Source organism: Onychomys torridus, chromosome 11 (genome assembly GCF_903995425.1).
Source record: "Onychomys torridus chromosome 11, mOncTor1.1, whole genome shotgun sequence".
Taxonomy (NCBI): Eukaryota; Metazoa; Chordata; class Mammalia; order Rodentia; family Cricetidae; genus Onychomys; species Onychomys torridus.
The window spans coordinates 37,987,869-38,109,764 of NC_050453.1; the positions used below are offsets into that span (position 1 = coordinate 37,987,869).

A 121,896-nucleotide genomic window follows, 5' to 3' on the forward strand; every position below is an offset into this window, starting at 1 on the left:
AATCTTAACTTCCTGAGACAAAATCTATGAGAAAGCAGCTCTGAGAAATTATGCCAACATACACATCACAGAGCAGCACTGTGCCCTAAAGAACCAGAAAACACTAAGCCCAAAATTAGTATAACAACGAGCATCACAGTAGAAATACATAAAAATGAAACTGCTAGGTGGTAGCATACCTGTAATCCTAGCACTCAAAAAGCTGAGGCAGGAGGCGGCCCAGCTTAAGAAAACCTGGGCTGTCTAGTGAGTTTGAGACTGGCTGGGGCTACGTAACAAGACCTTGTCTTGACTTTCCTTGTCTTTCTGAGACAGTGTCACATAGCCACAACTGGCCTTGAACTCAGTACCTGATCCCCAAATGACCTTGATTGTTCTGCCTTATCTCCCAAGTGCTGTAATTACAGGCCTGGGTCAGCACACCTGGATTGACTGGTTTCAGAGCTTCTTGTATGCTAGGCAAGCCCCAGGCCCAAGGCACTGTTTTAAAATAAAGACATTGATCAATGAAAGGGCTGAGAGTTCTTCCTTTATTTATTGTAAAATAAGCATGGCCTTTATCAGCTAAGAAAATGAGAAGGGGTGTAGGTGGGAATGGAAACTCAAATAATCCATAGAAAAGATATTACTACTGGTAACATAGAAACACAAAGGATTAAAAAAAAAAAACCTATTATGATTATACACCAACGAACTAGATTATGTAGAACAAATTCCTGTATGTAGACAACCTACCAAGATTAAATCACTAGGAAATAGACAACCTGAACAAACTTTTAACAAGTAGATTATTATATGACCAGTTATTTTTTTGAAAGTCCCACATCAAAGAGAGGCCCAGGACCTACCTGATGGCTTCATGCTGAAATTTACAAAGAAGGGCATGGGGACTCATGCCTTTTAATCTAGAGGCAGTTGGATCTCTGTGAGTTCAAGGCCAGCCTGGTCTATGTAGTGAGTTCCAGGACAGCCAGGGCTATGTTGAGAAACCCATTCTCAAAACAAACAAACAATAGTTAAAATCTGGGTGTGGTGAAACACATCAGTAATCCCAGCACCAAGGAGACTAAGCAAGGGAGTTTGGGAGTTTAAGGCTGGTTCTATTAGACAAACATCAAACACTAATACCAATTCTATTGAAACTACCTCCAAAATCGAAGAAGGAATACTTCCAACTCATTCCATGAGGTATTACCTTGGTAGCAAAACCAGACAAGAATATAAAATAAAACAACAATAAAACCCCACCCCAAACCCAAAAATCTGTAGGCCAACATTCCCACTGAACACAGATGCAAAAACCTTTAAAACAGACAACCCAATGTAACATCACAACAAAAAGATCACTCACTATAATCAAAAAGGAATACAAGGATGGTTCAATCTCTGTAAATCATCAAATATGATCTATCACATCAGCAGAATGAAAGGTAAAGACATATGATCATTTCAACAGATGCAGAAAAGCCACTTGACAAACCTCTCAATGATTAAAAAAATAACAAAACTCTCAACAAATCAAGTATAAAAGCAATGTGGCACACTCCTTTAATCCCAGCAGAGGTAGGCAGACCTCTGAAACTGTGAGCTACCTCAAATGTTTCCTTTATAAGAGTTGCCATGGTCATGGTGTCTTCACAGCAATAGAAATCCTAAAATGACATTTTTCATATGAATAGAAAATTAATCCCAAAATTTTTATGAAACTAAAAAACCCTTAAGGAGACAAAGAAATCTTAAACAAAAAGAACAGAGCTGAATTGTATTACCTGACCTGAAAGTTGATACAAAGCCGTAGAACCAAAGCAGCATGGTACTGACAGAGACACCTACCACTGGAACAGAATGCAGAGACAGAAAAGAATGCACTTCAAGCCAACAGACATTTTACAACAGTACCCACAGAGGCAACAGAGGATGGGTAGCCTCTTTCATAAACGGTTTTGGGTAATGTAGTTGCATGCATGTAGATCTGATCTCTCACCACATACAAAACCAACTCAAAATGGAGTAAAGATTTACATGTAAAACCTGAAACTAGGAAACAAATGAAATGTTTCAAGACCTTGGTATGGACAACAGTCTTTCCGAAAAGACCCTAGTAGCAAAGCAGTAATATAGCAATAAATGACAAAAGGATTTCGTCAAACTCAAAAACCAAGTGGTCAAATAAACAATCAGGAAGAGTGAGTCAACCCACAGATCGGAAAGAGAACTACCGGTGACACCGAGTTATTATCCAAAATACAGAAGGAGCTCAAACAGCTCAATAAATAATCCCATTAAAATTTTAAGAAACTGGGTGGTGGTGGCAGCGGCGGCACAGCATGCCTTCAATCCAGCACTTGGGAGGCAGGGGCAGCCTGGGCTACAGAGTGAGATCCAGGACAGCCAAAGCTACACAGAGAAACCCTGTTTTGAAAAAAAAAAAAAACAAAAAACCAAAACAACAACAAAAAAACTTTAAATAAAAATCAGAACAGATGCTCTCCAAAGGACAAGAGGGCTGGTGAGATGGCTCAGTGACCAAGAGCTCTTGTTCAGTTCCCAGCACCTACATGATGGCTATCACCTGTAGCTCCACTTGCAGGGGATCCAGCACCCTTTTCTGGACCCGTGGGCACCAGGCATGCATGTGAAGCAGACATACATGCAGACAATACTCATACACATAAATAACTTTTAAAAAGAAAAGTCGGGCTGGGCGGAGGTGGCACACACCTGTAATCCCAGCACTTGGGAGGCAGAGGCAGGTGGATCTCTGTGAGTTTGAGGCCAGCCTGGTCTACAGAGCTAGTCCAGGACAGGCTCCAAAGCTACAGAGAAACCCTGTCTCAAAAAACCAAAACAAACAAACAAAAAAAGTGATTCGTATCCCTGGTGAGACTATGTTGGGAAAAAAGAGAAGTTGGGGCTGGAAAGATGGCTCAATGGTTAAGGGCACTGACTGCTCTCCCAAAGGACCCGGGTTCAAATCCCAGCACCCACATGACAGCTAACAACTGTCTGTAACTCAAAGATCTGACCTGCAGGCAAAACACCAATGCACATAAAATAAAAGTAAATAAATTTAAAATAAATAAACTTCTTTAAAAAATTAAAAAAATAAAAAGAGAAGCCTTAGAAGAGAGACAAAAGCAGCAGTAAAGTGTTCTTCCTAAGAACAGAAATGTTAAGCTGTGAGCACATTGTGCAGCTTTTCCGGATAAAAAATGACATGAACAAACTTCTGGTCACCTCGGACAGGGCACCAAGGCTGGAGCAGAGGGATGTTTTCATCCAAGTCTACCTTGGTGAATCAGTGAGTTAGGGGTGATGTACAGAAACTTGGGTGACTTTCAGGTGGCTACATTACTGAAAAGCCTATCCTAGCAAGGCTGATGCCTGAGAAAGCTACATCCCTGGAGTTCTCTGCCCAGCATGTAAGCAACTTCACCAAGCCTCGCCTGTTTGCAGTAACAGGTGAGTGCTTAGGTAGCCTAGAGGAAGGCGCTTGTGAATCCTCTAAGTTGTATGAGCTTCTTCTCCCTTCCCTCCAGAGGAAGCGCCTTATCCTAATCGGAATAGTAAGCCACTGTTAAGAATACGAGGACTCCTAGGGAGGCTGCAGGAAAGGCAGGGCTCCTAAGACACTGCTGGGGAGAACGTAGGTCGGCATAGCCACTATGGAAACGGCATAGTGGTCATGCAAAGCAGTAAATACAGCGTGGCACGAAGATGCAAATCTGCAAGCCCAGCACTTGGAAGGCAGAGGATCAAGAAACCAAGGGCTAGAGATGTATCTCAGTGGTATTTTCCTAGCATGTGTGGTCCCTAGCACTACAAAAAGGAAAAACAAAAAGCATCTAAAAATCTCAGCTAAACCAACTAAATTTGAGTTAAACATCTAAATATAAGATCTGAAACTATGAAATTACTGGAAGAAAACAGAGGGAATCCTTTAGGATAGCAGAAGGTGAAGGAGGAGGGCTGGAGCAGGGAGAGGCCCATCAGGGGGTTCTGTAAGAGTTAGACTTTCTGTCTTGCATCAGACATGGCTATGTTGAGTGTGTGCTGCTCTTTGAGGACTTGACTTTGGTTCCCAGCACTCATGTCCAGCAGCTCACAACAGCCTGTAACTCCAGCTCCAAGGGGTCCAACACTTTCTGGACACACACACACACACACACACACACACACACACACACACACACACACACGGAAAAATAAGATTTATTTACTTATTTACTCAACTATATATTTCAACTGGCTTGAAGGGTTTGGGGCTGAGCATGGTGGCACATACCTGTAATTCCAGCATTCAGGGAGGATGATCAGGGTTCAAGGCCAGTCTGGTCTACAGAGCAAGGATGAGGCCAGTCAGGGCAATGTACTGAGACTGTTGTAAAAATAAGAAAGAACTAGGAATGAATGTTTGAGGCAGTGGTTATGTTTAACATAATTTCAACATTATATAGTGTGTATGATTTAAAACATCACAATACCCCATAAATAATTTTATATACATTGAAAATTTAAAGCAATTAACACTATACTTTCACCAGGGCTGCTTTAATATGCAATAATGTCTAACATTCCAGTGTACACAGAATTTTGGGGACGATGAATAACACACACAAATCCCACTATAGGGAGTGAAGAGAAGTGGAATCATGTCAGACAGACATCTGAGCTTGAGTTCAGTGAAGCACTGTGCACAACAGGCAGGAGACTAACCAGCCTGGGATTCCATCAGCAGACGATGGGGTCCTGGAAATGGACAGACACACAGTGGGGAAAGTCCTGGAGCATAAAAACAATGAAGGTTCATCCTTCGTGGCAACATGGATGAATGTGGAAGATGTGATGCTACTTGAAATAACTCAGGCTCAACACTGCAGGACCCCACTCGTGTGCAGTGTCAAGGAGCTCATCTCGTGGGGAAGTAGGGGAGGGGCTACCAATACCTGGGGTTGGGCCTGGAGGACAGGAGGGACAGTATTGAAAACACTCATGTTTCTATACATGTGCACACTGCCATCACCCAGTCAGGGTCTTTAGAGTATCTGTGACCAGATCTCACTGTGGTGAGAACATTCAGAATTTTCCGTTAGCTCCTTGGAGGTACTCTGCAGTACTGTTGACCAGTCAGTCACCTTCTCTGCACAAAAACACCATGACTGAGTTCTCTTACCTGGCTACTTTGTCATGATAGCCACTGACAAATTCTCAATGATGTCTATAAATGTGTCAAAAAGGTGCTGGGATCTGGGGGTGTGCGCCAGTTGCTAAGAGCACTTGCTTATCATGTATGAAGCCCTGGGTTCAATCGCCAGCACCCATATAAACAGTGTAGTATACAACAGCAACCCCAGCAGAGATCCAAGTTCAATGTCAGCTTTGGTTGCACGGCAAGATTGAGGCCACCTTGAGAAGGATACATGCCTGTCTTGAAAGCATGAAAAACAAAAGGTAACGAATTCTGAATAAGAAGAATGTTCTGAGGATTCCTACTTACTCTGTTAATACCCATCTCAAAACAGTCTAAGAACTTATTTGCAGTTGTGTTCAGGATGGATTTTCAGAGAATCAAATGTCTCTGTGTAGTCCATTCACATTATATAGATACCCACACATTACCTACCTGATGTCTGCCAGCCCTGGCTCCAGAAGGTATCATATGTACAACAATCATCACAAGATGAGGATTCATTATCATAGTGCACTCCAGGAAGAATGTCATCAGAGGGATGCTTACTAATCATCTGGTGGACCTTACATTATCTCCTGTATGCCTATAAAGATCTGCTTAGCTTCCCTGTCAATTAAAACCCCAGGAGAAATACTCCAATTCAAGCCCACTTTGCCGATAAAATATTCCAACCTTTATTTAAAACAAAACACAACTTGCAAACCATGTGAGATACGACAGGAAGCAGTCCCCGCCAAGGGCATCATTTATTTACATCAAGTTTAACACTGTTAGCAGTTCACAGTCAGACAACAGAGTGAGAGAATTAAATTAGAAAAACTATGGAAAATCTATTACAGTGACCATTAGGAACAAACACTTGACAACAGTGGTAGTGTGACCCATGACCAACACGTTTTAGTTAGATCCCATATGGTCTCACTGGGCACTGTGTCCCCTCAGCGATGCACACAAGGCCCACCATGGTGGGCTTCACCCCCTGTGCACCAGCTACACCTGCCGTGTAACCTTTGGTATAAACATTAGGGCTTTAAAGAATCTGAATTAGCAAGTTTTAGGACAAAGTTCTATCAACCACCATAAAATGTTCAAATTTACTTTTACCAAGCAAGCACAAAATGGGGTTTCCCCACTGATAGTCATTACAGAATCCGGCTGCAAAGGAAACAAAGTGCAGGTCCAGAAGGACACCTTTGTGCATGCAGTGTGTTTGGAGCTGTTCAGGGCAGCCCACGCACTGCATAGCTGCTGCTGCCTCAGAGAGGGCATCAGGGGCCGTGTGGTCAGTACCTCCCCTTCCCATTAGCTTCTGAATACTCATTTTCCTGAAGGTCACTTCTCAAGGTCTCAGCAAATGCTTCTCACGATGGAGTTGGGGTGGGATCAGTGGAAGCTAGCCGTGGAGATGCAGGAATGCTGGTGCGTCTGGCCCTGACCAACAGCACTCTTACCATTCACAACACACAGACACATGGGTCTTCAGAACACCAGGCATAATGTGGGGAACTAGTGACCCTAAAGCATCGCGGCCTTCTGCAGTAGTCTCTGACTCAACCATAAACTGCTGAAAGGAAGAACTATGTGTGTGAGATTGTTATTAAGTCCTACTCGCCACTAAATTGTATGGTCCCTAAAAACAAGATGTCCAACTCCTATTCAGGGCCTCAGAAACAAGCCCAAGCAAGTTGCACCCATAAAACTCTCTATTTCCTTCACTAACTTGTTAGCATTTGACAATGCCTCCCCCATGTCTTAAGGATTAGGGTCTGTACTCTGGGAAGAGCTGAGTAACTCAGGACCCACAGACAGCTCCATTCTTCCCTAAAGATGCTATCGTCTGAGAAGTGGACACACTTCCTTTCCCCTTAGATGATGGCAGATGTGCAGACCCAGTGTGCCACCTGTCCTCTCTGGCTGGTAGGGTTCTGCTACTGTGTTCAGGTTTATCAGCACCAGGGGTGAACAGTCTGGTTTATAGGCGTACATGGAGCAGTGGAAGTGTGTGTGGAGGGAGGATGGGTCTGGAAGGGGCTTCCTTCCCCTAGCTCATCACAAGGGCTGAAAGGCGAAGCAGCAATTTGCCAGCTGGCATTTCGCCCGGAAGGCCAGGTCTCCTGAACTGACAAGGGCTTGGAGGCCTGGTGCACCCTGTTTCAAGCAGATCTAGTTCAACACTCACACACCAGCCCAGCAGGCAAGTACTTCTTCCAACAGTACTCGGGAGCCCATCTGTGAGGGCACAAACCTCTGAGCATGACCTCTGCCACTGTCAGCTTCTAATCAAGACAAGCTACCCCAGACCTTATCCAGGGAACAGCACAGGGGCCTCCCGGGTCACGCAGAGAGCTAGTCCAAAAGGAAGGGGTATCATCGCACACACAGTCAAGATGGGACAATCACGGCATGGAAAGCAGCGGCCTTATAAAGACAAACTGGAGCCAGGAACCAGCTGCCAATGCTCTTGAGCAGGGTGAACCAAGCCAGCTTCCTGGGTAGTGGGACCTCAGACAACAGCAGTGAAGCTGGGCTGCTGTGCTGTGCTGACTAGTGCAGCTGACAGGAGCTCCAAGCACTTCTGACCCCTAAGCTGGAAAACTGGAACTCTATGCATCAGACAGTAGGAGTGGGCCAAGTTTTAGAAGCATCCCAAGGCCCCGCCTCTTTGCTCGGGAGGCAAGGCTCGCAGTATGGAAGCCACAGGAACCTTGGGGCTGCCTCTGCCAGTCTGTGCACAGGTTCCCTTGGAACTGCCTTGCTCTAGGCTCCTGCATGCCTAACAAAACCCAAAACCCAAGCAGGCATTTTCAAAGAACTGGGCTACCAACTTGACGAAGCCAAGGCAGCTGATAGGAAATATAAAAAGTACTGGTCACAGCAGATGCTGCGGCCATAAAGATGGGTCCCAGATCCAGGTGAAGCAAGTTAATGCATGCAAGATAATGAAACAGATCATTAAGAACAGAAATAAAGATGACTCTGTCAACCCAATTTTGACTCCCCTGCCGACACGGCCTAATGATGACAATGATATCACTAGCAAAGACAGCAAACATGGGGAGGTCAGCATAGAGTGCAGCTGGATGTAAGTCACCTCCACATGATCTACTAAAAAATACAGGAGGTCAGAATATAGAGTGCAGCTGGATGTAAGTTGCCTGCCTGCACATAATTTACTTGAGTACATGATTATCTAATAGGCGAGTTAAGTCCAGCTACTTTTTTTTTTTTTTTTTTAAAGAAAGGAGAGATGATAAATGTCAATATCATTTATAACTGGTAGAGAAATTCTAGAAATTCTCCAAGTACATCAGTTCTCTACCCACAAACTCCCAGGACATTAGTTTTACAAAGATACTATCAACACGAACAGGAAATGAGTCTGCTCTGATCACAGCAAGGATACTAGTTGAGCATGTACTAGATGACTGATCAGAAGAAAGAGGGCCTTCACTTTCCAATCCAGGGCCTGGACAAGCTGCTGGGCTCCAAAGGAACTAACCCACCCTCCTTCGAGTCTCGCTCTGCAGCCCAGGTTCGTCACAAACTTGAGATGTTCTTGGCTCGGCTTCTTCTCTGCTAGGATGACATGCCACCACTTTACTAACTCCTAAAGAGAAGGAAATCAAAAAACTGGTCCCTAATTTTCCCAAGTTCCTCAGCTCTGCACTATTAGCAAACATTTGCAGTATCTCTACAGATTCATTTAGCAGTTTCATATATAATTTTGTAGCAAACTACAGAGGGGATTCTCCAGCTGCAGGTCCAGGCCAGCTCATCCTCTACAGGTATTCATAATACAACTTTATAATTGAATTGCATTTACTTCTCCAGGTTCTTTCCCACTATCCAACAATCATTAAAATGACACAACAATAGATTTCTTTTTGAATAAAAAAGGAATGTAGGGACTGGCTTTCTTTTCCTTCCTTCCTTCCTTTCTTTTGTTTTGAAACAACTCAAATTGGTATTTTAAACTACAAAGTGCGGATTTCTGTGTGGCTGAAGTCTAGAAGGATAGCACTATGCTTGCTTCTACTACTGAAGGCTTGTTTGGCTACACTGGTACTCAAGACCCAAGCCCTTGCTAGCTAGGGCCCACTAGAGCCTGTGCTTTAGAAGTGTGCAGCACCATGTACACTGATTGTCTATGGCCTTGGCATCTCACAAGGCTGCCGCAGGTGTGGTGGAGAAATACCACAATGTCAGGACTCCAGATCACAGCTTGGTGCACCATGTTCAATTCAGTTCAATCCACTACAAAACATCTTTTAAAAAGGGCCCATTTTCAGGTCTCTCACTCTCTCTCTGAACGTCATGATGGGGATCATCTGAAACTGTAGCCAAAGCTTAAAAACAAAAAGCTTCCTGTGAAGCATACTTAGGATACATTCAATACAGAACGCAGCACCTGACGGTGGGAAATGCAACTGAAAACCCAAGACTTGTATAGGAACATACCAAAGCTGTGGCAAGCCATGCATGCATCACATGACTGCAGGAGATGCCATCGGCTTTCTTTCCAGGCTACATAAAGTTAAGTTACAATTTCAGTTTCTAAAAGCAGTTTTCTCTGCTTTAGATTCAAACCTTTTAATTTACTGATTTTGTTTTTATTTTTTGATTTTAAGCTGGTCCCTTGCAGGTGGATAAAAGAAAAGAAAAAACAACCCTAAATAATTCTTTCATGTCAAGTTGACAGTGTCTCTGTGACCTGTGGGCTCAATCCCTGAAAGCGACGCAGTTCATGCATCATGTGGAGTGTGCTACAACAGCTAATGCTACTCATGACAGTGTTGAGGAAAAGGTCAGTTCAACTCATGAATTTAGTGATGACCCACTTGGAGCAGGACAGATCTGTGCTGCCCTCAGGGAGACTTGGCCTTGACTCAATCCCTCAGACTGAGAAAAGCAGGGAGCTGAGATATTCAGTAGTGTTTCTCCAAGTCTGTTTTCAGAACTCTGAAGGGAAAACCAACCAACCAACCAGCCAGCCAGCCAACCAAACAAACAAAACAAGACCCAAACCTGAAAACAACAATCATCTCTTATGATATCCCATTATGGCAGGGATTAACTTTAAAAGTAGCATTGATAATGGCCTCCAATTTTAGCTCCCCCCTCACCCCATACAAGGCTAACTGCTAAAACAGATTCAAGTTTATAGGAGCATAGGATGGTGGGGAGTGGTGCAGAAAGAAGGAGGGAAAATTCGCTTCCAGCTACTGTGGCCATCGCAGACCTGACCCCTGCTGTGCAGAACGGATCCTGAGTGCGAACACTAACACCTGCAGGAGCCTTCTCCTCCACTCAAACCTCCTCTTACCCTGAGCCTTCTTCGAGCAACAGTGATAAGCACCCAAATTGTCTTTCATTCTAATGAAAACTAAATTTCTTCCTTGGTCAAGGATGCCAAATGATTCTGGCCCCGTTACTGTAAGCACAGCAGTTCTAGAGTTTTCTAGTTGTGATTCAGCAGAGAGAATGAGAAGCAACCCAATGTCGTAACAGTAAGCAAAGAGCTCTCCAGAGAGGCTCTCAATGGGAGCTGCAGATCAGTCTGCAAAACACTCCTGAGAATGAGGGCTATTGCCTTCAATTAATAGATCAAAAGACGGGGCAGCTACTTGATGGTGGATCGATGTCAAGAGGAAAACATGGCTCAGTGCTGAATGCCCATCTTCCTAAATAATACTCTTTTGGAAGAAGAAGAAAAAAAAAAATCAAGATATTCTGTATTAGGTTCTCTTTGGGGAATGAAAGGGGTGTTCACAAAGTTCAAAAACAAACAAACAAAAACCCCTGGAATTAGACCTAGTACCAAAAACATCAACAATTTGTATTAAGTTTCTGCTCCTTGTTACCCTATTAGCTTCCATAACTGTAATTAGGGAAGGGAAATGCCTATTTTTCAAAGGCAAAACCTATTTGCAGGTTAAAGCCTTAGGTTTTTTAGTCTGATTGGTGCTCCCTGAAAATAATCCACTCCTTCTATAATACACTCTTAAAATAAAGGTGAAAGACCAAAATAAATAACCCAACACATATATATATTCCCAGCACAGACTCCACCAAGTTCGACAAGGGGGTGGCGTGCTCTGTGAGCAGGAAAAAGGATGTGAGAATACTGTGGAGGCAAGCCCTTAGTGAAAGGCCTTCTCAGACCCCTGTCCACCCAGATTAGTGTGGGGATTAGGGAAGGGAAAGGTGCAAGTAGCCATGTGGATCAAGCAAGCTTCTCTTCTCAGTCTCGGGCTCTGTGCCCAGTCAGTTCCAAAAAGGTACTGCATCTCCTTGGTACTTAATGCAAAAAAGAGTATACGTACACAGCTGCTTAAGTGGCCATCCCGTCAGTATTCAGGGGCAGAGGGTCTCCCCATGAGAACCTGGAGTGACCACTGTTTTCAACACTGACGCTGGGTAATGCCCTGAATGCTGCCAGAAATAAAGGAAGACAGCCTGGCCAGCAAGGGACAGAGAAGAACCACTAAGAAGCCCCCCTATGCCTGTGGTTTTCAGAGAGCCACCAAGAAGCAGCAAGTGGACACTGGTCCATTAGGAAGTAACATACTAGAAGAGTGGGAGGGGTGACAGCTAATCACCCTAAGAGTTCTGGAGGTGTCAATCTGACTAAATGTCCCTCGAATTCTATACTTCCTGCACCGACTAATGCACCCATGGTAAACAGGACAAACGCAGATGGAAAGGGCCACGTTTCCTAGCTCAGTGTTCTAGCAATCGAATTTGCAGTTCTTGCTACAGCAGCAATGACCCATGGAGAAGCAAGTCCAACAGCCTTTAGTAAGACATCTGCTACATCCCTCACTCTGCTTTTTCCTGCTCCTCGAATCTGAGTGGTGAACTGAAGCACAATCACCCCCAGGACCTGCCAGGTCAAGGCCCGTTTCATCTACAGAACAACTGAGACAGCCCAATGGACCACCACAGGATAGTCCATCCAGGGAAGGGCTGCACTTTAGGACATATACATGATGCTCCTTACTTCCCAGTGCAGTTTCCAACTCTGTCCACACTGCCCTGCTCCACCAAATGGACTTATCTACTTACGTGATTTCCTTTTTTGCTATTTTGAGATGAACCTGTAAACGTGAGAATTCAGGGATCTGAGGTACTTCACATAAACACACTCAAGTATTAGTCTTTCACTTTTTAAAAACAAGAACACAGGAAACCGAGTCCCTTTCCCTCTCCCCTCAGGTATGTGTACATTTCCCACCAGGCTGACAATGGCTACCTCTGCACCACATCACTAATTTCCTGTACACATGACAATAAGTTATTAAGGCCAGGGTTTGTCCCAGGCACCCCAGCAGCTGTGGAGGACACCTGCAGCTCCTGCAGGCTAAGTTCCAGTTTGCTCACAGCCTCTCGGAAGGCAAATTTGTTCCGAGTCTGAGGGATGCAGTCCACGTACCCTGAGCAGTAGTCAAGCAGCTGGTGCCCAGTGTCCACCAGTTGGCTATTGGGCACAGGTTCCGTGATCGCACTGGACAGTAGGTCGGCACACTCCAGCAGGGCCTCTTTGCTGATTTTGTCAGCTGAGATTTTCTCAGCTGCCTGTTTGGTTTTTCTCAGGGCCACCTTAGTACCTGCTGTGCCATTGGCCATTCTGGCTGGCGAGATGGAAGGTGTGGGCAAAGGCACTTGAGGTGGAGGCATCACTGGCCTCCCAGGTTTCCCACCACTGGGCACTGGCCCTGGAGCTGCCTTTTTTCCCCCCTCTTGGGTTTCTGGAGTGGGCTGTCCTGCAGGCGGGGCAGTCGGCTCTTCCTCAGGGTCTGAGCAGGTGGACGGATGCTGCAGTAGTCTCATCACTGGTGGTGGGGGTGGGGCACACTTTGGTTTTACCCGTCGGGGTCGGTCCTTGTCTCCAGAGGATGTGACCTGATGCTCAGATAAGAGCTTGAATTTATTCCCCTGAGAGTCTGTGCCAATGAGCTGCACATCAGCTGGAGTGTGTTTCAGAGTGGGTGAGATAAGGACTGGCACTTTGTGGTTGTGGGTAGTTGGGAGGACAGCTATGGCCTTGGCTGGAGAGGACCAGCCTGGCTGCTCTCCATCCTCTGGGACTCCAGCGACTCCAAGTCGCGTCCCACCATTCCTTTCCTTGCCTTTGGGGGCAGCTGCCACTCCAGCCGCCCCTACCCCAGGAGAGTCACTCTCTGTGACGGCTGGATCAGGGGCTCTCAGGGGAAGAGCTGTGGCTCCTCTGGGCAAGAGTCTGGCTTTTGGTCTCTCCCTGGCTGGAGCGGCACCTTCCTCAGACTTTTTTGGAAGCATGTCATTGGCCCTGTCCACATTCTCTTCTGGCTGAGAAGAGGTGGACACTGTCCTTTCCAGCTGGAGTTTGGACCTCTGGCAGTTCCTGGGAAGGGTCATTGCCATCCTATCCTGCTCTGGAAGCCCTGAGGACATGGAAGATGTAGAGTTTGACCTTGGAAAAGGCTTGGAAGTGTCATCACTGGCTGTGGGTTTACCTGCTCGTAAGCCCAGTGTCTTTTTGATTAAGCGAGGTGTAAAGAAGCCTGTGATGCCAGACCACCCACCCCCAGCAGTGCCACTGCCCCCACCCCCACCACTGTCATCATTACAGAGGTTCCTCTGTGCAAAGCTCCCCCCATAGCACTTGGCTGGCACCAGATTCGACTCTTGCTGGCCGGGAGTGAAAGAGAGCCCATCAGCATGCTGTAGAGAAGCAACAGATGAGAAGTTACCCGTGAGTTCATATCTCTTGTGGGGCTGGTTCTCCATTTCACGGAAGGAGCTGCTGCGCTTAGGGGGTGTGGGGGCATTTCTCTTTTTCATGAAGGAGCTGAAGAAGCCTCCCTTCCTATCTCTGGTGAAGCATGTCTCTTTGGCATCTTCTAAGAGGCTGCTAGGTGACTTATCTCTTTGCTTTCGAGGCAGAGCTGGGGACCCACTGGAGGCCTGTGCACTTCTAATGAACCCTGCTGAGAATGGCCAATCAATAACAGGAAAGACAAAAGGCGAGGCAGTTAGCATGACTAAATTAGAGAATTTCTGTCTGCACTTATTACACATCGGATGTCAGCCTTACGTAGGACATTAACAACCACACCACTGCTTCAGTGACTGTGTCCAACTGGGATGTGGCTAGTAATAGTGACACTTACTCTCCATTCTGTATGCACCCTTCTCTACAATCCAGATGTACCTGTCAGCACTTATCTGGGCAACTATCTGGGAGCCAGGGGCTGAGAAAACAGAGCTAGTAAGCAGGCTCTGTACTGGATGGACAGCACCGCCCACACTGGCAGGGCAGGGCCAAGGCCCAGAAGTATCACACACTGGTTCTTCAGGCATACACTTCTGCTCTGACCCCTCATACCTGGTGCTGAGCTGGACGCCAGGTTCTCGGAGGCATCAAGACCCCCATCTACATTCTCTTTGTTTTCCCCCTGCTTCTTCAGGGTCCGAGTCTTGGAAGGAAGCAGAGGTAATCGAGGCAGGTATGGAACCACAGATGACGAGGCGGCAGCTCTCCCAAGCTCCTCAGCCACCTCTGTAACAAAGACAAGGTCTGGTAAAAAACACAACCTTAAGATAGAGAACAAGGCATACAACGGAAAAAGAAAAAAGGAGAACAGAATATTGAAGTTCATAAATGCAGCTGGGTGAACAGTCTGTGCTGTAGGCCCAGATGCTCAGAAAGCTGAGGCTGGGGGATCCATTCAGCCCAGAAATATCAGACTAGCCTGAGCAAAATGTCATCTTGAAAATAATAAAAATAAATTATACAAAGCATATAAATGAAACCAGAGTACATAATCTTATGTGTGCATAGGAGCTTATATATGTGGAGGACAGAGGCCAATGCCAGGTGTCTTTCCCAACTGCTTTCCACCTTACTTTTTGAGACAGGGTCTCTCCTCAACCTAGTGCTCACTGTTTTAGTTAGACTGATTGGCAAGCAAGCCAGTGACCTCCCTATTTCCAACTCCCACAGGTGTGTGCTGTCATGCCCAGTTTTGCATGTGGGTGCTGGGGATCTGAAGTCAGGTCCTCTGACTTGAATGCCAAACACTTTACAAACTGAACTACCGCCCAGCTCCATGTACACTCTTTTGTACAATTTCTTTTACTCAGCATTATTCCTACAGATTTACATGTTATTGCATGTGGTGGGGTCTCTTCCTCATTGTATAGTAGTATTCTGATGTGTGATAACTACCAAAATTCATTTGTTTCCAATTTTAGCTACTATGAATATGTTGCTAGGAACAACCTGATACAAGTTTGTTGGTTCACAATGCCACGTACATCTAATTGATAGGTCATGGGGTACACATTCACTGATCTTATATCAGGTTCTGACCAATATAACAGCCATAACAGTTTACACCCACACTGCCAGTGTGTAAATGTTCTGGTTAACTACTCGGCATGCCTGCAAAAATGGGATGTTGTTATTCTGTAGTGTATGTAGCTGGATTTTGCAGATTCTGGTAGGCATGTCATGGAAATCTCATGGTTTACTCTGTATTTCCTGCTGGCAAGTGATGTTGCTCATAGCTTCACATGCTTACTGGACTCAATGGGCATTTGGAGAGCCTGCCTTACTAAGTGCTGTTCCAATGCTGGAACACATGTCTGGAGAGATTTCTATTCTGAGGTTGCAGCTTTCACTGAAAAGGAGAGTAATATAATTTATTCCATTTCATGCAAGTGAAACAAAAATCAGTTCTCTCTTACACACACACACACACACACACACACACACAACTAACCAATTATGACAGGAAAAACAAAAGTTTGGTTCTTTTGAGCTGGGGATGTCACTCGGGTGGTAGAGTATCTGTCTAACATGCACGAAAACCTTGGGTTCAAGCCCAAGGGCCAACATTAAAAATAATAATAATAATAAACAACAAAAACAACCCTTCCCCAAAACTAAACTTGATTATCAAAATAACATTCACTCTATTGGTCACCCTTGGCTGATTTAACCAAGTCATGAGTTTTGTGACTTTTTAAAAAGATTTATTTATTATGTATACAATTCTGCCTACAGGCCAGAAGAGGGCACCATGGTTGTGAGTCCCTATGTGGATGCTGGGAATTGAACTCAGGCCCTCTGGAAAAACAGCCAGTGCTCTTAACCTCTGAGCCACCTCTTCAACCCCAAAATGTGTTTTGTTTTGTTTTTGAAACAGGGTCTCACTATGTAGCCCTGGCTGGCCTTGAACTCACAGAGACCCACTTGCCTTTGCCTCCCAAGTTGCTGGGTTTAAAGGCATGTGCCACCATTGCCAGGCTGAGCTTTGTGGCTTTTACTGAGGCAAAAGTATACTCTTTATTCCTAAACAAAAATGAAACACAATCAATTAAATTGTAAAAATGTTACTACTCAAAGCATTTTTATTACATTTATTTGGGGTGTGTGTGTGTGTGTGTGTGTGTGTGTGTGTGTGTGTGTTGGACAACTCAGAGAAGAAGGAGGAGGATTATTTTTATTGGAATGTTGATGCTGAACTTCTGGAGGAAACGTCTGTACAAACGTCAGAACCGTATCACAGTGTCTAAGAGACAAGTGAAACTAAGACCTCTGTATTCTTAGCTCTCCAAGAACAGGCTCTCACTCCAGAGCACAAGAAAGCAGGCTACTAACTTGAATAGTCTCATGATGTAGCTCAGGCTAGCCTTGAACTTGAGATCTTGCAGCCTCCGCCTCTTGAGTGCTGAAGTACTGGTGTACCACCACACCGCTAACTGCTTGACTTGTGGTATTGTGTTCCCCCAAAATATTATGTGTTCCCCGAAATAAACATATCTGGGGTCAGAGAACAGACAGCCACTAGAACAGAGCCAGAAATGGTGGCTAAAAAATGGGAAGAGTAAGCCATAGCAGAAGTTGGGCGGTGGTGGTACACAGCTTTAATCCCAGCACTTGGGAGGCGGAGCTACCCGGATTTCTGAGTTCAAGGCCACTTTAGAAACAGCTAAGCATGGTGACCCACACCTTTAATCCCAGGGAGCGATGGCAGAAAGGTATATAAGGCGTGAGGACCAGGAACTAAGTTAGTTAAGCATTTGGTGGGTTAAGCATTTGGCTGGTTTAGCGTTCAGGCTTTGGAGCAGCAGTTTAGCTGAGAGCCATAGGGATGAGGACACAGAAGCTTGCAGTCTGAGGAAACAAGACCAGCTGAGGAACTGGCGAGGTGAGGAAACTGTAGCTTGTTCTGTGTCTCTGATCTTCCAGCATTCACCCCAATAACTGGCCTCGGGTTTGATTTTATTAACAAGTACCTTTAAGATTCATTCTACATTGACTTCTTTGGTTAAGAGTGCTACACACAAAATCAAGCAACTTCCTGCACGTGTCCATAGACCCATTTCTTGAGTAAGGACAAGCTTATCTCTATTGATAATACTTAAATTATACTCTTAAATATATTAAGCTAAGTATTCAGTTATGTGGTTACTTAAATCAACAATCCAGTAGATGCTTAGGTTGTTCCTACATTTTTCAGTATCATAAACTATACTCAGATGCAATATCTGTCTAGAGAAATCTTGGTTATGCTCTACTTCTAGAAATGAAATCTCATGATATTGATGGGGGGGGGGTGTCTAGGCCAAGCCTTAGATGTGGCTTAGAATTAGAATTTTATTTACTTATTTATTCAAGACAGGGTTTCTCTGTGTAGTTTTGGTACCTGTGCTCTGTAGCCCAGGCTGGCCTCGAACTCACAGAAATCCGCCTGGCTCTGCCTCTCAAGTGCTGGGATTAAAGGCGTGCGCCACCCCCCTCTCCCCTGGCCTAGAATCTATTTGTTTTTAAAGATTTATTTTTAATTATGTACATGTGTGTGGGTATACATACATGAGTGCAAGGACACACAGAGACCAGAGAAGGGCACCGGCACCTCTAGAGCGGTGTTTCTCAACCTTTCTAATGCCATGACCTTTAATATTGGGTATGTGACCCCTGTGAAAGGGCAGTTCAACAAGCCCCCATGGGGTCACAACCCACAGGCTGAGAACTGCTGCTCTAGAGCCAAGAGTCAGAGGTATCTGTGAGTCACCCAAAGTGGGTGTTGAGAAGTAAATTCTGTTCTGGCCTTCTTCAAGAGCAGTACGTGTCCTGACTGCTGAGCTGTTTTTCCAGCCCCTAGAATATTTTCACTTATTTTTAAAAATTGTCTGTGTGTTAAGAACTACTGAAGTTACTAATTTTCTTTGTAGAGACTGAGTAAATTTCAAATCAAAATGTAATTTCAATATGAAATATGATATAGAAACCCCCAAACTCCAGGGTGGTGATGGCACACACCTTTAATCCCAGCACTCAGGAGGCAGAGAGGCAGGCAGAGCCTTGTGAATTGGAGGCCAGCCTGGTCTACAGAGTGAGAGCTGGGGATATACACTGAAATCCTGTCTCAAAACAAAACAAATAAAAGAAAGGAAAAAGAAAGAAAAACACAGAACTAAAAAGGTATAAAGAAGCAGAAACACAGAATAATGAAGGTCAAAGTCAACTTCCAACACTTAAAAACTGTAGGAGCTGCCCATTTTTTAAATGCCCATCACTGCCCTGCAACTGGTCACCAGAGTCAACTCCCGGGGCCGGGCCGGGCGGAAGACTCACCTTCAGAGATGCTGGAGTCATGAAACATTGTTTCAAAAGCTTGATGGGTTTCAGCAAAAGACGGCCTGTCAGCAGGGCTCCACCTCCAGCCTGGGGAAGAAGAGAACTTTCAGCCTTCCTGACAGTCATGCCTGGCAGCACACCAGCAACCGGGTCCGTGCACCACCCCGGGTACCTATCAGAGTACAGCATGTGCACGGGAACGTGGGATGTGTGGCTAACTCCTGGTCCAGCCCTGAGGGGTGGGTGAGTGCCCACTCCTTGTGCTGGTCCTATTTAGCTTTGGTTCCCATCCCCACTGCTACAGAAATAGAAAAGTTGGAGAGCATGGTTAGAAAATGGCAAATTTCCCTCTATTAGAGAAGTGAGCTATGGGCTGGTAAGATAGCTCAGTGGTAAAAGTGTTCCCCACCAAGCCTGACAACCTGCATTCAATCCCTGGGTTCCACATGGTGGAATGAGAACTTACTTACACAAATTCTCCTGACTCCCACACTAATGCTTCAGCACACACACTCAAGCCCCATAAAGAAATCAATGTCATTTAAAAAACAACTGGCTACATATGGTAGCACATACCTTTAATCCCAACATTGAGGAGGGAGAGGCAGGCAGATCTCTATGAGATGAAGGCCAGTCTGCGGGACACAGTAAGTCCCAGGCCAGCTGGGGCTTCATGGTGACACACTGTCTTTAGAACCAAACAAACAAAAAATAAAACATACCCAGGTTCCTAAATATTGAGTGTACAAATTCAGAAGTTTAACAAGCTATCCGAAAGATTATAGAGTATACATTTGATAAAGGGTAGCATGAGACACAAATGCTCAATGAGAAAATAATACAGTAATGTGGGAACACAAGCACATTTGCATTTGCTACTCATATTCCCAAGTCTGCATCTTCAGCAGAAGTCTGATGTTTTGTTCACAGTCATAAGAGATTACTCTTTGGCTTTTTTGTGTGTAGTAAATGCATGGGAGTGTGCATTTAGATGTACACATGTACACAAAGGCATGTGGAAGCCAGAGAAAAACACAGGACGTCTTTCTCTACTGTTCTCTATGCTTTGCTGCCTTGACATGAGACCTCTCACTGAACCAGAAGCTTGCCACTTCAGCTGAGCTGGCCGGCCAGTGAGCTCCCAGACCTCGTGAGCTCCAATGCTGGGGTTATAGGCATGTGCAGCTGAGCCAGGCTTTTTACACAGTTACTAGGGATTTGAACTCAGGTCCTCATGCTTATAGAGCAAGCGCTCTTACACACTGAGCCACCTCCCAGCCCATTTGAGGTTACTTTAACAATCAATCTTTAGTAACCATTCACATCTAGCTGAGAGCAGCCAATCTTTGTAACATATTATGCAAACTCAATTTCTCGTTGTCTATTAAATATACAAATGCTTTTTCAGAAATTGGCTCTATATCTGGGCCACAGACAACTATTCTTAGGACTCCACTAAGACTCAATGGTACATCCGCACTGCGCCAACCGGCCCTGTCGATGACAAGCTCTTTACCTGTTAATGAGACCAGACCAGTCTAGGAAGACTGAGAGCAGAAATGGTGCAGATCTCATTAACCATCCTGTTGCTGGCTCTTTTTCAAAGCTCAAACATGCACAACACTTACATGCTCTCATAAGTTCATACACTTTAGGGGGGCATCCCTCAGGCTGTTCCATTCGATATCCTTTTTCCAGCAGGTCATAGACTTGAGATAGGTCAATACCCGGATATGGCGACATCCCATATGTAGCAATTTCCCACAACAGTACTCCAAAAGCTGTGTGAGAAGATTAAAAAATAATTTCTACTGGCCCCAATTCTAAATTTCTACACTAATTTGGTCTACTGAGTCTCTCTAGGTAGTCTTTCTACTTCTCAGGGCAGTAGAAATTAGATCCAGGACAAGGGCAAATTCTCAAGGAAGCATTATCAGACCTTTCTTTACAGAGTGTTCCCTATGACAGAAGTGAGCCAAACCTCACATGAAGAGCAGGAAGCTTTAGAGAGGAAGGTCTATCACAACTCCAGTGGAGTGTGGGGACTGGATTGGACCTTCTTTCAAGTGCCCCACCCCGCACCCCAGACAGGCTCTTACACAGTCCAGGCTGGCCTAGAAGTTACTCTATAGCCCAGGCTGGCCTGTACTCCACTAGGGGCTCCTACTCCTTCAATCTCCTGAGTGCTGAGATCAGAGCCTACGCTGCCATGCAAAGCTACTTTGTTGTTCACACAGAGTCTCGCCATATTGCAGGTAGGACTCAAGAATCTGAGCATCCAGAATGCTAAAGTACAGGCATCTGCTACCATGTCCCAATGGTAACACTTACAGTGTTCTCACTGTCTCTGCTCCCAACCCCTATGCTAGGGAATGGCCCAGGTCTTGTAGCAGCCAAAGTACTCAACCACTAAACTATACCCCATCCCTATATAACTCAAGCTGGCCTTCAACATGCTAAGTAAGTAGCTCTGGCTGGCCTCTCTCCAAACTCCCAGGCCTCCTCTCTCAGATTCCTGAGTGATGGTATTACAGGTGTTTATTCTTCTCCAGATGTTTCCATCACCCTCTCAATGTACTTTTTTATCTGAACATCATAAAAGCTCTGAGGATGAATTAGCTGGGCATGGTGGTACATGTCCATGGTACTCACTCAGGAGGCAGAGGCTGAAGAACTGCCCCAAGTTTTGGCCTAGACTATATAGTGAATACCAGGCTGGCCATAGCTAATGTTAAATAAATAAATGAAACCCATGTAAAAAAGTCCTATCAATCTTACCCCAGACATCAGACTTAATTGAAAAGGTATTGTAGGCCAGACTCTCGGGCGCTGTCCATTTAATAGGAAATTTGGCTCCAGCGTGAGCAGTGTAGGTGTCTCCAGTCATCAGTCTACTTAAACCAAAGTCAGCCACTTTTACCACGTGGTTTTCTCCCACTAGGCAGTTCCGTGCAGCAAGATCTCTATGAGAAAGAGAACCTGGAATTATTCCAGCTGATACGGGTCTGAACGCTCTAGTCTTGGTTCTTTGTACTATAGGCAGTTGATAAGGAAATGCTAACTAACACTGTATTACTTTATGATAACCACCAACACAGAAACTTGCTAATTTCTACCACTCACTAAGTAACCACAAGGAGGCAGAAGAAAGACGTTGGACAAAATGAATTCCTTTTTACGTATAATGGGATAGACTTGAAGAGGGAGCAACAGACCCCTCCTTGAAGGCTTTAAAACACTTCCTAAGACAGAGTCATACTTCAAAACTGTGGCCACTAGATGGAGCAAAAGGATCCTAGAGGTAGTGTTAGGTAAACGGGCTTTCTGGTTTGAGACTGCAACAGAGAAAATTTTTCTCTGTGTGAAATGTTCTGGCAATTATCACCTTCACATTCATGTGCTTAGTCACACGAAATGGTCAGGTTTACATACCTATGGATGAAATTCTTCTTCTCCAGATACTCCATGGCGGAAGAGATCTGAGTGGCCATGTAGAGCAGAACAACCGCTGTCACCTCCTCACGGTTGCACTCACGGAGGTAGTCAAGCAGGTTCCCATAGGGCATGTACTCCGTCACAATGTAGAAGGGCGGCTCCAGGGTACACACACCTGACCAAGAGCAAGCGGACAATCTTCAGCACTTTCTATGAGATAAATACAACAAGACTTAAAACAGGTTGCTAGGATCTGTCCCGCTGAGCTGTCCTCTGCAGCTTCAGACTGTCTCAGCCTCTGTCTGGAAAGCAAAAGCAGTTTCTTCTATGAACCTGGTAAGGAGTGAGGCCAAACTTCCTAGAGCTCTGTATGTGCCCACGTCCCCCACTTCAGTTGTGTGCAAACCTGCTAATCTAAAATAATAGCGCTAAGGTCTATGCTGAAGCTCACTTGCTTCCAATACTTTGTCTTTTTTTGAGGGGAGAGGGGGTTGGGACAGGGTTTCTCTGTGTACCTTTGGAGCCTGTCCTGGATCTATCCCACTCTGTAGCCCAGGCTGGCCTCAAACTCACAGAGATCCACTTGCCTCTGCCTCCTGAGTGCTGGGATTAAAGGCATGAGCCACCATCGCCTGGCTGCCTCTAATTATTTTGTAAAAAACTGCCTTCATAGTCAAGGATTTCACTGATACATGGCAGATTCCATATTAATTATTTTTCTTTTTGCCTAGCTTACTTAATTTGGACATTCAAGGAAAATGGCCCAGCTGGGCAGTGGTGGTGTACACCTTTAATCCCAGCACTTGGGAGGCAGAGGCAGGCGGATCTCTGTGAGTTAGAGATCAGCCTGGTCTACAGAGTAGATTCCAGGACAGCCAGGGTTACATAGTGAGACCCTGTCTTGAACCAACACTGCCCGCCCCCCAAGCCTGATTTTTAAAAAGGGAAAATGCTTAATAATCAAAGGTTCCTTTGTGGCCCAAACAGGTAAGAAACTAACCCATCGCAGCATATCTATTTCCTGCCTAAATAAACTGATCAGCTACAGGTTTTCATTCTGTTTTTCAGTGGTCCTTTGCTTAAGGTCTCTTAATACTTCATGACAATTTTTTGATGCCATGTCCAATGCTTGTGAACTCTGAACCCGGGGAAATCACAAACTGGACAGCTTAACATAGTGCAATCAATTTGTGGCTAGGGGGATGAATGGGCATTTAAGAGCACGGGCTACTTCTCCGAGGACCAGGGATTGATTCCCAGCATCCACACGGCAGCTCACAACCATCTGTAACTCTAGTTCCGGGAAATCTAATGCTGTCCTCTGGCCTCCAAGGGCACTAGGCACACATGTAGGCAAAACACCCAAACACATAAACTAAGTAAAAAAAAAAATTTAAAGGGGCTGGAGAGTTAGTTCAGTGGTTAAGATCACTGGCTGCTCTTCCAGAGGACCCAGATTTGACTCCTAAAACCCACAGGGTGGCTTATGGCCATCTATAACTCCAGTTCCAGGGGATCCAATGTCCTCTTCTGGCTTCCTTAGGCACTACAGACATATACATCCAGGCAAAACATGCATACATATAAATTTAAAAATAAAAGTTTATTTTTAAAAAGGCCATCAACTTGGGCCACTGTTTTTTTGTTTTAAACAGTCTACTAATTAAATGATATGGGATGAGTATGTATGTGTGAATGTTTGCAGTACTAACCCTAAGACTTGGTGCCTACTAGCTCTACCCCAGCTTATGATTCCATCTAGCACTTCCACCACGATGCTGAAACAGAACAGAATGTCCCGCACAAACATGAGCTGAAGACTACAGGGGCTGGAGGGAGCACGGCCCTAAGGACACCTGGAGTTTGGGGTTCTCACCTAACAGTTGTACCAGGTTAGGATGCTTGATCTCCTTCATCACTGCAGCTTCCTTCAGGAACTCCTCCACCTCCATGGTATCCTCCTGTTAAAGCCCAACGGGAGTGAGAAAGACAGACAAAAAGGAGGTCAAACCTCCCTCTCATTCATTTAAATCAATTCATAAGCCTACTTCAAATATGAAAGTAAAGGAGGCTGGAGATGCTCAGTAGTTCAGAGCACTTGTTACTCTTGCAGAGGACCTGGGTTTGGTCCCCAGCACCCACATGGCAGCTCGTAACCATCTGTAGTTCTAAAGACTCTGATGCCCTCTTCTGGCCTCCTTGGGCACTGCACCCACATGGTGAACTTAAAATACAGGCAAAACACTCATACACATACAATAAAAATAACTCTTTTTAAGTAAAAGCGATCAACATTTGAGTATTTTAGCATATTGTCATAAGAAATTTTAAATTTTACACAACCTAATATGCTCTACAGAAGAACAATTAAGAATGTTGTCCTTGAATTTACCTAGTGTCAGGCACTGGAGTAAAAATAAACAGGGTAAGCAAAATTCAACAGTCTCACCTTACAGCTTACCCCAACAGAAGGAGGGGGCAGAGAGTCAGTTTTTTGCTAGGTTAGTGTCTGACCTTCTGATTAGGTCCTGCGTTTCTTAAAGAACAATGCGCATGTGCAAGGCCTCACTGCTCCCTTCACATTCCCAACATGCTTAGTAAACAGGGCTGACTGCTACCCACGAGAATGGCTCACGTAAGTGACACACCAGGGTACCAAATGACGGGCAGCACTGTGATTTTATACCAGGATGCTTACAAAAGAGACGCTAGGATCAGAAAAAAAGACTTTCAGGAGTTCACAAACAAGAAGTGATCTAGCAGGGCATGGTAGTGCAGGGAAGAGCTTGGGAGGCTGAGGCAGGAGGATCGTGACTGGAAGGCCAAACTGGACTACTGAGTGACATCCTGTCATTTTTACTCTAACTAAAAAGGGTGTCTCTAACTGCAAAGAGGCAGAAGGGACAAACAAAAGGCAGGAGGATGAGACAAAAATAGGGAGCTCATGACCCTGCACGGAGAATTCTGTTTAGCAGGGGCTGTTCTCAGCAGAACTTATAATTTGCTTCTAAATTCCCACCTCGCTCTCTATCAACAGCCTCCAGAGACAAGCCTTTCCCGCATGTGGGTTGTACTGCAGTGAATAACCAGCCCCTGCACTGTCAGCAATGGCGCTAGGGTTAATCACCACCATTTGCTGAAGTGTTTGGCACCAGTGGGTGGAGAGTGTCCAAAGTTGAAGAAGGGCACACTGATCTTCCCAAGTGATTCAGCGCGTGCACACACACACACACACACACACACACACACACACACACACAGGCCTGGAACTTAACTCTCAGCAACCCACCTTCAATGTTTTCACTGCAACTGTGAGGCTGTACTTCTTCCAGACGCCAACATAAACCTCTCCATACTGACCGCCCCCGAGTTTGTGCTTCATGGTAATGTCTGTTCGCTCCATTTCCCATTTGTCATGGATCGGGGACACACCATAGACGGTGGGCTTGTTACACTTGGGGGCTGGGTAGTGCAGTGTGGTCACCAGCCCATCGGCAACTGTAGAGTGGTGGTGAACAAGCTCTGCCAAGGTGCTGAAGCGGCTCTCGGCAGTCACATACACCTGGAGAGAAGAGGAGGCTCAACAACTCCAGGGAGAAGAACTCTTTTAAAGCATACATTTCATTGGCCTAGAGACACGAGGATGGGACATCTGTTTGGTTTTGAGACAGGGTCTCCACTATGTCCTTGAACTCACAGAGTTCTGCCTCCAGAATGCTCAAATTAAAGGTGTGCGCCACTGTGCCTGGCCTAGTTTTCTGTTTGTTTGTTGTTGTTGTTGTTGTTGTTGTTGAGACAGGGTCTCCACTATGTAGCCTGGCTAGCCTTGAGCTCCTGACGCTCCTGCTCTCATCAACAAGGCACAAGGATTACAGTGCTACTAGCGCCCCAGAAGGTCACCGCGATTAAGGCAAAGTCATGTCAACGCGCAGGGCAAGGGAGAAGGCGTAATCACATCCGTCCTATGCTTTCTAAACTAGCCTTGAAGGAGAATGTCCAACACGCTGAAGGGACATCAGGCAGGCTAGTCCTCAGACTATTTCTGCAGCAAGACAATGTGAAATTCAGCACTCAGAAGACTCCGGAGGAGGAACACCAGGAGTCTCAAGTCAGCCTATGCTAGAGCAAGAAACTGCCACAGAAACAGAGACTGTACAACCCAACCCTGAGAGATGTGATTAAAACAGACAATCAGGAGCTGCCTCCTAAGCTAATAAAGTAGGACTTACCATCCACGGGGAACAGAAAGTGACAGCCACTAATTTAGATATTGGGAGGTTATATGGGTATAATTTTTACTTAATCATCACATAATTAATTATAATTTGTATTTATTTTTACAACACCCTTTTCAAATATCTAGGCCATTAAAAAAAGATATAATTGGATTTCAGAGTTATTAACAAGATGCTTGCTAATTTGTGATAATTAGTAAGAAGTGTAAAATAAGATAGTCTTTAGCTTATCTTTGTTTGTTTTTAATCAACTGACTGATTAATTTACAGAGTCCCTCTATATAACCCAGTCTGGTCTCAAACTTATGATTCTTTTGCTTCAGTTTCATGAGTGCTGGGATTGGGTATGTGCCATCATGCCCAGGCTACTGTTTAAATAAATAACAAGCCATTGTTTAAAACAAACAAAAAGTTGTTTTATTGATATAAAAATGTACATAATTCGCAAGTATAGAACTAGTAGGCTTTCACAAAATAAACTCCCCCAGTAAGCCTCACCCCCACACCAAGAACTGTAACATCACTAGCACCCAGAATCCTTGCTAGCCAGCTGTTGACCCCTGCAAAGGTTTCCACGAGGTACACTTCCCAGCATGTGGAACTAGCTCTGTCTGAACTGCACATAAAGGAAACCATACAATGTGTTACCTAGTGTCTGCTTTCTGTCAGTGCCCTTTATTAAACTGTTACTCCGATGCTATAAAAGTCAGTATTCTACAGTATACAATCCCATGGCCTTGAGTACATTTACAAGGCTTGCTATCAACACCACGGTCCAACCTCATCAAAGGACTCTTACCATTGCCCACAGAAAACCCTCAGCTATTAGGGATCACTCACACACTCCACACAATTCTCTGGCAAATACTACTCTCTCAACCAACTTTATGTGTATGAAACTCGTCCATAAGAGAGGCCAGAAAAATTCTCTGTAAAGCAATAGAAACCAGGTATCTTAGGCTCAGGGCAACTACTCAGGTCTACTTAGAAATAGAAAGTAGCTTCAGATACTTCAGAAACAAATAGACATGGTGATGTACCGGGTAGCCAGTAGGCCACAGCTTCCTATATGGACTTGTATGTAGAACATCATGTTCATTTCTGTTTCTGTAGGAGATTCTATGTTAACAATATACAACCATTTATTAATCAATTACACTGCTTGGGACTTCCATAAATACTGTGGCTGTGAAATAATGTTCTTGCCAAGGTCTGGCATATCTGCACGGTCATTTCTGCTGTGTTTGTGTCAGGGAGTAGATGCACAGTATCTCCCAAAAGACTTATGCTGAAGGGTTGGCTGCTCTTCAGCTGCTTCTCTCTGCTCCCTTTCTGGTAGCTATGGGGTGCGCAAGCAGTTCTGCTCCACCACATGACCCCATCATGATGTTCTACCTGACCACAGCCTGAAAGTATTAGAAACAGCCACTAGAAACAGACTGAACTCTTTGAAATTCTTCGTCAAAATAAATGTTTGTCAACTGTTTCTCTCTGGTGTTTGTCAAGAGACAAACAAAAGCGAACAATTAATAACTGCTGGGTCTTGTTACATCACCAACTCTGACTCCTTGCACGTGGGCCACAGACAATACACTATGCTTGTGTAATGGGACAAAAAGAGAAAGAAAACTAGTAATATATTCCCTATGCTGTATTAGCTATTAAACTTTCAAAAATTGCTTCATTTAACCTTTACCATCCTACAAAATGGGGTTTAATAACAGACAAGGAGGAGACGGAAGTGATGGCTTAGTGGTTAAAAGTGCATACTGCTCTTGGAGAGGACTGGAGTTCAGTCTCCAGCACCCACGCCAGGAAGCACACAACTCCAGTTCCAGGGGAATCTGAAGTCCTCTTCTGGTCTATGTGGGCAGTGCACCCACATGCACAAACTTACCCACACTCGGACACAAAGCACATTATATGTCATTAAAAAATTCAAAAGCAGCCGGGCAGCAGTGGCACACACCTTTAGTCCCAGTACTCAGGAGGCAGAGCCAGGCGGATCTCTGTGAGTTTGGGGCTATCCTGAGCTACCAAGTGAGTTCCAGGAAAGGTGCAAAGCTACACAGAGAAACCCTGTCTTGACAAAACAAAAAACAAAACAACAACAACAAAAAAAAAACAGCTAACGTATACATCACTTCATTGCTCACCTTCAAATAGAGCTTACCCTTAAACTACTAATTATCTACAATTTTAATCTTACTACCAAGTAGTTTTGAAAGAAGGAAGCTCTAACATGACGAATGGCCCAAACTCACACAATGAGGCAGTACTTTATTTACATCAGACACACAAATGGCTTTCTACTTTGACCCTGTTCAATACATTCCCACATGTACAGACGGGTCTCACCTTGCTGTCTGTGGTGGTATTGATCCTGTAGTGATACACACGTCCCTCGTACCTCAGCGAGATGGACAGCTGCCCAGGGCTGCTCTCACTCTCTCGAACCAGGAAACTGCCATTGATAAGGCTGCTGAGGAGATACTCCGCTGCGCTGCGGGACACGGGTCCATGGTACCAGGAATGTTTCTCCAGGCTGTTCACTGGAGTGATGTAGTTGCTTGGCACCCAACCCTGTCCATTCTTGGAACGAACTTCACTCCACTCGCCATTCTGGTTGTAACCAAGGACTCGTAGTTTTTCACCTAGCCATGAAGTCATCACAGAATGAAAGAGACGATGTTAAGATTCTTTAAGACTGAGCAGTGGAGTGCCAAACTTCAACTTCACTAAAAAAATGAACCAAGAACTTTGGTGCTTGTGTACCGATATCCTGATTAGTCTCTGCTTTGTAGCTTAAACCATGGGAGCCTAACAAGGAATGGTTTCTGACAGTATAGGTTTTCAAAGGTTATATGCCACTACAAATGTCTTGTAAAAACTCATATTATGCTAAGTTAGTATAGGAATAAAGTTTACTCAAATAGCTAGAAAAAGACAGTGCTTGTGTGTGTGTGTGTGTGTGTATGAGAGAGAGAGAGAGAGAGAGAGAGAGAGAGAGAGAGAGAGAGAGAGAGAGAGAGAATGCATGTGTGATTGTCTACCCCTTCTTCTAAGACAGTTTCATGTAGCCTAGACTGGCGAGATTTGGACTCAGGACCATTCTTCAGTCTCCTGAACTGTACTAACACCTAGATAGTACTTACTCTTCAAAAGAAAAATAAAATGTACTTTCACTTAAAAGAGATGCTATACATACATACACACATATGATCCAATGTTAACATAACAAAAGCTCAGGAATGAGATGTGTGAGATACAAAGGTACTGAAATTGTCAGAAGACAGTGAAGCAACCGAGCCGTCAAGGTAAGCCAACACCTTCTGCCCCACACCCCCACAACTCCAGACCCAACCGAGCCGTCAGCACGACAACTGTGTAGAGGAAGGGAGGTGGGGAGACTCTCACAGCACAAGGACTCAAGGGTTCAAAGTTCCAGTTTTCCAGTTCTCCCTGTTTCCCATAAAGCATGAATCACTCTTCCCTTTCCTCTAAAATTAGTGTGTGCAAACCGAAAATAATTGTGAAGTTGGAACCCCAAATCTAAATCACTTGGTGAATCTTTGTATCTGCTTCTCTCTCTTGATGTCATTATTAAACTGGAAAGATCTGCTTTAGACTTCAATAAACACTTTGCCCATACTTGCAGCACAGACTAGAAGTTTCTCTGTCAAAACAAAGTAACAGATAGCAAAGATAACATAAATGTTCATCTAAGGACTCTGATTTCCAAGAGACACAAGGTTTTCTATAGAGTTCACACCTGCTATATTAGTGCCAGAGAGCAGAAAGAAGCCAATCAATCGACAGACAGGGCCCAGAAGACACCAGCCAGGCCAAGCCTGCTGAGGGAAAATTCAGACTTATCGTGGTAGCCATCTACCTTTCTCCCATGGCCTACACTATGTTTACCATAACATGGCTTTTTATTCACCCCTACCATTTCACCTGAGAAGACACCTGGATGTGGAAGAAAATACACTGCTGCTTCCTTAAACACTTATACAAAACTGCTTAACATAGGCCATCATAATCAGGATAAAGCCAAAAAATCCTAGGGCTTTGCCTTTCCCCTTCCCTTTTTAGTTAGCATTTTCTACCCTGGAAGTCTTGACTACTATGGAAAAGGACAGGGAAGTAAACACTGAACCTGACAGGACAGACAGACAGGAGGAGAGCCATGGAGATGCACAGGGAAGCAGACACTGTCAGGACAGACAGACAGACAGGAGGAGAGAGCCATGGGAATGCACAGGGAAGCAGACACTGTCAGGACAGACAGACAGGAGGAGAGCCAAGGGAATGCACAGGGAGGCAGACACTGTCAGGACAGACGGACAGGAGGAGAGCCATGGGAATGCACAGGGAAGCAGACACTGTCAGGACAGAAAGACAGGAGGAGAGCCATGGGAATGCACAGGGAAGCAGACACTGTCAGGACAGGATAGGACAGGAATCTTAGAAAGAACTTCCTTTTTTATTTTTGCTATGGGGGAGGTCTCACTCTGTCATCCAGGGATAGATAACATCAGTCCCCTGGGCTCAAGCCTCCTGCTTACAGGTACACAAAACTGCTTTCTACAAAACTTTCATTTAAAGGCAGAGTCTCACTCTGTAGTCCACCTGGCCAGCATGATTTTGCTTTAGTATCTCAAAATGCTGGAATTTCAAGCAAAAACTACATAGTCAACATCAAACTTTTTTTCAAAACACTTTTATTTTTGTTTAATGCGTATAAATGTTTTGCCAGTGTGTATGTATGTGTACCATGTATGTGTATGGTGCCTGAAGAAGCTAGAAGAGTGTATCAGATTTTATGAGATATCACTGGGTGCCAGGATTTGAACCAAGGTCCTCTGCAGAAGCAGCAAGTGCTCGTAAACCACTGAGCCCCAAAATGTTTCTTTATTTAATTCAAGCCAACCATCACTTTCTTTTTATTTTTTAATTTAATTTATTTATTTATTCGTTCATTCATTCATTTATTTTTTTGGTTTTTCAAGACAGGGTTTCTCTGTATAACTTTGTGCCTTTTCCTGGATCTCGCTCAGTAGCCCAGGCTGGTCTCAAACTCACAAAGATCCACCTGGCTCTGCCTGCTGAGTGCTGGGATTAAAGGCATGCGCCACCACTGCCTGGCTCACTTCCTTTTTAAAGGATAGTTCTTTTTCCTTAAAACTATAGAAAGGCAGACATGATGTCAAACACCTCTAGTTCCAACACTTGGAATGTAAAGAGAGGAGGATTAGGTGTTCAAGGCTAGCCAGATTTGTATAAAGATCACGCTTGGGTTACAGGAAACCCTGCCTCATTACTAACTCAACAATGACATTTTTGTTTTGTTTTGTTTTGTTTTTTTGTTTTTAGAGACAGGGTTTCTCTGTGTAGTTTTGGTGCCTGTCCTGGATCTCGATTTGTAGACCAGGCTGGCCTTGAACTCACAGAGATCTGCCTGGCTCTGCCTCCCGAGTGCTGAGATTAAAGGTGTGCACCACCACTGCCATCCAGCTTGACATCTTTTTATTAATAAGAAACCAATATAAAAATTTCATGGTTTTAAAAGAAAAAGCATTGTCAATCATGAGATAAAGGGAATCCCAGTCCTCGAACAGCATATTAATGGTTGCTATAACTAGTAACTGAGAAATTAATAAGACTTTACCAATGTTTCCTTGGTGAATGAACCATTTTGGAAAATACTCATGAGAAAATTGAACCTAGCCCATCGTGTTCTTAATCAGTGCTTTGCAAACAAGTACACAGAGAACACTACCATATAAAGGACTGCCACACAATAGAACATGGCTTGAAGTCCTTTGTTTTAGCCTCAAACTTTATCTAAGAATAACCCTAACCTCCACATGCACACTCATCTCATGCTGACCAGAGGAAAGCCTGCATCTCACTTTCCTATGCCTCTGATGTGCATGTGCATGTACACTGTCTGAACATAGCTATACTCCAGTCTGACAAACTCAGTTTGGGGGCGGAGAGATGGCTCAGCACTTAAAGACACTAGCTGCTCTTCCAGGAGACCTGGGCTAGATTCCCAGCACCCACATGTTCTCTCACAACCACCTGTAACTCAATTTCCATGAGATGAACCATTCTTGTGACCTTCCTGGGGCACAAAGCACACATGTGGTACACATGCATAAATAGTCAGGCAAAAGGCTCATACACACAGATTAAATCCATGTAAAACAATTTAAGAAACTCAGGTTTAAGGAATTCTGCTTTAGTGAATTTGATAGCACTTAAAAAGTGATATGTCGAGTCTGGGGTTGTAGGTCTCCAGTAGAGTACTTGCCTAGCTTGCATGGTTAACGAGCACTTATAAAAACTTTACATGGAAATATTCCCTCATGGTGAGGGGAGGCCTGCTGGCCTGACTTAGTATCATCATTTCCACTAACTGCTTCATTCTGAACCTTATAAATCAAAGGTATCTGTCTGAGAAATAATCACTTGTTAGAATTTCATTTAATACCCTTCTTCCCCCCCCCCCCCCCCCCGCCCCAAACAAAACAAACAAAACCACCCCAGTACAGGTGGACTAGCCTAACCCAATTCCTGTGCAAAACAAACAATAATGTCCTCACTCTCATTCTTTCTCATCCAAGTTCCACTGTTTTCATTGGTGCTCAAAAAATGATTGGTGATTTTATCTGGTCTTGTTCTTAGTGTTTCCTTTTAGAAGCACTGGCCTCTGAAAACAATCTCATTTACTCTCTAAAGATATTAGAATACAAGAGACAGATGCTTCCTAACTGTTGTTTCACCAGCCCATAGAAAGAACTGGTTGTCTGGGCCAGTGCAGCCGAGCTGGACAACAACAAAATAAGAACCATGCATCCGATGTAAGCACTGCAAGACTTTCTCTCTACACAAAGTCTTGCTCCACCAACTGAAAATGCTGCTAACCTAAACAGAGGTGCACTTCAGTGCGATGGCTGCTTTATATCTATCTCACTGGGGACTGTAACAGTCTGCAGAGGGGCAGTCAGTCCACAGAGGACCTGAGTGCCAGTGGGGGATCTGCACTACAGCCTGTCTCAATCACAATTCAGTGTAAGCAGAGGACGCCAGTGGGTTTTAGAGTACCAAGTTCTAACAATATGGACTCTTTCTTGAGGTGTTTTAGCATATTCTATTCTTAATAAATCCTGACAATACAGCTGGCTGTTTTGAGAAGGCCGTCCAGAAACAGGCGAAAGATAGAAGGAAGCAGAAGTGCCTGGTCACAATCATCTGGTCAGTGGCAGTGGCAGAAGGCAGCATGGGCTCTTCATTTCTTGGCCACCAGAGAAAACTGTGAAGCAGAATGGGGAGAAATCTCACCTTTAGTGATACTGAGTGTGTTATCACCACTTGCCACAAAGTCATAAAGTGCGACAAAGAGATTAGGGTCACTCTCAGTGGCTCCCAGCAAGTTCTCCTTGGAGCTCCACCTGATGGCTTCATTCAGTGCCTGAGATTCAGCGTCACAGCCATAGGGACGGTGCAAGACTTCTGAAAGACACAAGAGGGGGAAGTCCAGTGAGTGAGGCCGCTACAGTGCAGCTCAGTGTGGGGCAGCATCTGGGCTGCAGTGAATGAGGCCGCTACAGTGCAGCTCAGCGCAGGGCAGCATGTGGGCTGCTGGCTCACATGGAGACTTGTTCACAAGTCCCAAGAACAAGCCAGGGGTTAGCTCCAGCTCTCCTCCACTGGACAGTGAATTTAAAGCCAGCCTGAGCTACATGAGACTCTATCTCAAAAACACCACACAAGAGAGCAAGCAAAGGTGCTGTATTTCCTGGGTTTAATTAAGGGCAGCCACCAACTTGCTGAAACTGTACTACAGCATCAGAGGAAAGACCACAGCACGAGAATTTAGTTCTGATTTCAACGCAGTCACGTAAATCAGGCCAAATGAACAGCAAAGGTGCAGCTCTCTAACAATGAGAAACAAAACTTACAAACAGGTGCCTGCTAGCTTTATAAAGTATGTGTGATACTTTGCTGTGGTAATGACTTGCAACTTTTTAGAGGTGGGGTTGAGTGAGGGCCTTAAATGGCCCACACTGGCCTCAGTCTCAAACTTGCTATGCAGTGAAGGGTGACCTTGAACTCCTGATCTTTTGCTATCTATTACCCAGCCCCCCAACCTTGTCTCACACACACACACACACACACACACACACACACACACACACACACAAGTGCTAGGATTACAGGAGTGTCCCTATTGTGATAATGACCAGAAATATGAATGGTAAAATTAACAAACCCTTCTACGTTAGGTGCTTCCTTTATGCCTTCATATAAAAGAAACTGTAGGAAAAGTAAGTTTCTATTTACAAATAACAACTACAAACACAATGCTTCTAGCAAGACAAATGCTGAAGTTCTCTGCTAAACAAACACACATCTGAGTGAGGCATGGCAGCTCACACCTGAAACCCACCGCGCAGGAGGCATGCGAGGCCGGCCTAGACTACAGAATGAGACTTACCTTATCCCCAAAACAGTAAAGAAAGACAGAAAAAGAAACACAATTTAATTTAATACAAAATACTATTGACATCTAAAACATCTTTTTTATGTTATAATAGCTTACAATTGGTTCATTGCTTTAATTTTTTTAAAACTAAAATCTCTTTTCCTGGGCAGTAGACTTTTGTAAACTATCAATAATTTACTCAAGGTTCTAGAAAGTACCACCAATGTACTTTTGAGTTTCAATTATACACACCAGCTAAGGCCTTGTAAGATCTGTTTCTTCTCAAGGCCTTACCGTTTCTGCAGCTCTTCCTATACCACACTTGTTGACAATTACCTGACTCTCATACCCTAGCTTGGTTGTACAAAACAAACAAGAGAGGGAAAAAACAACCTCAAAAACACTGTTCTTCCAACAGCAATTTTCTTATCCAAGGGACTGTGTTAAGTGTCTGTTTGCAAATCATCTATCTATGTCCTGTGACATTTTTCTCTTTGTCTTTTTCCTAGGTGTTTTGTTTTTTTTTTTTTTTTTTAATTCAAAATTGGTTCAGCCATTCTGAAGGGAAAAGCTTTGCATCTGTGGCTCCGCGCGCGTGGCTTCGAGTCATCCCTCTTCTCCAGCTCTCCTTCAATCCCTTCGTTCGGACCCCCAGCAGATCTCACCTGGACTACTGCCTCCAGTCTTGTCTCCCTCAAATCCATCCTCCACACAGCTGGCAAAGTGATCTATTTAAGACAAAAAGTGGACCACATCACTCTTCATCATCAAACTGGAGCCTCCCCCCATTCCTGGCTTTCAAGCTCTTTAATAAGCCAAGTGGACCAAATTCTCTGCTTTACCCTCTCCACACCACACCTGCCCTGTAAACTTTAAGAGCGGTGCCTTCCACATCTGAGCCTTTGCTCATGGAATCACTATACCTGGAGTGGCCTTTCTCACTATTTCTTTGTATGTGTGTGCACAGTAGGTACACATCTGTTCACGTGGAGGCTAGAGGACAACCTCTCTGTTATTCCTTGGGAGCCATCCACCTTCTTTTTAAAATAGGTGTCTCACTGGCCTAGGGCTCATCAAGCTTAGTCAGGCTGGCTCCCCAGTACTGGGATTACAAGTGTGCCACCACCATGCTCAGCTTTTAAAAACCTGAGTTCTGGGAATCAAACTCAGCTCCCCACACTTGAAGACAAGAACTTTACTGGAAGAGCTTATCTATCTTCCCGGCCCTCCTTCCCTGCTTTTCTCTTAACTGGCTGACTCCTCACTTCACCACACTCAGTCTCCTTCTGAATCTGCAGTCTCCCCGAAAACCACATTTACAGCACCAACCCCTCCTCTCTAGATTTCTTTCCCAACCTCACAATGTACTTCTTATGGATAACAATCACATTTCTTCCCAAAGGTTCCATAATCTGTACTCAATAGCTGTTAGTTGCATGATGCCCAACTTACACAAAAAAAAACGTAAGAGACAGGAAACAATGAAATGTATCTAAAATATACTAACCAGATGAGTGTGGTGGGCACACCTTTAATCTCAGCACTGGGGAGGCAGAAGCAGGCAGATCTCCTGAGTTCAAGGTTCCAGGCTATTCAGAGCTATAGTGCATACACAATGAGACCCCGATGCAAAAACAAGCCCGGCGGTGGTAGCGCACGCCTGTAATCCCAGCACTCGGGAGGCAAAGGCAGGTGGATCTCTGTGAGTTCGAGGCCAGCCTGGTCTACAAAGTGAGTTCCAGGACAGCCTCCAAAGCTACAGAGAAACCCTGTCTCGAAAAAACAAAAAAAAACCAACCAACAACAACAACAACAAAACCCAAACCCAACCAAACAAAGCTGCCCATTAAGTAATATTTAGAACTTGATTTTCTGTAATGTTCAGAAGATGCTAAAACCAACGTAAACACAATGGAAGACAAAATTAGCAAATAGCACATTTACCTTTGTAAAACCCAGCATCGTCAACGTTAAGATCCACAAAGCCAAACTGAGCAAACAAACTGGTATTGTGCAGGGTTTCCCAACACCAAGGCCAGAAATCACCAATGACACCACTAGAATTTACAAAGTAAAGCTACTCTCCACCCCCTACCCGCTTCCAGTCTGTTTCTCCTGCCACACTTCTCCACCCACTCTGTTCTTGTTCATGTCTCTGTTCTTAACTCTCACAGAACACCTAGGAGTCCAGGGAGATGGCTCAGTGGTAATGCCGCCTGCTGCCAAGCTTGCCAACCCTGGCTCCATGCTTGGAAACCACATGGAGGAATAGAGAACCTACTGTCAAAAACTGTCCTCTGACTCTCACATGTGACTACATACATGTGTGCGTGCACACACCTAAATTAATGTAAACAATTTAAAATCTCCAAAATCTATGCATTTCTCACCCACCCTTTTCCATTAGGCTACTGATTTCTGTTGTGTCTATACTTGTTCCTTGTAAAGCTTTAAAAAAAAAAAAGTCAGATTGTTACTCTATGTTTAAAATTCTTCATTGGTCCCAATTTTAGAGTAAAAAGCAAATCTTTAAAGGGCCTTTCAGGTCCCTCACAGTTTAATTTGCCCAATTCATCTTCCTTTTAAAGACAGGGTATCACTATGTAGCCCTGGCTGGTCTTGAACTCACAGAGGTCCACCTCCCTCTTTTTCCCCATTGCCTGGGATTAAAAGTATGGACCATCATACATAGCTGGGATTTGAACCCCAGTCCTTGGCTAGCATAGGGAGTGCTCTTAACCACTGAGCCCTCCTCTAGCCCTAGTACATTTCTCCCCTGGTCTTCCTTCAATGCTGACCACAACCTCCTCTACTACTGCTTAAACATGGCAGGTATACACCCCTGCCTTTCCCCACTGGCCTTTTCTTCTGCCTCAGTGACATTTCACTCAAATACAACTCTGGGGATAACATTTTCTGAGGATCCTATGTTGAAGTGCATCACTGCTATCAACACTCCAACATCTCCCATGTTTCCTTTCCTGATTTAGTTGCCTCCAGTTTGTTCTACAAAACATATCACACAATTTACCTACTTAGGATACACATGTATATTACCTAACTCTTCCGGGTGCAATGTTTTATGAGGACAGGAATTTTTCTTGAATAATGAACAACAATAGCCCTTCTCCCCTGACCCAAAAGTGTTCATATATGAGGCTTTTTTAAAAAAAGATTTTTTAAAAAAAATCAGGCATGTGGCACATGGCTGCAGCCCCAGTATTCCAGATGCTGAGCCAGAAGATCTTAAGACCCACATCAGATAAGTTTGCACAACATAGCAAGACTGTATCTCCAAACAAAGCAACCAACACACAACAAAAGGCTTGTTGAAGGATAATCATGTGGCCTGCAAACTCACAGCAGGTACTATTGGAGGGTGCAGCAAACGCTCTGGCACACAGCATAGCTCACTTTACACTGGACGCCCTTTTATATATGATGAACAAAATTTCTGCACTGCTGACTGTCAATACATAAGGAAATACCTAGACATGTTTCATCTATTCTGGGAAGGAACTCTGTGCCCAAAAGGGGGCTAGTAAAGGCAAGTTATTATCTTCAAAACTATATTACTTGGCAAAAAAAGAAAAAAAGAATGGAGTTCACAGAACAATTTTCTGTACATTTTAAAGCTATGGAAAAAATTGGAGGAGGGAGTTAAATATAATCAACACATGAAAAGCTTTTTAAAAATTTTAATAAATTTAATAAAAGTCAACCAATGGTACATAGCCCTTAAATGAAGTAACAAGCACAAGGTAAAGGCAGTGTCTAAGGGAAAACACCTCAAAGAATCCAAGCCAAGGAGACAGCCTTTCCGTTCCAAGCATGCCCTCCCATCTCCGGCTAGCACAGTTTCCTTCCTTCCTTCCTTCCTCCCTTCCTTCTTTCTTTCTTCCCACTCACTCTCTTGTTCTTGCAGAACAAGTTCCTGTGCAATCTGCCTGCACAGGATATCCCCAGAAAACACTGCCTACCCACTAGCACCAAACAAAAAGAAAATATCTTCCAACAAAAACATCTGAATTCTGTCTAAGGCCAGAGCTAAGCAAAGAGTTAAGGAATGATCTTAGCTGGAAGGCTAGGGAGCGATGATTTAAAGAAATAAGAGAGAGAAAACTAAGGAACAAAGCAAGGAACCAAAGCCTGTAGGTGGAGGACCTGGAGCCTCGGCCATCAGGTCCAGTGTACGACGCATCTGCCACCAGTTAAGACAGGCCAGCCACCAGTTAAGACAGGCCAGCCGGATGAGTCAGAGGTCCTGCGCCCACTTCAATGTCAGTGTGTGGGCTAGAATGTCTAACTTCTGAACCACGCAGGCTGGTTAACTTAGCACGTTAACTAACTCCTTCAGTTAACTCACTGCTATAGAGGTAGACCGTAAAAACAGCAGTAAAGGACTCCAAACTTGACTGACTTGCATAAAAGATTAGGGAGCAGAAATATTGACAACCAAAAAGAAGTAATCTTTATCTTTTCTACTGATACACTGTAGAACACACACGAACACACACACAAACACACACACACACACACACACACACACACACACGCAACATACTTAAAATCCAGAATAATAAAACTGAAATACAAATTCAAATTCAGAGGAAATGTGGATATTTAATATTTAGCTTATAAAACACAGTTTCAATATTTATTCAGTCAGGGTTTTTTTTTTAAATCATTTTCATTATAAATTTGTCAGGTAATAATTATTTTCTCAAAATGTTTTCATTACTTTATACTACTTAACAGTGTTCTACTTTGACTGTATATTGTCTAAGAAGCTAGTAATAATTTTTAATACCTCTTGAAAAAACTATTTTAGTTGGATATATTTGGTAGTTTTCAATTCAGCTTAAGTTTTTCAATCAGGACGTACATCGAACATCATTTTAAAGATTATTCATGTTCTTCCATTGTTTATTAAAAGTCTAGTATACAGGCTGTGGTGGCGCACGCCTTTACTCTCAGCTCTCAGGAGGCAGAAGCAGGCGGGCCTCTGTGAGTCTGAGGCCAGTCTAGTCTACAGAGTGAGTTCCAGGCCAGCCAGTAAGACAGTGAGACCCTGTCTCACATAAAACAAGGCTGAGCATGGTAGCACACTCCTTAACTCCCAGCGCTGGCTGAGGCAGGCAGATCTCTCCAAGTTCCAGGCCATTGTGAGATCCTGCCCCCAAAACCAAACCAACCAACTAAGCTAACGGAAGAGTATAGTAGTATAAAGTACCAGAAAAAGCAAACCATATAAATCTTCACTGACCACAATGGAGGTAAAAGGAGAAGATTAATCCACATTTCATTACTGTGTTATCTACCTCCACCCCATCCCAGCCCTCTTCTCTGAACATACCTGCCACACGGGCCACACGCAATTCTGAGGCATCCCTGCCTGGGCAGGGCAGCAAGGTGTCCAGGTCTCTGCAATAACTGGCTGGAGGCAGCTGAACAGGTCCCAGGACCATGCCTTTGGCCAAGCAGCAACTAAGCTAAATTGTTCTGAATAGAGGAGCCTTAAAATACCACTCTGGCCAGCAATCCATACACGTGGGACATTTACTCAGAGGCCAGAAAGAACAAAGGACAAGTTCAACCCACAGGGGCGGAGACCTGAGTAAGGGTGGGGCTACTCCAAAAGCTCAGGGGTGAGGGTGGGGATGATACACAGGCTATTTCAGTCACACAACAGTAACAATTCCATGATAAAATCAGCCAAGATCAGTAGGTACAGAAGTTCCAGCCCAGAGGTAATGAGGTGAGACTGTTCAGTGTTTCCTTGGAGAAAACCTGTTTACAGTACAACACCAAACACACTTTGAAAAGACAGGAAACGCCTAACAAGACTCATCTGTACATCACTCTAGTTAGTTCAAGAAACCACAAATCCAAAGTAAAGAAATAGTTACTGTGTGACTCATAAGCACAGGCAGAAGCAGAGAGCAACTAACCAACTGCCTTTCCTAACAACGGGCCTGTGTGGTTCAATGCAGGTAAAAGCACAGCTCACAGACCTAAAAGCTGTGAATGCTGAAACCTGGAAAGGCAAAAGCCTAATTTCAAGTACAGAAGAAAGTTACATAAAGTTTAAGACCTTAAAAATCAGAGTGATCTATGAGACACAAACTAATAAAGTAAGTGATGGATAACTCAGCAGTGTGGCCTACAAAAATAATTCAGAGAACATGGTGGCACATAGCTAATACCAAAGCTTGGCTAGGTAGAAGCTTCTGAGTTCAATGCCAGCCTGTGCTACAGATCCTGTCTCAAAAAGCCTCAACCACAGCACCAATAATAGTAGTAATACAAAACAGTGCTTATAACTGTACAGCTGGGAATGTCCACTGCATTGATTATTAAGCACCTACCATATACCAGTTATTTAGGTCAATAAAAGTAACATAGTAAAATTACAGAGACGCAGGACCTAAGTACTCACATTAAATAAAAAATATAAAAATACATGTTGTAATTAACACTGCAAGAGAAAGACTGACTTCAATGTATGTTATCAACAACACTTTACAAACTAAAACTGTGTTCTCAATGAAACAAACCTTTACAAAGCTACTGTATCCACACTGTGGGAAAGCAAAAATTAAATGACTAAATGCTACTTCAAATGACTCAGAATTTCAAATACCAGGTGGAATTTCTCTTTCTGAGGATTCTAAAACTTTTCTGGAAGAGTATCTCCATAATACATGATCTGTTCATATGGAGAGCATATGATTTACTATTCAATTAGTAAATCTTAAGCCATCAGTAATTTTATAGTGTGTTCTTACAGTGTAGAAGAAATAAATGCATAAGCAAAATGTGGTATGTACATAATAGTGGAGTATTATTATTCAGTCATAAAAAGGAATAAAATTGGGTTGGGGATTTAGCTCAGTGGTAGAGCGCTTGCCTAGAAAGCGCAAGGCCCTGGGTTTGATCCTCAGCTTAAAAAAAAAAAAGGAATAAAATTGGTTATATGTTACAACAAATATATGCTTTGAAAGTATCATAAGAATCCAGACACGCCAGGTGGTGGTGGCTCATATCTTTAATCCCAGCACTTGGGAGGCAGAGTCAGGTGGATCTCTGTGAGTTCAAGGCCAGCCTAGGCTACAGAGCGAGTTTCAGGAAAGTCTCCAAAGCTACACAGAGAAATCCTGTCTCGAAAAAACCAAAGGGGGTAAAAAAAGCCAGACACAAAAGAACAAATACTTCATAATTCCATTGATATGAAATATCTTGACTTTTCTTTTATACAGATGCCCAAAAATGTGAATAAATTTAATGTTAAAGAATTGCACAGTGAAAATGTTTATGGCAAATTTTATGTTATTTACATTTTATCATAATAAAAATTCAAATAACTTGCATCTCTAAAGACCTTTTGATTATTGGATTACAATTATCATTTACTGTATTAAAACCAAGAAATCTTAACAATGATTATTAATTGTAAAATATCAAATTCATTATCAGTAAGAATAACATTTGTATTAAAAAGGACTTTTCAGGGTTGGGGATTTAGCTCAGTGGTAGAGCGCTTGCCTAGCAAGCGCAAGGCCCTGGGTTCGATCCTCAGCTCCAAAAAAAAAAAAAAAAAATCAGAAAAAAATAAAAAGGATTTTTCAAAAGACAATTGAAAGAGTAGCATTGTCATTGTTTACAAGTGATTTTAGCAACACCTTGAAGCAAGGAGGTGTACTGTTTAAAAGAAAGTGACAACCGCAGCCAGGAATAAAGGAATCTTAGCAGGCATGCCTGACGGGGCAGGGAGATCCTCAGAGGCAAGACCACTGAAGCCAGAAGGGAAGAACATGGTGTGTCCAGGATGAAAAGTGTGGCCACTGCTGAGGCTGCCTGAGGCGGCCAGAGCAACTATCTGAGGACTTAGACTCTACTCCAATTACAAAAGGAAATCCGGTGAACTGCCCCAAGCAGGGAAGTCAGACGGCCTGACTTCCATTTTTAAGATAATCACCACTACTTGGGAAGCGGGGTAATGACTCAGAGAAAAAAACTGAGAAACTGCTGGGAGTCAGGAGGAGGATCGTGTTGGCTTGGAGAACAATGACAGCCGTGGAAACAAAGGGAGAGCAGATGTACTTAAAATGTGGTTCACAGAGGGAACTGCTTCGACACAGCAGAAGGAGAAACAAAGACTTGGAGCCAGAGAGCGTGGGTAGTTGCCATGAATACTCAGAAGCAAGTTTCCCGAGGAATTCAACTGAGAAGGTACAAGGACGCACTTGAAGCATCAAGCTCAAGCTCAGAGACGACCTTGGGGTGAAGGCGCCAACACTCAAGGGAATTAGAGCCAGCACTTGAGGGGGTGGTGGAGAGAAAGCTCCACTGGTAGAAGCACTTGTTACCAAGTTTGATGACCAGAGTTCAATCCCAGGAGCCTACATATAAGAGAGCGCCAACTCTCACGAGTTGTCCTCTGACCTCCACGGGCACAACAGGGTACATACATACAACTACACTACAACCCCCAAGGAAATAAATAGATGCAAAATTTAAAATAAGTCAAGATGGGTGGAGAGCTGGCTCTGTTGAGCAATTACTTGCTACATAAGCATAAGGATCTAAGTTTGATCCCCAGAATCCACTTAAAAGAGCTAGCCTGGTGGCATACATTTATAATCCAACATTAGGGAGGCAGACAGGTAAATGAATCCCTAGACCAGCCTAGCCTACTGAGCGAGTTCCAGGCAATAAGAGACCCTGTCTCAAAAAGAAAAAAAAAAAAAAAGTGGATATGGCTCCTAAGTAATAGTACCCCAGGTTATCATGTGCCTCCATACACACATGTGCACAGATTTGCACTCACATGAATACATGCGCACACACACACACACACACACACACACACACACACACACAAACTATAGATATGAAATCACTTAGTAATGAACTCACATCACACTTAATGGAGAATGCTGACTCAAATCACTGAAGATTCTTTTCTAGTTTGAAACTATGAAGCCTAGAAAGTAGCAAGATGACAATCTTAAATATGAAAAACAAAAACAAAACAAAGAAACAAACAAAAATCTACAGACATGGTCCAGTTAATAGAGAATACTTGTCCATTATGTGCAAGGCTCCAAGTTCATCATAGAAACAAATATTAACCTAAATTTCTATATCCATTGAAATTACCCTTTGGAGGCTGGAGAGAGTTTCAGTGGTTAAGAGTGCTGCTGTTCTCTCAGAGGACCTACCTGGGTTCAGTTCTCAGAACCCACATGGAGGCTCATAACCACTTATAACTCCAGTTATAGTTAAAGTTCCAGGGGATTCCAAAGCCCTCTTCTGACCTCCACGGGCACTGCATGCATCATGGCTCAGTGGTAAATAAAGTTTGGTTTCCAGCACCCAAGTTGGTAAGCTCATTACCTGTAACTACAGCATCCTCTTTTGTCCCTGAGGGCACTGCACTCAAATGCGCAGACTCGCACAGACTCGCGCAGACTCGCGCACTGTGGTAGTCTGAATGAGAATGGCCTCCGAAGGCTCATCTATTCCGATGCTTAGTGATAGGAAGTGGAATTGTCTGAGAAAGAAGGATTAGGAGGTGTGGCCTTGTTGAAGGAAGTGGGGGGAGGGAGCTTTGAAATGTCAAAAGCCCACATTAGGCCTAGTGTGTGTGTGTGTCTGTCTGTCTGTGTGTCTCTCTCCCCCACCCGCCTCTCTCTCTGTATATAGACCAGGCTATAAAGCTCCCAAGCTACTGCTCTAGAATCATGCCTGCCTGCATGCTGCCACACTCTCCACCATGATGATAGTGGGTGGACTAACCCTCTGAAACAGTAAGCAAATTCCAAATTAAATTCATTTAGAATAGCTGCCTTGGTCGTGGTCTCTTCACAGCAACAGAAACCCTAAGAACATTTGTTAAAGATTAGGATCATATAAAATTAAAAGGGGGCAAGCTGAAGATGTAGCTCAGCGAGCACACATAAAATTATTGAACAATAAAGAACAAAATACTGCTACGTGCTGTAACAGATGATCTCTGAAAGCATTACACCAAATGAAAAAAAGTAAAAAAATTAATGCATATTATATACTTCAATTTAGATTAGTGGTTCTCAACCTGTGGGTCACAACCCCTCTCAACCAACTCTTTCATGGGGTTGCCTAAAACTATCAGAAAACACAGATATTTACATTAAGATTCATAACAGTAGCAAAATTACAGTAATACAGTAGCAACGAAAATAATTTTATGTGTTGGGGGCAGCACACCATGAGGAACCACTGGTTTAGATGAAACTTTTAGAACAGGCAATCCATAGAAACAGAAGGCAGATTAATAGGAGCCTTGAGCTGCAGCAGAGAAACAGTCACTGACTGCTTATGGCTACACCTGACTTCTGTTTGGAGTTTACATCCTAAGATTAGACTATATTGGTGGTTGAGAAACTGCAACTACTTATAAAAACGGACAAAAATTCACTGACTTCTGTCCTGTTTTCAGACCTGACATTAGATAGTTAGGCTCTGAGTACACAGTTATTTACAACACAGGAAAGCAAATGATAATTACTTTGTGAGTCATATATATGAGCAAAGTTGTGGTAAGGATCTGTCACATTTCAACATCAAACTTCACTTTGAGGAACTAGTCCCTGGTAAGCAGAAAGATGGGTAAGGGACTCTATCTATCTAGTCAGTGGTTCTCAACCTTTCTAATGCTCCAACGGTTCCTCATGGTGTGCTGACACCAACCATAAAACTATTTCATTGCTACTTCATGACTGTAACTTTACTACCATTACGAATCATAATGTAAATCTCTGACATGCAGGATATCGATATCTGAGCCCTGTCAGGGTTGAGAACCACTGTTCTAAGTAGATTCATGTAATTTTCATTCAAACTTTTGATTATTTTCCCTTTCCAAAACAAATACTTGGTGGACTAGTCTCTCTCCCTTGTGGTGGGAATCAACCAGCTTCCCCCGCCCCCCCTTTTTTTTGTCTACATTTATTCAGTAACTCCCCACTAGCCCAAACCAGCCAATTCTGAGAGAATGGGAACTCACCCCACCCATATAAAAATTCCCCTTCCCACCTGAGAAGTCTATGGGAGGGGCCGTGGTGGTATATGTGTGTAGTGTGTGTGTGCTGGGGTGGCGGGGAGGGGGGCGGGACTGTGTTCAGTAAAGCTTTGTTGAGTGCTCAGCCCTTGCTTTTCCTCTCTTTTTATCCTTTAAATCGTTAGGTAAAAAGAAATGGTCCTGCAACCCTAGATGGTCTCACCAGCATCACTTGCAATCTCAGCCCTAGGGGCAGAGATTGGAGGATCCCAGGGACTTGCTGGCCATCGGCCTAACCTAAACAAGGTATACACCTCCTGAGGAACAATACAAAAAGTTGATCTCTGGCCTCATACACATACAATTAATGTTCATTCAGTGCAGTTTCTTCTTCGCACTATGAATTATATGCTAAAATGGTACGTTCAGAAGCAGACCAGACACGTGGGAATGTGGGTAAGCTACTAATACTTCAAGCTGAGTACAGTGGTGAAGGCCTGTAATCTCAGCTACCAGGAAAACTGAGGTGGTCCTCTAGCGTTTCTACACATGCACTCTGCACACACAGAAGTCACTAGACACACAATTTTTTTTAAAGGACAAATCGAAGTATTTAGAGAACTGATGGAGAGCTACACATTTGATCCTTTGTATCTATGTGTTCTGTATCCCCAGATCCAATTGTTGATAAGGTATTTGAGAGTATGAGGCACCAGAGAGTATATATGTTTCATAAAATCTCTTCCTCTGCAAGGGACCAAAGCTCTGCATTCCAGAACGTTTTAAGAGCCCTCAGAATAGACTGATATTTGGCTTTCCACACTTACACAGCAAAATGGACCTCTGATCTAAGGCTAGAAATGGGCAATAATGTCTTTCCCATGAGTGAAGGGATGGTGGAGAATGGATTTTAAGCAAGAGTAAAGCAAAACAAAGACATCATAGAAAAAGAAAAGTACAAATCGATATTCCTTATGATTACTAATTTAAAAACCTTTAATAAATTTATAACAAGTAAACTCCAACAGCAGGAATGCAAGGTTCATAAAAATCAATGTAATATACATTAATACAAATTAAGGAAAACATGATTACCTCAATATAAAAGTTCTTATTATGCAGGAAATTTTTTAAACAAGCATTCCCTGATTTAGCTATTATTGTAATTCCTTTTTTAAAGTGATGCTTACAAGTCATGCCTTGCAGAATTATTTCTGTTATGTTTACCAAGAATATGTAACAGCAGCTCTGTTTTGCTGAGTACCTGTCACAAGCGGAGTATGAGGCACAAGGAGCTGAACTATGAACAGCCCTATAAGGCAGCCGCTGTGAGCATAGACTTGGTGGCTACAGACCCTAGATCTGAGTCCAAGTGTGCCCACTTAGTGCATCTCTGTAACCTTTATCAAGCTGGCATCACTGTTCCTCAATTTCTTTGTCCATCAATGAACAACAACACAAGGGCTAGAGAGAAGGCACTGTGGCAAATGCTTGCTGCACACACGAGGACCTAAACTGGAACCCCCAACATCTACAGAAAAGGAAGGCACACTGCCTGTAATCCCAGCACCAGGGAAGAAGACATAGGAGGACACCTGGGGTTTACCGGCCAAATAGCCCAGCTAAATCAGTAAACTTGAGGTTTAACCAGAGATTATATCTCACAAAGTGAGATCGAAAGTGATTAAGGCCACCTGTAGTCAACCTCTGCCCCACCACACACACAGGAGCATCCAGGTATACACACACCTGCATAGAGGTGCATATACACACACCCACAAATAGACAATACTACAGTGGTTACTCAGAGAAGTGGCACAAGAATTTTAAAAGATTATATGTAAAGACTTTGAAACAAGGACTATATAAATATTTACCTTATTGATTGCAGACAGAAAGATTTGAGTAGAAGGAAAGATGACAAGCCTTATTTTAACAACTAATGACATGCTTAACCTTCTGCACACGCTTACATGCTTAACTAAGAGACTGCATGGATGTAAGAGAGGCTCGACCAACTTAGTTTGGATAAAAATGCACATGGCAGGACTAGAAAGAGGATTCAGTCGGCAGAACCACAGGAATCTGTATTTGATCTTCAGAAGCCACAGTTAAAAGACCAAGTGGGGGCACATGCTTGGACCTCTGAGCTTTAGCCCCAGCTGTGAAAGAAAATACATTCTCTTTGGTTTCTTGTTTGTTTGTTGGTTTGTTTTGTTGAGACAGAGTCTTACTATGTAGCTCTGACTGCCCTGGAACTCACTATGTAGACCAGGCTGGCCTCGAACTCAGAGATCCATCTGCCTCTGCCTCTGCCTCCACACCTGGGGAAAATATGTTCTTTTTCTTTGGAAAGTATGTTCTTAATGTAACAAATTATGTATCTTATATCTCATGACAGAATTTTTAATACTATAATTTAACACCATAATTTCCAACGATGACTTGGAGCATTTAGAGGTGGATGAAGCAGGATGATTCCTTGCTGTAGACACTGTCCTTTGCATTACAATGTTTAGCAACCCTGCCTTCTACCCAATAAAGGTCAGTAGCTCCCCTTTCTCAGCTATAACAATCAAAACTGTCTCCAGACATTCTCAAACATAATCTGGAGGGCATATTGCTCCTAGTTGAGGACCACTGACTGACTCTTGGCTGTAATCCTACAAGAGTCAGGGCTTTGACAAAGGTGTAAATAATTAACACTCACATCCAGTTGTTCACAATTTGAACCCAGTGCAAAGTAAGATTCACAAACAGCTTTTTACTAGGGAGATGCATTCTTACATTCCTTTTCATCCTTCTCTTCAACTACTGATAGCTTTCCCATTTAAGTAGATTTTACGATCTGTAATTTGAAAGTTGAACTAGTATTATGATATAGTTTATAAAAATTTTCATCATCAACAGATGGTAAGAAAAGGAAGGAAGGAAGGAAGGAAGGAAGGAAGGAAGGAAGGAAGAAAGAAAGAAAGGAAGAAAGAAAGAAAGAAAGAAAGAAAGAAAGAAAGAAAGAAAGAAAGAAAGAAAGAGAGATGGATGTTCTGGTTAATCCTGGTATTCCCCAAACTACTAGAATCTCCAGATTGGTTCCAGGCTTTCAAACCACTGTCTAGAACGTCCTTAAGTCATGTGGCTAATGCCATAAACATGGGGCTGGAGACCTGGCTCAGAGGTTAAGAGCAAAATCTTCTCTTGCAAAGGACAGAGTTCTTCTGTTCCCAGCTTCCAAAGCACTTGTATCTCCATCCCCAGAGGATCTGATACCTCTAAAGGCATCTGCACTCAAATATACACACATGCCCCAACACATAACTAAAAATAAATCTTTAAAAAGTAATTCATAAAAGAAAACCTTTAAAAATTGGTAAGCTACATAGCTCATAATCCCTAATATGTTTTAAAATACTTGTTTGAAGATATGAAAACTAAATGTCATGCATCTTCATGTTTCACAATATCTCTTGCATGCCATACTACGTGGGATGGTATACTACATCCATCAGTATTTCCCAAAGCCTCTTCTGCAAAATTAGATCAAGGACTCCATAGTCAAATAGGACTACGGTGGATGAGGATGCAACTTGAGCTTTCATGTTCCTGGTACTCAGGATATGAGGAGCAGCACAGCTAACTTGGAAAGCAGCTGGACAGTTCCCCACAATGCAAAGCACCTGAAAGGTGAGCCAGTACCCCCTCTCCTAAGGACTTACTAGAGAATGGAAACTGTAATCCATACAAAACCCACATGCAAACTTTTAAGCTCTTTTCAAAACTGCCCCAAACTGGGGCTGGAGAGATGGCACGGGAATTAATTAAGAGCAACTGTTTGTAACTCCAACTACAAAGACTCTGATGTTCTTTTCTGGCCTCCCCAGGCACCTGCATACATACAGCTTGCATACATATAGACATAAATACACACATAAGTAATATAAAAATCTTTTTTAAAAAAAATCACTTGGTGGTAGTGGCGCACAACTTTAATCCAGCATGCAGGAGGCAGAGGCAAGTTGGATTTCTGAGTTTGAGGCCAGCCTGGTCTACAGAGGGAGTTCCAGACAGCCAGGGCTACACAGAGAAACCGTGTTTAAAAACAAAAACAAAAACAAAAACAAACAAACAAAAAAAAACATTCAAACTGGAAAAAATCTAAATGTCCTTCAATGGATCAAAGAACAACATAAGCAAAGTCTGATAGCATCTTAAGCAAAGCCATTGAACACTTAAAGGAACACACCACTGACACATTAAAGTTCCTGACTCCAAAGCACTATGCTAAGTTTCCCAAAAAAGCTGGTCACACAAAGTGTGTGGTATATGCTTCCATTATGTGACATCCTTTCAAAAGCAAGACTATCATGGAAGAATGAATCAATAGTTGCCAGAGGTTAAAGGTAGGAAATGTAGCTAGAAAGGATTATTACTGGTTGACTGTTAGCTCCAAAGGAGAATCCAATTCCCCAGTTTTAACAATGACATCTTCTGGGGTCAGATGGTTCTATTAGCTGTGGGACTCCATGAATTTGCACATGTTAAAACTCACAGAACCTGCCAGGCATGGTAGCGCAAGCCTGAAATGGCAGTACTTGATGCAGGAGAACTGAGAGTTTGAGCCAGATTTGTCTCAAAAAAAAAAATAAATAAGCAAATAAATAAATTCAGACTTATATAAAAAAAATTTTCCACTCAAACTCTTAAATGAAGAAAACAGAAGATAAGCAAAGCAATGAAGTTGTTGAATCATTTTCATGCCAGTTCCATCAAAACAGAAAATACCGTCCGTAACCAGCACATCACAGAACACAAATTTTACAGTATCTAGACAAAAATGTACAGCCCACTCTGGGGTTTAAATTTAAGTTGTTTTAGATATAAATAACTTCTGCTCATAATTGTAGGGAAGGTTTAGTAGGGTCCTTTCTGAACACAAAAAATATGTGGACTTCAGCACTCGATGATGATTTCATCTTAGCAGAAGCACATCATTGCCTTGTAGTCAAGGCAAAAGAAAACGAACTATCTAAGGGATGAGAGGAATGTGCCAATCCTCTTTGCCCCTCGGAATCGCCGAAGTCAATGCAGCTAGCACCTGGTACAGTGACTTCAATGCATGCTTGGAGCTGACATTCCTAGGGAGGGACTCACAATAAACCTAGATCATTCCTAAAGATCTATAATACAATCCTTTGTAACCTAAGCAGTCAGCTGTTTCACTGAAACCACGGAAGCATGCAACAACTGTGCGTGTTCTCTCTCTCTCTCTCTCTCTCTCACACACACACACACACACACACACACACATTACAGCTTCTGTACATAAAATGTACATGTCTGTGGAGATACAAAACCTAACTCAATCGAGTCAGTGTCTTAGCTTCTTCTGCTGCTGTGATAAAACACCCCGGCAAAGGCAACTTCTAGGAGCAGGGCTTCTTCTGGCCAAATTACACCTTACAATCCATCATAAAGGGGAAATCAGTCTGAGGGAGCTGCTCCCTCCCATCACACCCGTATCATGGAACAGAGAACAATGCATGAAAGCACTTTGCTAGGGCTCAGCCCACTCTCTCCACTCAGGAGTCACATGCCCACAGTTAAAAAGGGTCTCCCTGACAATACCAACTGACATGCTAACTTAGATAGGGAAAATCTCATCAAGCCCACCCTAGGTAAAGAGCCATAGGCAATCAAGGGGTGCTGAGAAAGGGAGAACCCGTTTTCTCCAAGGATGAGTCCCTTATAGGTTACCTAATCTCAAGTAGTCAGCTCCAAACACATGTGCAGAAGAGCAACATTAAATGGACTCAGTAGGCTGTATGTACATATACATGTATATCTATGTGATAATAACTAAAGAAGAGGAGGTCATGAATTTGAGAGGGAGTGGGGGGCTAAGAAAGGAACTGGAGGGAGGTGGTAATGGTATAAACACAGTACTCATTTATGAAATTCTCAACAAATTAAAAAAGGACCTCCTCACATCAATTACCAAAAACAATACAATCCCTCACGGACATAACAGAGGCTTGCCTTCTAGGTGTAAAGTTGACAATTAATACTAACCATCACATATGGGAAGTTCGAAAATGTTTAACTATCAGTAATTTTAATGTATCAATTATTAAAATACTTATTTAGTAGCTACATTTGCAATGCACTATAAAAAGGCTAGAGACATAACAGTAAGCTAGAAAGATGAGATCTGTGCCCAAGTGTATCCCACATACTTTAATACACCAACAGGTCATGCTTCTATCAACCATCCAAAACAGTGATTCTCAACCTGTGGGTCAAGATGCCTTTGGAGGAGGAACAATCCTTTCATGGGGGTCACCTAAGACTACTTGCATATCAGATATTTATATTACAATTCATAACGGTAGCAACCATGACAAACTGTAGTAAGGGGCCACAGCATTAGGAAGGTTGAGAACCACTGGTTTAAAGTAAAGTAAATGATGAAGACATTCCAGGTCAGAGACAGTCAACTAGGGATGACATAGCACCAGAATACATTCTTAATGAAAAGATATGGACTCTAGATTTCTATACACGCATCACAGAAAGCACTAGGACAGAAAAATAGGAGCAAGGTAAAAGAGGACTGGATTGAGAAGTACACTAGCCACACCAAGAACTCCAGATTCATCTTGTTGGCAACTAGAACATGTTAAAGAGCAATAAGAAGCACAGGTGGTGGCACACAGCTATAATACCATCATTTGGAAGGGTACAGGCAGGAAGACCAGGTTCAAGGTCAGCCTCAGCTACATAACCAGCCCAAGTTAAAACAAATGCAGAGGAAAGAAAGAGAAAGAAGAGAGACAACAAACAGAATTTCAGGAGGTTTTAATTTCTGTTTTGTCTGGGTTATGTTTGGAGCAGCAGGACTGTAGGTATACATTCCCATACCTGCAGGACTGTAGGTATACATTCCCATTTCTGGTTTATGTGGTGCTTGGGACTGACCCACAGCTTTCTGCATGCCAGGCAAGCCATGAGGAACAGCTTCAATTTTTTAAGTTTCTCTTTTAAATGAGTATGGGTTTTTTTTTATATTTTGTTTTGTTTTGTTTTTTGTTTTTTTGGTTTTTCAAGACAGGGTTTCTCTGTAGCTTTTGAGGTTGTCCTGGAACTTGCTTTGTAAACCAGGCTGGCCTTGAACTCAGAGATCTACCTGCCTTTGCCTCCTGAGAGCTGGGATTACAGGCGTGTGCCACTAGCACCCAGCATGAGTATGTATTTTTGAATGTCTGGATGTATACACTAAGGAAATATAAAACAAAATGTCATTAGTAGTTAAATGTGGATCAGTTAGGTTCAATAAAACCAAGTATTCAATTAACTTTCCCAAGAAAGTGTAATGTCCTATCCCTCACCAACTGCAGCATTTGGGAGAGCTAGCCCTGCCCCTCGCCTGGGCCGTGTGGGAGAGCTGACCCTGGGCACAGGTATGGGAAAGCTGGCACTAATGACCAGGCGAGGGAGAGCTGATCTCACTCTTCACCTGAGCAAGGCAGAGAGCTGGCAGGCTGACCAACTCAGCCACCACCCAGGCCCAGATCCAGGGCTTTGAGTTGGCCCACCACAACACCTACCCCATCTATGACCTGCTGAAGCCTGTAAAGAGACTGGTCCCACAGGACCAAAGCTGCAGGATCTCCATGATTCTGGGCAACAGCAGGATATCCAAGAGTCCTGGTGAGGACTGATAGTGTAGCAGAAGCCAGAAGTCTCAACTAGACCAAGGATTAACTGAATGAACATTTACAAGTAAAGCTACTTGGACAAAAGGGTGTACAGTGTGACACACTGATACACCGCAGCTTCCACACAAGACTTTTTTTTTTCTATTTTCTTTTGGGGAGGTTACAAGGGTGAAGGACAGATATGGAAGGACTGGGAAATGAGTGGGTTTGGGGTGCATGATGTGAAATTTACAAAGAATCAATAAAAAAAAAAATGGAAGAAAAAAGTGTAATGTTAGTATTAGTAAAATGCTTCACTCTTTTCAAATTATTCTTAGCTTCCCATGCTAACATTGTTAAAGACAGAGGGCATATGAGAAATGGAAAACTGTTCTTATTCCAAGATACGAGATACCAAAAATGAAAATGTGACAAATTTACTAACTGGTTGAATACAGTTCAAATTAAGTTTCTCTGGCCCTGATTCCATGACTTCAGTTTATATTCTGTTAATTCCTCAGCTGGGTTTTTTGATGGTCTGCCCAGTATTTGTCTTATCTAAAATCAATGTGATGCGCATAAACAGCCATGACTGATTTTTTTTTTTTTCTGTCTAGACACAAGCAAGTCTGACCATGTAACCACATTGCATTCAGTAAGTTTCAACTCTCATAAGGCACATGGGGCTCTTTTGCAAGGTGTACTGCATTTCTTTATCATCTTCTTTTTGGCAAACACCTGATCACTCACTTTGGACTTGCTGAACTCTGTAGCTCCTAAACCATCCCCAAATACTTTCTTCTCATCTCCCCCACTCCCACTTTACTAACTAACCTCTGCTGTTTCCAATGTCTCAGTGCAGTAATAATATCCACTGACACTAGAAAAAGTACCTCCTGTTCCTGTCACCTCTGTGAGAAGACAGTAATACACAGAAGCTGCCAAAAGGTCTAAAGCCAGCCACATCCCAACTATCTCTAGACTCACGGGAGGGGGAGGTGAATTTAAGTCACTGAATCTTTGAAATTATTTATTATATGACAGTAACATAGCAGTAAGCTTGAAGAAATTAATTTACAATACAATTTTACTATTAATTGTCCGACAAATATTATATTGCTTTGGTTATGACCTAATAGGTTAAAAATCTTTTTGAAAACAGAAAAATTTTGCCAGTGGTGGTACACACTCTTAATCCCAGCACTCGGGACAGAGGCAGGTGGATGGATCTCTGAGTTCGAGGCCAGCCTAGTCTACAGAGAGAGTCCCAGGACAGCCAAGACTACACAGAGAAACCCTGTCTCCAAATAAAGACCAAAAAGAAGAAAGAAAATAGAAAATCTTACCACTCACTATCAAAAACTCTTACTTGTACTGGCATATATTCACTATACTCGGTGACGGGTTTTTCAGATTTTCATTCAAGTGTTATCTTGTCTTTTGATCATATTCACCCTACGTTCATACCTTCTTTCCTCCCACTTCTACTTTCATTGTGTGTGTGTGTGTGTGTTGTCTAATGTCTACATGCACTCTAGAATTATGTGTAAGAGAATACATGCTCTATTAGCCTTTCTGAATTTGAACTTTTTCTTATTATAGTAATCTCTAGTTGCATCTATTTTCCTGAAGATCATACATTATAGTCTTTGTTTTGTTTTTCAAGACAGGGTTTCTCTGTGTAGCTCTGGTGCCTGTCCTGGATCTCACTCTGTAGAGATCCACCTGCCTCTGCCTCCTGAGTGCTGGGATTAAAGGTGTCAGATTAGACATCTTAGTTAGGGTTTCTATTGCTGTAAAGAGACACCGTGACCACAGAAACTCTTATAAAGAAAATCATTTAACTGGGGCTGGCTTACATGTTCAGAGTTTTAGTCCATTATCATCATGGTGGCCTCCAGGCAGACATGGTGCCGGAGAGGTAGCTGAAAGTTCTACATCCGGATTGGCAGCAGCAGGAAGAGAGTAATGCTGGGTCTGGCTTCTGAAACCCTTAAGCCCACCCCCAGTGACGCACTTCCTCCAACAAGGCCACACCTCCCATTTTCATTCAGACCACCATAGCAGTATAAAACTCCTGTGTGTGTACACACACACACACACACACACACACATACACACACACACACACATACATATATATATACACCGCATCTTCTTTATGCCCACACTGCTGACAGATACCTAGGCTAATCCCATAGCTTGACTTTTTTTTTTTCCTTTGAGGTGGGGGTTGTTACTGTTTTGGGGGGGTTTTTGTTTGTTTTTCGAGATAGGGTTTCTCTGTGTAATAGTCTTGGCTGTCCTGGATCTCACTCTGTAGACCAGGCCGGCCTAGAACCCACTGAGATCCGCCTATCTCTGCCTCCCAAGTGCTGGGATTAAAGGTGTGCGCCACCACCGCCGGCTATAGCTTGGCTATTGTTAACAGTGTTTTCCTTCTATAACAGAGTCTGTCTTTCTCAAACACCTGGCACACCACACCACTAAGAGAAGCACTAAAACTCAACAGAAACAAAGTTTGAGAATTTTCAGAAACACAAAGGGTCAAACATACTTCAAGAAGTGATCTGGAACAGTTCTTGTCAGGAACATCACCTTACTGCTACCCAACTCTACAGAAAAACCTGGTAATAATAGTAATTATTTTAGTCATTGTGACCCAAACATTAAATACCTTTCTCTAAAAAGTTCACAATGCAAACCTCCAAGTGTTAAATCTAAGAATAGTCATGAATTAAGTGGAAAGTGGGAAATTAAATAATTTGTATTAGCATTAAATTTTTAAACTTAATTTTTTTGAGACAATAATCTGCTCAGGACTAAAATTCCAACATGACTGGTAATCAATCACCCCTGTAACTACTGATCACCTGTGCATCAACACACCGACAACTTCACTGCCTTCCAGTAGTACATAACGCCACTCTCCAGGGTGTTAGCTAGATATCGTGGACAACACAAAGCTGAAAGACAAGAGAGTCTCTTCTCAAGGAGCTTAATGTCTGAGTGTGAGAGCCGTTTTGAAAGTTCACTTTACACTGCTAGGAAGTAAGCATGAGTACTTAATCATGTCACATCTAAGTACAAGGAGACAGAAACACAACTCTATCAGGAGCTCTGTGAAGCTGCAAGGAATTCTTTCCATAGAACCAGAAAACTCTTCTGAAAAACACTAAAATCACTGTTCAATCCCACTCTAACGTCATTAGTCACAGGTGCTCCTTACTGATTACTATACTATTACCCAAGAGCCAGGCACAGGTAGCAGACATCTGCAACCCTAGCAGAGAGTTTGAGGCATGAGGACCATGACTTCAAGACCATCCTGAATAGGCAATGGAACAAGATACTGTTGAAAAAACAATCCCAAGAAAAGGAGAGGCCAAAATTCTAATATATCTTAATAAATACACACCTTTAATCCACTAAAACTCACTGAAAAATCAATGTCCAAAACAATTCTGGAAAAAGTTACAAATTAATTATCTAATAATAATAGTAGTAATAATAATAATAATAATAATAATAATAATAATGCATTGTCAGCATTTTCAAACAGAAAAGACTACCATTACAAGTTGATGGAAGGCAGACATGATGGCACACGCCTTTAATGCTAACAGGGACAGGTGTATCTGTGAGTTAGAGGACCCTGGTCTAGATAACAAATTCCAGGCCATACAGGGAAACAGGAAGATCCTGTCTCAAAAACAGACAAACAAACAAGAAAACTAAAGTCGTGGGTGCAGTATGATATTTTGTTTGTGTTCTGACAAATAAAGCTTGCCTGGAGATCAGAGGGCAGAGTTAGCCTCTAGTTATCCATAGAAGCCAGGCAGTGGTGGCACACACCTTTAATCCCAGCACTTGGGAGGAGGAAGCAGGAAGATCAGGAGTTCAAGGCCACGCTGGGCTACACAAGACTGATTGAACCATTCTAAAAGAGAAACAGTGCCGGGCAATGGTGCCTCACACCTTTAATCCCAGCACTTGGGAGGCTCAAGCATTTAATCCCAGCATTAAAGAGGTGGAGACAGGAACATAAAGGCAGGTGGAGACAGGATCTTGCCCCCGAGTCAGTCTGAGCACCCCGTAGAGACAGGATCCCCATATTCAGTCTGAGATTTCATAGAGGTAAGAAGTCTCTGGTGGCTGCTGCTCTGTTTCCCTGATCTTTCAGCTTTCACCCTGATATCTGACTCTGGGTTTTTACTGTTCAGACTAAGTGAGAATTACACAGGGTCTAGAAAAAGGGCTCCGCAGGTAAAAGCACTGGCTGTCCTTCCAGAGGACCTGGGTTCAATAGCCAGCACTCTATGGTAGCTCATAACCAACTGTAACTCCAGGCCTAGGGAATCTGATTCCATCTTCTGGGTTCCCTGAACACCAGAAACACACATAGTATACATACATATATACAGGCAAAACACTCCTACACATAAAAGTAATTTTAAAATCGTTTAAGTAAAACAAAATTAAGTCCTTCATCAAATCTCCTGCCAAGGAAGATTGTAAAGCAAGCCTTGACTGGCAAACACACCTGTCTGTCTTTGTCCTATTATCTACCAAGAATTTAACCCCAAGATATTCCTCCAATTATCTGTATGCCCACATATGCAAATGTATATATGTACTGTCCCAAGTGGATATTTTTCTATTTAACTGATAAATACGACTTCATTGTTGGCTGAAGAATAGTGGAGAAAGAGATTAGCCCAATATATTCTAACTACGAAGAGTTTAAGCTAAAGGTTCTGTTGTTTTTCACTGTTCTGTGCAAGAAAGATCTTCACCACAATTATCCTCTACAGTTTTGGTCTAAATAATGTGTTCCACTATACAAATAAAAGTATGAATTCCCCACCACAGAAATATTCACATCCTAATAGGTTATATAGGTAAAATTAAGAAAAATTCCTTCCAAGAATGATCTTTGGGTATTTATAAGTGAGCAGGGTTCAAGAACCATTGTGAAAGAGGCCCAGAAAGATTTTAAGAGCCAAAGGCTGGCGAGGACCAAAGCCAAACAGTGTCTTCTGGACATGAAAGAACACTGTATTCATGAACTCTCGGCAGCTGTGCTGCCTGCACAAGACCTGTACAAGATCAAGCCAGTCGGCACTCTAGCACAGAGGAGAGCGCAGCTCATAAGCATCTATCCCTAACTGAAGAACTTGGCAGTCATTGGCTTCTAGGGGAGGGAGGGCAAATCTTCTTTAAGGCTGTGGCCCTGTTGGTCAGCTATACTGCAGGGGATTACCCCAAAGAAATTGGGTTATTTTTAAAAGGGATGTGTGTGGATCTTGGAGGAATTAGGAGGAGTAGTGAATATAATAAAATACATTGTATGAAATTCTCAAAGAATTAATAAAAACATACTAAAATAAATTTTGTTTTGTTTTGTTTCAAGACAGGGTTTCTCTGTGCACCTTGGCTGTCCTGGAACTCACTCTGTAGACCAGGCTGGCCTTGAACTCACAGAGATCTGCCTGCCTCTATCTCCTGAGTGCTGGGATTAAAGATGTGTGCTGCCACCACCACCTGGCTAAAAATATACTAAAATAATTTTAAGAGTGGCAAAAGACATATTTCTCATAGCACGCGCACACACACACACACACACACACACACACACACACACACACACACACACACACGGAAAGCAAGTAAATCTCTTCTAATGATATTGACAGTGTCATATTTCACCCAGAAGAGGAGGAAGGGAGAAAGAGCAGAAATCCCCACTATCTATATAGGGCCCTCCATCCACATGCTGGACAAGCAGCTGCAGAGCCACCCTTCACTCCTTACAAGTTATCAGAGTCCTTTCATACCTTGACTTTCCTTTCTTCTACCCAGCATACTCTAAGAACACTGCAGTCTTTCATCCCAGCTCTGTACACAGATACCAAACTCCAAAGTTGCTCAAGTATCTTACATTAAAGGCTATAATATTTGTATAAAACCCAATCATATTCTCCCACATACTTTGTTTTTGAGGCAAGGTCTTACTCCACAGTCTAAGCTGCCCTCAGACTTTCAGCAATCTTTGCACCTGTATTACAATGCTCAATACTATGTAAACATGTTGTAATGACCAGAAAAAGACGACAAGGAAATCTGCACCATGTTCAGTATAGATCTAGTTGGGTTTTTGAGGTTTTTTTTTTTTTAACCCCCAAATATTTCTGATCTTTGGTTCAGAGTGTGGGTACACGGTCTGGATTCCACGAGCTAACTACACTTCCTTATTCCTGCCCCTTTTCTTCAGGATCAAGGCCTAAGAAATTTCCCCTGCCTTCATATTATGTAGATAGCTTTCTGGTAACATTCTGGCACTCTCCCTAACATCCTCTGTATCTATTGTACACCTAAAGTTAATCAGCTCATTTGTATATCAATAGAAGGAGAAATCTGGGAGGAAAAAGAAGTAGCCAGACGTGGCAAGAATTTATTAAGTGCAGTCTCCTGCCAGACCAACCCCGGGCTTTGCTGCTGCCAGGTCGTGACTCTAACCAATGAGACCAGGAGCTCGTGCCCCAGGCCTCCAGGGCAACGCCTCACAAAAGGGAGAGTGGCACAGAACAAGACTGCACAAAACAGTCTCTTGCCAGAGCTCCACAGTTGAAAGGGGCTTTTAAGAACTTGATGAAAATCAATTATCATTCATTTTTAACCTATACACAATTAAAGATTTCTTAAAGTTCTATTTGATATCTCACTTTGGGAGATGAAGGCAAATGTCTAGCATATTAGGTAACATAATAAAACACAAATAAAAAAGCCTTTATTGGCAGCAGTCAATTTTTGTTTTTAGTGCTATTACATTTTCCTAGTGTAGGGTTCTTGTTGTAGAATATTAGTTTAAGGTGTGTTACTTTTGTTGATGTTGCATTTGTTTAACTCTATAAAGCTGTGTTGCTGTACCTGTCTAAAACAACTTATGCTCTAATAAACTGAACTCATGCCAATACTGAGGCAGGAGAAATAGGTGGGGTTGGCAGGCAGAAAGACTATATAGGAGAAATCTGGGAGGAAAAAGAAGTGGCCAGAGAAGGAGGAGAACTCCAGGGGCCAGCCACCCAGCTACATGGCAAGCCATGGAGTAAGGAGTAAGATTTACAGAAGCAAGAGAACGGGAAAAGCCCCAAGGCAAAAGATATATGAGGCTAATTTAAAGTTAAGGAAATGCCAATAAGGCCAGGCAATCATAAGTAATAATAAGACTGTGTATGTGTGATTTATTTGGGAGCTGGGTGGTGGGCTCCCAAAAAAAAGAGTTTGTGTTTTGTTTTGTTTTTAAAAAAGGTTCTCTCAAGGAATAGAACTTATAGAATGATTATTTTATATAGAGAGACATAAAGGGTATTAATTAGAATGGCTTAGCCACTGTGGTCCAGTTAATTTAACAATGGTTCTCTACCAACAGAAGTCCAAGAATCCAGTAGTTGTTCAATCCATGAGGCTGGATATCTCAGCTTCTCTTTAGTAAATTCTGGAATACCAGAAAAACAGGTTCTAATGTCAGTGAATGGACAGACTTGCCATGGATAATGAAAGCAAACAGGCAAAGAGCCAAGGTTCCTTCTTCCATGTCCTTTATATAGGCTGCCAGCAGAAGATGTGGACAGATTTAGAGGTGGGTATTTCCAGCTCAAAGAGATCTGGATTAAAGGTGGGTCTTCCCAATTCAAATTATTTAATTAAAAAAATTCCCACCAGGTGGGTGGTGGCAAACGCTTTAATCCCAGCACTCGGGAGGCAGAGCCAGGAGGATCTCTGTGTATTCAAAGCCAGCCTGGTCTACAAAGTGAGTTCCAGGAAAGGCGCAAAGCTACACAGAGAAACCCTGTCTTGAAAAACAAAACAAAACAAAACAAAAATCCCTCACTGGTATACACAGCCCGGGGTTTTAGTTAATTCCTGATGTAGTCAAGTTGATAAGCAAGAAGAGCCATCACTCCTCCATTAAGGAAATTCAAGCACTTTAATTAGAAACAAAATCCTGCTTTTGATATACAGACCTTAAGAGGGAATGAATCAATGGAAAAGTAAGTTTTTATTTTTGTTTTATATCAGGGTCTCATATATCTTAGGCCATCCTGAATTTACTATGTAGACAGATGAGGGTGACTTTGAATTTGTGAGCCTCCTGCCACTGCATCCTCAGTGCTGGGATTAGACATACACCACCACATCTTGTTTATGTAGTGCGAGGGACTGAACACAAGGCTTCAGGCATCTAGGCAAGAGTTCTACTAACTGATCCACATCTCCACCCATGCTGGAGCAGACAAATAAGAAGTCCTTGTTTCTAATGAGCAAGCAGAGAATAAAAACAGTGTGAGCTGAGTGTGAAGAAGGCACACACACACACACAAAAAAAAATCATTAAATCCAAGGTCATCCTTGATTACACAGCAAGCCTGAGGACAGCCTGAGATATAAGACACCCTGTCATTGCTCTCTCCTTACACCCAACCCCCCAAAATTGAGTAAAGTATTTGCCATGTCTACAGTTGTCCTCTGACCGCCACACTTATACCACAGAACATATGCATACACACACACACACACACACACACACACACACTAAAAACGCTTAAAGAAAAATCACTAAACAAAACAAACCCATTATAAAAAGGTAAATAAAACCACACAAATAAAACTTACTGTTGGAGCCCTGAGCCCTGGTTGCAAACCAGATGCTACACTAAACATCCAGAATATTTCAAAGATGCACTGAGATCCAACCCACCCCTTGAGGCTTCTGCCAAAATGGCACAAGTCAAGCTCCAAGAATAGCCCTGGCATAGCCTTCCAACTACAGGCATCCTCAGACAGACTGTTAAAGAGTGACCTACTCTAGGATTAAAGACAGTGGCAGCCAGACATCGCTACCATTTTCCACTGTAGGCAAAGGTCCCCATAATCATTAGGTAAAGAAATGTAGGAGTTAACAGCAATTTCTTGACAGGTAGTACTTAGAAAACCAAGTGCTGAAAGAAACTTTTAAGAAAAGCCATCCCTTCTGCCCCCCACCGTGTGTGCTTGCGTGTGCATGCATGTGCATGTGCGTGTGTGTTTCCGAATGAAAGTCACAGGACCATGTGCAGGAGTCAGTTCTCTCCTGCCAGTGGGTCCTGGGGACTGAATACAGGTTGTCATGCTTGGTGGCAAACACCTTTACGTGATAAGCCATCTTGCTGGCTCCTAAGCAACTTCTGAGGTTCTAATTTTAAAAATGGAGGCCCTTTCCCCTACAAGTTGAGGCAGGTTATGTATAACAGATTATGTGACTAGTTAAAAAGTTGTTTTTAGGCCATGCATTTTATAAGAACTCTTCACAGTCCTCTCAGTCATCAGTAATCTAGGGAAAAATTGCTACCAAAAATGTTTTTCCTAAGTAGTTAAAGATACGATACACAGGGGCAAAACAGCTATCCCATACCATGTCCATACTATGAACCCATGACTTGGGGATCCTACTATTATATGTGTAATATGTTCTGCCTGTACTTGCTGCTAAACAAATATATTTATACTACTGCATTTGCAGAGATATTACATACAGAATAATATACAAATTTCAGCAACAAAAAATTCAAGTTCCAACATGTCAAAATCTCATTGACATCACAACTGTATTGAAGTATATACATATTCATTTAAGCTGTTAATCTTACACACTATTTTAACCACCAGCCCTCTTTTACAGGAACCATTTTTTTTTTTTTTTAGGTTTGAAATTTAAAATGATTTTTGATTCCTTTGTCTTAAAGTTTCACTAAGTACCTACATCTAATACCTTCAAGCAACAGGAGCTAGGGATGCAGTCCAGGCTGTGCTCTTCACTTCCACTCACAGTGTTAGACTACAGGAGCTACATTCTTTAAAACTCCTTACAAAGCATTTGTTATGGTATTCGATATAATATCACTCTTGTTGCTAGTGTTCAGCAAGACTTTTGGATATAGATTGCAGAGTAAATTTCTGATCAGATTATGATTTTTAGAGTCATAAAACATACATTAATAAATTTTGTGACATTTCAACATAAATGTACTTGAAAAGTCTTTGATTTAAAGAAGATTTTGTGTAAAAACCCAAATAAAACAAGAATTAGTATTCAAGGATTTGAATGTACTTTTATTGCTGAGCACATAAAATCTCTGTGCCACTATACAATTAAATTGCTCTTTAAAGCAAAATAAAGGGAGGGGACTAGACGGGGTGGTTTATGCCTATAACCCTTGCACTCAAGAGGCAGGAGGAGGATCAGAAGTTCAAGACTAGCCTTTTCTACACATCAAGCTCAAGGATAGCCTGGACTATATGACAGCTTGCCTTGAAACAACAGTAAAGGAGCTGGGGAGAGATCTCAGCAGTTAAAAGTGCTGGCTGCTCTTCCAGAAGTTCCGAGTTCAATTCCCAGTAACCACATGGTGGCCCACAACCACCTGTAATGAGATCTGGTGCCACATTCTGACCTGCAGGGACACATGCAGGCAGAACACTATATACATAATAAATATTCTTAAAAACTCAAGAAGAAAAAAACAACAGAAAAAGTAAATAAAGGAGAAGAAAGGGATGAATGTATTATAAACATAAACCCCATACCAATCCATTGTAATACCAGTCATACATTTCAGCCTTGTAGCTAAGATCAAGTGGGATGCCAGCCAGGACTTTAGAGAGAGAGTATGGAGAAGTAATCTGAGCTCCATGCTTCTTATTATCTTATTTATTGTTGTTGTTGTTGCTGCTGCTGTTGTCAGTGTGTGTAGGGGCACATGCCTGCCATGGCATTCATGTCAATTTTGTTGATTTTACTATCTCCTTCCAACTTTAAGTAGGTTTCAGGGATAAACACAGGGCTTGCACGGCAAATGCTTTACCAATAAAGTCATCTCACCCTAAAGCTGTTTTTTAAAGTAAGATAATAAGTAAAAGACAGGTTGAGAGCCATTTAAGGTCATATAATTAGGACCTTGTAGGCAGAATTATTTCTGTAGAACAAATCCCTGTTCATTGCAGGTAGGAATATAAAACGGACTTACCACTGTGTGAACTGTGTGAAGAATCAGCATATAATTCAGCAATTCCTTTCCCAGGTACACCAATTTTAATGAATGAAAACAAGACTCAGACAGATGCTGGCATATGCCAGTGTTCAGAGAAGCATGCTTCAATAATAGGCAGAAAGTAGAAAGAACCCAAGTGTCCACCGGTGAATTAATTAACAAAATGGTTATTGTCTAACATATTGTTAGATTATTGTTATGCCGGGGAAAATGAACAAGGTTCTGAAACATGCTGCAATGTGTTGAACCTTGAAAATACACTAACGTAAGCTAAACACAAAAAGACAAATACTACATGGTTCCACTTACACAAAACATCTATCCAAGGCAAATTCACAGTGAAAAAGAGGTCACCAGGGACCATGAGGAGGAATGAGGAAGTATTCCTTACTGGAGACAAGAGTTTCCATGTTGCCTGATGAAAAAACATTTAGGAATAGACAATAGTAATGGTCACACACTATGAATTTAATTAATGGCATGGAATTGTATGCATAAAGTTAATGAGATGAAAAAATATTTAAATTTTGTGTGTGTGTGTATTACAACAATTTTTTAAAAGTTTAAAAACTGAATCTAAAAAGTCAAGGTCTTCTATAAGCAAATAACTGGCACATAAGAGTTGCCCTAATGGACCAAGAAAAAAGTGATCAGGTTGTTTGTTTGGTTGGTTAGTTGGTTTTTCAAGACAGGTTTCTCGGTGTAGCCCTGACTGTCCTGGAACTTGCTCTGTAAATCAGCCTGCCCTTGATCTCAAAGATCAGCCTGCCTCTGCCTCCTGAGTGATGAGATTAAATGTGTGCCCTACCACTACCCAGCTAACTGATCAGAATTTAATTCCAATTAGTTAATTAAAAATTTTAAGCTAAATATAATTAAATAAATTTGAGTTTTTAAACAATTATTTGCATACTAAACTTTCTTCCTTCCCTTCCACTCAAACTCTGGGGCCCACACATGTTCGGCAAGCCTTTTACCACTAAACTAAAGCCTTGGTTCTGTATAAAAAATGTTCACGCCAAAGGGAAAAAAATTTTCCAAGACATTTTGAATATGCTTAGTAGTTCCTTGACTACTGTTTTACCTAACTGTTCCCACAATTAAAATTAGGGAGCACACAGGAAGCGTAAAATTGTATGGCACAATGATTAAGATTGTGTCCTTTCAAAGGGAATTTACCGAGTCGTTAGCTCTAAGGAACGCACGCGCACACGCACGCGCTGACGTCAGCATGAAGAAAAGCAGCCCTCCTGAAAGGAGAGCAGGGCCAACTGCACTTCCAGTTAGCAGGAGCTAACTCACACCAGGTGAGAAGGCACAGAACTCAGCTGTGCTCCTCTGGAAGGGTAGGGCTTACATAATTCAGTACAATTATTTAGAGTGCACAGATAACTCCTCCACACGAAAGCAACGGCTCTAATTCTAAGCTTCCTATCTCAAATCCCAACCCTGTAATAAGCAACCACATTACACTAATTATGACTGTTACAATAACTACTCATTGGAATTATTTATAACTGATTATTTCACAAGTCAAGTATCTAAGCAATTTTCACCGTGAAAGGGCAAGGAAGGGCTAGCTCTGAGGTAAAAAACACTGCCTAGCATGCCAATACCTCAGTTCAATCTCTAGCTCAACAGAAAACAGAAAAAGACAAGGAAATAAAATTTAATAGCCAGGATATTCTATAACATCACATACTATAAATACTAAGTAGGATATATAAGCAATAGGGTTTTATTTTTTAAGTTATTTTTGTTTTTATCTATTTGTTTTTTGTTTGTTTGTTTTTTGTTTTTTTGAGACAGGGTTTCTCTGTAGCTTTGGAGCCTGTCCTGGATCTCGCTCTGTAGACCAGGCTGGCCTCAAACTCACAGAGATCCACCTGCCTCTGCCTCCTGAGTGCTAGGATTACAGGTGTGCACCACCACTGCCCGGCCTATTTGTTTTTTAATACAAAGCACCTGTTTGTCAAGATGGCTCAGTGAGTAAAGGAACCTGTCACCAAGCCCGAGAAGACCTGCAATCAATCCCCAGGACATATAAAACAGAAGGAGAGAACCACCTTCCTCAAGCTGTCCTTTGACCTCTACATACACTCTGTGATATGCAAGTGCCTAACACATACATTCACACAAAACAAAGAAATAAAAATGGTGGGATAGAGTTAAGGGAGACTAAGGTAATAATAAGCCATAGTCTGTGGTCCTCAAGAACCTCACATACTGACTGGGGCCAGGAAAATGGCCTAACAGGTAAAGACACCTGCAATCAAGTTGATAACCTGAGTCTGACCCCTGGGGCCCACAAGGTATAAAAAGAGACAGACTCTCACAAGTTGTCCTCTGACCTCCTACACACACTGTGCCTTCTACGTGCCCACACAAATATACACACAAATAAATAGTTTAACACTTTTTTTTTTTTTTTTTTAAATAAAGAAGGCCCGGTGGCTCTGAGCACTTACTGCTCTTGCAGAAGAGCAAGGTGCAGTTCTCAGCGCTCCCATGACAGCTCACAACTGCCTGGAACTCCAGTTCTAGGGAATTCAGCATCCTCTTTTGACCTCCATGGGCTCTTACACATGTTGGACACACACACACACACACACACACACACACACACACACACACATGTACGCGCGCACATGTACAGTAAGTAAATCTAAAAGTGTTTTTAAAAAAGAATCTCACACTAATAGAAACAGAAAAAAGAAACCAGACATTATAATACAAAGACATAACCAAATGTTTTTGTGATCACAGAGCAAGACTGTCTACTAGTTAAGACAGATGTGGTAGGCCATGCCTGTAATCCCAGCACTTAGGAAATGGAGGCAGACACATCAGGAATTCACGGCCAGGATCAACTATGTAGCAAGTCACGAGGTCAGCCTGAACTACATGAGATGCTACCACAAAACACAAAACAAAACAATGAAGGAAAAAGAAAAACAGTATCTACTAGACAAAGTCAACAGCCTCTTGAAAGAACTTTTAGAGCTGTGCCCGCCTAGCTTTTATATGGTGTTGGGGGTTCTCACTCAGGTCCTCATGCTTATGTGTCTTAGTTGACATAGTTAGTCCACTCCTGTAAGTCCTGCACCAGAGAACAAACACAAAAGGATCCCTGGGGGCGGCGTGCAAGCCAGTCAGGTTAGCTGAATCAGAGTTCAGTGAGAGACCTTGACAAAAAATAAGGTAGATAAATACCAAGAAAGAACTCCTCATACCCTCAAACTCTGGCCTTCACATGCATCCATACACCTACACTAGCAAAACACGCAAGCACGCACGCACGCACACACACACGCACTTCCCTTGAGTCAATGAAAGCTGGTAAGCAAGAAGTAATAGGAAAAAGAAAAGAGAAATAGACTGACACTTTCCCGTATTACCATCGAGCCACTTCCGAGGAGCTGCCAAGAAGACACCAGGCTTCACAGTTGCAGCACTACCTAAAGGCAGGGGCTAAGGTCTAAAATCTCTAGGTGAGTGAGATCTGTAAAGTTTCAGTACCAGCAGCAGGTGGAAGACGAGGTGCTAGTGGAAAGGAGCTCCTCTACTCAAAGTGCTCAGGCATTGTTCTCAGTGGATTTTGTACAGAAACACAATTTAAAGAGAGCATGGTATTATCTCATTGGGGAATGGAAAAAAATCATTTATCAAACAGACAGCACTCGATTCCTAACTATCTGCAACTTGTAATGATGCAAACTGCCACCACCACAAAGAATGCACACACATTTGACAGACACAGCCTAACACACAGCTGCCTGCCCAGGCACGCTGCTGAAAGACTATTGCATTCCTACTTGGTCTGCCTTCCACCAGCCTAGAAGAAAGTTTAAAGAAAATGGCCATAGTTAAGCCTCTGCATGTGTACATTCACAAGGAGGTCAAATTGGGTCAACCCTAGCAGTCAACCCCCATCACCTTTACAATCCTCACAAAGATGGGCTGGTAAAGCCACCTGCGCCAAGTCTGATGGCCTGAGTTCAATCCCCAGAACCTATATAGTGCAAGAAGAGAACCAGACAGACACACTCTCTTCTCTCTTTTGCTCTCTCTCTCTCTCTCTCTCTCTCTCTCTCTCTCTCTCTCTTCAAGAATCCTGAAGAAAATTTCGCTTCTAATCATTTTTCAAGTCTCGGGCTGGGGTTGCAGCTCAGTGACACAGCTTATCAGTCAGAGAGAGAAGAGGGGGAAGGAGAGGGAGGGAGAAAGAGAGATGGGTTGGGGGGGGGGATGTCATGTTTTAAGATTACCATGAGTACAAAACCAGAGAAATTATTCTTCTATGGTAAAGGAATGCTGACAATCAGATTAATGGAGTCTGAGTCCTGGGAAAACGCCTAACTTCCTCGGGCTCCATCCACAAAACACACAAAAATGTAATTCTTAAGCCACCTGGACATTTTGGGGTTGCAGTAGCAATCAAACTCTCAGGCGGGGGGATGCTGCAGAGACGGCTCAGCAGTTTAGAGCACTTGCTGCTTCTGCAGAGAACCTGGGTTTGGTTCCCAGCATCCATCTGGTGGTTCACAACCATCTGTAACTCCAAGGGATCTGTGCCTTCTTCTGACCTCCATGGGCACATACCCAGTGGACTAACATACATGCCAATAAAAGATCCATACACAGAAAAGTAAATACACCTTTGAAAAGGACACAGCTGAGTGTTCACTCACACACACACACATACACACACACACCCCACACACTCTGAAGGACTGAACCCAAGTCTTGTATGTGGCAGCACACAAGTGCTGTCACTGAGCTGCAACCCAGGCCTGACACCTGATTAATGATCAGGAACAAAATAATTTTCTTCCTCAAGATTCTTTTTAATTCTATTTTGTGTGTGTGTGTGGGGGGGGGTATATGCACATGTCAGAGTACCGCATGAGAGCACATGCAGAATTCAGGAGGCAGAGGCAAGACGATCTCTGTGAGTTTGAGGCCAGCCTGGTCTACATACAGTTCCAGGACTCTATAAACTCTCAAAAAACCAAAGCAAATAACTCGGTGTGCAGCTGGATGGATCCCAAATACCTACAACTCAAGATCCTTTTTCTGTTGGCCAGACATTCTACAGGACACAGAGAAAAGTGACTGTGGGCTGAAACAGATGCCCCAACTTTACAGAAAAACATCAGGTGACTGTCCAGGCTGCCAGCTGTCTGTCTACTGTTGCAAAACTCCCAAAAGTTGCTTGTGTCCTTCTTTCGTTTCTCAGATAATATTATATCCTTCTGAGGCCTTTGATGCAGTTGAAAACTAGGTTGTTATAATTTCCTCAGTTATGATAAAAGATAAGTTAGATATGAAACCTTAGACTCACAAATATAGAATAGATAGGATATCTTCTTTAATTTTGCCAAATACAAATAGGCTAGATATTCTAAATAGACCAGATATTGTAACTGTAATTCCTGCTTGATAATTGTTTTGTTATCTGTAATTTTACTATGTGAAAGTTAAAACCTTCCTTTTTGAAAAAAAGAAAAGGGGAAGTGCTGTGGGATGTTCTGTATGTTAAATGTGTTGCTCTTATTGGTTAATAAATAAAACACTGGGGGTTGGGATTTAGCTCAGTGATAGAGCACTTGCCTAGCAAGCACAAGGCCCTGGGTTTGGTCCTCAGCTCCAGAAAAAAAAAAAAAAAAAAAAGAATACTAAGGCACTCAGGAGGCAGAGGCAGGTGGATCTCTGTGAGTTCGAGGCCAGCCTGGTCTACAAAGCGAGTTCCAGGACAGCCTCCAAAGCTACAGAGAAACCCTGTCTTGAAAAAACCAACCAACCAACCAACAAACACACACTGATTGGCCAGTAGCCAGGCAGGAAGTACAGATGGGACAAGGAGAGAGGAGAATTCTGGGAAGTGGAAGGCTGAGAGAGGAAACGCTACCAGCCACATGTGAAGATGTCAGTGAGCCACAAGCCACGTGGCAAGGTATAGATTAATAGAAATGGGTTAGTTTAAGATAGAAGTAGGTAACAAAAAGTCTGCCATGGCCATACAGTTTGTAAGCAATGTAAGTCTCTGTATGTTTACTCAGTTGGGTCTAAGCGACTGCGGGACTGGCAGGAGAGAGAGGTTTGTCCTGACCGTGGGCCAGGCAGGACTGAAGAAAACTCCTGCTACAGTTACCCTCACTCTCTCCCGTCACATTTTAACTACACTGTCACTAAGAAGTTACTCACACTCATTGGCTCATCCACAAAAGTCAGACGGTCGGTCGTCAGAGCGTCCACTGATTATAAAGCCTGACGACAGGCTCTCTGACCTGCTAGTATCCTTCCTTTACATCAGTTCAATTCTGACACATCTAAAGATGGCGTCAGACCTCACTGGTTGAGGACTTAATCCCACATAACTGTTCCCCATTTCTGATGCTAGGACATCATGGTTCCTATAACACTTTTCTTTGGGAATCCAGAGAACTAGTTTACTTCTATGCATCCTGTTTTTTAAATAAAGAATATCACAGAAACATAGATCAACAGATGAAGAGATGAACAGAGCAAGGACAAGTCAAAAGCTAGAACCTCCAAGCCCCGAGGAACCGCTCTCTCTACACACTCAGCTATGGAAAGTCTGCGGGAACCCAGTCCTCTGGAGGTCACGGAGGCTCCATTATATAGGCCAACGAAATCAATAGCTACTGACCATAAACTCATCTCTTCCTCCCTCCCCAAAGGCTGGGGTACAGCTCAAATTGAAGCACCGTTATCAGAACCACACTGCCAAAGACAACAATGAGGACTATTCCAGAGTGTACGTCAGTCTGTGCAGACCGTAAAGTCAGTCACTGGTGAGCAGGGTGGGTGGGGAAGGAGTTGAAAAAGGAAGACGAGAACCTGTTTCTCCATACGAGTTATTAGAGACACTCAGCTCTCTTGGGAACAGTGCTTCTTTCAACTAGCACGAAGGCCACAGGGCAGAAGTCACCACATTGATGACAGGTGAAAATTATAAAACCATAATTTACAAGCAAACAAACAAGTACTGAGACTACCAACAAGAAAGAAAAAAGACTGTTGTACTTAATTTTCTTTTCTTTCATTTTTATTTTTTGCATTTGGGGGGGAGGTGGTTACTGAGTACTGGAAGAGGCTGTGGTAACAAATGTACCGCCTAAAGCCTTAAATTCAAACTCAGATAATGTTTTGCTGTCTGTCTTCAAATTAAATTATTAACTATGGTATGATAGCATGACAATCTCATTCTTCCTTTACTTTTATGTATAATTCATAGTCTCATGTCACTTAATCTGTATTCTTCCAATTTTAGTTGAAGTAAGATTGCCACTAATCTACACTCAGTTCAGATTCTTAAAAGTCACAAGACTTTCCCTCCATTAGTAACCAATATTCTACACAGTGATACATGAAAAACAGAACAGAACTGAAATTAGAAAATTTGAACACTGCTGGATGGTGGCAGTGCACGCCTTTAATACCAGCACTCAGGAGGCAGAAGCAGATGGATCTCTGAGTTCGAGGCCCATCAGAGACAACTATCTTAGAAAAACAAAACAAACAAAACAAACTGAACATCAACCGGAAATGGCCGTAGAAATGAAAGGTTCTGGGGTAAAGCACTGCATCACATGCAACACTGGTGTGTGAGCCATGAAAATAAGCAAGCTAACTGGTCTAAACACAAGCACTAGAAATGGTCTTTTCTTGCTGTGGTAGTTTGAAAAAAATTTTTTTTATTATAAATAATCAAGAAAGTATAAAAACAGAATACTGTCTTATATTTCACATAAAATAAGAAGTAGTTCTATTTCACTGCTTAGTCAGGATACAGAACTGGGACCTTTACTTAGTAGATCTAGAACGAGTTAGGGAAACTGGTCCACAAAAATACACTGTCTTTAGTCCACCACAATACACTGTCTTTAGTCCACCACTGCTGCTATCATGGGAATGCTAAGTCATCCAAACCAGACAGACAAGTGAAAGGCCTTATTCCCTAACTCTCTAGTTTCCCATGTCATTGGGGAAATGAGGATAAAACAAATGTACAACAGTATGTCAAATGCAACCCTCCCACCCAACAATGTTGTGTCTGTAATGGCCTGTAGAACTCTGTCCTCCTTCCTCTACAGATAAATACAGAGATTGTTCTCATTTTCCAAGTCTCAGTCTCATGACTGCACACAGCTTCACTCATCTGCTGTAAACTAGCATAAATTAGATAAACTGAATTAGATTAGGTAATTAAATAAACCTTTATTAACACAGAATGAAAATACACAGTATACAGGAAAACTATATAGTCATCTTACACAGAAAAACTCTGTCTGTGTGTGTGTGTGTGTGTGTGTGTGTGTGTGTGTGTGTGAAGGACACACTTAGGACAACTAAGTTAGTTTTTCTGGGTTTTTTGTTTTTGATGTGCATTAGTGTTTTGCCTGCATGTATGTCTATGTGAGGGTGTGGATCCCTCGGGACTGGAATTACAGACAGTTGTAGGCTGCCATGTGGGTGCTGGGAATTGAACCAAGTCCTCTGGAAGAGCAGCCAGTGCTCTTAACTGCTGAGCCATCTCTCCAGTCAACTATATTTTAAGTACATATCTGTACACCTGTGATGCAAGCCTGTAGTCAGGAGGCTGGGACAGCAGGGTGCTGAGTGCAAGTCAGTCTAGGCAACTCAACAAGACCTTGTCTCAAAATAATAATGTTTCAAAAGGGGGTGGGAAGTGAAAAGTAGAGGAAATAGGGCCCATGAGATGGCTCCCCTAGTCAAGGAACTTGCCACCAAGCCTGATGAGCTGAGTTCTAACCTGGGACTCATGTGGCGGAAGGAGAAGTGACTGCGGAAGGAGAAGTGACTCCCAAAGGCTGTCCTTTGATCCCCACATGTCCTACAGCACACATATTCAAGTATACAAGCACATACACACAAAATAAAACTTGTTTTTTAGAGGCACATAAAAAGTAAGATATTTTAAAAGGTTAAGGATATAGTTCAGTGGTAAAACACCTGCCTAGCATGTGTGAAGACTTGAGTTCAATTCCCAGCACTGCAAATAAAGGAAATTTTGAACTAGGTATAGTCCCAAGTACCAGGAAGTCTGAGGCAAAAGGACAGCTTAAGCCATGGTGTTTGGAGGCTAGCCTTCATAACACAGCAAGGCTTGTCTTTTTGAAGGGATGTCTTAATAAACATAATTTTGGTTGAGCTAAGTATTTTCTGAAACATTAAGTCTGATGACTTTTTGAGGAGGGGGAGTCAAAACTGTGAAATCTGTTTCAAGTGGGAAATTACAGACCCCAACATGCTGCATTAACTATAGGTACATGCTGTGATTTGAGTGTATACTCCAATGGTTCATGTTGTGAAATTCAATCTCTAATGTTTGGAGGTGAGTACTTTAGCAAGTGATTGGGATTAAACAAGAAGGGCTTCATGACTGAATCCTGGTGGCTCGTAAGAAGGTACAGAAACCAGGACACACAGATGAACACAGACACACAGACACGCACACCCCAATAACCTTTTCATAATACATAAATGCCTAAACTACTTTTTTAAAAATTTGCCATATTAAATATGAACTCAGTTCAAGGCCATCCCCAACTATATACTAAGTTCAAGACCAACTCAACCATATGGCTCACTAGAAAGAGAGGAGGGGGGAGGAGAGAGAGAATAGCAAGAGCATTCTCTCTCTGCTTTATATATTTTTCTTTTTATTAATTTTTTTAACATACTAACCACAGTTTCCCCTCCCTCATCTCCTGTTTCCTTCCCCCACCTCTTTATAATTTTTTTGCCTTTGTGTGCATTGGCATTTTGTCTGAATATCTGTCTGTGTGAGGATCTTGGATCCTAGAGTTATAGACAGTTGTGAGCTGCCATGTGGGTGCTGGGAATTGAACCTGGGTCCTCTAGAAGAGCAGTCAGTGCTCTTAACCACTGAGCCATCTCTCCAGCTCCCGCTATTTTTCTTTATAACTCACACTGCATTGTATTTTCTTATGTAATCGGGAAGAAATGGAGATGATAACAAAGTGTTCAAACCTGTCCAGTTGTTCATGTGTTTGTTTTTGGTAACAGGGTCTCACCACATAGCCCAAGCTAGCCTTGCACTAAAGATCCCCTACTTCCGTCTCCCTCCAGAGTACCAGTGCTGAGACCACAGGCACATACCACCATAGAGCCAGCTTGTTAAATACTCTGGAAGGTAACACGAAGGTCCTTCGGGTTGCCAGTCTCTAAGGCCACAAACATAATACTTTCTCAGTGTTTAGAAGAATATACATAATTTTAAAAAGAAATGATAACTCTAACCAAGTATCAGCTTTTCTGATTCTCCAAGGAAAAGTATAATGTACAAAACAAATATGAAACATGTTCTGTACAAAAAAGGAAAACTGTAACTTTCTCTCAAGTGATCAAAGAAGTCAGGTTGAGATACCACCAATAGAATTAGTGGTCACTAAAATTTCACATTTTTCATAACAAAACAGAGCCAGCAGGATGGCTCCATGAGTGAAGGTGGCTTGCTGCCAAGTCTGACAACCCAAGTTCCAGCACTGGACCCCACACAGTAGAAGAGAAGAGCCTCCTGCAGGCTGTCTTTTGACCTCCCCCCACACATCACACCAGCAAGTACGTGTAAAAGATCAAAGTACAGCAAAGCCTTGCCAGAGGTGCATAACTTGTCAAAGTTACCAGCCCAAAGCAGCCCTAAAGGTCTACTTCTTTCACATAAGCAAATGAGACAGTGCTGTCACACTAGAGGGAGATCATCTTTAAGCTGTAGTGGGAATTGGATCTTCTGCCCAGATACTGGAGTAGCCCCTAGTGGCCTGGTAAGGAACAGTTTTTTAATTTAGTAAAACTGATGATAAATTTACTTGCAAAAAAACCGCTCCTTTTTTACACAGTGAAAGCAATATTAACACTAGTTTTTGTAAATGTTTTAATTTTGAGATCAATAAAATTTTTAGAAAATAGAAACCTGTTTTTCCCTAAAGTATTGGTTCTAATATAATCTTTTCAAAGTACTTTTACATAAATTTTGAAATTAAAACCTACTTAATATTTTCCTAGAACATAATTTAAGTAAAGGAATTTATTATGAAAGTTAAAATACTTCACTGATCTAGAAGTCAACAACCTAATTGTGAATATTATGCTTTCTAAAAAGCCAGTAGTTGCCAAAACTACTCATAGGGGCTTGGAAATTATTTGCTTATGTAACATATTATTTCTGTTAATATAGAATAAAAAGAATAACTGAAAAATTTTTTTTGGTTTTTTTTGTTGTTGTTGTTGAGATTCTTCTAACCCTCCCTTTTCAATCCTGGGGCTACAAGCCAGCACCACCAACCGCGCCCATAGCTGAAAAACAATTGAAAGGTATTGTTAACATCATTATTAAAAAAAAAAAAAAAAAAAAAAAGTACCTACTTGTGATAGCTAGGCTAGTCTTAGTTGTCAACTTGACTACATCTGAAATTTATCAAAAATCAAAGCAGCGAGGCACACCAAGGGATCATTATTGACTGGATCATTTGAGGTGAGAAGACCCACCCTAAACCTGGAGCTTTTGAGTAGGAAGACGGACTCTAACTCTGGGCCACACCTTCTGGTGGCAGCCGATATAAAAGAAGAAAGAAGCCTTTGCTCTTTTCTGGCCCTCCCTCGCCCAGACAAGCTCATCTACCCTGCTACTAAGGCACTCCTTCACTGGCACTAGGGCCTATTCTTCTGGATTCCAATGTAGACTGAAGACCGGCTGAGACATCCACCTCCTGGACTGCACAACTACTGGGAGACAGTCATTGTCTGACTAGCTAGACCACGGCCTGGAAACCACTCTAATAAGTTCCCTTTATATACGCATAGATTTGTTTTATCTCATTTCTCAAGAAAACCCCAATACACTCTTTTTTTTTTTTTTTTTTTTTTTTTTTTGCAAATACAACACGTGCTGAACACACAAACCAAGTTTCTCCATACCTGAAACTGGGAAATGTCACCTTTCCTCATCCATGTTCTGCCCCTTCTGTCTAAAGCGCCTTCTAGCCCTTTTCTGTGGCCTACCCTAACTCTTACCTTCAAATCTTCAAATCAGCAAGTTCCCCGAAGTCAAAGGCCTCTATTATTGTATCTCATACTGCCTGCCATGTAGTCTACTTTTCTTGATTTATTTATATAATGACTGTCACAGGGCTCTTCTGGATAGCTCTATTACCTTCCATGGTATTTAAAGAGAAAATGAAATGTCTAAGCCATTGGGTCTAGAATAAAGTCAGACACCACATTATTAGTGTTTGCTCCATGAAACCTATCAGATTATAAAATAAAAAAAAATTTTAACGAGAATTTTCTTTTTAAAGGAACATCTTAGCATAGTACAGAGGGGCACACCCATGGTCATCCCAGCACCTGAGAGGCAGAAAAAAGATTAGAGTTCCAGTTCAGCCTTGGCTACTCAGTAAGTTTGACACCACATTGGGCTACTTAAAGTTTTTATCTCCAAAAAGAAAAAGAAAACAATTCTTTTTTTCAATGCTGGTCATCAAACCCACTGCTTCACACGAACCAGATAAGCAAGCACTCTATCACTAAACTACATCCCCTCAGCCAAACTCTTTGATACTTCTTTCAGGAAGGGGAAGTTAGTTCCCTCTCTTGGTAGAATTAGAAGCTCGTTCCTAACAAACAGAGTAAGGTGGAAACAAGTGCGCCTCAGTAACTACTTCATAAAAAGCTATGTTACTCTATTCTCTCTCTGGGAAAAGCTAGCCATCAGTATGAGGATGCTCCAGAAAAGTCCATGGAATAAGACCTGAGGCTTCCCATTAGTGGTAATGTGGTAGGACATCTTGGAATAGACCGTGTAGTCCCAGACAAGCCTTCAGATGACTAGCCCTCAAGCCAGCAGCTTATCAGCCAACAGGCTAAGTTCTGACACTCCAAGAACTTTTGAGATAATAGATGTTGGTTGTTTCAAAGATAACCTTGGGGTAATTGGATACTCAGGAATGAATATAAGTACTATATTGCGTTTAATGTGCTTGAGGGAAAAGAGGAATGATGTTGTGGAATATTATTGTAAGGTGTGTTACTTTTGTTTTTGTTGCATTTGTTTAACTCTGTGAAGCTGTGTTACTGTGCCTGTGTAAAACACCTGATGGTCTAATAAAGAACTGAACAGCCAATAGCGAGGCAGCAGAAAGGATGGGCGGGGCTGGCAGGCAGAGAGGATATAGAGGAGAAATCTGGGAGGAGAAAAAGTAGTTAGCCAGAGAAGGAGGAGGACTCCAGGGGCCAGCTACACAGTAAGCCATGGAGTAAGAGTAAGATTTACAGAAGAAAAGCCCAGAGGCAAAAGGTAGACAGGATAAATTTAAGTTAAGTAAAGCTGGCTAGCAATAAGCCAAGCTAAGGCTGGACATTCCTAATTAAGAATAAGCCGTGCTTGCTTCGGCAGCACATATACTAAAATTGGAACGATACAGAGATTAGCATGGCCCCTGCGCAAGGATGACACGCAAATTCGTGAAGCATTCCATATTTAAAAAAAAAAAAAAAAAAAGAATAAGCCTCTGTGTGTGATTTATTTGGGAGCTGGGTGGCGGGGCCCCGAAAGACTGAACACAAACAACTGAATGGCAGTGAGTGAGGCCAACAAGAAGGCCCCACAATAAGTTCAAGAGCTAAGAACAAACAGGCAAACAGCCTGATCTAAAAACAAGCAAAGGACTTAAAATTCCCAAGGAAGTTACACAGTCAGCATCACTAGTCATTAGGAAAAGCACATCAAAGCCAGACTGAGACACTACCTCATATCTATGAGCCATGGTTACTATTTTTAAAAAATGGGGTTTTGTTTGTTTTGCTTTGTTTTTTGAGACAGGCTTTTTTTTCTGTGTAGCTCTGACTGTCCTGAAACTTGATTTGTAGACCAGGCTGGCCTCAAACTCAAGTCCACCTGCCTCCCAAGCACTGGATTAAAGGTGTGCACCATCACTGCCCGGCAAAATATTTTAAGCATAATTTAAAAAAAAACTCTGGAGAAATGATAACCTTTGTGTACTTACTATTGGAGGGTGTGGTAGTTTGAACAAGAAGTGCCCTCCATAGGCTAGTGTATTTGAATATTTGGTCCCCAACTGGAGACGCTGTTTGGGGGAGAAAGGTATGCCACGGGGGTGATCTTAGAAGTGTTCATAGCCTCACCCTACTTTCAACTTCCTGTTTCATGCCAGTGGCGGAGGAAGTGATCTCAGCTTCTTGCTCCGGCCACCTGCTGCCAGGCCTCCCTGCCACGATGGACTCTGCCCTCCAAAAGTAGACACCAAAACCCCCCTCTTGCTCTCTTTCCACACCTTCCGTATTTCCCCCGTCTTCCATAAGTCATTTCCGGTCATGATGCTTTATCACAGCAACAGTAGAGTGACTGAAACGGGGGTCACAGGGCCCTTTCTCCTGTGATGAAAGAGTCTGGTCTAGAGCAATCAGGGAGGAAAGGGTCTAAGTCAAGGTTTGCGGCAGCCCGGGTGTGGGGGTTCATGCGGATCCGTGGAAAGAAGACTTAGAGGCATCTTAAGAATGAACCTAGCCTTTCGTAGCTGCAGGGGGTCCAGCCTTGAAAGACTGAAGCGCTTTCTCTTTGCCCAGGGCATTTTTATTTTCTATATTTACAAGTTAGCCAGTTAATTTCCATATCTTTAAAACAACCTGAAAGGAGCTCCCTAAGAAAAAATGCCAAGTGTAAATTCCTCCATTTCTCAGGAACCACGGTTTCCCAGGTTTCCTGAACCAAGTTTTGCATAGGCCTTGGATCCTTGGGAGACTCTCAGCCAAGATTCACACAGGGCAATAAGAAAAACAAAAGGTGAGGTTAAACAAAAGATAGATTACAGCTAGGTGCTACTCTCTGGAGCCAGGCCAGGAGTAGCTCAGCAGGAATGCAGCCACAGGTCTATTTTATTCGTCTTACAGTTTGTATTAGTCACTTTTCCGCTGCTGTGATAGGCACCATGGCCCAGGCAACTTGGAGAGAGAAGGGTTTACTTGGGCTTACAGTTCCAAAGGGCTAAGGGGCCATCACGGCAGGGAATCAAGGCAACAGGAATGGTGTCAGAAGAACTCATAAGCACAAGGCAGAAAGAACTTGGAGACAGTCTTTAAACTCTCAAAGCCCTCCAGTGACACACTTTCTCAACATGAGCTAAGCCTCCCCTCCCCAAACAGCACCACCACCTGGGGGACCAAATGTTCTCAACCCTACCACCATAGTGGGAATGTAAAATGGTGTAATCACTATGGAAACCAGTATGGTGGCTCTTCAAATTCAGAATTACCATATGATTCAACAATTCCATATCTGGATATAAGCCAAATAAACTGAAAGGTACTTAGAGGTTATCTGTAGCTGGGTATAGAGGTAGGTGCACAGCTATGTACCCAGCACTTAACAGATACAAACAAGAGAATAAGGAGTTCAAGGTCATTCTCAACTACATAATTCAAGGCCTGCCTGGGCTAGAAGCGACTATGTATTGGGGGAAGGAGGGGGGAAAAGGTATTTGCACCCCAGCAAGTAGTCAATAGACAGAGGGCTGAACAGGGTGTGATACAAACTTACAATAAAATACTATTCCACTTAAATGTAAGACACCTGCAGGAACAGTGAGATAGCTCTGCAGGTAAATGTGCCTACCACCAAGCCTAACAACCCAAGTTCAATCCCTGGGACTCACAGGGTAGAAGGAGAAAGCCTACTCTTCCAAGGTGTTCTCTTACCTCCACAAGTATGCCATGCCATGAGTGTGCACCTACATAAACAGAAAATAAAATGCAGCAAAATAAATAAGTAAGTAAGTAAGTAAATAAAATATCTTAAAGATACCCAGAATATTCAAGTTCATAGAGACAGAAAGAAAAATAGTGGTTGCTAGGGTCTTAAGAGATGGTGAAATGAGGGGTTAATGTTTAATAGATTCAAGTTTGGGTCTGCAAAGATACAAGAGTTCTGGAGAAGTTGGGCAGTAGTGGCACACAACTTTAATCCCAGTGCTAAGGAGGCAGAGGCAGGCGATCTCTGAGTTTTCCACCAATACGACCTACAGAGTGAGTTCCAGAACAGCCAGGGCTACACAGAGAAACTGGGGGGGGGGGGGGGGGAGGACACTACTTCTGGAGAGAAATGGCAGTGATTGTCATACAATAAAAATATACTCAATGCCATTGATCTGCACACTTAAAGGTTGTTAAATATACATTTTATGTATCTGTACACTATTTTGCCACAACAAAAAAAGACCAAAAAGATTATGAAAGGATTCAAAGAGAACTTGAAGAAATGAAGTAACTGAAATTAGAGGTTCAATGGATTAAACTGTCAATCAGATCAGTAAAGAAAACACTTTAAGGAAATAAAACATTGCACAATAATACTACAAAAAAAAAAAAAAAAAAAGCAAAAAGCCTACGGAAGAGAGGTTCAGTGACACAGGAACAAAAGAGACAGCCCAAAGGAGGCCACATAACATTCGAAGAGGAGAGACCGGCAAAACGAGAAGGGATATCTGAGGAGATAATTGCTGACTTTTTCAAGACTACCGTAGTTTCAGAGAGCACAAAGGATCATGGAAGCAGGACAAACAGTAGAAACCTAGTTACAGCCCAGGGAAAATTCGAGACACCAAAGACAAAGAGACTTATAACAGCCACCAGATGGCAATGACAGGGTGTCTCCAGGAAGTCAATTACTCTGACAGTTACTTTCTTAACAGCAACAATAGAACCCAGAAGATAGCAAAACACACAGCTAAAGGCAAAATCAAATATACTTCAAAGCCAGTCAACGTAGCCCATAACAATTTTGAGGGTCTCTCTGTCCCCATACTTGTTGGGTATGGCGGTGCATGCCTGGAATCCCAGCACTCTGAGACCAAAGAGAGAGAATCACTTGAGCTCAGGAATTCAAGAGCAGTTGGGCAACATGGCACTCACACAGCGCTGGATAGACTCATCAGTTGAGACCACCTGCTGTTCTTGCAGCAGATCTGACTTCCGTTCCCAGCACCTGGGTCAGGCAATCCACAACTGCCTGTAACTCCAGCACAAGGGACCCAATGCCCTCTTCTGGTTTCTTTAGGCTCCCGTACACACATGTACATATATATGTGTGTATGCACACACACACACACATACACACCACACGCCCCTCACCACACAGCAGTAAACTCAGGATTTATGCTAGGCCTCCCGACCCTATAGTAGTCTTTTTTTTTTCTTCCCATGTGTGATTGAGTTTATTGCAGAGAAAGTAACAGAGCCTGGGGTTGGATAAAGAAAAGAGTTGGACACAGAATTAATGTGGGCCTTCTATCCACAGGCCTTACCAGCCCTGCCATGGATCTGCCTGGTTCTTGCGCATCCAAAGTTCATCTTTGCAGCCATTTCAATGGTGTAGACCCTCTGGTGTTTCCTGGCTCTCCCACTGGCCGTAGTGCCAAGACTTCTCATAGCACGGTCACTGCTACTTTGAGACTTTATGACTTCTATTGGTGGTGAGAATTCTGTCCAGGTCCTGTATGGCCTTCCATGTTCCCCTCCTGAACCACCACAGTTCTAGCAAGGAACTAAAGATATTTAGACACTGCCGTGTATTCAATTCTTCAGGACCCATAGACTTCGGTCTCAGCACTTGGACTCAAGGAGCTAGTGAACTCTTTTAGTTTGCTTTTGGTTTTGACACAGGGTCTCGCTTTGTAGCCCAGGTTGGCATGGAACTCTTTAAGTTAGACCAGGCTGAACTCGAAATCATAAAGATTCGCCTGCCTCTGCTCCCAAGTGCTAGAATTAAAGGTGTCTACCACTATGCCCAACTTCCTATAGTGAAGTCTTAACTGGTTATGTTACATTTAAATCATCAAGGAAAAATGTTTTTCATCTAGAGTACACCTGCTTGGTTCAATACATTTTTTTCTTGGTGTTTCCTAGGTGATTTTGATACATTCTAATTATGGGAAGAAAGACAAGGTAGAGAGTGAATATAAAACAAAATAACCAATCACTGGGAATCTGAGCTGCTCTTACAGCCTTCCTATACTCTTTAGTCACTGAAACATGCCACGTACCATTCATACAACTCAGTGCCTTCTACATTTCAGTGCTCTGAGCCACTTAGTGCCTTCTAGGTCTGCTTCTACAGCTTTGTATTTCTATGAATTACAGAACCTTAGCAAGACATCAAGAGACTCAGAACCTGTAAACCAGCACATACCTGTGGCCACACTATGACTTACTAGCATCAAGATCTAACCAAATGAGCTAACCAACCAGATGGAGAGCCATGACTTGTTAGAGCAAAAGACCACAAAGCCTCATCAGCAGAGGCCATGGGCACACTGACAGTTTAGAAGAAAGCAGGCACTCTTGCAAAGTTGTGCTTGCCCGCTAAGGATGTAACACAGTGGCAGAACACTTGATCAAATGTTGTCTCCAAGGCAAGCTCTGTTTCTATCAGAGGTGGTCACCTCCCTTCACCTACTCTCTATCAAAACTTCAAACTCCCAGAAAGAATGCAGATGGCCAGTACCAACCACTTCGTACAGTTTAGCAGACTGAGTCACTCTTTTCAAACCCCAAGACCCAAGCTCCTAGACAGCCAAATGTCAACACTGCAAGCAGGTTTCTAAGGCTGAGTCTCAAGTCTACTGTGTGACTTTTTTTTCTTTTGGTCCAACTGAGGTGTTCATTTTGGAAGTAACATGGAGATTTTGTTATGGTTTTTGTGATCCTTGTTTTCTGTCCAAAATGTATCCCTACAGATAGCAAGCATAATGGTAAAATGCTTGCTTAGCGTGCAAGTGGTTCAATCCTCAGTACTAAAACAAAAGCCCAAAGCAAAACTTACCACTATCACCATTTTTAGTTACAATTTCCTTTACTGAGATTTTCATAATTTATCTATTTAAGTTAAACTTTTAAAACTTACAAAACACAAATGTACTAGATACAATATGAAATTATAATATCCCCTATCTATAGTGAAGTGGGAAATCTTTAGTAACTTAAGAGGGTAAAATTTTAATCTTCACTTATTAAGGGAGACATTTGATACAATTTAGTAAATATTATCTACATCATAAAAGCAAAGGTAACAGTCATATTTTTTAAAGGAAAAAGGTGTGCCTTATTTCCAGATTTCTGCTTCTTGCCAGTTGACGTGGATGTTTACAGATTACCAATGAACACTGAGAGTGCTCATCCTCTATAAATCACCACTGAAGAACTAGACAGGAAGCCCGTGCTTCCTTCTGGAAAGAAATGAACTTCATGACATTTGTAAGGAATACACTATTACCTTGAATTCTTCTTCCACATTGTTTTCAATACTTAAAAATGCCTTCTTTAGACTAAGTATGTTCTGTTCAAAGGGTCACATAAGAAAAACTAACATCACAAGGATACTTCACTTAAATAAAAAGATCCAAGGGGAATGGGAAAGATGACTTAGCAGTTAAGAACTCATGAGGGCCCCGAGTTCAGTTTCCAGCACTTAGGCTGGCTGGCTTACAATTGCTTGTAAGTCTAGCTCCAGGGGAATCTGACACACTCTCTGGGCCTGTAAGGGTCACTCACATATGTAGTATACACACACACACACACACACACACAAATAAACATAAATCAAAATAAATCTGAAAAGAGAGGCAGAGCTAAGCTGTCAGATCTGAGTAAGAAGTCCACAATCCTAGCACTTGGATAAGGCAGGAGGATCTCTGCAAGTTCCAGGCCAATCTGAGTTAGTTAGCTCCAGGACAGCCTAAAATACAGAGTGAGATGAGAGAGGTAGAGACAAAGGCAAGAAGTCAGGCCAGACTTGGTGGCACCTACCTATAATGCTAACCCTTGGGAGGTGGAGGCAGGACCATTAGGAGTTCAAGGTCATCTTTGGCTATTTAGCAAGTTCAAGATCAAAGCTGTGGCATATGCCTTTAATCCCAGCACTCAGAAGGCAGAAGCAAGCAGATCTCTGAGTTTGAGGCCAGCCTGGTCTACAGAGTGAGTTTCAGGTTAGCCAGGGCTACAAAGAGAAACCCTAACTCATGAAAGAATGAATGAATGCATGCATGCAAAGGCCAGTGAAATGGCTCAGTGCCTGCTATGAAGTCTAATGAATTAGATTCCCAAGACCCACATGGTGGAAGGTAAGAACTGACTCTCTCAAGTTGTCTCTATCTCTGGATCTGCTTACATGTGCATACACCCATCCACATCCACACAATAAATTAACGCATTAATATAAAGTGTAGTGGTCATGCCTATAATCTCAGCACTTAGAAAAAGGAAGCAGGAGGATGAGGAATTCAAAGTCTACCAAATGGCTACACATAACTTTAAGTCCAGTCTGTGTTACAAAATACCCTGTTTCAGCCGGGCAGTGGTAGCACATGCCTTTAATCCCAGCACTTGGGAAGCAGAGTCAGGCAGATCTCCTGAGTTCAAGGCCAGCCTGGGCTACAAAGTGAGTTCCAGGAAAGGTGCAAAGCTACACAGAAACTTTTGGTCTCAAAAAACCAAAAAAAAAAAAAAAAAAAAAAAGAAAGAGAGAGACAGAGAGACAGAGAGACAGAGAAAGAAAGAAGAAAAGCAACAGGACTGGGGCTGTAGCTCAGTGGAAAACAAGAGCCCCATGTTTGATTCCAATACTATCAATTTTTACAACTTTGTACTACATTTACTTACCATATGTGCCCACACAACTCTGCATGCCTGCATACAACAAATGCATGTCATGACACACCTGTGGAGGTCCAAGGACAACTGGGAGAGCTGGTTCTTTCCTTCCAGAATACAGGTCTTCAGGCTTGGTTCAAGATCCCCCTGCCTGCTGAGCCATCTCAGAAGCCCACCCCACCCCAACCTCCTTTTTGTTTTGTTTCTCTCTCTCTCTCTCTCTCTCTCTCTCTCTCTCTCTCTCTCTCTCTCTCTCTCTCAAGCTGAGGATCAAACCCAGGGCCTTGCGCTTGCTAGGCAAGCACTCTAACACTGAGCTAAATCCCCAACAATTTGTTTTGTTTTTAATAAGTCCAATAAACTCTGAACCCGATTAGCAACTAAACACTATTCAGCTTCCAGAGTTTCAGATCAGGAGTTACTAGACACAAGCATGTGTTTTCTCCCCCAAGGCAGGGGGTTATTGTGTTACATACAAGTAAAGGGTAACCCAAGTATTTTACAGCCAACAGACCAATCAACAGCAAGCCTTTTAGCTTTGCACTAAGTATTTCCAGCTGCCTTCCCAGGAACAGAACAAAACTGCTTCTCTATCTCCTTGAAATTATTATTATGATTTTAGTGTCCACTAATAAAAGAATTTTTCATTATGATACTTCCACATGTATATACAACATATTTCCCTCTCCCTCTCTCCCTCTCTCCCTCTCTCCCTCTCTCTCTCTCTCTCACACACACACACACACACACACACACACACACACACGAGTAAACACAAACACATGTGAGCAAAGATGACTATTTTTTGCCAATGAAATCAAAGAGGAAGTGATGTATGGTCCTTTATGGTTTCAGAGTCTCTACTAATTTCTCACTCTGCCCCTACAATGGTAACACTCAGCTTTCTGGAATAGCCATTAAAGACTATTAGCTTGGATCTCTACATGGCAGAGGAAAAAAATGGGCATAACTCACCTCCAATCCAGTGCCTTCTCACTGGTCCACAATGGACAAGTTTTATGAGTGACAGCTTTTGGTAGGAGACAGGAGAGGGAGACTGTGATTATTAACTCATAACCCACTCTATTCTTATTGGGCCATTTGCTTATAATGTTAAAATAAGAAGTGAGTAAACAAGAACAGACAGCAATACTCTCAAAACCAAGAGCAAGGAAGAATTGCCAGCCCTGCTGAGCAGCAGTGATGGTGTTAGCTTACCGAGCACAGGCTGCAGTACTAGCTAAGCATTCTCTAGTAACTCATTTAAACGGCAGGGCAAGGACTTCTAAGTGCCTAGCAGCACATCAGGGACACTGACTTAACAAGGAGGAGGAGTTGGAAAAAGCTAGAAACGAGAGTCAAGGACAGGCAATTTGGCTCTTCTAGATCCTGACCACCATGTTCTTGACTACTAAATGATGACAGAGGCTCTGGCCCGAGTGGTACCACCCACCCACATCTTACACAGCAGGTGCAACTGTGCTGTATAAGGAGGGTAGCTGAATATGAAACTGAAAGCAAGCCAGTGATCAGCACTCCTCCATAGTCTCTTTCCCAGTTCCTGCCTTGAGTTCTTGTCCTGGCTTCTCCTGATGACAGACAGTAACTTGTAAGCCAAACATCCTTTCCCTCCCAAAGTTGTGTTTGGTTAGTGTCTCATCAAAACAGGAAGAAAACTAAAACATCACAGCAGAAGACAACCAGCTCCACACGTGCGCTGGATGCACAGGCCCCCACATCAAGGACACACTAACAATAAATCGGTAAGTTCTCAGCCAACACAAATCAAGGGCAGGGGTAGGGACAGCTGCCAAACACTGGTCTAATGTGGGGAGAGAAGGCACCACACAATTGAGATGACTCAGGAGAAGGGCACCTGCCACCAAGCCCGATGACCTGTGTTTGATCTCCAGAATCCACTTAGTAGGAGAGAGCCCACTCCCTCAAGCAACTCTGACCTCCACACATACACCATGGCACACACATGCCCACACATTTACACACATTCACTTATACTACAAGTAAATAAATATAAAATTTTTACAAATAAATAACAAACAGAGGGGTGCTAGTGACTATACATGCACACATGGCTATGCATGTGTGGATGGAAACTTAATCTACCTCTGGACACACAGGGACGGATGCTGAGGACTGCCACATTAACCCAGCTGGCAGAAGAGTGCAGGAAGATCTGCCACACCTTCTCAATTCAGATGGCTGAAATCATTGACCCTTCAAGAAATCATTTACAGGAGTTGGGGATTTAGCTCAGTGGTAGAGCACTTGCCTAGCAAGCACAAAGCCCTAGGTTCGAGCCTCAGCTCCAAAAAAAAAGAAAAAGAAGAAATCATGTACAGTTTGAAAGAAAGACCAGTCGTTCAGCAGCAGAGATAAGCCAAAAGAATATTTTAAAAGTTATGATAAGGAAAACCTGAGCAGCCATCACACACTACAGACAAGCCAAAACCATGAAAGCCAGCTGGAGCAAAGTACACCAGAGACACACCAAGCAAAGAAGATGCCAAAATCCCCAAAGCCCACGATGGGTAAGGCAAGCATGCAGCCTTTGATTTCTCACAGCATTGTCAGGGCCACAGCATCCACCAGGCTCCACTGCAGGGATTCCTGCCCATCACATACTACGATCCCAACACACCTCTTCGAACACTTCCTCCAACACCTCTGTGCTTAGCCTCACTAGCTCTCCATTTCTGTTCTAGCTTAGCTACACGAGAGAAGTATTTTTAGGACCATTTTAAAATACACTTTGTCCCTTTGGGGAGTTAGTGAGGATGAGGCAGGGTCTCCTGTAGTCAAAGCTGGCCTCGAAATCACTGCATGACAAAGGATAAACTTGAATTCCTGATCATCTCGCCTCTATCTCCCAAGTGCTGGTACCTAGTTTCTTTGTGAAAGGAACAAGTGATTTCCCTAAGTGAAATGCTGAGCAACCACATCCAATCAGGAAGGTGGTTTGTAATAAAACAAAACAAAGCTAAATATTATGCTTAGGTATACATCCAGAAACATGGAAATTAAGACAAGGCACAGCATATACCTAAATATGATACCGTATGTTAATATCTCAAAATCATCTTAGCGGTAGTATTTTTCAGACTGGTTTTAAAAATGCATTTGGGCATTTGGAGCTATCTGAAAGTGTTTCAACAACAACAACAAACCAATAGAAGGGAAACTGGACAGAACGTAACTCAACAGTACGGCATGTGCCTTAGCGTATGTGAGTCCTACATCAATCCCCAGAAACACACACACACACACACACACACACACACACACACACACACAATAAATGTAATTTCTCAACACTTGTAAGTCCTAACAACTATCATCCTTCTGAGCACTTACCATGTACCACACTCCAGGAATTTTACACATAACAGTAATTTAATCCTTACAACAACACTGTCAGGTAAGTACTCCCAACACCATTATATAGATGAGGAAAAATAGAGAAAAATAACTTTCCTAAAAACACATGACTTCTAAGGTCTCTTATGGTTCTAAATTTGTTGATATCTAAGTCAAACTACCAAAATCATTAATTTAATTAAGAATCTTAAACTCACACAGTCTAACACAAAAGTATGTGCTATTAACAGTATGCTTTACAGCCAGGTGTGGTGGTACATGCTGTTAATACTAGCACTTGAGAGGCAGAAACAGGCAGATCTCTGTGAGTTCCAGACCAAGTTGATCTATATTGCAAGCTTCAGGCCAGCCAGGGCACTCAGAAGGACCCTGTCTTATAAAAAATACACACACACACACACACACACACACACACACACACACACTACAAATCTATGCTATAATGATAAGGATCCACCAAGAAAATCCAAAAGCCTTAAGAATGCAAGTATAAAGCCAGGTGGTGGCAGCAGCAGCAGCAACGCATGCCTTTAATTACAGCACTTGGGAGGCAGAGGCAGGCGGATCTCTGTAAGTTCAAGGCCAGCCTGGTCTATAGAGCAAGATCCAGGACAGGCACCAAAACTGCACAGAGAAATCCTGCCTCGAAAACAAACAAACAAACAAATAAATAAATGCAAGTATAAACTGGACATAGAGGTGCAGGCCTCTAATCCAAACACTTAAGAAGCAGAGGTAGGAGATTAAAAGTTCAAGGCACAGGCACCAAAACCACACAGAGAAATCCTGTCTCGGAAAAAAACAAAAGATAGATAGATAGATAGATAGATAAATGCAAGTACAAACTGGACATAGAGGTGCAGGCCTGTAATTCAAACACTTAGGAAGCAGAGGTAGGAGATTAGAATTTCAAGGCCAGCCATATGACAGACACTGTTTTTCACAGAAACCAAGGGCTAGGGAAAGCACTCAATGAAGTGCTTGCCAAGCAAGTATGAACACCCATGTTCTGACCCAGCATCCATGGAGAAGGTCTACCAAGCAGCACACACCAGCACTGCGGAGCCAGAGACAGAAATATCTCTGGGGTTTGCTGAACAGCAAGTCTAGCCAATCTGCGAACTCCAGCTTCAGGGAGATACCTTGTCTCAAAATATAAGGTGGAGGAGTTGGGGGCTTAGCCCAGTGGTGGAACACTTGCCTAGCAAGCACACATATGCACACAGACATACACATACAAAAAAAAAAAAAAAAAAAAAGACAAATGCATACAAAAAGCAAACAACAATGAAAAGAATTTTAAGATTAAAAAATCTGTTTAAAGTTAGAAATGTCATTTTGTTAAATGTGTCAACATCATCCTTTCCTTCACTGGGGACTCAATGTGAGGCCTCACACATACTAAGCAAGAGCTCTACCTTCAGCCCAGACAAGGTCTCAGTGCCCACGCTGCTTGGAAACTCACTGTGCAGCCCAGACAGGCCTTAAACTCTGGCTTCTCCTGCCTAAGCCTCCAGAACAGAGGGGATTACAGGTCTGTACCACCTATCTTTATCTCAAACTGTTCAAAAGCAACATATTTCCTGAGAGTAATAGCTACACTTGTAAACCTAAGTCTAAAAACTTGAGAAAAATAGAACACAATTTCTGCAAACTAGTGTCAAATGAACTAATCCGTTATGTTTATTAACCTTAATAAACAGGATGCTACATTTCCCCCTCTATAGTATCATAAAGGCTTTTAGAACACAGAGGAAAACGGGTCTGTACACCACCTCCAGAACAGCAGAGAACTGGAGAACACAGAAGGTGAAAGTCAGGCTGCTAAGGGCTGGGAACCTAGCTCGGATGTAGTTCCTGCAGATGCACAGAGCTCCACTTCTGTACCCAGATCACACACAGCCAGCTACTTGCACAAACTAGGGAGGAGGACCAGAAGTTCAAGGTCATTCTTGGCCATATACCGAGTTCTAGGTTAGCATGGGCTACAGAAGAATCTGTCTTTTTGGGGGGTAGCCTTTTTGGGGGATGGGGCTGGGCTGTGGACAGGTCAAGGCAATGGCAGCAAACAATCTAAGTGAAACATCCTTGTGTGTAAGAGCACAGGATGGGCAACTCCCGAGTCTCTCTTACTGGTCTGCCTTTTGTTACAATGACTTCAGCCAAGAACAGAGTAAGAGTGAGAAAAGAATGTATTTCTTCCTCTGCATCTAGCAGCAGGCTATGGGGCATCATCAACTGTTTTCAACTCCCCATACACCAGTCTGCCTGTCTGTAAATCAACTTTACTGACATCACTGTATTTAGGGGTTCTTCCAGTTCTAAATTTCTATGCCTCTGTCGAAGTACCAAACTCACAAATTTCTTCTTAAAAAACAACTAATGCCTTGACATATATACTACTTGCTCTCAGGGAAAAGAAAAACAAACCAGAAGGAAATCTGGAGAAATCGAGATTCAGAGAAATGATTCAAAAATGACAAACTCTAAAATAAAATCTAGTCAAAGACTTTAAGTAATAAGAAAGCACATCAGGGCTGCTGAGATGGTTTAGCAGGTAGTAAAAGTGCTTGCTGCCAAGTCTCACAACCTAAGTTCAATACCTGGAACCCTCACAGCTGGAATGAAGAACAGTTGTCCTCCTTGACTTCCATACATGCATCCTAGTACATATGCCACCCCAAAAATAAATAAATCAATGGAATAATAATAAATGTAGGCTGCCTACTAGTCTCCCAAACCACTTAAAAAAATAAAAAGCACATTAAATACAGATAACTTATATGAGAAAAAATAAGTTTAAAAGGAACAATTTGAAAAACTGTTAAGGGCTACTACAAAAACAAAAACAAAAGAACAACAAAAAAAAAAAAAAAAAAAAAAAAAACAGCAAAGACCTCCCCAACTCCCAGAGCCTCCTGAGACCCTCACAGTGGTAGGCTGACAGCAGCCAAACACATTTTTGGTTACTGGTTCTCAGCAATGGATGATTGTATATCCACAGGGACTTCCATCAATACCTGGACACATTTCAGATGTCACATCTCGAAGCAGAGTGCTAACAATTATTTGGCAGAGAAAAGGAGGCTACATCCTCTATACACAGTTCAGCCCCCATTACAATCTATCATTTAGCTCAAAATTACAGAAACTGAAAAACTCTTAACACATGGTGACAGTCGTGGAAACTTAGAGCCAAGAGCAAGAAGTGAACATCATATGGACCATCCTATTCATCAGAGCAGAGGAGAATAAAATGAGCAAACAGAAACCACAAGAAACAGAAAATAAACACTGGCTGAGTTTTTAGCAACCTTCTACTTCCTGTTTCTGGACAGGCCTTGCTGCATTCCTGTCCCTGAATTCTCTACACAGCCAGGGGAGTTTTCTATGGACTGCATAAGCTGACCTCTATTTCTTGTAACTCAAGAGTCCTGCCAAGACACACCACCCACAGAAACTGCTGAAGTTGATCAAAGCAGCACTTCTGCCTGTACGGGATAGCTGAGCTCAAGCAAATCAGCAAAGGATTTGATGAACTATGCTAATTGAAAAACCAATTGTGAAGACAACAATGTGATTTAATCTATAATCTAGACATAAGAAAAGGCAAATACTATGGAAAGCAGAGAAATAAGCAAAACGTCCTAAACTTGAAAACAACAAACTCCAAAAACAGTACATGTAGAGAGTCCTCCTCTAAGACAAACTTTTCCCACATCTACCCATCAACCCCTGTGCTTTAAGACAAAGAATTTTAGAGGATAAGAATGCAAAGATGGGGCAGAACTAAAACTCCGTGGTAGAACACTTGTCTAACAGGAATGAGGCATGGGCTTCATTTCCAGAACCAAAAAATTCCATATGCTGCCAAGAAAGAACAAGAAATGAGCAGGGTGTGTTGGCTCATGCCTATAGTCCCAGGACAGAGGCAGGATCGCTGAAAGTTTACCACCAGCCTGGGCTATACTGTGAGACCTTGTCTCACAAACAAACAAACAAAAACACCAAAGAAACAAAAAAAAAAAGAAAACAAGCAACACAGCTGGAGAGTGGTGGCGCATGCCTTTAATCCCAGCACTGGGAGGCAGAGCCAGGAGGATCTCTGTGAGTTCAAGGCCAGCCTGGTCTACAGAGCGAGATCAAGGACAGGCACCAAAGCTACACAGAGAAACCCTGTCCCAGGAAATAAATAAACTAATTAATTAATTATGAGATAGATAGATAGATAGATAGATAGGCCGACTCTAAGTTAAGTAAGTGCTCAACCTAAGTGGGTGACTTTAGACTTGAGAAGGAAACAACCCACCTGCTCAGGGCTGAGAACACCTTGACAACCACAGCCCATCACCAAGACGACTCTTCTTTTTGAACAGTTAATAATTTCAAGAAAAGGTCTTGAAATAATTAGGTCAAAGAACTTATAAAAGCATTAGCATTTTTCTAAACAGGGTTAATTATAGAACATAATAAAAAATTTTAGTGAAACGATGATAAGATGGAATTTCATAAGCTTTTACTTGAAGATTTAAAAAGACAAGCATGTCACTCTATAAGCTTTAGCTTGTCGGAGGACTGGCTAGAGTTCAAGGCCGCCCTGGACTACATAGTGAGTTCCAGGTCAGCTAGGGCCACAACGTGACACTGTCTCAAATAAATAAACAAACAAATATGGTAAAATACAGTTAGGCTAAAAATAGGGCAATTAAGTGGGGGAAAGAATATTAAAAAAATAAAAGCAGATCTGAAACACTTTTTAAAACCACCAACTTCAAAGAATGCTAAAGTTTGTTCAAACCATTTCACTGACTATAAATTATGTATTATAATATGATAAATATCATATATTACTATCTGAACAGTGAAGAGATATATGCATGAAAATGGCAGGGTAAAATCCATTTATTTGTATGTTAACCAAAACATTAATTAATTAATTGATTAATTTGTTGATTAGTTAATTAATTAATTAATTAATTATAGCCGGGTGGTGGTGGTGGGCGCCTTTAAAGTTCAAGGCCAGCCTGAGTTTCAGGCCAGCCAGAACTATTACACAAGGAAACCCTGTTTCAAAAAACAAAACAAAAAGTAATAATAATAGTGATCATAATAAATAAATGAATAAATAAATGGCTGTCTGCTGTGTATCCATAGATCTGGGCTGGAGAGGTGGTTAAGACCACCAGTTGCTCTTATGGAGAACACAGTTCAATTCCCAGCACCCACATGGTGTTTTACACCTGCCTGCCACTCCAGAGCCTCTTTTGGCCATTGTGTGTACTTCACACGTGTGGTGCACAGACACACATGCACGCAAAATTCCTAGAAACATAAAACTATTAAATCTTTTTTTAAAGTCCTAAATAAACCTTAAACTTTTCTTTTAAAGACAGTCTCTCCTACATAGCCTTGACTGTCCTGGAACTCACTTTGTAGAACAGGCTGGCCTCCCTGGTGCTGGGATTAGAGGTGTGTGTCACCATGCCCAGCTATTTACTGACTACTATATAAGCTCCTCTATGGTACATTTGTTTTCTGCATTTAGGTATCTTTGTACATTAAATGAAGTCTTTAAATCAATCAAAGGGTTACTATGCAAAAAGCTTCCGGCATCAGCCTTTTTAAAAATAAAGAACAAATGGGTGATACAAACAATATATTGTTAGTTTTTACAGACTATTTTCTTAGTAATTACCTGAAACCACAAAATACTAAGTGGCAAGCTTGGGTTTTAACTCAGTAGTGTTTTTTCAGTTTGTTATAATTAGCATAGAGGGAAGGGCAGATTATGAAAATATACGTACACACTGTCTATTAAGCTACCTTTGACCTTGGCCACATCAACTGAAAGATTTCTGGGCCAGTCCTCTCCTAGGACAGCAAACCAGGGAATACAGATGGCCTGAGCTGCTGAGCTGTGTTATGCTGGTCAAAACCCAACACTGGCAGAGCTCACTGTGGAGAAGCCAGTGAATGACCAAACACTCAGCACATTTACCAGAAGCAAAATGAAGCAAGAGCTCAATGTAGTTATTGTTTCTTTAAGGAATCCAGACTAAATTTGGGATGCTAATATTTTTTTATTCATTTAACATACCAACCACAGACCCCTCTCTCAGGAATACTATTATATTAAATGTGTATTCATCTATGCTTTTATTCGATTGGAAGTCTGACTGAAAACAATGTTCTAATTAGTATGATATTCTCAGAATATACATGCAATCCAAAACAGCAGCAGTGGTTACTAACAATTATTGCACACACACATAAAAAAAATCTCACTTTCACACTCAAAAGTTTTTAACTTTTTTCTCTCCCCACCCCCCTCTTTGGACTGAGGATCGAACCCAGGGCCTTGCACTTGCTAGGCTAGCGCTCTACCACTGAGCTAAGTCCCCACCCCCACATTTTTCTTTTTAAAGATTGACAGTGGTGGCTAGAGATCACTGAGGATCAGGATCAGGATCAGACACTCTCAGAGAATGCCTGAGTCTGGCTTCCAGCAGACGGGCCCGTAAGTACCTGCAACTCTGGCTCCAGAGGACCCGAAGCCTCTGTCTCTATAGACAACTGCACTAATGTACACATACCCACAAACATACACATAATTAAAATCATAAAAATAAGTATTTTTAAAGATTTATTTGTTTGTTTGTTTGTTTGTTTGTTTATTATGTATACAGTATTCTGTCTGCATGTGTCCCTGCAGGCCAGAAGAGGGCACCAGATCTTGTTACAGGTGGCTTTTGAGCCACCATGTAGTTGTTGGGAATTGAACTCAGGACCTCTGGAAGAACAGTCGGTGCTCTTAACCACTGAGCCATCTCTCCAGCCCCCAAAAATAAGTATTTTCACTGGGCATGGTAGTGCATTCCTTTAATTCCAGCACTCAGAAAAAGAAAGATCTCTCAGTTGGAGGCAGGGCCAGGGCAGGACCCTCTAACTTTTTTTTTTTTTTTTTTTTTTTTTAATGGTTTTTCAAGACAAGGTTTCTCTATTTAGTCCTTGTTGTCCTGAAACTCACTTTGTAGACCAGGCTGGCCTTGAACTCAGAGATCCGCCTGCCTCTGCCTCCCAAGTGCTGGGATTAAAGGAATTCGCCACCACCATCTGGATCCTCTAACTTAAATGAGGATGTTCATAAAGCTATCTGAGTATCCATAGTTTTTGGAAAGCAGTTCTGTCTAAGCTGTATCTAAAAATTTTCTTAGTCAATTAACATGTGCAATTAGTCTAGACTAATAAAGGAAGAGAAAACTCTCTGGGCTGCAAGATGCCTCTGCAGCTAAAAGCTCTTGTAGCACAGGTCTGACATACTATCTGGAAATAAAAGTTCTTATAAATTGCATAGTGCTATAATAAACTAGAGAACACTTGAGGCAGCTAATATAAATTCTAATACAAGATCATTGGAGCACTTCAATGATATATTCTAATGTTATAAAATGATGCCCCTGCTCCACACAGTTACATGTATGCTATCAGATGACCTTCCATACCTGGGTGTTCTGATGTCATGGTAAAACAGCTACCTACACTTTTCTTTTTGCTCTTGTCTCCTTCAACGTGTCTGTGTGTGTGTCTTGCATGAATGAGTATGAGGGTGAGCTCACCCACACGGGCCCAAGCGGAGGCCAGAGACTGACCTGAGGACGTCTTTCTCAATCTTTTCCCACCTTACTTCCTGAGGCAGGGTCTTTCAGTGAACTGGAAGCTCACAGTTCCAGCTAGAACAGTCAGTCAGTGAGCTCCTAGGATCCATCTATCTGAGTCATCTCCCCAGCCCTCACCTACAAAGTTATATCAAGTAAAATTGTTACTTATCAGATATGTTGTCAGTTTGAAATGTTTTAAACTAACACTATTACAGAAATATATAAAAGTAAGTAAGTAGATGTAAATGATTAAAATAAGAACACCATAACCACTCCAGAACGCCTACCCAGTTCAGGCTCTAGCAGAGGATACAAAGTGTGGTGGGCTGAATCAGAGTGGTCCCTATCAGCTCATATGTTTGAATCTTTGGGCCCCAGTTGGTGGAACTGTTTAGAAAGGATCAGAGAAGGTGTGGTCTTATCAGAGGAGGTATGTCACTGGAGGCAGGCTTTGAGGACTCAAATTCAAAGGACTAGCACCATTCCCAGTGTGCCCTCTCTGCCTGATGGCTGGGGATGTGAGCTATCAGCTGTCCCTCCTGTTCTCAGCCATCTACCCAGCATGGTCCACTACTGAGGCCTGAGTGGTGAGTATTTTACACTCTTTTCTTTTTTTTCTAACTTCTTTAAAAAGACTGATTTATTTATTATGTATACAGTGTTCTGTTCGTATGTATGTCTGCACACCAGAAGAGGGCACCAGATCTCATTATAGATGGTTGTGAGCCACCATGTGGTTGCTGGGAGTTGAATTTGGGAACTCTGGAAAAGCAGTCAGCGCTCTTAACCCTGAGCCATCTCTCCAGCCCCTGTACTACTTTCTACGTTCATAATTTTCAACCCTCCTACCTCAACCACCTGAGTGCTGGGATTACAGGTATGTACTACTATGCCCAGTCAAATAATTTTTTCTTAGGTTTTTCTGGCCTACACAGTGAGTTGCCTGCCAGCTTGTGATTGATATAGAGTGAGACCCTATCTAAAAAGAACAACTACAAAAATTTAATTCTCCTAACAATTAGTGATCACTGCCAGGCATGATAATACCTACAATTGTGGCACTTAAGAGGTGTAGGTAGACTAAAGAGTTCAAGATCAGCCTACAAGTCCCATGTGATGGCACACATCTGTAATCTCGATATTCGAGAAGTGGAGGCAAGGGCATAGGGAATTCAAGGCCATCCTCAGGAATCAAGTTTTAGGCCATCCCAGGCTACAGGAGACTGTCTTAGGGCAATACCAGACTGGGCTACACATAGAGACTGCTTCAATGGACAACTACAGTTAAAATCATGCTATCTTTGGAGAATATCATTTCACTTTAGAGTGTCCACAACTTACTCTGTAAAGACTTAAAAATGCACTACAAGAGGTGGGCAGTGGTGGCGCACCCCTTTAATCCCAGCACTCGGGAGGCAGAGGCAGGTGTGAGTTTGAGGCCAGCCTAGTCTACAGAGAAACAGCCCAGGACAGCCAGGGGTGTTACACAGAGAAACTCTGTCTTGGGGTGAGGGGCAAATACACTTTAGGTACAAAAGAGAAAATTCCAATGATTTAAAAGTGAATTTAGGGCTAGAGAGATGGCTCAGAGGTTAAGAGCACTGACTGCTCTTGCAGAGGTCCTGAGTTCAATTCCCAGCAACCACATGGTGGCTCACAACCATCTATAACGAGATCTGGTGCCCTCTTCTGGCCTGCAGTCATACATGCTGTATACAAAATAAATAAATAAATATTAAAAAAAAAAAAAAAAGAATTCAACTGATCTTTCCACACTGGCTGGTACGCATGAATGTCCTGGCTGATGCTCTCAAGAGCATCAACAATGCTGAGAAGAGAGGCAAACACCAGGTCCTCATCAGGCCCTGCTCCAAAGTCATCGTTAGGTTCCTATCTATAATAATGAAGCATGGTTACATTGGTGAGTTTGAAATCATTGTGAGCTGGGAAAATCATCATGAACCTCACAGGCAGGTTGAACAAGTGTGGAGTGATAAGCCCTAGATTTGATGTGCAACCCTAAGACCTAAAAAAATGGCAGAACTGCTTCCATCCCGTCAGTTTGGCTTCATTGTACTGACAACCTCAGCTGGCATCATGGACCATGAGGAAGCAAGACGAAAACAAACAAGAGGAAAAATCCTGGGATTCTTTTTCTAGAGATATAAAACACATTAATAAAAAGCCTCCATGAACTGTGAAAAAAAAGGGGGGGGGGAATTTAAGAAAAAAAATATTATTAAAAACCTCATAATTTGGGGGGGGGTTAATATAATTTTCAGGAAGGAGGTAGGAAGGAAGCAACACTGACTTGAAATCTTTTAACTGTTGAAAGATATGCCAGATACTAAAAGGTAGAGTAAGCAGCTAGGCCTGGGGATGCACACTAATAATCTCTGCACTGGGCAGGCTGAGACAGGAAGACTACCGGAAGTTCAAGGCCAGCCTACTATCCCAGCAAGACAAACAAAAAAGACAGACATTCAACCCGAGATCACTGGCACAAAACAACAGCTCACCAATAGAGCTTCAACAAAAAACTGACAAGTCATACAATACATCATATTTTCATACCAAAATACGGCCTACTATTTCACTCCTTCTAAATTACATTTCTAAATCATTTCTGGCAAAGCAAATTTTTTAATAGCTTACTCATAATATTAACAATGAAAAAAATTGACACTCTTAGCTAAAGAAATAAATCATGGACTCTAATAAACTTTCTAAGATACATATAATATCTAACTTACATTAAAACCTCTATGGAGAGCCAGTGAGACACTTCAGCAAGCAAAAGCAATCGCTGTGAAAGCCTGATGACATGAGCTCAGTGCCAGGGAGCTGTGACAGAAGGCAGAGCACTGCCAATAACTGTTCTCTGACTTCCATGCACACCTGCACTCAAACACACACGTGCACACACACCCTGCCCATACAGACATTCACACACAATAACAATAGTAAGAATTTAAAAAATCTAAATCTACACATAAACTCAAGAGCCTACCATACTTTTGAGATTTTTGCTCTGTGTGTGTGTGTGTGTGTGTGTGTGTGTGTGTGTGTGTGTGTTTGAAGGTGCTGGAGGCGGCCAGAAGAAGGCATCAAATCATCTGCAGCTGGACTTACACGCAGTCATAAGCCCCCCAGAATGGGATCTAACAAGCAATCTTGGGTCCTCTGCAAGAGCGAGCAGTAAGCACTTAGCTCCTCAGCTCTCTCCCACTCTACACCAGACCTTCTAGTTATGGATTTACATGCTAGGAATTCAGTACACTCAAAATGGGAAACTTTTCCCCAGTTTTTTTTGAGACAAGGCCTTACTACACAAACCTTGCTGGTCTGATACTCACTCCATACCCCTAGGCTAATCTCAAATACACAGCAATCCATCTGCCTCAGCTTCCTAGGGCTGGGATTATAGACATATGCCGACAAAAGGATAGTGATTTACATACTAGTTCTATGACCTAGATTATTTTTTCACAATAATGGCAAATGTGTACTTGATATGCAGACCAAGCTGGCCTCAAACTCAACTGTCTCAGCCTGAGGTGTCTGTCTGTCTGTCTGACTTCTGGCATGCTGGGTAAGTGCCTGACCACTAAGCCATCTCCCTAGCCCTCTAGAGCACCCACTTTTGTCTCCTTACGTACAAGCAAAAAATGTCTTCACATTACTAACCTCAGCCTCCCCCAGTGAAACAGGGGGACTACTGTTAGAAACGTGGCAGATTATGAAATGAATGGATACATACTGGCTCAGTGGTAGGATAGTCTGGCTTGTATGAGGCCCTCAGTTCAATCCCTAGACTACCCCCTTCCCAAAATTAAAAAAAGTACTTACTTTACTTTTATTCTTCCAGTATTTATTTCTTCTCTGCTCACACTAGCCTTTGGCTATTATATTAAGATCCCATCCATCTGCTAACTTCCAACCTTGCCAATAAAATCATATTCCCAGTTACCCAGGTACAAAACCTTGATGTTAACTTTGACACATCCTCATTTTTAATAAGAATAGGAGCTGGAGAGATGGTTCAGTAGTTAAGAGCACTGGCTGCTCTTCCAGAGGATCTGGGTTCAATTCCCAGGACCCACATGGCAGCTTACACCTATCTGTAACTCCACTACCAAGACTTCTGACGTTCTGTATATCACACAGACCTACATGCAGGCAAAACACCAATGAACATAAAATAAAAATAATAATGAAGAAGAATGAGAAACAGGTAAGACGCACTGAATTCTTTTCATAAATTATTTATTTATTTATTAAGGCAGGGTCTCACTGTAGACTAAGCTGGCCTTGAACTCAAAGAGATCCATCTGTCTCTGCCTCCTGGGTGCTGAGATTAAAGTTGTGCACCATCACACTTGGCCCACAATGAACTCATAATATGTGCAAGGCATTATTCTAAATGCTTTGCATACATTAACCCATAAAATACTAGGTACTCTTATGACTCCTATTTTACTGAGCCTAATATATAACTTGCCTAGGGTCACACAGGAAATAACAGTCAGATTTCAAATACTGACACAATGGTCCCAGGGTTCCCACCTTCAACAATCCCAATGAGAACTATTAGAATCAAGTCCTTAGCCAGGCCATGGTGGTCCATGATTTTAATCCCAACAGCACTTAGGAGCCAGAGGCAGGTGGATCTCTGTGAGTTTGGGCCAGCCTGGTCCAAAAATCAAGTTCCAGAGCAGCCTGAACTGTTGGGGGTTGGGGGGGGGGGCACCAAGTCCTTTAAGTTCCTGAAGTTAGGATTCACGTTCACAAGGCCCTCAGAGCCCAATAGGTACTCAAAAACACTTATTCCCTGAATGAACAGAAATACCCTTGAACTAACCTCTCCTATTTCCACTGCTTCTAATGCTCTGACTTCAAAGCCAACTGCCCAGCCACCACCTTTCACACTTGAGTATATTGACAGAACCTATAAACTAGAGCCAATCAACTAAAATGATGAAGCTTTCTGCCAGATTTCCTATAACCCAGTCTCTCTCAATCAATTAAAGGTTTTCTTCCTATCACTTCTCACTTAGAGTCATAAAATTACAAACTTAAAGGGCATCTCTTTCACAGACAAATAAAGATGGCAGCTGGATTCTCACTTCCATAATCCCAGCATCTGAGTCCAAGGGAGGAGGATGACTGCAAGTCTGAGGGTGGCCTGAACTAAACAGAGGACACGTGTGCATGCTGGCACACCTCTTTAACCCTAGCACTCAGGAGGCAGAAGCAGGTCAATCTCTGTCAGTCTGAGGGGCACCTGGTCTACACAGCGAGTTCCAAGCCAGCTAGGGTTGTGCAGTTGGACTCTGTATCACAAAAGAAAAAAAAAAAAAAGGAAGAGGAAAATGCAACTAACTACTCTTGCAGTTTTGCTCTCCTGTCTCCTGACTATCCATCCACAACTTCCCATTTTCCAGTTGTCTTCTGCCTAGCCTGTTCTTTTCCAACTCCACAGGCTCAAATCCTGTCCACCCTTCATGACTTCTTCTTTCTTACAGACTAAAGGAGGAGGAAGGGGTCACTGCTGCTCCTGGGCCACACTTAGGTAATTCCATAAAGCAAAGCTATGTGGATTTCTTCCTGAAAACTGTTAACTCTTTTCCCTATTTTTTAGTATTTTAATAAACGCTACATGAATAGTACCTGCATATAAATCCATACACCTTGAAGAACTGCTCAAGCACTTCTTTAATAGTGAGCATAGAAAACTAAAATGCCCCAAACCGCCCACCTCCTCCATTAAGAAACAACTCTGGAGCTGGAGAGATGGCTCAGTGCTTAAGAGCACCCACTGCTCCCCCAGAGGACCTGGGTTCAATCACCAGCACCCCATGGCAGCTCACCACCATCTAGTTCCAAGAATAGACCTGATACCTTCCTTCTGGGCTCTCTGGGCATCAGGTATGCATATGGCACACAGACATACATGCAGCAAAACACCTGTTCAAATAAAAATTTTAACTGTTTCTTAAAAATTAAAAAAGGAAAAGGAAACAAAGGTCCAAATGAAGAACTCAGATGCAACTCGATCGATAGCTATAAAACCCTGGGATCATCTTTTTGCATACTACCATCTATCATCACTTCCTTTGAAAGGTCCTTTCTTATGCCTAGTTTACACTTCTTATCCTTCCCTTCCTCAAACTATGTGGTGTGGGACACTGTATATTCTTTATTTTGCTTTTACATGTATTGTCAGTGAAACCGTAGTTTGCTACTTCTCGTCTAGTTTATACGAGCCAGGCTTTTCTATAGAACTGACAGCTATATCACCAGCCTCTTGAGGGTATTAGGATATCTCCTGCTTCCCCCCCCCCCTTCTCTATTCTGCCCTCCTCTAGAAAAGTGCTCTAAAAAAATGGTCAACAACACTATAGAGGAACAAAAGAATCCACTTGGCTGGGGGGGGGGGGGGGGGATTAATACTTTTTTTTTTTTTTGCTTTTGCTGCTGGGGCTTGAACCCGGGGCCTCAGTCATGCTGTGTGCACTGCCACTGATTTACAGAACACCCTTTCTTATACTCTATTTCTGTTTGTTAATTACATTAGTAGAACAGTAGCTCGTGTATATAATAAAGACACACGATTTAAAGTGTGTGTGCTCAAAATCTGTATTTGTTAAGAGTTCAGAGACACTGGACCGACAAAATGGCTCAGTAAGTAAAGGCACTTGCCTGCAAGCCTGATGATGAATCCAATACCTGGAACCCACATGGTGGAAGTAGAGAAATGATTCCCCGACCTGTCTTCTGAGCTCTGCATACATGCGCCCGCACACATACACTCACACACAAAATAAATCTAATTTTAAATAGTTTAGGGTCAGCTCTTCTGAAAACTGTGTAAGTTCCAGGCTACCTGGAGCACCGATGCATACACGCACACACAACTGCGGCTCAAAGAAAAACTCACATTCACATATCCACATGGAAGCCCTAGACATACCCACCCATCTACAGCCCCGCCAGCCATCTCAGAATCCTGTGTCCTACTCAGATACACAGAATAGGGTGGTCTGGCAGAGCCCTTCCTTTTTAGTTTAGGGGAAATACTCTGGTGAAAGTAAAGAGATGCTAAAAAGGGTTCACAGTTGCCCATTCTAACACTGCTCCCTGCCTGATTTCATGAAACACATACGGAATATGCCACGATCGCTTAAGATGCAGTACCTATTTCCCAACTCCTCAGGGCACGACTCGTTCCCGTCGTTAACAACCGGTTTATCCTCCCACCTCCTGAACCTGAAGCTCATACCTGCCTTCATCCTTCCCTCCCTAGGGATACATACTATCCCTTGTCCCACAGTCCCCCCGCACCGTCCTGTCCCAGGACAGCAGACAGTCTCGCTCGGGTCCCGAAGACCCCTGCCTGCTCTTGCTCTCTGCCGCCGCCCCCAGCCGCTGCCAGCCGGGCTGGAGAGCCGAGCCGGGCGGGGGGAGGGGTGTGCCTCGCCTCCCGTGACTGGCCCAGATGGCAGCCGATTCCGCCCCCACTCGCGGGCACCCCTCCAGCCCTCGCCCCCCGAGGGCTGCCCGCCCGCCGCCTCGCCCCTCGCCCCGACCCCACCCCACCCCTGGCCTCCCCGTCACGTCCTCCGCCGGCTCCGGACACACTCACCGTGCTGGGTGAAGACGTTGAAGCCGGTGTCTGCGGTACGCCCCGCCGGGTCCCGCCTGCGGCCCGAGGGCCTGGCTGCGCTGCTGCCCCGGATCCCGCGCGGCTGCGGCTGCTGGAGCCCGGGAGCCTCCCCGACGCGGCCCACCTGCTGCCCCATCCCGCCGCTCGCGTACTCCCGCGCCCCCGCCGACCCCTGCTCACATTCCTCCTCCGCTCCGGCCTCGGAGCTCCTGGCACCGCTCCGGCCTCTCCAGTCCAAGGCCAGGCCGCCCCCAGGCCCGAGTCGCCGGCGGCTCCGCACGCGGACTCCTTACAGCCGCCGCCGCGCTGCCTCCCAGCGTCTCACAGACTCTCCTTCTCCCTCCCCCTCCGGCGGCTCCGCGCCCCAGCCGCCGCCGCCATCTTTAAACCACCGAGCACAGGGCGAGCGTGGGACAGAGCGTCTCCCGCCCCCCTCTCTCTCGCCCAAGCACCTCCGCTACTCGGAGGGCGGAGCTCCAGGTGGCCCCGCCCCGCGCCGCGCCCCGCTGGGTGGAGGCCGGGGCCCACCGAGCCACCGAAGCTTTCGGGGGCCCTCGGGGGCTTCACTGCGCCCGGCCTCCGGGTCCGAACCTGCGGGTGCGGACGTTCAACCCACGTTCGGCTCCACACACCACCCAGCCTTGGGGGAGTGTGGGCCCCCAGTCTTTCCTGTCCCACCTCCACCTGTCAAGTCAGGGGAGGCTCAGAACCCACCACGTGCGTGCGCAGCTCAGCTGCAAACAGCTGAGGCTCTGAATCCCTGCGCTTCGCTGCCATTCCACTGAGGAGTCCTTCACTTACACTTAGCAGCTGGCCTAGAGGGAAGTTTGAAATGGCACAAAATTCATGGGGCGATGGTAAAGTGCAGGCTTAACTTAATTTGAATTGGGGGGATTATTTCTTGAAGTTAAATTGCCTTCGCCTAGATTGCGTGCCCTTTGCGGTGTTATTGGCAAAGCAGTTGTAGCCCACTTCCTCATACTACCATGGATTGCTCTTGAAATCTTCTGCCATCTATCTAACCGCATGTGTTTCTATTGGCTATTAAACCCTTGACAGTAAAGCTAATCTCCCCACAGACATGTTTCCTCACTGTGCACGAGGTCGGGCCCTCCTTTGTTGACAAGGAAAAAAATATCTCTTTGACCTCATTTCTGAGTCAGAACTTACTCATCTTTAGCTTGTTGTCTAAATAGTGACCCGAGCGGAAGAGAAGTGATTTTTATTGACATAAACCCGGTGTGCAATTGTCTCGCCATCCCACCCCCACTGTGTTCGTTCATCTGAAGGTTGGGACAGTTGTTTTTTTAATCCTCGAAGACTCCATGATGCTTATTTCCTGCTATTCCTTTGACTTCCTTGTTAGCTGTGTTTTCAAAAGGCTCAGTTACTAGACATAACCACTTGAAATTTTGCTTTTGAATAAGGACTGGAGCCAATGGGTAGAGTGGAGGAAATACCACAGGAAGAGAAGAGTTAGCAAAATAGGTTTCATTTCTTTTGTAGAACCACGCAGGATCAAAAGTGTGTGTTGGTGCGACTCAAACTCAGGGAGTTCCAGGGAAGTGCTCTACCACTGAGCTACCAACCTCCAGCTGATTTCAGTATAGATATTCACTATTATAAGAGCCTTAGGGGCTGGGGAAAGGTGGGTTAGTGTCAAAAAAAGTACTTGCCCTGCAAGCCTGCCCACCTGGACTTGGAGCCCCAGAACTCACACAAAAAGCTACTAGTCGTAGTGAAAAGCCAGATGCACTCGCCCAAGCTCTGTGATCCCAGTTTGTCTACAAGAAGGGAGGAGGCAGAGAAGGGAGGGTGCCAGAAGCCCACAGGCCAGCTAGCCAGGCTTACATGTGCACGCGCGCGCACACACACACACACACACACACACACACACACACACACACAAGCTAAGAACACTATAAAATTATTCCATTGCCATCCGAGGTGTGGCCAGATACTCTTTTTTTTTCTGGGAGTCATGTACCCTTGCCATTCTTACAGTCCAGAGGAAGGAGGATCACAAGTTCAAGGCCAGAGTAACTGCATAGTAAGATCCTGTCTCAAACAGCAAAAATCTCACACACACCCCATGCTGTGGTGTTTTCTTGAGTTCCTGTGTGGTATTCCTAACTGCTAAGAAAGCTGAAGCAGGGAGATCACTTGAGTCCATGAATTTGAATGAGAGCAGCCTGTATGACCGCAAAATGTTGTCTCAAAATATGGGGGTTTTTTCTTTTAAGTCGCAAAATGGTAGCAGCTACTGAAAAAAATTAATTCACAAGGCATAAAAGATGATCATAGAAATAGAATTTGTTTTACTGTTTAGTTTTCATTTCCCCAGGGAATTTCAATTTGGTGACAACAGTTTAGTTGCTCTGCTAATTCGTGAATGATGGACAGTAATTGCTGTGTAGAACAGTGCTGTGGTTAAGGGCAGGGACTCCGAAATTAGAAGGCTTAGACTCAAGACTTGGCTCTGGTGGGACGAGGGTGTATGCCTGTAACCCCAGCGACTGTGAAGGTTGAGAGCAGAGATCAAGCCAGCCTGGGCTAGATAGTGAAACCTTTGCATAACAAGGAGCAAGCAGAAAAAGCAGGGAGGAGGGACCGGAGGAAAAGAAGAGCATTTGGTGTAAAACAAACAAACAAACAAACAAACAAGTCTTGCCAGCCATGACACAGCACTCAGGCAGAGGCAGGTGGATCTCTGTGAGTTCAAAGCCAGCCTGGTCTACATAGTGAGTTCCAAGATAGCCAGAGCTACATAAAAAGACCCTCTCTGATTAAAAAAAAAAAAAAAAAGTCTCATGTAAATATATACTATTAGCACAAAAAATATGAGACAAAGGAAGAAGAATCAGAAATTCAAGGCAAACCTCAGGTATGTGAAACCTTGTCTCACACAAACAAAAATTAGTAATACAAAAGCAATAACCAAATAATGCTTATGGAGTCCATTTACTTGTTTTTTTGAGACAGGGTTTCTCTGTAGCTTTGGAGCCTGTCCTGGAACTCGATCTGTAGACCAGGCTGGCCTCGAACTCACAGAGACCCGCCGGCCTCTGCCTCCCGAGTGCTGGGATTACAGGTGTGCACCACCGCCGCCTGGCTTTGGCTATTTTTTTTAAATATGGTTTTTTGTTACTTGAGCTTTTCATGTGTGTACACAATGTCTGTGGATGATCTCTTCACGTCTCTCCTCTTCAACTCTCCCTGTCCCTGAGTGTGGACAACCCGTCTACCAGTGGGCATATCCCTAAGGAAACACTACTCTCCCTCCGCAGCAGCCTCCAGCTATTAATAACTTCTCAGCAGAAGTGAGGCCTTATGAGCACCCCTCTATCCATGCGAGAATCCGACTGGCTTGATCTTATACAGGTCTTGTGGTGATACGTACAGGTGCCGGGAGCCCATAAGTGCAATGGCCATGTTATGTCCGGATATGACCAAGGTTAAGAGCAGCCCGAATCTGTGGGTATAAATATACATATTTAGAAGGTGATTTGACAAGCTCGCCATTACGCAAAGCAATAGTAATAGTTTATAATAATAGTAATAGTTCCCCACTAGGGCCTGTGAACTTCTAGCCATGGGCTTTTGACGAGATTAACAGTACCGGGCATGAGTTCCTTCCTATGGAATGGGCCTCAAAACCAGTTTTTAAAAGATCACTTGAATAACCCCATGACAGTTATTGCACTAGTGGGCACATCTTGCCTGATAAGTCAGTGTTGTAACATTCAGGGTCCAGCAATGGGTAACACCACTGCTCTCAGTGGTCTACGTAACATCTTTCAGTACCATGAAAGCTAGCCTGCTGAGAGGAAGTTTCCCGACAAATTCCAGATTGAATTCTCTATGTCCTACAACCAAAGTGCATGGTGTCTTCAGCAATAGGATCATAGTATCTAGTAATGGTGGGTGATTAAAAGTAATAGTAGGGCTTAGTGAGATGTTCCAGCAAGTAAAGGCTCTTGCTACCAAGTTTAGTTGTTGTAGAATAGTATTTTAAGGTGTGTTTCATTTGTTTATGCTGAGGAACATTTGTTTTAATAGTGCAAAGATGTGTTGCGTTCTATTATGTTGCATTTGTTTAACTCTGTGAAGCTGTGTTACTGTGCCTGTCTAAAACACCTGATGGTCTAATGAAGAACTGAATGGCCAATAGCAAGGCAGGAGAAAGGATAGGCAGGGCTGCCAGGCAGAAAGGATAAATAGAAGGAGAAATCTGGAAGGAGAGGAAGAAAGAGCAAGAGAAAAAGGAGAGGAGGATGCTAGGGGCCACCACACAGCCAGCCATGGAGTAAGAGTGAAAGTAAGATATACAGAAGTAAGAAAGGAAAAAGCCCAGAGGCAAAAGGTAGGTAGGGTAATTTAAAGTGAAGAAAGCTGGCAAGAAACAAGCCAAGCTAAGGCCGGCATTTATATATAATTAAGAATAAGCCTCCAGGGCTGGAGAGATGGCTCAGAGGTTAAGAGCACTGACTTGCTCTTCCAGAGGTCCTGAGTTCAATTCCCAGCACCCACATGGTGGCTCACAACCATCTGTAAATGAGATCTGGTGCCCTCTTCTGGCCTGCAGGCATACACGCTGTATACATAATAAATAAATACATCTTTAAAAAAAAAGCCTCCATGTGTGGTTTATTTGGGAGCTAGGTAGTGGGCCCTCACAAGACCAGAGAGCTAAAGAGCCAGAAGAGTAGTAAGTAAAAAAAAAAAAAACAAACAAACAACAAACAAAAATCAACCAACGACACTTAGTAATCTGAGTTGGATCCCTGGGACTCACATGGAAAGAGAGACAACACCCTCAAATTGTCCTCTGACCTCTACACGTGCCCCATGACATGTTCACACACACAACGAATAAATAAGTAAATATTTAAAACAAAACAAAAGCAAAACAAAGAAAAACAGCTCCTGGTCAAGAGAGCTAATTAAGAAAAAGTGGGGGGGGGAGCAATTGCCTATGTGGGGAGTTTCAAGGGCCCCGAGACCAGTAATGTCGGGAAGTGTCAATGCCTGACACTGAGATTTTCACTTGCTAGCCCATGTCTTATGAGAGAAGCCTTGTTCACCCATGCAGAGTACTGTGTTCAAACTCTTATTACTTATTTATTGTACAGGGTTTCACTATGTAGGCTTGACTGTCCTGGAATTCGCTATGTAGATCAGGCTGGACTCAAACTCATGGAAAGTTTGGCCTCTGCCTCCCCAGTGCTGAGATTAAAGGCGAGCAAGCCACACCCAGCTTTATCAGGTTTGTGAATTAGCTTACAGAGCAGTGTTTAACCCCCCCCCTGCTTTCCTTCCCCCACTCTCCTGCCCCCATCAGCCCTTTAACGTTCAACTCCCAGTATTCCCCTTCCTCCCCACTTCTTACACATGTGCTCTACCACCTCTTCCCCATTGCAGCCTGCTCCTCCCCGTCTCTCATAGGCTCTTTCTGGCTTCCTGTCTCCATTCTCTGATTTTGAGAATCTAGCCCAGGCTGACCTCAAACTCACAGCACTCCTTAGTGCTATGATTCCAGTCATTGCTACCATTGCTGGGTTTTTGTTGGTGGTGGTGGTGGTTTTTTTTTTTTTTTTAAAGGCAGGGCCTCTGAAGCACTGGTTGACCTGGTTGACCCGGAGTCTCCATTCTCCTGCTTACCTCAGCCTCCCAGGTGCTGCCACGCCTACCCCCATTGATCCCTAAGATCCCGTTTGGACCAATGCAGATATTCTGTAAGTGGAGACTTAGGACCCATCCGTGATCTTGCAATGTTTTCTACTCTTCTGTTTTCAGAATGAAAGGAGAGCTTTGAGAATTCAGAATGGAAGGCAGAGAATAGACTAGGGAGGGACTGGTTAACTAAGTGCAAAAATAAGATAAAACAACCTCCCACAGTTTATTATGATAATCAGGGGATACAGCAGCGTTCCACATTTAAAACAACTCTGTATCATCTCTACCTGAACTGGAGGAGGCTGGGAGTTTTAGACAGTCACTGGGCAAAGAAGGTAACAGAGAGTTAGAGGTAGGCATAGGCACATAGTCCAGGGCTAGAGCGCTCATCTGTTGTGTGCAAGCCCCTGGATATGATCGCAGAAGAGGTGCAGAGGGGAAGGGGGAAGAGAGGAGAGGAAGAGAGGGGCATGCAGGCACGGTGCTCAGAGGCTCAGAAGAGCCTTAGCTGAGAGACTTCCTGCTCAGCACCCTTGCTGTCCTCATACAGAGCCTTACCACTTTGCAAAAGCAGGGAACTGCTGAGCCGTGCCTCCCTGACCCCTCCCTCACCTCACAGGTCTACATTTCCAAGCTCTTGTCATATTGACAGTTTTCATAGGAGCTCCCATATTCTCCTTTTCTTCACGTCTAGATGGACGGACAGTGTTGTCAATGCAAAGCACAGCTCTCACTTCAGAAGGAAGCCAGTGATGAGTGACTGTGGCCCAGCGACATAAATTCAGGTTGCCCCAAATAACATGTTTAATGTGGAAGTGGTTTCATGAAGTCTTCCTCTTACAGAACACAGAAAATCATAGTTGAAGGCACTTTAAAAGTATGTTGACAGAAACATCATGTAGGCAGGTTGTAGGAAGCTCTCTCTGCTATAGCTTTCAGAGGCTAACGGATGATATTCTTAGCTGGAGGGGGACAGATGAGGAGAGGTAGGACACAAAACTAGTGGTCAGCTGAGTTAGTACACGCCGAAAGGTTTTCCCTGATAGTCACAAAGATGTAGGTCAAGGGGCTGGAGAGACAGATGGCTCAGCAGTTAAGAGCACTGACTGATTGTCCAGAGGACCCTGGTTCAATTCTCAGCACCCAGAGAGTGACTCACAACCCTCTGTAACTCCAATTCCAGGGTACCCAATATCCTCTTCTTACCTCTTTGGGCACCAAGTGCCCAGGCGATGCACAACACATGACATACATGAGTACAAAATACTCATACACATGAAGTATTAAAACCATTTTAAAGGTCAGACACAGAGGTGAGCAATGAATGAATGGCTGTTAAGTCTGTAAAGACAGCACAAAATAACTTGGCTTGGGATCTGTAACATTCCAACTCTCAATAATCATGGGGTTCTAATCAATTAGCCTTGTAAAATCTTTAATGGAGGAATGACTATTTTCTGGGAATTTAATTCACATTGTTATGTGGGACACTGTTACTTTAGGCTCAGGTGATTTCTCTGCTGGATTTTGCTACTACTTAGCCTCCTCCTGCCCTGTCCCCACTCAGTCCCTTGCCTTTAGCAACCCCCAGTTCACTAAACAGAAACTCTTTGTGGGCCAGCAAGATGGCTCTGTATGTAAGAGCACTTGCTGCCAAGTCTTAAGAACTGAATTCAGTATCCAGGACTCACCCGATATAAAAGAAGAGAACCAACTAACTCCCAAAGGTTGTCCTTTGACCTACACACACACACACACACACACACACACACACACACACACACACACACACACATTAAGCCCTGCAGTGGTAGCACATGCCTTTAATCCCAGCACTCATGAGGCAGAGCCAGGAGGATCTCTGAGTTCAAAGCCAGCCTGGTCTACAGAGCAAACCCAGGACAGCCAGTGCTACACAGAGAAACCCTGTCTCCAATAAATAAATACATATATAAACAAACTTTATTCCTCATTGCTTAGCATATACTCTTTCTCCCCTTTGTTAAAAAAAAAAGTCTAAAATTTCATATACTGTTTCAAAGTTGTTTTCCAAGATGCTTTGGGTTATAATCACCTAACAGTCTTTCAGGTTCTGGTCTGCCCACCTCAACCTTGCCTACAGTAGGTACACATGCTTTATCCAGTCAACCTAATTCTGGCATGTCTCCTTTGAACTATGACTTTGTAATAATTCTCCCAGTATGGTCCTAAGTGCCCCTCCCCTTTATACTACTCAAGAGACTATGCAGATCCTGCTTCTGCCAGAAGAGAGACCTAAGGGTTTCCTGGGAAATACAACTGCTGACAATTCTTTGCCTATAAATTAACTTGCTTTCATCTGCATCTTCCAACTATGATCAATTCCTTATTTGAGAACTTCATATATAGATATTATGTGTTTTGGTCAAATCCATCTCCCAATATGTTTAATGTTTGGTATACAGCTCAGTATCATAGGATTTGAGATAGTGTTGGAGGTCATCTAGGTTAGTCTGGAATCTCTTCTATAGTAATTCCAGTGAGGGAATCAATTTATTTTGAAGGACTATGGTTGTCTACCAACCAAGTTGGTGTAAACAAAGCCCTGGGTTCACATAAACCAAGTGTTGCATGTACCTGGAATCCCAGCATCAAGGAGGTAGAGGCAGGAAAATAAGGAATTTAAGGTCATCTTCTGCTTTATCATGAGTTCAAGACCAGCATGGGCTACAACAGAATCTGTCCCAAGAAGAGGAGAGGAGAGGAGAGCCCACTTGCAGCTTCTACTTATTCCCTCCTGGTCCTGGTCCTACCCTCCAGCTGCACAAAGCAAATCTTGGTCTTTCTTCTACATGACAGTCCTTGAAACACTGGGAAGCTGTCTTGAATCTCCCAATCTCTTTTTCATTACATACATGCATATGCTAGTATGTTTAGCTGTTTATGATATGTTTTGTGTGTATTTCTTCTTTAAAAAAATAACATTTTCTTTTTTTACTTTCATTTATGTGTAAGTGTGTATCTGTATGGGTATGTGTGCATGAGTAATAGGTACCCACAGATGCCAGAAGAGAGCTTCAGATAGATGCCTTGAAGCTAGAATTACAGGCAGGTGTAAGCCACCTGATGTGGGTGCTGGGAAGTGAACTCCTGTCCCCTGGAAGAATAGTTTGTACTCTTAACTGCTGAGCCATCTCTCCAGCCCTCTGCTTATATTCACCTACCTGTTCTGAAAACATTTGTGTAGACAAATGGAACGGGAAGAACACTGTCATTGTAAGCAGAGTATTTCTCTGAAGCTGTCTTCACATGCAGTCCTTTGGATTTCAACTGTGCTTTCTCTGCAGTGTTGCATTAAATCTTTAAAGGCCTATAGAATGCCAAATGCAGTCCCACTTCTAGATCAATACTTTATAAAAGTTGTTTTGACAATAACGAGGGGGAAGCAGAGAAGGAAGAAGAGGGAGAATTTTATCTGGCTGAGAGAGAATCAGCCATTCTCTTTGAAGGTAGAGAGATGGAGTGAGTGACCTCCTGTTGTTTCTTTTAGCCCCAAGAGTCTATCATTCAATATTTCTCTGATTAAAAAACCTTATAAATTATTAAGAGACTGTTTCAAACAATTGGCAAAGTGCTACACAGATGTTACCAATAGCACTGTCTATTCATTTTAAATTAATAAATTAGTACTCACTTCCCTCTCAATGGTAATAATGAAAGAGCTGACTAACCAATCCATTTTACATGGAACGTATCATCAAGTGCAGTATAATGGGTTCAGTTCTGGGCTGGAATTTATGTGAAGTGGGGTTGTTTCAGTAACCCTTTGTTGCATGACAAGCCATATGTGAAAGAAAAAAAAAAAAAACAGCTTAAAACAACAACGATTCATTGGGAATGGTACCCACATCTATAATCCCAGCATTTGTGAGGTAAAGATAGGAGGATCAGGAATTCAAGATCATCCCCAGCACAAAAGTGAGTTCAAAGCCAGCCTGAGCTACATGCAACCCTGCTTTAAAAACAACAAAAAACAGCCACCGACTTATTACCTTGTGTATCCTGTGGATTGGCTAGACAGCTCTGGTATCTAACCTTGGTTATATCTGGATGATTTTGCTGGAGGGTCAGCTGAGCCGAAGGGGATACGATGGTTTCACTCACATGTCTGGCAACCAATGCTGCTATTAGTTGGAGATTCTGAGCTCTCCTCTCAAAGGCTTCTTGCTCTAATCTGAATTATACCCCTCCCTCTATTCCGATATTGAGGTCCTGACCTAGGATCCCACACTGGTTTGGAGTCACCATATAGCCCAGGCTAGCCTAGAATTGACACCAATCCTCCTGGTGCTAGATGCTCTGTCCTGCAGAGCTTGGTCCTGGAAGCCTGATGGCAATGACTTGGTAACAAAGACATGGCTAATGAAGACACGATAGATACACATACAGAAAAGCCAGGACTGGGTGGGCTGAGTTTGCTGTGCCAGATGACACCTGGAAACTCAGAGCATTTGTTATGTATAGCATGAGAGGAGAGGTTAGCTATTCTCAGTAGGAGGTCATTGTAGGGTTGTGGACATCCCGGATGAGGAAGCTGCAGTTGCTAGTTTTTGCATATACTGGTCAATTGTACTTAGACCACAGGAAGGCTTTGCTAGGCCCCTGAGCCTCACTGGGGGATCCTGTGCCATAATGGAGTCCCTGACATGGCTGTGCCCATGTCAACAATATGCATTCACTCTTGATTTTATTCATTCCCTGGGATTATAGGCATGTGCCTGTAGGACCAGATTGTCATGTCTCGGTAAATCCAGTAAGTCTGAGTGTCTCTTGTCATTGCTAGCATCACTTGTAAAAATCAAGGTGCTAGCCATCCCATTTCACTTTGGTACCCAAGATGCGGTGCTGTGGATGATTGATTGATAAATAAAATGCTGACTGGCTAGTAGCCAGGCAGGATGTATAGGCAGGACAAAGAGGGAGGAGAATTCTGGGAAGTGGAAGGCTGAGGCAGAGAGATGCTGCCAGCCATCGCCATGATGAGTAGCAAGATGTAAGTTACGGTAAGCCACGAGCCACGTGGCAAGGTATAGATTAATAAAAATGGACTGAGTTTAAGTGTAAGAGCTAGACAGTGGTAGGCCTGAGCTAATGGCTGAGCAGTTTAAGTAACATAAGCATCTGAGTGATTATTTTATAAGTGGGCTGCGGGACTGCGGGGGCTTGGTGGAACCCAGAGAGAAACTCTCCAGCTACAATGCAGAATTCATAGAGATCTCAAAGACAAACACACATAAGTTTTGTCTGGATAGATGGCTTAATATACATACATAGCAGAAAAATAAATGAATCTATTAAAAATAGAGACTGAAATGACAGGTGATGCACACGCCTTTAATCCCAGCACTGGGGAGGCAGAGGCAGGTGGATCTCTGTGAGTTCGAGGCCAGCCTGGGCTACAAAGCGAGTTCCAGGAAAGTCTCCAAAGCTACACAGAGAAACCCTGTCTTGAATAAACAAACAAACAAACAAACAAACAACTATAGAGACTAAAGGCAGCACTATGTTTAGTGTCAGTTGAACCTAACACGAATGATCTCCCTTCTGCCGTGGATGCCTGCTTCCCTCTACTTCCCCCATTGTCTCAGACTCCATGAGCAGTCTCTTGGTGCATTACTGTGAGGCATGCAACTGAAGGGCAACTTTTAACAATCTGCCTTTGACTTTGCCTGTGGATTAATCATTATATATAAGCATATAGGTTACAAAGTGAATAACCAAACTACAGTGCACTGCACAACTTGTAGGATAGAATTTGACATCGGAGGGCAAAAGCAGCGACTTCAAGAATGACTTTCAACTTCAGCATGGTGGTTGAGGCAGGAGAATCACCACAGTTAGGGGCAAAATAGCTTGAGCTATTTTGAATAGATGAAGATTCTTGTCTTTAAAAAAAGAAAGGAAGGAAGAAAGAGAGAAATAGAGGAAGAAAGAAAGGAAGGAAGGAAGGAAGAAAGAAAGGAAGGAAGGAAGAAAGAGAGAGAGAGAGAGAGAGAGAAAGAAAGAAAGAAAGAAAGAAAGAAAGAAAGAAAGGAAGAAAAGTGTAAACTTGGTCAAAAGCCCAAAGCTCAGGAGGTCACAGGCCCTAGAGGAGAGCTCACTATTGTTTTGTCAGATGGAATGTTGTCAAACTGCCTTCTAAATATTTATATTTATTACCCACAGATTAGTGCTGTTCTTAATCTTAGCCAGAGAAGTTTCCACAGTGGACAGCAGTTAGTGCAGAGACTCTTAACTAGTCAAAGTACTGAGAATAAATACTACCCGTATTCAACTTTAAACGGGACATCTCTATCAACTGCCCCTCCCACTTCAAGGCACAAGGAATGTCACAGAAGAGAAGGTGGGAAGAATGCAAGAGCCACAGGCAGACAGGGATGTTGTGAAATGCTGTCTTCTGCACATGATGTGGCCATTGTACTCATTAACTCATGGCAGTGATTGTCCCCTAGCACAAGACCAAGACAGCAAGATCAGTGTCCCAGCCGGTGGGCGGCACTGATTGGATTCGGGTTATAAAATAAAAGGAAATGACATGAAGATGAGAAGGGGGGGCGTTGGGGAGGCGTCAAGGAGAACAGCAAGGGGAACTTGGAGGTAGATGTGATCAACACACATTGTATACATGTATGAAACTGTCAGCGAATAAATAAAAGATTAAAAATAGAGCCAGGTGTTGGTGGCGCATGCCTTTAATCCCAGCACTTGGAAGGCAGAGACGGGCAGATCTCTATGAATTCAAGGCCGGCCTGGTCTATAGAGCAAGTTTTAGAACAGCCAGGGAGGTTACACAGAGAAACTCTGTCTCAAACAAAAACAAAAAAGAAAAAAAATTAAAAATAGTCTGAATCTCCGAAGTTCAGGATGAAAAAGGCAGGGCTTCTACTCACTTCAGTCTTTGGGGCGGGGTCTCGGGTGCTTGGATTACGGGCAGGTGCAGCCACGCCCAGTTTCATGCAGTGCTAGTGATGGAACCAGGGCTTCATGCCTTCTAGGCAAACCCTCTAAGAACCTTGTTACATCCCCAGCCCCAGATTAAATATTCTCATCTCTTCCATGCCCCCAATGCCCAGATTGAAAAGCTGCTGCTGCATAACTATAGCACGTGTGGTGTAAAGGGACATACATTCATGTGCATTACCGGATGCAGTCCTTGATTATTCTGTGGAATGGAGTGACATTTTAGCTCCTACTTGAGAAGTTTTGTTAGCAAGTGAAAAGGGAAATTTTAGCCAGGTGTAGTGGCGCACGCCTTTAATCCTAGCAGTGGGGAGGCAGAGGCAGACAGATTTCTGTGAGTCTAAGGCTAGCCTGTTCTACACGGTGAATTATAGACCAGCCAAGGTTGTTATATAGACATCTTGACTTAAAAAAAAAAAGACAGAAAGAAAGAAAGGGTTGGGGGCTGGAGAGATGGCTCACTGGTTAAGAGCATTAGCTGCTCTTTCAAAGGACCAGGGATCAATTCTCAGCACCTACATGGCTGCTTATAACTGTCTGTAACTCAAGGCCTCAGACAGACAGACATGCAAGCCAAACACAATAAAAAACATAACATAATAAAAATAAATTTTTTTTAAAAAAAGGAAAGTTTTCTGACAGATGGATTGTTCCCTTACAGTACAGAGCTGAAACTGACAGGTCCTACTGACAATCATGCTTTCTATGGTCTGCCAAATAGAGCCTTGAATCACAGGAACAACAACAAAATGTTCTTCTAGCTTTCGAAGACCATGGACTGAAAAAAAAAAAAGTTAAAATAGTTTTCATGATTTGGGTGAACAGTTTAATGAAGTGGAAGAGCATATAAAATAAGATTATATTTTGCCCCCAAACAAAATAGACTTTAATCTACCTGCCTATTCAACAGACAGTATAAAATAAAAATGGCAGCAAATTCCATTGTCTATAAACTTTGTGGGGGCAAAGGAGGTTGTGACAAGATCTTGTGTAGCCCAGAAGGGTCAGAAAAATACTTAATAGCCAAAAATGACCTTGAACTCTGAGGCTAGAGTTTTTCTGGTCCTGCTTGCCCTCGGTCAGGACAAATCTCTCTCACCCGCCAGTCCTGAAGCTGTTCAGACCCAACCAAGTAAACACACAGAGACTTATATTACTTATTAACTGTAAGGCCGTGGCAGGCTTCTTGCTATCTGTTTTTATATCTTAAATTAACCCATTTCTATTAATCTATACCTTGCCATGTGGCTTGTGGCTTGTCATGGCAGCAGCTGGCAGCATCTCACTACCTCAGCCTTCCACTTCCCAGAATTCTCCTCTCTCCTTGTCCCACCTATACTTTCTGCCTGGCTACTGGCCAATCAGTGTTTTATTTATTAAACAATCAGAGCAACACATTTAACATACAGAACATCCACAGCAGAACTCTTCATCCCCTCGCTTCTAGGATTATTGGAATGCATCAATACATTCAGCTTCTGTACACTTCTTACCCCAAATGAAAACTTCCGCCTGCTGCATGCCTTCCACTGCATGCTTTGTATGTCAGTCCCACTGTGTGATTGTTTGAGGCAGGGTTTTGCTATGTAGCCCTTGGCTGGTCTTGAACTGTGGGCCACTCTCCTGATTTAATCACTTCAGGGCTGGGACTACAGATATATGCTACCAGGCCCAGCTCAACAGCGTTCTTTAAAAATATGTGTTTGGCAGATACTTGAAAGTTGTTTTCTGACCTCCCCCTGCCTCCCCTTAAATAAATAAATGTCATTTGATTTTTTTTTAAGTAGAAAGAGGGCTAGTGAAGTGGCTTGATAGTAGAGCCCTTGCCCAGTGTGCAAGGACCTAGGTTCAGTTCCTAGTACCACCAAAACAAAACCAAACAACAATAATAAAACAACAAAAAGAGTCATAACTGGTATAAATTATTCTAGCAAATAGGATTGACTGTGATACTTCAGTTACCAGGAGATCCTTGTTGAGGTGGTTTATTGCATAGTGAGATGAGACTCAGAACTAGTCTAAGTAGCTAGATTAACATCTACCTGAAAACTTAACTCTAGTCCTAGCATGATTACTCAAATGCCTTTTCAAGCATAAGAAAGGAAGAGAAAATTTCTCTAGTTCTTCAAAGAGGGCACATACAGGCTGAAACCTGGACACTGATTTAAAAAAACAAACAAACAAACAAACAAAAAAACTCCTGCTCAGATGAAAATAGCAATATCTTTGTGGACTCCTAGGGTATGTGGATGTCAAGATGAAGGCCATTGTTCTAGATAAGGTAATAAAATAGAAAAAAATGGGTGGTATAATTGTTGGAGAACTAACTACCTTTAGGTATGACTATAGGGAAAATCTGAGATACTTAGCTAGTTTAGAATTAATGCCACAACTTGAAATACTAGATACAACTAAAGATGCATACTCTTGATATGACTGCATTATAGGAGCAATACTGAGTTACAGAGAGAATCACAAAAGTTGGGACCTCCAGATGGCTGAGCAGGTGAAGGTGTTTGCCGGGAAGCCTGGTAACCTGTTTGATTCTTGGAGACCACTTGGTAGAAGGAGAGAACCGATTCCCACAAGTTATCCTCTGCCCTCCACATACACACTGTGGCACACCCCCGCTCCATGTACACACATAAAATAGTAATAAATAAAAAGTTTAAAATCCCCCACTGGGTTGGGGATTTAGCTCAGTGGTGGAGCACTTGCCTAGCAAGCACGAGGCCCTGGGTTTGGTCCTCAGCTCCAGAAAATAAAATAATTTTAAAAAGTGTTTAAAGTTAACCAGGTGGTGGTGGTGCTTGCCTTTAGTCCTAGCACTTGGGAGGCAGAGGCAGGTGGATCTCTGAGTTCAAGGCTAGCTTGGTCTACAGAGCTAGTTCCAGGACAGTCTGGGCTACACTGGGAAACCCTGTCTTGAAAAAAAAAAAAATCCAAAATTAATTCAATGAGTAGAGAGCACTTTTGAAGAAAACTTAATTTTGTAAAATATAATGTCTAAGATTTGTATCATAATCCTAATTAAAATCCATTCAGCATCAAGCACCTGTTTTCATATTTATACTAAATGATGACATGTATATATATTGTGAGTCTCTAGTATAGCTGCATTCCATATTGATGCTCCAGGTTGGTCAGGGTGGGGTTGGCCATTCAGCCACTACATGTGCTTTGGATCTTTGTGCAGATGCTGCATAAAGGACTCGGGTTACAGCTCTAAAAAGGCAGAGATCTTGTCTCTTCCAGGAAACTGTCTTCTTGGGGAGATATCATTAGTCAAAAAACCCTGATCATTAGACTGGACTGAACTAAGTGCTGAGGCAGGGGGAAAGACCTAAGAGCAGAGAAGTAGGGCAGGAAGAAGGCTTCTCCTGGGTGTGGGTATCCAGATGACCAGCAGGAGTTAGTGGGGAAGCTGTGGGGTAGGGAAAGGGAGGAAGGTAGCATCCTTCCAGCCCCAGGCAGAGCAGAGAGAGTGTGGCACCAGCCAGGCGCTGTGAAGTTTTCTGTTACCCTTTTAGCATCGCCAAGTGTTCATGTTTGCTGTGCACAGCAGAAGTGAAGCAAAGGGGACCACATTGCATGGAGCATGACATTTCAACACAAGCCAAACAGCAGAAGGAATGTCACATTTGATGCAAATTCACATTGTCGGGGGTTTTGTGGTTGTTTTGATACAAGGTCCCATTGAGTAGATCAAGGTAAGATCCCCCTGCCTCAGACTCCTCCCCAGTGCTGGGATTGATTACAGGAAAACACTGCTACTCAGCTCAAGGGTTTGTTTTGTTGAGACAGGATCTCACTATGTATCCCTGACCAGCACAGAACTCAAGGATCTGCCTGCCTCTGAGTGCCAGGAGCAAAGGAGTGCTCTACTACACCTGTCCTAAGTGACTTTTTATAGTCATATTTCTTGTTTTCCAGTGGGCTGGAGATTAATCTACTAGGGCACTGGTTCTCAACCTTCCTAATGCTGCAACCCTTTATTACAGTTCTTCAGGTTGTGGTGACCCCAACCATAACATTATTTTTGTTACTACTTCATAACTGTAATTTTGTTACTGCTATGAGTCATGATATAAATATCTGTGTCTTATGATGGTCTTAGGTGACTCCCCCATGAAAGGGCTGCTTGACTCCCAAAGGGGTCGCAGCCCACAGGTTGAGAACCACTGTGCTAGGACCTGGCATATGCTAAGCCAGCACTCTACCATCGAGCTGTATTCTCAGCCCTTCCTTCTTCTTCCTTTCTCTTCTAATTTGAAATAGGGTCTCCCCTAATTGCTCAGTCTGGCCTTGAACTGGCTCTGGAACCCAGGCAGGCCTTGAACCTCTGATTCTCTTTCTTTAGCTGCTCAGTACAGGGACCACAGGCCTGTACCACCAGGCTCAGACTTTGATCATATTTTAAGCAACTCTGCTCAATACATTCAAATTCTTTTTTTTTTTTTTTTTTTTTTAATTTTAAGAAGTGAAAAAAGCCGGGCGGTGGTGGTGCACGCCTTTAATCCCAGCACTCAGGAGGCAGAGGCAAGTGGATCTCTGTGAGTTCGAGGCCAGCCTGGTCTACAGAGCTAGTCCAGGACAGGTTCCAGGACGGGCTCCAAAGCTACAGAGAAACCCTGTCTTGAAAAAAACAAAACAAAAACAAAAATTAAAAAAAAATAAGAAAAAAGAAAAGAAAAAGTAAACAGCAACTCAGTCACATCAACCAGAATTCAGTCAACACTCAGATTTCCCACAAATGTCCTTCATAACTGTTCTCCCCACTCTTTTTTTTTTTTTTTTTTTTTTTAATCAGTGTAGCTTCAGTGCCTGTCCTGGATCTCGCTCTGTAGACCAGGCTGGCCTCGAACTCACAGAGATCCACCTGGCTCTGCCTCTTATTACAGGCGTGCGCCACCGCCGCCGCCACTGGGCTCACCTGCTATATTTTAATGTGCTTCTGCATT

General features: G+C 42.9%; 1 protein-coding gene, 1 non-coding gene and 1 pseudogene across 8 annotated transcripts; 2 read left to right on the forward strand and 1 right to left on the reverse strand.

Moving 5' to 3' along the window:
- Nucleotides 1–5,898: 5,898 nt before the first annotated feature.
- On the reverse strand, nucleotides 5,899–104,642 carry Abl2 (ABL proto-oncogene 2, non-receptor tyrosine kinase). Of its 7 annotated transcripts, none has more exons than XM_036202216.1 (13): nucleotides 104,240–104,642; nucleotides 35,651–35,713; nucleotides 33,842–34,012; nucleotides 28,850–29,145; nucleotides 25,546–25,818; nucleotides 24,133–24,217; nucleotides 22,254–22,431; nucleotides 21,600–21,784; nucleotides 20,450–20,602; nucleotides 18,819–18,908; nucleotides 14,559–14,732; nucleotides 13,924–14,157; nucleotides 5,899–13,614 (listed from the first exon to the last, which is right to left on the reverse strand). In XM_036202216.1, the coding sequence occupies exons 1-13, from the start codon at nucleotides 104,394–104,396 to the stop codon at nucleotides 12,440–12,442; spliced, it is 3,234 nt and encodes a 1,077-aa protein (XP_036058109.1). In that variant the 5' UTR covers nucleotides 104,397–104,642; the 3' UTR covers nucleotides 5,899–12,439. The 7 variants fall into 7 exon arrangements, with proteins under 7 accessions (XP_036058109.1, XP_036058108.1, XP_036058110.1 ...); XM_036202215.1 differs by having other exon boundaries at nucleotides 13,924–14,160; XM_036202217.1 differs by lacking the exon at nucleotides 35,651–35,713.
- LOC118593605 lies at nucleotides 78,260–78,363 on the forward strand. Its single transcript, XR_004946273.1, has one exon. It is a non-coding gene; the product is annotated as a U6 spliceosomal RNA (small nuclear RNA).
- Nucleotides 98,380–98,754, forward strand: LOC118593032 (annotated as a pseudogene).
- Nucleotides 104,643–121,896: the final 17,254 nt, after the last annotated feature.

Coding starts and splice junctions, on each gene's coding strand:
- Abl2 (XM_036202210.1), bottom strand. CDS start 104,396: ATGGGGCAGCAGGTGGGCCGCGTCGGGGAGGCTCCCGGGCTCCAGCAG. Junction 22,432..24,132: donor TAACCTGGTACAACTGTTAG/GTGAGAACCCCA, acceptor GCTCTTGGTCAG/GTGTGTGTACCCTGGAGCCG. Junction 14,733..18,818: donor TGACTCCAGCATCTCTGAAG/GTGAGTCTTCCG, acceptor TCTTTGTTACAG/AGGTGGCTGAGGAGCTTGGG.